The 144179-nt window shown below is 42.5% G+C and overlaps 4 protein-coding genes and 1 pseudogene across 4 annotated transcripts; all 5 read left to right on the top strand.

Moving 5' to 3' along the window:
• Positions 1-1941: 1941 nt before the first annotated feature.
• Positions 1942-3330, top strand: LOC121496271 (elongation factor 1-alpha 1-like). The gene has a single exon (XM_041764687.1). It carries the CDS (start codon positions 1942-1944, stop codon positions 3328-3330), a length of 1389 nt encoding a protein of 462 aa, XP_041620621.1.
• Positions 3331-10434: 7104 nt separating this feature from the next.
• TIPRL (TOR signaling pathway regulator) lies at positions 10435-41980 on the top strand. The gene is made up of 7 exons (XM_041767829.1): positions 10435-10726; positions 16723-16902; positions 17559-17658; positions 27194-27325; positions 36576-36671; positions 38886-38948; positions 40424-41980. Exons 1-7 carry the CDS (start codon positions 10623-10625, stop codon positions 40565-40567), a joined length of 819 nt encoding a protein of 272 aa, XP_041623763.1. The 5' UTR covers positions 10435-10622; the 3' UTR covers positions 40568-41980.
• Positions 41981-59877: 17897 nt separating this feature from the next.
• SFT2D2 (SFT2 domain containing 2) lies at positions 59878-80659 on the top strand. The gene is made up of 8 exons (XM_041760328.1): positions 59878-60044; positions 64970-65056; positions 65295-65380; positions 69269-69350; positions 70745-70780; positions 70867-70925; positions 72838-72867; positions 75325-80659. The coding sequence occupies exons 1-8, from the start codon at positions 59982-59984 to the stop codon at positions 75362-75364; spliced, it is 483 nt and encodes a 160-aa protein (XP_041616262.1). The 5' UTR covers positions 59878-59981; the 3' UTR covers positions 75365-80659.
• A 25752-nt stretch (positions 80660-106411) lies between these two features.
• On the top strand, positions 106412-131290 carry TBX19 (T-box transcription factor 19). Its single transcript, XM_041766458.1, has 8 exons — positions 106412-106614; positions 116869-117133; positions 118442-118576; positions 121959-122020; positions 123222-123283; positions 125218-125406; positions 127796-127931; positions 131005-131290. Exons 1-8 carry the CDS (start codon positions 106412-106414, stop codon positions 131288-131290), a joined length of 1338 nt encoding a protein of 445 aa, XP_041622392.1.
• On the top strand, positions 122474-122625 carry LOC121475455 (annotated as a pseudogene).
• Positions 131291-144179: the final 12889 nt, after the last annotated feature.

Here is a 144179-nt window from a genome sequence, read left to right on the forward strand (position 1 = left end):
GGAACATGTGAGTGAGCCAGATGGAGCAGAATGAGGGGGCATTCTCAGCCCAGGAGGGGTTTGTGCAAAGGGAAATAGAGAGAAAGGGAATGAAAGGGAGAGAAGGGGAGAGAAAGGAAGAGGATGGCAGTACTGTTCACCAATACCCATAAGAAACAAATTCTTACATACATTTTAAAACTGTTTATAGACCGTGCCTTTCAAATTCCTTAACTGAAATCTTGTCTTTCTGAGAGGACCCTGCTTCCTTCATAGCCCTCGTGAGCTGCGCAGCTCATTTTTCATTAATCCCATGTACCTCCATGATCGTGGTGGGCTTCAGTCTCCTCACTCCACCCTGATGCATCAGAAACATTGCTTTTCTAACTCTGCTTAAAACCCCCACCCTATGAGGCCAAATCACCCCACTTTCCCATTCTCTCACCCTCCTCTTCTCTGTCACCCTCAGGACTGTCAGAGGGATTTGGCAACTGGCCTTCTGTGGCCTTTCTCTGCTAAGCCCTGCCATTATCTGGGTGACTTCAATGCTCAGCAGATAGTCTATCCACCCACAATAGTAGCAGGAAATTCCCAGAAGCTGTTTTAATTATTTGTAGCCCTTTTGCTGAAATTAGGATACCCTGCTCATAGGTTGGCAGGACATGGGTCATGTCTATGGTAGTAACATCAGGTGTCTCACAAACACGGATGGCTGCATCTGAGATCATAACATGTTTTTGTATAAAAAAAGAGCGTATGTTAAATTTTATTCATGTTAAGAATTAAATGAACTCAATTTGTAAATAACTTATCACAGTGCCTGGCACAGAATAGTGTCCAATAAATCATTGTGGCCATCATCACTATTTGTATCAGCAGCCTCCAGTCATCTCTCTTCAAAGTATACATGTGTACGTGCACACAAACATACTCCTCCTCATGGAAGAAAACCACTGTGTTTAGCAATTTGTAGGAACATCACATTTTATCCCAATGGCTTCTACTCTCTCTGGTGAATGTTCTAGCTTTTTAGCAGCCTCTGGGGTTATCATGGTCTGAGGATTCTGAGTTTAGTGTACATAAGATTAATGTGAGGATCTTGTTAAAAATGAATCCTCCTTTCAAATCAGATCCCACTCTTATAGATTCTGAATTAGCAGGTCTGGGAGGAGCAGTAGGAATGTAATTTTTAATCAAGCATTTCAGGCAATTCTGATGCATGTGGCCTCAGGACCACACTTGGAGAATGAGGATCACTCGGAATGACCAGCATGCATGACTCCATTCATACCCTGGATAGTTTATTGAATAAGTACCTCTGTGAGGCACTGTGCTAGATTAGATACTCCTATATATTCTCTTGTTTAACTTTCCTGACCATCCTATGATATATGTCATTATTGGGAATGACCATAAGAAAAAATAATGAGCAAAGTGAGGGTTGGCAGAGGCCACACAACTAGCAAGTGAGGAGAGAAGGTTGGAGCCCAGGCAGCCTGACTCTGGATCCCTGATGCTTATCCATTTATGTTCCCCTTCAAAAGCCTGTTTAGATTTTTCCCATTTCAAGGGAAATGTTGAAGATTCCACTTGCCAAAGCCTATTCATTTTTTCATCTCTTCTCAGGGTAGTCTGATTGACCACACCCAATGACAGCAATAACCCCTGAAGATGTTTTTCTTTTCATTTTAACATCACCTTCATTTTAACAACTCACACTCTAGTGATGGGGCTCTGCCTCTAGGTCTGCAGGCCATAGCCCATGCACAGCCTCCTGCTTGTGTCTACCAAGGGAGACGGCAACTGATTCCAACTCAGAATCTCACCTCATTGCACCTCTACCAGCTCGTACCCTCCTCCAGATTATGAACTTGCATTTAAACCTATACCTTCAGCTTTTTCACAACTGGTTTGCCGCCAGAACACAGGTGTCGTGAAAACCACCGCTAAACCTAAACCAAAATGGGAAAGGAGAAGACTCACATCAACATCGTCGTCATTGGACACGTAGATTCGGGCAAGTCTACCACTACCGGCCATCTGATCTACAAATGTGGTGGGATCGACAAAAGAACTATCGAGAAATTTGAGAAGGAGGCTGCTGAGATGGGAAAAGGCTCCTTCAAGTATGCCTGGGTCTTGGATAAACTGAAAGCTGAACGTGAACGTGGTATCACCATTGATATCTCCCTGTGGAAATTCAAGACCAGCAAGTATTATGTGACCATCATTGATGCCCCAGGACACAGACACTTTATCAAAAACATGATTACAGGCACATCTCAGGCTGACTGTGCTGTCCTGATTGTTGCTGCTGGTGTTGGTGAATTTGAAGCAGGTATCTCCAAGAATGGGCAGACCCGTGAGCATGCCCTTCTGGCTTACACACTGGGTGTAAAACAACTAATTGTTGGTGTTAACAAAATGGATTCCACTGAACCACCCTACAGCCAGAAGAGATACGAGGAAATCGTTAAGGAAGTCAGCACCTACATTAAGAAAATTGGCTACAACCCCGACACAGTAGCATTTGTGCCAATTTCTGGTTGGAATGGTGACAACATGCTGGAGCCAAGTGCTAACATGCCTTGGTTCAAGGGATGGAAAGTCACCCGTAAAGATGGGAATGCCAGCGGAACCACACTGCGTGAAGCCCTGGATTGCATTCTGCCACCAACTCGTCCAACTGATAAGCCCTTGCGTCTGCCTCTCCAAGACGTCTACAAAATTGGTGGTATTGGTACTGTCCCAGTGGGTCGAGTGGAGACTGGTGTTCTTAAGCCTGGTATGGTGGTCACCTTTGCTCCAGTCAATGTTACAACTGAAGTAAAGTCTGTTGAAATGCACCATGAAGCTTTGAGTGAGGCTCTTCCTGGGGACAATGTGGGCTTCATTGTCAAGAACGTATCTGTCAAAGATGTTCGTCGTGGCAACGTGGCTGGTGACAGCAAAAATGACCCACCAATGGAAGCAGCTGGCTTCACAGCTCAGGTGATTATCCTGAACCATCCAGGCCAAATCAGTGCTGGATATGCACCTGTGCTGGATTGTCACACAGCTCACATTGCTTGCAAGTTTGCTGAGCTGAAGGAAAAGATAGATCGTCGTTCTGGAAAGAAGCTGGAAGATGGTCCCAAGTTCTTGAAATCTGGGGATGCTGCCATTGTTGATATGGTTCCTGGAAAACCTATGTGTGTTGAGAGCTTCTCTGACTATCCTCCTCTGGGCCGTTTTGCTGTTCGTGACATGAGACAGACGGTTGCTGTGGGTGTCATCAAAGCAGTGGACAAGAAGGCAGCTGGAGCTGGCAAAGTCACCAAGTCTGCCCAGAAAGCTCAGAAGGCTAAATGAATATTATCCCCAATACCTGCCACCCCAGTCTTAATCAGTGGTGGAAGAACGGTCTCAGAACTGTTTGTGTCAATTGGCCATTTAAGTTTAATAGTAAAAGACTGGTTAATGATAACAATGCATCATAAAACCTTCAGAAGGAAAGGAGAATGTTTTGTGGACCATTTTTTTTGTGCGTGTGTGGCAGTTTTAAGTTATTAGTTTTTAAAATCAGTACTTTTTAATGGAAACAACTTGACCAAAAATCTGTCACAGAATTTTGAGACCCATTAAAACAAAAGTTTAATGAGAAAAAAAAAAATAAACCTATACCTTCAGAAAGAAACCCTATTTGTCCATCCAAATTCCCTGCATGTGACTTGAGTAGGTTTCTTTTATCCTTGTTTGGGCCCCAAAATAAGCAGGAAAAAGAAAGAAAAATATTTTGGCCATACAGTGTCCCTGGACAAAAAGAGCATGGATTCCTGTAATTGTTCCATTTGTTTTGTTTTAAATCCCTGTTTCTCGGGTAGCTGTCTTAAAATCCATGGTTCACTTGCTCATTTCTGTCCCTGAGTAAATCTGTGCATCCTCTGGAATATTATGGCTTAGCATTTCTGCTACCTGAATTAAAGCACACACATATAAAAATCTACCTTTACTCAACTCTACTGCTACAAAAACACTTTTGAGAGTATAGTGTGTCATATTTAGGAATTATCCAGTAATTTTTCTTTTAACATAACATTTGAATCAAGGTCTCTTGTGTGTTTACATTTTCCTGAGTCCCCCAATGAATGCCCATTTATACTAAAACAACACCAATTCTCTATGAAATTGGACAAGTGACTCCAACAGTTAACATGAACAATTATCACAAAGATATAGTGCAATAGATTCTCTTTGTAAATGATTCTAAAATAATGTGTTTACTGTTATTCCATCAGCTTTTTTGCCATTGTCATGTGCTATACACTTAAATCTACACTCACAATGGGTCCCTGTATCTAATATATTACACAATAAAGCACTACCATATTTGTATAATAAAAACTTTAATGCCAAAAATTAACACCAAGGACCAAAAAATTAATGAAAACGCTACTGATTCCTGCATCATCCCCACTATCAGCCATTAGAGAGCTCTGAGAGCCAGCCTCAACCAGGTGGGGACCTCTACCTGGCTCGCCACATGGTGGCTCCTGCTTGGGACGCTCAGCTGTTCTCCCAGCAGGTGAAAAGTCACAGGGTCCTTCTTGTAAATTCAAAGAAATGCCTCAGCAGCCTAAGTAAGAATGTGAATTCTCATAAATTGGATTTCTCATAAGCCAAATGGGTGTATATTGGGTTATATCACTGTAGCTATTAAATACCTAGAACACTGATCTCTAAGTAGATACTCCCCTGTTTTGCATATTTTGTGAGCCTACATAGTTTTAATTTTGGCTTTTGATATAACCTATTGCTCGCCTTTAATTCATCCTTTTGTGGGTCCCCAAACCTTGCCAAGGTGTTGCTTAAATGTTAGGTCTGTGTTTGGTCACAGAAAACTGTAAAGTAGGTAGAGGTTAAATTCTATAACTTCTCTTTCAACTTCTCTTTTCATGTTCCATTCTGCTAATATTTTCTGTCCCCACTGGGGCTTCCCTAAATTAACAGTACCACATACTTAAAAACTCTTCTGTTCCTGCCCTAAACAGCCCAAAGCCCACTGTTACAGATCTTGGGGGCAGGGTGTGTAGACTCTATCTCTCTCTGAGAACCATTGTCTCCAAAGTTGGCAGGGGGTGCTTGTACCAGCATGGCCCCATTTAGTCACCCTAACTGGGTTATAGGGTCACCTGACTCAAGCTGAGCCAGTCAGATCTTCTCTTCTGGAAATTTAAAATGTGAACCCAGAGACAGCTATCAAGATGTCTACCGAGATGCTCTGGGAGGGGAGAGGGTTGTTCACATTCGCAGCACATTCCAGGAGGTAACCCCTGGATTCTTAAATATATAGGATAGAGTACTTAGCTAAAGCTAGTTTGAAGAGATTTTCTATTACTTTCAATCAAGAGGAACTTGATTAAGATGCTCCCTTAGGGATTATACTTTAGTGTTTAGCCTTCTCTTTCTCAATAAGTTGAGGCGTACAGAGGCCTCCTGCAGGCATTTTATTCAGGAGATACTTCTAGGCCCTAGCTTAACCCCCTGAAAACTGCTCTCTCTGCTGCTGGGGCTCCACCAGCCATCTCACTTGTCTGCTGCTTCTCTACCTTTTGTAAGAACTTTTCTTCTTGCCTACCTCAGGATGGAACAAAGGAGGATGCCACCTCCTTTCTTTTGTTTTGATATAAGCACAATTCCTTTTGAGGGTTTTTGAAAAAAAATTAATTTAGATAGCTAGTAAAAACAGGGAGCCAGAGAATGGATTTTTTTTTTCTTTTTCAAAGCACAGGAGGCAAATAACATATGAAGTGAGTTGGGTGGTCGGGATGAAAGCATTCCAAGACCCTATGGTGTTTGAGAGGAGGGTGGTAATATAAACAAATAGGCTTTGTTAAGTATGCATGTTGAAACTGTCAGGGTAAACCGTTAAACAGAAACAGAATATATAACTTAAGTCCTTGGCTTAGCTCATTGTGAGACTAGCAAGTTTCTCAGGTGGCCTGTTATAAGTATCTCTGGCCTCTTCTAGCTAATGAACTAAAAAGAGAGCAAAATGAGCCACAGTGATGGTCTTGCAGGTGGCTGACTTTCATCATAGGTTTAATTTTCAGGCTTGCAAACCTCTCATGTGACTTTAGAACATTTAGACCAAGAGTGGGGACATTGAGTTGAGGCAGTAAGATTTGGGGAAACTAAGTACCCTGATCCTGCAATCCCCAGCCCCTTTCCTCTCTCTAAGATGGTCCTAATTTGCTTCAAGGCTCCAGGATGACCTCAGCTGAGGTAGACACCTTGCAAGAGGGTGCCATTTCTCTCTGTGCCCAACACTTACCACTTTTCATTGCTTAACCACATCCACTGTCAGTGCATCCAGAGGACAAGATGCAAAAATCACATCCAGAACTTGAAAATAGCAAACAAATTGCAGTATTTTGCTAATTTATATTGGCAAAATTCCAGAAAGCAAGCGTGGGATTTTTTTAAAAAGACTTTATTTATTTGAGAGAGAGAGAGAGAGAGAGAAGCACACCCCCCACTGGATGCACAGGGCTCAATCCCAGGACCCTGAGCCAAAAGGCAGACACTTAACCAACTGAGTACCCAGGCGCCCAATGTGTGGGAATTTTTATTTCCACACTGAGGATGCTGGTCCAGCAAAGGAAGAATATAATTTTAGAGAGAGCCGAATGTGTTGATAAATGGATTCAATGTGCTGGTGTGAACAGCTGGGACTTGTTTGTTCAGTAGGCTCACTGAAACCTGATCTCAACCATGACCCTAGATGCCAGAAGTAGAAATATAGATTTTCTTTGGCTTAATGTAGAAGTAATGCAAAAACATAGGGAGATAAGAATGCTGGAATGGATTTCTCTCATATAACCTGCTTATCCACCTCCTAATTATGTCCCCTGAGAGGACTGGAGTACATGTCCATTACCAAGGAATACACTGATGAAAGGGACACCACCATCCTTCAAAAGAGCTTCATTGGCTTATTTTTACAATGGAGGGATGGAGATGAGAGACCTTCCATTAGAATAGACTCCATGATTTCCATAGGACTGACTATAGTGATGTCCAAGATGGCAAAAGGCAAATAGGAGTATTTAATTGATCAGAAGCAATGTGAGTATGGTAACTACAATAGGCAGCAAGGGTGGAGTGATCACCAAAATGGATTGACCCACAGAGATCTTGGGCAAGGGTAACTGATGGTGAGTCTCTAAGCTAGAAATAGATGAACAGTACATTAAGGTTCTACTTGATCTGTACTACCAGCACAACTCTTAGTAAACAAAACAAAACAAAACAAAAATGAAAGCAAAACTTGGATTGCATCACCATGAAAGCCATAACCCCTCTCTAGTTCCCAGATCTGAGTCAGTTCACAGATCCTGAGCCCCTTAAATGAAGGGAAAGCTGGGTAGCTTTGTAGATGGGTAATTTGGCCAATTGTTTGCATTTTTTTTAAAAGTAGGCTCCATGCCCAGAGGGGAGTCCAACACAGGGCTTGAACTCAGAACCCCAAGATCAAGACCTGAGATGGAGGGTTGGATGCTTAACCAAGCCACTCAGACTCCCCTCTTTGCAGTTTTAAGATCAATCTTTCGGCAAGCTATCCTGTAGTGCAGAAAGGAATCACTCTGACACAGAAGAGACAGTTAAATTACAACTGATGCGGTATACAAATTTAAACAATATTGATTTTCTTTAATGACTGTGATCATTCTTTCAGATGCCCCTACATTGCACAGATTTTAGCATTCAGATATTATCATTGTATAGAATTTCACATATGAGGGAACAAAGGGAGTCAGACTTCATTGCCACAGCTCTTCTCTCTTTTTATATGACCATGTCTTTTCTCTTGATGGTCCTTGTCTTTCTTTGTCATCACAGAACAGAACACACAGGTCTGTGACAGGTACTCTGATTATGATGTTGTGATCTCCAGGCCACTTATTGGATGTGTCTCCCCTTGTACTCAGTCAGTCACCTAGTTCTCTCCCATTCCTATCCTCTTCTCTCTCACCTCCCTACTACTGCCTTCAGCTAGGCCAATAATCCACAAAGTTATTTAATCATTTCCCATTAATATCTGTAAAAAATGTATCCCAATATTTGTTTGCAAATAAAATGCATATGAATATTATAAAACTTGTGCACAATGGAACTAAAAAAACGAAAAAAATATAAATAGAAGTATTAATGTTTTCTTCCTTCCCTCCAATGCATCTTGCTGTATGATAACATGTATGTGTATCTCACTTTGAAGAAACAAGTTTAGGCCAATCATACTCCCTCACTGAGGCAGTGACCTCTAATCACTCATTGGGAAAAGTCCCAAGTTCTTTAGCATGGCATCATCAAGTTCCTTCTCAATGTGCCCCATGCCTACATTTCTCCATTCATCTACACGCTCCCAGTAATAGGCTCTTCTGGTCACTCCATCTATACCAGTCTACTTTCTATACCCAAACACACACATACTCAATCACACACACACACACACACACACACACACACACACACAACCCTTTCCACCTAAGCTGCTTAATGTTCTGCACAGAATTTATCCCTGTCTGAAATCACAAATTCTCTTTACTTGCTTATTACTTGTTTTCTCCATTGTAGTATGAGCCCTGAAATGAAAGGGATCTTGCCTGTTTTATTTCCTGCTGTGTCCTTATACCTAAAACAGATTCTGGCACCATAGTGGGCGCCCCCAAAAACCTGTGTAATGAGCAAATTTCTTTAATAACCAGTTGGTTGTTCTCAGAACTAAATCTTAGCAAACTAGCACAGTAGATGGTTTGATTGGGTGGCTCTTGAAAAATCAAGTCCCAGGTATTACTCCTTCCCCAAACCCAGCTTTATACGCAGATAGTTGTTGCATGATAGTACTTGAATGGCACAGACAATACCCAGTTTACGCCTAACTATTTCTCTTTCTAATGTGTGAGTGCATTAAATTATACCTTTAAAGATTTGTTTCTTTGTACCCTCAAAGAATTTTAGTCTTAAAGTCTCTAATAAGATGCTGAATTGGAGGCCATAGAAACAAGGGGCTTAATTGTTAGATTTTAAGTTTGGATACAAATATCCTTCTAATAGGAAGTCTTCATTGTAGCCTGCCTAGGAAAATTTGGGAAGGGGACAAATGTTTTGAAAGGGTAGGTGGGAAAGCACTGGCTGGGGTCTGGATAGTGTGGCCTGGTACTTTCCTATCAAGGTTAGTGCATAGAAAATGATATAATAAAATCATTTAGACTAAATTGTAAATAACTGATTAAGCAAATCATGGCCCATTTCCCTACTTGAAGCCATTGAAATTTTAGATGAAACTGGATAGGTAACATGCATTTTGAGAGGAAAGAGGTCCTGCCTCGTATCACTGAAACCAGGTCTCAGAATTCCATTGTCAAAATCCATTACAAGAGAGGGTGAGAATGCTATTTTGTTATAAAACAAATGCTTGGCAAATCGCAGGTGCTCACATTTTGATATTCATTTGGATGAATGAGTGGACGCTGAAGTTTTCTTAAGTTAACATGTTGGCTCAGAGGAAGAAGTAAGTAAACCCAGCTCCAGGGCTTAGGAAAAGCCTTCTGAAAATGTATCCGTTCAAGGCAAATCATTCCTTGGCTAGGGTGAGGCACAGGGGCTGGAGAATCAACATTTTCCAAAGATGCCAGGTTGAGTTTGAAAAGGGATACGTCTGAATAGGCTTAATAGGTTTAAGAGAGAGAACAGCAAGAATAAGGGCTTAGAAGTAGGGGTGAGTGCACGTGGGTAGAGCTGAGAGGGAGGTTCTGGAAATGAGGCCAGAAAGACAAGATTCGGGAGATGTCCTAGCATGAAGCCATCTTGTCTTGAGGCAACTGAAGCCAAAGTCATAGGTTAAGACGTTTGCCCAAGGATGCCCAAAACAGCACCGCAAAAGTGGATTTAATACCAGTTTCTCCAGTGTTGCTTCCACTCTACCAGGGACCTAGAATAGGAAAGTCTTGAACTGTCCGAAGTCTGAAATTTTTGATAAAGGAGTCTCAGTCAACATCTTAGTTGCTAGATGTCCACTTCTGAATCATGTAACATTTGGTGCTGGACCTCTAAATCCTAAGGGATTTCTGGGTTTTTGGCCTCAACAGAAAAATATACGGCATTTTCTCTGCACGCTGATTCGCCAACGTGGACGTAATCACAGCACTTTGCGAGTTCTCTAAAGATCTTGTTGAATTCGCCTTCCCCATCACGGGCGTTCTGTGAAAATACTCCCAGGTGACGTCATGCAAGCAGTCTGGCGGGAGGGGCGGTGCGTCATTGACCACACCCCCTGCCGCCGAAGCCCCGCCCCTCAGTAGTTTCGCCCCTTTTTTTGTTTTCCGGTGCATCGTGACGTAAGACGTATAGGTCACGCAACATTAGCAACTGGCCCCGGAAGTAAAGCTCGAAGAGGCGGAGGAGGCGGAAAGGAGGGCCCGCGTCCTGGTAGGGCGGCAGGGGGCGGGGCGGCAGGGGCCGGGCATGGTAACGGCTCGGAAGCCGAGGGGGCTGGGCCTGGCGGAGGCGGAGAAACCGGTGTCGGCCTGCGCCGCCGCTGCCGCCGCTGCCGCCGCTCGTCCAGCGTGTTCCGTGAGGTCAGCGCCGGCGCCGCCTCGGCCATGATGATCCACGGCTTCCAGAGCAGCCACCAGGACTTCTCCTTCGGGCCCTGGAAGCTGACGGCGGCGAAGACCCACATCATGAAGTCAGCGGATGTGGAGAAGTGAGGCTCCGGGACTCGGGGCGCGGGCCGGGAGCTGGGCCTGGGCGGGAGGCAGGGCGAGCCGCGCGCAGCCCCAACCCCCGGGCGCGGGGGCGGGGGCGCCGTCCCTGAGGATGGGACCCTTGCGTGACTCGGAGAGAATCCTGGCGCCACCCCCTGTCCTTCGGCGGGGGTCGCCTGGCGTGCGTTCGGGCAACTGTCAGTCCGCCCGGGTTTGAGCGGAGCGTGACTGTGCTGGTGGACTTCGCCCTCGCCGGACGTCCCTGCCTGTCCCAGCCTGCGGCTCCTTTCCCCCGTTTCTTTCCGGGCGGGGGTGGTGGTGGTGGCGGTGACCTGTTTTCTTGGGGGTTGATGGCGGGGACGATACTTGTGCTTGGTTTTTAGAATGTCAGGTGCTGTGCCAGGCACTTGAGATACGAAAGGTGGAAGAGCCTCTGCTTCCAGGAATGCAGCCTTATGGGAGAGCCAGGCCTTTATAACACCGTGTGAATAACTGAATAACATCTTTATCAAGATGTACAGGCGGGATTATTTGAGACGGTTGAGAGGCACACGGGCTCCGGGAAATTCGGATGCCTGAGTGAATCTGGATAAAGTCGGCGGGATGGGGTGGGGATGGGCGCACGTGTGAAGCCCCGAGGCCAGGCATGGTGCGAGCGGTGCGGCGTTTGTGACGCCTGAACTGAATTTGGACAGAGCTTGGGGGCGTCGGGGACACGTGTAAAGCCAGGAGCGCGAGCCTGGGTTTTTTTTGAAGAACCGTTTCTGTGTGGTTGCAGCGTGGGGTTCCAGAGGGGGAGTAATGGGAAGTGGGAGGTAGGGCCCAGGGGAGTGGAGCTGGAGGGAATTTGTAGGCCAGGCTGAGGAGTTAGTATTGTGTGTGACTACCACCGGGTGATTTTATACAAAGCAGTGACATTGTCAGATGTATACTCTGAAAGATTTCTCTGCGGGTGATGTAGAGGATGGATTGGAGGGCCGCGGGACTGGGAAAGGAGACCCGTTAGAAGAGGAGGCAAAGGGAGGTTTTAGAAGATTAGGTACCTGGATTTGATGGTTGACAGCAAGAGGGAAGAAGGAGGAGGAGTCTATAGTGATGACAAGATTTCTTGCTTGGGCTGTTGGCATGGGAAGCTTTGTCATTGAACAAGGTGAGAAATAGGAGGAAGAACAGATTGGGGCAATGATTGAATAGAGGATGAGTTGAGATCGCCGAACTGTGTGAGTTGTGTGGGGGTCATAAAGTGACGGAGCGGCAAGCATTTATCTTGGAACTCAACATGACTGTCCATGGGTTTGGGTTTGGGAATCATCAGCTTGTATGGCACCTGGAGCCTTGGGAGTGGACTAAATCTTGTAGAAGTCATCCAGAAGAAAAGGAAAAAGTTACGGGATGGTAGCGTAGGGCACACTTGAGGTTTAGGCAGAGGTAAGTGACCAGGGAGTCATGAAAGGATGTTTAGCAGTGTAAATTAGAGACTAATTATTTTACATATATAACTGGAATATTTTGTAGGATCACCAGATTTTTCCGGATATACTGGGGAAAATTCAGAGAATCACATCTCATATTATTTCATATACATTGTTCAGTAGTTACAATTTACTTAATTGGATGTTTTTTATGGAATATTTATTCCAGTATACTCAATCTTCATCTTATTAAATTTTTAAAGTGTTTAATACTTTCTTTTTTTTAAAGATTTTATTTATTCATGAGACACACACACACACACACACACACAGACACACACACACAGAGGCAGAGAGACACAGGCAGAGGGAAAAGCAGGCTCCATGCAGGGAGCCTGACGTGGGACCGGATCCCAGGACTCCAGGATCACACCCTGAGCCAAAGGCAGGCGTTAAACTGCTGAGCCACCCAGGGATCCCCTAATATTTTCTTTTAAAAAATTTTGTTTTATTGTAGTAGGAACACTTAACATGAGATCCTCGTTCTTAAATTTATTTTCCTTTGGAAGTTTGTGCTTTTTCCTTGGAAATATGTGTGTATTTATATTTACATCTATATCTTTAAACATTCATCTTTCGATGGATACCCAGGTTGCTTTCATATCTCAGCTATTGTAGATATTGCTGCAGTGGACATAGGGTGCATGTATTTTTTTTCAAATCAGTGTTTTTATTTAGTTCAAATAAATACCCAGAAGTGGAATTGCTGGATTATATGGTAGTTTTGTTTTTAATTTTTCGAGGAACCTCTAGGGTTCTTCAAATCGCTGTACCATTTTGCATTCCCACCAACAGGGTGGGAGGGTTCCCTTTTCTCCACATCCTCACCAACACTTGTTATTTCTCGTCTTTTTAATAATAGCCATTCTCACAGGTGTGAGGTGATATCTCATTGTGGTTTTGATTTGCATTTCCTTGATAATTAGTAATGTTCAATGTCTTTTCATGTGTCTCTGTGTCTTTGGAGAAATGTCTTTTCAGCTGCTCTGCCCATTTCTAGATTGTGTGTGTGTGTATGTATGTGTGTGTGTATATTGAGTTGTGTGAGTTCTTTATATATTTTGGATATTAATCCCTTATTGAGTATATCACTTGCAAATATCTGCTGTTCAGTAGATTGTCTTTTCATTTTATTGATGATTTCCTTTGCTCTGCAAAAGCTTTTTATTTTTTTTATTTTTTTATTTTTTGCAAAAGCTTTTTAGTTTTACGTACTCCCATTTATTTATTCTTGTTTTTGTTGCTCTTGCTTGAAGAGACATATCCACAAAATATTGCTAAGACTGATATGAAGGAGCTTATTGCCGAATGTTTTCTTCTAGAAATTTTATAGTTTCTGGTCTTACATTTATTTTTTTTAAAAGATTTAAAAATTTTTTTATTCATGAGGGACACAGAGAGAGAGAGGCAGAGACATAAGCAGAGGGAGAAGCAGGTGCCCCACGCCCCACAGGGAGCCCGAAGTGGAACTTGATCCTGGACCCTGGGATCATGCCCGGGGCGGAAGGCAGACGCTCAACCGCTGAGCCACCCAGGCGTCCCTGGTCTTACATTTAGGTCTTTAATCTATTTTGAATTTATTTTTGTGTTTAGTGTAAGGAAGTAGTTCAGTTTCCTTCTTTTGCATGTGATTTTCCAGTTTTCCCAGCATCATTTATTGAAGAGACTGTTTTTTCCTCATTGTATGTTCTTGCCTCCTTTGTCAAAGATTAATTGACCATATAAGTGTGGGTTTAAAGATTTATTTATCTGAGAGAGAGAGAGAGATCATGTGAGTGGACACGCAAGCAGGGAGGAGGAGGAGCAGACGGAGCAGACGGAGTGGGAAAGAGAATCTCAAGCAGACTCCCCCCTATTGCCGAATCTTATGTGGGGGTCAGTCTCACAACTCTGAGATCATGACCTGAGCTGAAATCAAGAGTCAGAAGCTTAACCACCTGGGCCACCCGGGAATTCCATAAGTGGGTTTATTTCTGGACTCTCTAGTCTGTTTCATTGATCAATGTGTATGTTTTTGTGCCAGCACCACACTGTTTTGGCTATTATAGCTTTGTAGTATAGATTGAAATTAGGAAGCATTTCTCTAGCTACTTTCTCAAGATTGCCTTGCTATTCAGGGTCTTTTGTAGTTCTCCTCTTAACAAATTTTTAAGTGTACAATACATCATTATTAATTATGGTATAGTGTTGTACAGCAGATCTCTAGAGCTTATTCATCTTACTTGACTGAAGGTTTAAGTCTATTGATTAGTAACTTATCCTCCCCCCGCCAGCCTCTAGCAGTCACCATTCCACTGTTTGATTCTACAAATTTGACTATTTTATTATTACTTTTAAAAAGGCTTTACTTATTTATTTATATATTTATTTATTTTATATATAGAGAGAGCATGTGTGAGCAGGGGAAGGGGCAGAGGCAGAGAAGGAGAGAGAATCTCAAGCAGACTATGCTCTGAAGCACAGAGCCCAGCTTGGGGCTCAGTCTCTCAACTCTGAGATTATGACCTTAGCCAAAATCAAGAATTTGGCATTTAACCAATTTAGCCACCCAGACACCTCAAAATTTGACTATTTTAGGTACCTCATATACATAGAATCATGTAGTATTTGTCTTTCTGTGACTGGCTTATTTTACTTAGCATAATGTCCTCAAAGTTCATCCATGTTGCATATTGCAGGATTTCTTTCCTTTTTAAAGATTGCCTTGTATTCCATTGTATGTATAAACCATGTTTTCTTTATCTCTATATCTGTGGATGGACACTTAGGTTGTTTCCAGATCTTGGCTATTGTGAGTAGTGTTGTAGTGGACATAGGAAGGTTAATTTCTCTAGCACTTAGTATTTTCTAGCTCCTAATAAATAACTAAGAATAAATTTTACTCACATTTATGATGCAAAATTAACATTATTAGATATCATACTAAAGATGTAACTTAAAATGTTAGATCACTGATATATATACATACAGACAGACAGATGTAATAAATATACATCCAGTTTTTTCTTACTATTGTATCATAATCATTTTTTCTATTTTATTATATTTTCTCTTTAAACATTTGTGATGATCCTATAATATTGCATCATATGGATATACTGTAGTTTATATACCCATTTATTTATTTATAAATGGACATCCAAGTACTTCTTTTTACTATTATAAATAAGATGGTTATGAGTATTAAAGTGTATAGCTTTTTTCTACACTGGGGATTCTCTCTTTTTTTTTAAGATTTCATTTATTCATGAGGGACAGCGAGAGAGGCAGAGAAATAGGAAGAGGGAGAAACAGGCTCGCTGCAGAGCCTGATGTGGACTTGATCCCAGAACTCTGGGGTCATGCCCTGAGCCAGAGGCCAACGCTCAACCGCTGAACCATCCAGGTGTCCCGGGGATTATTTCCTTATTACAGATTTTTATTTCCTTAGTACAGATTTCCCAAAACGGATATTTTGAGTCAATATAAATTTAAGTTCTTGGTACTTATTGCTCAATTGGTGCCCCAGTGGACAGAATGTACATTGACACAGTCCTTCCAGAAATCCATGTAAGCAAGTGCTGGTTTCCCTCATTAGTACTGGCGCTTTTGCCGTCATCACCACCTTTTAAAACTTGTGACAAGTTGAAAATTATATTAGAAAAGTTGTTTTCCTACAGGAAACAGGCTAATATAATTGTTATGTAAGAACAGAGTCTACCAGAAACATGAAGCTTATGGAACCATAATACTGTGGTACCTTAGGTCATCACCTAGGCAGTCGTAGTAGAATTAGAACCTATATTTATTCTTGATAGTGGTGGGCCTTCTGTGATCCAGGGGTGAAATAGATGTTTCTAATAAGAATCAGTATTTTTTCTGTTGTTTAATTTGTTCTTGCAGGATTTTTTGCTTATTTGTTTTTAATATATATGCAAGATTTAATTTGTAAATATGATTAGAAGTAGATCTAAAATAATTGGAAAAAGGGTAATTATGGTCTTAGGATATATATAGATCCTTTGTTGGCTTTATGTAAGAATATATCTTTTAATATGATGTTATTTTACCTTACCTAACAATAATAGCTGTGTAGCTATTCAAAAATCCAGAAGTCTTAAAAAAGAAAATGGAAAAGAAAGGCTCCTGATCTGCTAGAGTATCTGTCATAGAGCACTTGCACTGAAGTCTTGTGCTTTCTTTTGGTCCCTTAGAGCTTCACTCAGAGCACATTTATTTGTATTTATTTATTTATTTTTAAAATATTTTTTGAGAGAGGGTAGTTTTTTTTTAAGATTTATTTATTTATTTATGATAGACAGAGAGACAGAGAGAGAGAGAGAGAGGCAGAGACACAGGAGGAGGGAGAAGCAGGCTCCATGATGGGAGCCTAACGTGGGACTCGATCCTGGGACTCCAGGATTGTACCCTGGGCCAAAGGCAGGCGCTAAACCGCACTCAGAGCACATTTAAACTTTTGCCTCTGTTGCACACTTTGTGATTATAACATATGGAACTATCACCTGACTTTTGGTTATGCGTAGGTTAGCCGATGAATTACATATGCCATCTCTCCCTGAAATGATGTTTGGAGACAACGTTTTAAGAATCCAGCATGGCTCTGGCTTTGGGATTGAGTTCAATGCTACAGATGCATTAAGATGTGTAAACAACTATCAAGGAATGCTTAAAGTAGCCTGTGCTGAAGAGTGGCAGGAAAGCAGGTGAGAATCCGGGCAGTTACGGGTTAAATGAAAAAGAAAAGTGGAAAGATATCTTCAGTCATGTTATGTGTATTTTATTAGAGTGAAAGGCAAGTGTTACTATTAAACTTGGTAGTTCAATCATTCTAGGATTCATTTTTCTCTTCCATAAAATGGAGATTAGTTACTCCACCTATTGAATACTTGTTGAGTTAATTGAATTACAGTTGAGCTGAGCTATGTAAGGTTTACATTTTTGAGCTTTCAGTGTTCTTTAGTGAAGAGGCGGTACACTGTGTACTTTAATGTTCCTGTTTTTGAGAAAAATGTTTACTTGTGATTTGCATTGTAAATGTGAGGAGCTTTGAAATAGAGAAAAATGTATTTTCTTTGATAATCAAATTAGCAATTATTACCTATTATGTACTAGGTACCTTGGAGGAATCAACTTTTAAACCATGTCCTTAGGCAGTATACAGACAATGGGAGAGACTTTATCAGCTATGACAAGTTTAACAACAAATATGCAGGAAAAACAAGAAAGATCTTGTATTAGTGAATTTTGGCAAATTAGGATATTTATATTATTCGTAGAATGTAATTTGGTGTGTTATATGAATACAGATGGTCTATATTCTGCATCACTGATTATAATCCTTCTCATTTTGATATTTGAGGACGGAGGGTGAACACTCCAAGGAAGTTATTAAACCATACGATTGGACCTATACAACAGATTATAAGGGGACATTACTTGGAGAATCACTTAAGTTAAAGGTAAATCTTATTTTTTGCTTTTATGATAAAGTCAGTAATTGTCTTGGACAGTCTCAGCATTAGAACTTTTTAATGGTTATTTTTGCTGCTACTTTCATCCCACTTTCTATTGAAGAAAGCTTTAGAACCTAATGTGAAGGGATTTTGCTTTTTGATTATAAGCAAAAGATAAGAAGGCCATAGTGGAATAGTTTTTATTCTCAAAGTATGTTTAGTAGCAATAGCAAACTGCCTTGATGTTACCATTATTTTTCAAAAAGCATTAAAATGTGTATCTGCCCTTGGTATAATGAATTAGGGTACTTAGAACCTGCTGGTTAGTAGCTTACAATTGTACAGATGAACAGGCAGGTGGGCAGGTAGGACTTCTGGTCAGACAGCTTGGGTCTTTGTCCTGCTTGCACTGTCTGGGGCCTGGTATGACTCTAGGAAGCTACTTACTCTGAGTCTCAACTTTCTTAGTAAATTGGGTAAACAGAAACAATGACCTCCCAATAGAGTTTTGATATGAGCTAATCTGTGGGAAAGCTCTCGATAAATTCTAAAGCTCTACATTAATCATGCATATGTGTAAACTGTGCTTAAGAAGAGATTGACTTTATGGTGAATGACGCTGGGAAAGTGGAATTGGTATGTCTCATATTAGGAACTTAGCTGCATTTTGAAATCCTAAAGTTTGACTGAAATGAAGAAAATTTGGCTTAGGTTGCATTCTCTAATGATCACATTCAATTACAGAGAACAAAATCATTTTAGTGTAAATAAAGTAATTATTAGAGACCCTATATCATATGTTGGCTTTTAGACAGAAATGTTAAGGAGATAGAGCTATGTATGGGCTCCTTGTCTCTGCAGAGATCTTTAGAGTCTTGGAAAGTCAGAAGTTCATGGAAGGAACTCTATTCTCTTTAGTTTCCGCCTCTCATGTAATCCAAGGTTTAACTGGTTTTCTCTGCTGCTTCCAAGACAATATACATTTTTAGAGAGAACATGTATGCATTTATTCATTCATTCACTCATTCTTGAGCTCTTCCTCTGAGCTATGCACTAATTCTAGGAGCTGTGGATACAGCAAAGAACAGAAATCCCTCCTTTATGGTCTAGTGGGGAGCAAGGTTATTTCAGTCCCTAATACTTCCAGAGTAATGTTCTTTCTTCTGATTGAGAAACTTTGTAAAGAACGTAGTCCATTTGATCTTTCATTGCCAGGAATAAGGGAATGGGACCTTGTTTTATTCCTTTGTAGGAGTGATGACTTACAAAAGGCCTCCTGTGGGTTATGAAGTAGCATTAGCTGTGATGGAGGAGCAAGAAGCACAGCAGTAGAAACAGGGAGGATGAGAGTTGGAGGTGAAAAGCACGTGTGTTCAGTACTCTTACTGACACATTCACCTGAGATGTAATTTGTTTTGAGGTATTGTTGACAAATGTTAGTGTAAACACCCCCTCACTGGTAGTAATGAGCTCAGGCTTTGGCAGGCCTGGGTTCAAATCCCAGCACCATTACTTAACTTGGAAAAGCAGTTTATTTATTTTTTATTTTATTATTTTTTAAAGACTTTATTTATTTATTCATGAGAGACAGAGATTGAGAGAGAGGCAGAGACACAGGCAGAGGGAGAAGCAGGCTCCACGCAGGGAGCCTGACACGGGACTCGATCCCAGGTCTCCAGGATCAGGCCCTGGGCTTAAGGTGGCCCTAAACTGCCGAGCCATCGGGGCTGCCCAGAAAAGCAGTTTAATCTTGCTAAACATTATTTATCACTTTGGTAAACTGGATAATAACAGTTGTAAGGAAATGATTATGTAAAGTGTTTAGCACAGTGTCTGTTACATAGCAAGAGTCCATAAATGGTAGCTGCTATTATTATTATGATAATATTATATCTCAGATGTCAAGGGAACTAAGTTAATATTGAAATACCAAGACCAAAATATTAGACTAGATATATGCCAAGATACTATCAAAAGATATGTATTAGGTATTATTGAAATACCAAGACTAGATATATTGTTTATTTTTTTAAAGATTATTTATCTATTTATTCATGAGAGACACACAGAGAGAGAGGCAGAGACATAGGCAGAGGGAGAAGCAGGCTCCATGGAAGGAGCCCGATGTGGGACCCGATCCTGGGTCCCCAGGATCATGCCCTGGGCTGAAGGTGGAACTAACCGCTGAGCCACCCGGGCTGCCCCTAGATATATTGTTTAAATATTTATATTTGCTTTATGATCTAAACAAGTTGATGGTTATATTCGTTTATTGCCCTAAAAAATCAAGTAACTGTTTTCAAGGCAAAACTGTTAGAACTTTGTTGCTTAATCCTCAAAATAACCTTATATCATAGGCATTCTTATCCTCATTTTGCAGATGAAGAAATGGGTTCAAGATCTTAAAGTATGTATCTCTTAACAGCATAATACCAATGTGGTAGCTTATTGTTAAGCATGTTTGTTGTATGGGGAAGATCATCCCATAGGAACATTTTCTGCTTTTGACTTTCTCGATATGTAAGGATTTTTTAACCTATATCATTACCTGGGATTTTAAATTATTTAATTCTTCACCTTTTCTGAAAACAAAAGTCCTGCTATGTATAGAAAATATATGCCCATGGAAGAGAATATATTTTATATGAATAAAAAGAATGTCACAGAATGAGACATTAGAATGAAGCCTTTCCTTTTGGCCTTAAATTCTTGCCTTTTAATTGCTGGAGGCTGCTGGTGTGTGTGTGTGTGTGTGTAGCGTTTCTCACCCTTCTTGGGTTGTTTTGCCTATTACTCTGTGAGTTGTAGCATAGTGTAAGAGAAGAAAGTCAGTCATAGACTTGTACTGCCTAGATTCAAATCCAGCCTTGCTATTTATTAGCTGGGCCACCCTCGGAACATCTCTGAGATTATGGTGTAAGAATGTTATGAGGTCACATGCTTGATATGTACCTGACAATATGTGGTCGTTTTCTTCATTCCAGTTAAAAAATAAATTTACTTTCCAGGAGACTAGAAGTGGAAGACTGCCTCTTCTAGTTGTATTGCCTTTTAGGAATAGAATGTGTATGATGTCCATGCATTTAAAAAAGCATTTTTAGGGATCCCTGGGTGGCTCAGCGGTTTAGCGCCTGCCTTCAGCCCAGGGCATGATCCTGGAGTCCCGGGATCGAGTCCCATGTCAGGCTTCTGCATGGAACCTGCTTCTCCCTCGGCCTGTGTCTCTGCCTCTCGCTCTCTCTTTCTCTATGTCTCTCATGAATAAATAAATAAAAATTAAAAAAAATAAAAAAGCATTTTAAAAAAAGATTTATTTGAAAGAGAGTGAGAAAAAGAGATAGCTGGGCAGCCCCGGTGGCGCAGCGGTTTGGCGCCTCCTGCAGCCTGGGGTGTGATCCTGGAGACCCGGGATTGAGTCCCACATCGGGCTTTCTGCATGGAGCCTGCTTCTCCCTCTGCCTGTGTCTGCCTTTCTCTCTCTCTCTGAATAAATAAATAAATCTTTAAAAAAAAAATAAAAAAAAAAAAAAAGAGAAAAAGAGATAGCTGGAGCCGGAGGAGGGGCAGAGGGAAAGGGGAAGAGAGAATCTTTCAAGTTGACTCCCCACTGAGCCTGGAACTAGACAGGCTCGATTCCAGGACCCTGAGATCATAACCTGAGCTGAAACCAAGAGTCAGATGCTTAGCTAACTGAGCCACCCAGGTGCCCCTAAAAAAAGGCATTTTTTTAAAAGCATTTTGGAACATTTGCAAATTCATTCAGTGTAAATTAATATTTTGAACTATTTTCCTCTTTCCTTTTTTTTACTGTAATAAAAAACATATTACAAAATTTGCCATCTTAACAATTTCTATGTATATTAACTTAGTGTTAAGTTATTGTTGTGCAACAATTTCCAGAACTTTTTCATGGTGAAAAACTGAAACTCAGTATCTATTAAACAATAACTCCCTACTTCCTCCTCTCCCAGCCCCTGGCAACCACCATTCTATTTTCTGTTTCTATGAATTTGACTACTCTAGATACTTCAGATAAGTGGAATCATACAATATTTGTCTTTTGTGACTGGCTTATTTCACTTAGCATAGTGTCCTTAAGGTTCATCAGTATTACACGTGTCAGACTTTCCATCCTTTTTAAGGGTGAATAATATTTCTGTATACTTGTATACCATATTTTATTTATCCACTTATTCATCAATGAGTATTTGGGTTGCTTGTCCTTGGCTATAATAGTGCTATGAACATAGGTGTGCAAAAATCTCTTTGAGATCTGGCTTTTAGTTTTTTGGTTATATACCCAGAAGTGGAATTGCTGGATCACATGACAGTTCTATTTTTAATCTTTTGAAGGGTGTGCAAAAATCTCTTTGAGATCTGGCTTTTAGTTTTTTGGTTATATACCCAGAAGTGGAATTGCTGGATCACATGACAATTCTATTTTTAATCTTTTGAAGAACCTTCATACTGTTTTCTACAGTGACTGCACCATTTTATATTTCCATCAACAATGCATGAGGAATTTTGATTTGTACTTCTCTAATGATTAGTGATGTTGAGCATCTTTTATATGCTTATTGGCCACTTATATATGATCTTTAATATCTTCAGCTTTTCAAAGTACATTTTTAAGGGGGACTGTATAGACTTAAACATTGGAAATGAATGGACTTTGTTAAGTCTAAGACAAAAGGAACGATAGAAGTATCGTATCCTAGTTGATAAAATTGTTTTTCACAGGGGTATGGGTTAACAATTCTTTTTTTTTTTTTAAGATTTTATTTATTATTCATGAGAGACACACAAAGAGAGGCAGAGACATAGGCCGAGGGAGAAGCAGGCTCCCTGCGGTGAGCCTGATGTGGGACTCGATCCCAGGACCCCAGAATCACAACCTGAGCCAAAGGCAGACTCTCAGCCACTGAGCCACCCAGGTGTCCCTGGGTTAACAATTCTGATATTATTTCATTTTGCAAGATGAAAAAGTTCTAGAGATCTGTTTGACATCAATGTGAGTATAGTCAACATTACTGAATTATAAACTTAAAAATGGTTAAGATGGTAGATCTCGTGTTACATAGTTTGGCTGCAATTAAAAAAAAAGTTAAACATAGAGATACCATATAACATGCAATTCTGCTCCCTTGGTTTACACTCAAGAGAATTGAAAACATATCCATGCAAGAACTTGTACCCCACTGTTCATGGCAGCGTTATTCATAATAGCTAAAATGTGGAAAACACCCAAATAATCATCAGTGAATAAGTAGAACTGGTGTATCTAGACAGTGGAATATTATTTAGTCTTGAAAAATGAGTGAAATGCAATATGTGCTGCAACATGGATGGACCTTGAAACATGCTAAGTGAAAGAAGTCAGACACAAAACGCACATGTGTGATTCCAGAATGATTTACAGAGAAGGCAAATTTGTAGAAACAGAAATTAGAGTAGTGGTTTCCAGGAGCTAGGGAAAGGAGGGAATGAAGAGTTACTGCTAATAGGTATGGGAGTTTCTCTTTGGGATAATGCAGTGTTCTGGAGTTAGATAGTGGTGAGGAATGTACAATCTTGTGAAAATACTAAAAACCACCGAATTGTATACTTTCAAAATGTGAATCTTGTATAATATTGAAGTTATATCTTAATTTTTTTAAAAAAAGAAAAAAATCACTGTGTAACAGCAACTTCACTATATGTTCCTAATGGTATGTACTATAGAAACAAAAAAATATTTTTCTTATATGTATTACATATATATAAAGATAAATATATATCTTTACACACACAAACCACTTAATTTTTTTTTAAAGATTTTATTCATTTATTCATGAGAGAGAGAGAGAAGCATCAACACAGACAGAGGGAGAGGCAGGCTTCTTGCAGGGAGCTGACGTGGGACTTGATCCCGGGACTCCAGGATCAGGCCCTGGGCTAAAGGCGGCACTAGACCGCTGAGCCACCCGGGCTTCCCAAACCACTTAATTTTTAAAGAGGAAATTTTTAAGAAGGAAATTTAACATAGGGTTCTTAGCATTTACCATTGATTAACTTTATACGATAAACTAAAAATATTTTTATAAGTCGAGTAATTTCCTTATCATAAGCCTTCATCTGATGTGAGGGAGGTCCTATTTGAAAGATGAGTAGGACTCACTTTTCTTGTAAGATATCAAGAATGTTTGTAGTATCCCATAACTTTTTTAAGCCAATAACTCAGAAAACACGAAGGTACAGTTTAATGAATTGTGAAATGTAGCCACCCAGGAAAAGAAATAAAATGCTGCAAGCACCCTCCAGCAGGATCCTTCCTGATCACAATTCTTTTTAAAAAATATGTTCTAGTATGATTTGAATTTTTTTACTTTAGCCTTTATTTCCTTGGAACTAGTGTGCATTGTTGTTTTACAGCTTTGGCCTCATTTTCAGTATCTGGAGTCCCTAAGGTCTTTTATTGTCTTGTTATTTCTGTTAGTTCTGGTTTATGATGTCTAGGCTCCTAATACATCTCCTTATTTTTGTTTAAATCCCAAGATGATGATTTTCTTTTCCTCAGAAGAGATTTTTGTCATTTCTAACAGTCACCTGAGGATATTTATATTTTAAATATTTTATTTATTTATTCATGAGAGACACAGAGAGAGAGGCAGAGGCACAGGCAGAGGGAGAAGCAGGCTTCCTGTGAGGAGCCCGATGCAGGACTCGATCCCAGGACCCTGGGATCACAACCTGAGCTGAAGTCAGACATTCAGCCACTGACCCACCCAGGCATCCCCATCTGAGGGTATTCATGTCAAGGACATAGTTCTACAAACATTCTGTAAAGATAGTAAATGTTGTAGGTTTTGAGGTTTATAGAGTTTATGATACAGCTGCTCAGCTGTGCTACTGTAGTTGAAAGCAGCCATAGACAATAAGTAAATTAATAGACAGGGCTTTGTTTTGTAAACTTTTACTTAGGAACATGGAAATTTGAGTTTCAGATAGTGAAATATATATGAATTCATATATATATTCATAAAATGAATTTGAATTTCATGTGTCATGAAATATACTTTTTAAAAAATTTAGCTGCTTTTTCCAGTTATTTAAGAACAGTAAAAATGATTCTTAGCTCACAATTCATGCGAACATAGGTGATGGACCACATTTGGCCACATTTGGCCCAAGGTTTGGGACCAGTATTTGAGTTTACTGGGCTGGTAATATAGGAAGTTGTGAAACCAGTGTTGCATTAGAAGGTATCATCTCAAGATTGGGAGGGGCGCAGGGAATTCTCCCTGGTCCTTCCATTGAGCAGCAATGGAGCCAAAAACCTAGCAGAGCTGAGCTTCTCCCCTAGATCAGCCATTCCAGATACCTCCAGGCCCAAACCAACCAACTCCAGGCTCACTTGCACTTTTTCTGGGCTCCAGTCCTCTTTCAGAGCTCAGTCTAGTAATTCTTCGGCATCTTGACCATTTGATGTTTTTAAAAAGTTACTGTTTTTCATCCAGGTTTTAAGTTGTCTTCAGCAAGAGGATTTGTCTGGGTTTTTTATTCTGACATTGTTAGAAGCCAGAAGTGTTTGATCTGTTTTAAATGTAGCTGTTAGTTTTGGGGTTTTCCCTCTTTTCAGATTCCTGAGTTTAGGGAGGACATAAATAGGATTGAAGAAGAGAAAAGTGAAAAAGAAAATATGTTTTAAATGTATTTGTTCTTACAAATGAAGAAGATAGTGTGAATTAAATAAAATGAATATCCCTAACCCATGTTTTATCTAATTGTTTTCTTTCTCTTTCAAATATTTTATAAGAATGTTTTCTATTTTATTTTTACACTTTATATTTTATAAGAATATTTCATAAGTAAATGGCAAAAGCTATAGATTCATTTTCACTGGTCACTTATGAAGGTATATATGAAATACTAGTGAAATATTAGCCTTTTACTAATGAGAAAATTGATAGAATGGTTGATTTTTTGGAAGTCAGGTGTTTTTATAAGGAGGATCTTACAAATGTGTTCCTTTGTAAAGCTAAATAAAAAGTAAGGAATTAAGGGGATCCCTGGGTGGCTTAGCAGTTTAGCGCCTGCCTTCAGCCCAGGGCGTGATGCTGGAGACCCAGGATCGAGTCCCACATCGGGCTCCCTGCGTGGAGCCTGCTTCTTCCTCTGCCTGTGTCTCTGCCTCTCTCTCTGTGTCTCTCATGAATAAATAAATAAAATCTTAAAAAAAAAAAGTAAGGAATTAAGAAGTTGTGTTTATTTAATATTGACTAAAGTTTTATGCTCTTGGGCAGTCCTAGAAGCACCAGCTTTTGTCTTAAATAGAATACAAACATACAGGTGACCAAGACGTTGGTTGTATGCTGCCCTATTGCCGCTCCTCATCTCCCTTCTCACTCCCAGTTTTCTCCTTTGTATGTAGTCTCAGGTCTGCTCCAGATACATTTTGGAATAAAATTACAGAGAGCTTTAGCTCTCTGTGAGTGAGTGAACATGGAAGAATTATGGACATTTTTTCACCTCTTGGAACTCCTGTACACACTGTTACTTTCTTTTTATCATAATCTTTCCCCTCTACATCATATAATACTCCTTTAGACTATTCCCCAGTCCATATAGTCTCTTGAACATCCTTTATCATGTTCTTCTAATTCTCATTCAGTTTTCTCAAACTACTCTCCATTTGGTAATGCTATCCATGAGTCAAACAATTTCCTCATGGCGACTATGTAAAGTAAAATAATAGCTACTGTTTATTGAACACTTGTGGCTTGACAAGCATTGTTGTGTTTATTTATGATACAACTATGCCAAAGAATAGAAAAGCTGAACATTTTTTAGTGAAATTGGGTGGAGTAAGGAATGATCTCAGATCATACTCTACAGCTGTTAGGAGACACCTGGACTTAGCTGCGTATATGACCTGTCTTATTAACATTGTTGATCCTCTTGTTAAGTTCTGAATATGTGTGCCTGTGAGCCCCAAAATAATATAGTGGAAAAAATGGCCAGCATCGTCTAAAGCCCTTTGGAATGCTAGGAGTTTTTCCCTCAGAATTTCTCTGAAAGTTCTTATTTACCTCATTATTTAAAGTACTATTTGTTTGTAAGTTCAGGGGAGCGAGGCTGGGAATCTAAAATATGTAACAAGATTCAAATGGGAATTTTTAAAGTTCCAGACCAGTGTCTTAAAAGTGGACTTTCACAGCACAAAACTGCTTTGGATGTCTATGACAGTAGTAGTTCATCACACTAATTTTCAGATGATTAATTTTCTCATAATCACAACAGAACGCTTGATTTTAATTTGACTTGTATGAAAGATGATGAATTTTGACTCTATGTTTTGTGAAGCTATAGTTCCAGCCATCTCTAGTATCTTTTTTTTTTTTTTTTCAGAAACAAGGAATATAGCTCCTCTTTTGTGTCTACTGATGATAGCCAAATGTAGAACTGTGTGTCTGTCTATGCAGAAAAGGCTGGTAGGAAAGCTTTTCTTCTGTGTCTAGCTTTATGAATGTTTATGTGTTCCTTCTTAAATTTTTTCTTTCAGGTCGTACCTACAACAGATCATATAGATACAGAGAAATTGAAAGCCAGAGAACAGATTAAATTTTTTGAAGAAGTTCTCCTGTTTGAGGATGAACTTCATGATCATGGAGTTTCAAGTCTGAGTGTTAAAATTGTGAGTACTATGATTTTTGCTCCAAATTAACTACTTTCTTCCATTCTTACCATTGGTCAGAAATATAAGCCTCACTTAGAATCACACTGTCTTAATATGGTATCATGTGAAGTATCACTTGTGTCTAGAGTACATCTTCATATCCACTATAAAGTTCACAAAATCTTGGTATACTCCTAAGACTTTAGTTTAGCAAAATACTTTCTTTTAAGAGGTGTCTGGCTACTTTGTAGTTTGCTTACTATTTAACTTGAATGAAAATTATGACTTAATTTTCACTGTTGAATGAAATATTATATTGAAAGGATCTGCAGACAGCACCATGGATGTTAGAATTTCAGTGCACCAGAAATAGCACTTCCATCTTCAGCACAAAGGCGGAAACCAGAAACGACATTTGTAAATTCCCTTCTCCCTTTGTATTCTTTTCTATCTGGAGGACACACCACTTCCATTTACAATGTTATTGGTAGAACATGTTTAAAAAGAATAACGGGGCACCTGGGTGGCTCACTGAGTTAAGCATCTGCCTTTGGTTCAGGTTATGATCCTGGGGTCCTGGGATTGAGCCCCATGTCGACCTGCTGGCTCAGTGGGGAGTCTGCTTCTTCCTCTCCCCCCTGCTCTCTCTCTTTCTCTCTCACTATCTTTCTCTCTTTCAAGTAAAATAAAATTTTTTTAAATCTTTTAAATAATTAATTAAAATAATTAATTAAAAAAAAGTAATACATAGATCATTAGAAGTTACTTCTATGTGTTTACAAGTAGGTCATAATTGGGGTTCTAACACTACAGAAAAACTTCAACTGAGACTTTGTATTACATGCCTTATCCCTCAAGACCAAGCTAAAATGTCATGTCCTCTGTAAGGCACACAGCAGCTCTCCTAGGCAGAATTAAGTCTTCCTCTGCCAGACCCCTATAAATGCTTTTTTAAAACCCCTCGATTATAGCACTTACCATAAGGTCTGTCAAAGACAGGGCTCCAGCATCAGCAATTGTTCTTAGAGCATGATTGTAGACGTTGTGATTGAAATGATAAGGAATGAAAACAATAAATCAAAATAGCAATATGTTTTAAAGTCAAGTTTTTCTATACAATCACAATTTTAGAATTATAATGAACGTGTAAAGAATCAGTTAGTTTAGTTTCTTTGTTTTGTAGACAAGGCCCAAAAGTTTAGTTTATCTAAGGTCATGAAACTAATTAGTGACAGTTTTCTTTGTACCATCTGATATATATCATTATTCTACCATTAGATGATTGTTTTATTAGTACCTTACTCCCTTGTTCACCTATAACCCTCCCCTAATTTAGCTTTTGTCATTTAGATTTGTTCACTTTTCCAGCTTACCCAGTCATGCACCTTTCCACTTGCCTACCCACTTACTATGACTAATTGACTATGTGGACTGTTCCTTATGAGTTCCTATATTTGGGTGCATTTGTATCCAAGTAGGTGGCTATTCCTTGATGTATACAAGTGGGTAGTTATATGGGGAGCACATGTGTTTTTGTGGATGAAGGAGTTGGAGAGGATGGGCCTAAATTATGTTTGTACCGGAGTAATAGTGACTAAGTCTCAAACTGAAGGGTAACATCATCTTAACATGTTCTTTTTTTACCTTGTATAACTCTTTATTTATTTTTTTACAAGATATATTTATTTATTTGAGAGAGAGAGCGAGCGTGCACAGGTGCAGGGAGGGGCAGAGGGAGAGAGAGAATCTCAAGCCAACTCTGCACTGAGCTCATAGCCCCACGTAGGGCTCAATCTCATGAACCTTAGATCACGACCTGAGCCAAAACCAAGAATCCAACGCTCAACAGATTTCACCACCCAGACACCTTTGACCTCCCCTTGTCTTGTGTAATTTTAAAAGTTATGCGTGATAGGGTTTTATTTTAAGAATGCCTGGAACGATTTCATTAGAATAGTGTCCGTTTTGGGTTGGTTTCTTTCTAACAACCTAACCCATAGTGCTATAAATAAATGCCATAGCTCTTGGTTTAGTGGTAGGGTATGAACAGATGAAGTTCCCTTTATTTTTAAAAGATTTTATTTATTTATTTTAAAAGAGAATGCTTGCAGGAGAGCAGAGGAGGGACAGAGGGAGAGGGAGGGAGATAAGCAGACAGAGGAGCCAGAGGTGGGGCTTAACACAGGGCTCCATCGATTGCAAGACCCAGAGATCATGACCTAAGCCAAAATCAAGACCTGGATGCTCAACTGACTGAGCCACCCAGGTCCCCCCCCCCCCCCACAAATGAAGTTCCTTCTATAGAAGCAAAGACTAGCCCGGTAAATATAAACATAGTTTATGGTGGTGCCTGGGAAGCTAAGGAAGCAGAGCTTTTCAAGAAGGTCATGAAGGTCAGTATCATGCAGTAAAGAGATCTTAGAATGGGATGGTATCCACTAGACTAAAAACCTTGTTTATTGGTTTTAGCAAGTAAGATATTGTTATTCATGCTGGCAAGTGCAGTTTAGGTTACATGGTGGGGGGGAGGGTGGTAAGTGAAAGATGTGGAGGTGGAGACAAACTTCCAAAAACCTTCCCTGGATGAAAAGAAACAGAAAATGTCTAAGAGAGGACAGGAGGTTGATGGAGGTGTGCATGCTTTTTGTTTTTTTAAATATGGGGAAGACTATCATGTTCAGGTACTCACAGGAAGGAGTCATTGTGGAGAGAGGGGAGAAAATGAATGGAGTGAGGTTTCAGAGGAGGGGAGTAAGAGGAGGGCTTGGAGCTGTGTGTGAGACACCGGATTAGAAGAACTACGGTCTTCTCTTCCTACGTGTCTTCTTTACTCTTACACTCAAAATGCTTCTGACATCAGATGTATAGGTTTTTTCCTCACACCAAGAATTCTATGACATTAGTGCGGTGTCCTGCAATGTAACTTGCTGTCTACTTGGAAATAGTGTCAGATCCCACAGGTTAAGGGCTTAAACCCACAAGACTACCATCCCCAACCCTACCTCTTCAGTGCCAGCCATAAGTAAGTAGTAGGTTTTCAGATTACCCACAACTTTTGTCCATTTGGCTACATATTAGAGGTTTCCATGACCTCTTCCCTTTTTTTTTTTTTTTAAGATTTTATTTATTTATTCATGATAGACACAGAGAGAGGTAGAGGGAAAAGCAGGCTCCCCATGGGGAGCCCAATGCAGGACTCGATCCCAGGACCCCAGGATTCATGCCCTGAGCTGAAGGCAGATGCTTAACCACTGAGCCACCCAGGTGTCCCATCTCTTCCCTCGGATTTGATTATTTGCTAGTACAGCTCACGGAACTGAGGGAAGCTGACTTATGTTTACCAGTTTATTAAAGGATATGGTTACAGAGATATAGACGAACAGCCAGATGGGAGATACATGGGAAGTATGGGATGGTCCCACGTGCAAGATCTCTGCCCATTTGGAATTGGCATACATTACTCTCCTGGTATATATATGTGTTCACCAACCTGGAACTCTCTGAACCCCATACCATCAGGATTTTATGGAGGCTTCCTCACATAGGCATAGTCAATTATTAACTACATTTCCAGCTCCTCTCTTGTCTCTGGAAAGTGAGCATGGGAACTGAAAATCCAAGCTTCTGATCATGGCCTGGTCTTCCTGGGGACAATTCCCCGACCCAGGTGCCCACTTAGATTTGCTTCATTAGGACAAAAGATGTTCCTAAGTGCTCTTATCACTTAAGAATTTAAAAGCGTTTTAGAAGCCCTCTGTCAGGCACCAGAAGCAGAGACCAATATATATTTTTTCTATTATTTCACAGACACCGTGTTAGATACTTACCTATATTATATCATTTATCCTTAAGGAAATTCTACACAGTAAGCAGAAATGGAGGGTCAGAGATATTTAGTAACTTGCCTAAGATGAATCACAGTGGATCAGTTTGACTCTGCATTTGCTCATAATATTCTAGGATCTAGATCATGGGAGGAAAGAGTAGCCTTAGATAGAAGAGATGTTTCTTCCATGGTGATAGGAGGAAAGGGGAAACAGGATGTAGGTAAGCCTGCCTCTAGTCTGTGATGCCCAAACCTGGAATTTTATCAGAATTACCTAGGCAGATTCAAGATTTAGTTATCCCTTAACTCTATGGGACAAAGAATATTTCTTCTCTGACTATCCATAGTACAATTGCTGTATGCATGTTGACTAGAAAGCTGGGTAGACACGTGGAAATGGAGAGAATAGGCCAGGAAGGGTTTTATAGAGAAGCTGATCCCGATCTGAGTCTTAGGTGTATAAATTACCCAGTCAGACCAGGGAGGGACCTGGTAGTAGAACACACTGATACTGAAGTATTTTCTGAACTGGTTGTCTGTGAGAATTGCTAATAGCTTCAGGCTGTCACATTATCAGAATGAAGTAGGGCAGTCATTTCCAGAGCCCTTGTTAGGTGCTTTCCACTGAAGCTTGCTTGAGGCCACTTAATTGGTCTTTTACAAAGAGTGTTTTCTGACTTAAAATCTACATTTTTCCCAATTGCTTTCAGATAAAATGTGAACCATCTCAGATTATTTTTAGTTTAACAGAGCTCTCCAAGGAACTTCTAAAAATAAGTATAAAATTTTAAGGATTACTTTTTATCTTACCCTGTGCCTAGGAGTTTGGGGATATGGTATAAACAGCTGATCCTTGAACAGTGTGGGAATTGGGGATACCAATAATCCTCCCTCAGAAGTTGAAAAATCTTTGTATAACTTTTGATTCCCCCCAAATATAACTACTAATAGCCTACTGTTGACCGGAAGTCTTGCTGATAACATAAACAGTTGATTGCACATATTTTGCATATTATCTGTGTTATATACTGTATCTTTACAATAAAGTAAGCTAGAGAAAAGAAAATGTTATTAAGAACATCATACGGAAGAGAAAATACATTTACAGTACTATACTGGTATTTATTAAAAAAACGGCATATAGGTGGACTCGCACAGTTCACATCTTTGTTGTTCAAGGGATAACTGTATAGATATCTTTCACTTTCAAAACCTTCTTGGAATCATCTGGAATAATGGTAATAATATTCATTGCCTTTATTTGGTATTTTAACCTTGGCCAGAAAACTGCTAAAAAGCTCTTGTTTTAGAATTGTAAAGCTTGTTGCTTATGAATGTTTGGTTTTTCAATTTCCATAGTAATTATAAAACACTCTGAAAAGAAACGATCCTGAAATGTGGTAGCTACTTACATTAAGCAAAGTAACTTACTTTAGATTCCTGATATTGTTAGATGGAGCCTGATATTGTTAGATGGAGCCTGTTAGATGGTTGCTTTTAATTTATTTAATTGTTTCAGGGTTTGAAGTGTTTTTACCATCTTAATTTTTAATTCAAAACCTAGATAATTTTAATTAAAAAGAAAAATTCTTGCGGCACAGCTCCCCAGGGAGAAAGAGTAGATTTAGAGTTCTGTGCACCGTGAGGTCTGGGATGTTTTTGGATTTGCTTTAGTGAGTTTCTGAGGAGTTTTGATAATTTTGTGTGAGTGGTATTACCTATATCTAATTGTAAGATACTTCAGAAATTAATTTTTGTTTTGTTTTCTAAATTAGCTTCTTTTGTAATGTTTGTTTTTAGGTTAGGATTTTGTGTTCTAATACACTGTCCTTGATAGGGTTTACTGTTGATAGGACTCCTCTGACAAAGATCTAAAGAAAATCTATTTTCATGCTAATAAGTAAATTTTTAAGTTTCAGAGGAAATAAATTTCCCATCTCCCAAATACTGACAGTGCTATTATGTTCCATAATGGTGTTTACAGCTAATGGTTAGTTCTGTTCTGAGTATAGAGTGAGGAGGGAATGTTGTCTGTCTTCTGCTTCTATGTTTTACTTAAGAATCCAAGAGTCCGAGTATGCCAGGTAGGAACATATCTTTCATCGCTGGGGGACAAAATATTCCACAGTGCCTCTGCAGATGTAGCTTTTGTTGGAATGTAGTCCTATTGAAATGTCATATTTTACAGAGACAGAGCCTAAGAAATTGTTTCTTCACATCCCCTGTTTTTATAGATGAAGGAGACCTTGGGTGGTTTAGCTAATAATTTGCTCTAAGTTAGTGGTTCTCAACCTGATTACACTCATTGCTCCACTGTTGTTTTACCAAATACTTTAAGCACCCCCTCCCTTTTACTACCTTGAAATGAAATTCATAGATAATATAACCTACTTTCTTTCCAATAAATTAACATGATGTCCTAATTATAAAAGAGAAATAAAGGGAAATTGATTCAGAATAAAATATGTAATTTGGTATGTAAATGCATAATATGACTGCACTAAAGACATAAAGTCATCAGGGGCTTACATTTGCATAATGAATCACTATGAATATGACAGCAAGAAGTGTAGGCTGGCAGAGGTGTGAGGTGTCAGTGACTCTCATAACACAATCACTGCCATTGGTGATGGCGATTTTTTAAAAAAATGGTGAACAACCCTAAAATACAGTTCCAAGTAAAGCCAAGTATAATCTGTCCTTGATTTACAAGGCAGTTGCGTTCCTGGAAATTGAGTGAATTTTGCATTTATATGTAAAATGGAATTAAATTCCAAGGTCAGATCAATATAAATTGTTGTTTTGTTTTGTTTAACCCATATGAATGCCAGGTTAAGATATTTGGAAGTTTTGTGGGATGCAGGATTGAATTTTGTTTATAGGATTGTCTTGTGCATTTTAGAACATCTAACATCTCTGGTCTTAATCTGCAAAATATTGCAATTGCTCATCATTTTGATAAAAAACACCCTCAAAAATTTCCAAATATTCCCCTACAAGAGAACTATTGCCTTAAAATATACAGTTGAATTGTGGAAATGGAACTAGAACCTGGTCTTCTAATTCCTAGTCTCCCCTCTATGTGCTGAAATGATACTTCAGCTTATGTCCTGTGTTGTGCCCAGTGCGACTGTTAATAACTAATTTGGAAATCTGAAAAAATGTTACCAGTCTTTCCAATCTTTCCAGTAATTACAAATAGCACTCTGTCAAGTAATGATCTGCTTCCTGGTCAGTTTGTTGTGACACAGCAAGTGGTCACAGCTCAGGTTCTTCCTCCAAGATCTTCTTTATTCTAAGTCTTGCTTTTTCAGTCTGTTGTTGATAATCCTATCAGAGGGCAGTATGACTGAACCTTTTCCAGAAAAGATAGCTCTAGCCTATCTCATTAGCAGTTGCTAATAAGCACTAGCTACTACTACTAGCTACTTGTCTAGGCAGTAGGGACACAATGATGGCACAAAACAGATATTCTCACTGATATGTTGCCTACAGTCAAGTGGAGGGACATGGGCTGTAAGCAAGTAAACCCACAAACAGATATAGCTATAAATCTGTTAATTTATAAGCAAGAGAAGATAACAAGAAATCGACTGTGATTATGGAATGGTGGGAAAGGCTTCTCTATAGAAGTGACATTTATACTGAGTTCTGAAGACAAGTGTTAGGTCTGGCAAAAGCGTGCCTTACGGTCCTAAGGCAGGGCGGCTTGGTCAGTTAAGCTTCGGCTTTCGACTCAGGTCATGATCTCAGGGTCCTGGGATAGAGCCCCGCATCAGACTCTGCACTCAGTGGGGAGTTTGCTTGAGATTCTCTCTCTCCCTCTACCCCCCACCTCCCACCCTCCCCACCCCTGCTCTCTCTCTCAAATAAATAAATCTTAACAAAAAAAGGTCCTAAGGAAGGAGAGCTTAGCCTGTGGCTGGTGACTGTCTAGGCAGTAAAGCCACTATTATTAGTGGGTTATCTTGTTATTTCTTTATTCTTCATTAATACTGCCCTGTGCTTGTATGGAGTTGTAGGTAGTTCCCTGAATATATCTTCCTATTTGATGCCTCAAAACTTTGTATACCTACTTTTTCCTCTTTGTGGAATTCTCCTTCCCACCCCAGCTCTTCCTTCCATGGTCACTTTGCACTGCCTTCTCTTTCTCCAGCCGACTTAGGTACTTCTTTCTTTGAGCGCTTATTGAACCCGTGCATACCCCTGTTACTATAACTACCACATCATTTTTCTCTGTTTCCCTCTTTGATAAATTTCCTGATGATTGGGATTGTATCTTTTTATTTATATAAATTCAAGACCTACTATATTAAGAACTGGACAGTTAATAGACAAATATTTATTTAGTAAATGGTCAAGCATTTTTTTTTTTTTTAAAGAAATGGCCTTTATTTTTTTTTTTAAGTAATCTCTACCCCCAACATGGGACTTGAACTCATGACCCTGAGATCAAGGGCTGTATGCTCTACTGACTAAGCCAGCCAGGTTCAGCCAGGTTCCCCCAAACATTTTTCTCTTCTGTTCTCTTCTTTTTCCTTTCCTTTCCTTTCTTCTTTCTTTTTCTTTATTAAAAAGAGGGAGAGAGATGGTGGGGAGGGACAGAGGGAAAGAGAATCTTAAGCAGGCTCCGTGCCCAGTGTGAAGCCCAATATGGGTCTCAGTCTCATAATCCTGAGATCATCACCTAAGCTGAAATCAGGGGTTGGACACCTAACCAACTGAGCCACCCAGCTGCCCCAAAATACTCTTTTTGAAGATCTAAAACACTATCCAGCCCCTCTTTCCCTGCCTCCAGGACCAACCTCATGCTCTCTGCTATCCCTGGCTTTCTCACTTTCTTCAATTGTGTACACTTGGAAAACAAATGTGTAGATATGACACAGATGAAAGATGTTAAGAACATATAATGATCTGATAAACCAGTCTTTGGCAGTATAAAATAGTACTTAATTGGTTGCACTGAAGTAGACCATTCCATTTAAGGTCTTTTCTCTTTATTTTTTTATTTTTAATTTTTTTTAATTTTCTCTTTATTTAATGTAAAGTGAGTAAGAGACAAGCAACGACAAAGAAATAGGTTATTTCATTTTGGTATTACCGGTGTTGACATTTACTGTAAGTACTGTCAGTTTTTAAAGTGAACATTGTAATTTGCACTTTGCTTAGGTATTTTTAGTCTTTTTTAACTTCAATATCTTTTGACCTAAAAAATATTTTTCTATTGTAGGAAATTGAAGCCCGGATGTTTATATTATAATACAATATATTGAGCCTTATTTGAAGCTATGACAAAGAACCTCTAGTTTAGAGATTTCTATATACTGCTTATTCAGCCTTCCTCTGATGCCTTTGAAAAAAATTTATTTAAAAAAATTATTTTCTTTTAGCAGAGTAATAACATTTAATTTTCATTAAAATACTACCTTACTGTTTTTTCAGAGAGTAATGCCTTCTAGCTTTTTCCTGCTGTTGCGATTTTTCTTGAGAATCGATGGGGTGCTTATCAGAATGAATGACACAAGACTTTACCACGAGGTACTTATTCTTATATAATGAATATACTGGTTGATGTTGGGCTTGTTCATGTTGTTTCATTGAGAATTTGAAATGAAATAATGCTTTATATTTTATGGCAGTCCTTCTAACCTTTAAGATTAGGTGTTCTACATTTACTGTTGACTGCCCAGGTAATGAAATATCACATCTTTTCTGAAAATTCTGTTAGCTAAAAATGTTTTCTAAAAGACACTCCCCAGTAGGGGATGTCTGATGCTTCTAAAAAAATCTCATGTATACTTGATCTGTTTTTAAGAAAACTGTCCCCTAACTCTTACCTTTATCTTATGTATTGTTTATATAATATCTTGATATTAAAAATACCAATCACATGGCCTCCTGATATTTGTATCACATAATCATTTTGGTAGTTATTCTAAAGTTTCAAAGCTCTGTACTTCATCTGTAGAAACTATTGACATACAAGGTTTTCAAAAAAGTGTTAAAAAAAAAAAGGGAGGCTTAAACTGAGTCATGGAAATTCTTCTAGTAGCTTATAGCAGCCTGTCCTTTTGGAATGGATTTGTAACCTCTGATTTGGATCATTTAGAATGGTGAATTGGAGAAGAGATACCAGTGTCAGTAGGGCAGTGATAGTAACAGTGAACTCTCATAACCACCCTGTGAAATAAAAACTGTCATTATTTCTGTTTATAGCTGAGGCATCTGTAGCAAAGAGATTAAGTCACTTGCCCAAGTTCTACAGTTAATAGGTGGCAGAAGTGAGATTTGAACCCAATAGGATGGGGTTGAATTGGTGTTTTCCCAAATCCTGCTCTTGGGGATAGGTGGATTTTTTCCCTTGAAATAACATGGTAACTGTGATTTTTTTCTTTTTAAAAGTGGTACCAAGGTACTAAAGATAGACTGCATTTTTCTGCCTCAGAAAAAGATGAAATCTAAATTTTATGCTTTAAATCAACAGTATTTCTTAGGAATGTATCCTAAAAACATTCTCATATATAGTAATCCACAAATACTAATCAGGCAATTGTATATATTTTACACGCACACACACACGGATGTTCATGGCAATGCTATTGTTTAAAACAGCAAAAAGGAGAGAAGGAAGGAGCTTCATAAGGTCCACTGAATGGACACCAATATGAATTATTTAATTTACATCCATATAATAGGAAAGTATACATCTTTTTTTTTAATAAATTAATTTTTTATTGGTGTTCAATTTACCAACATACAGAATAACACCCAGTACTCATCCCGTCAAGTGCCCCCCTCAGTGCCTGTCACCCATTCACCCCCACCCCCCGCCCTCCTCCCCTTCCACCACCCCTAGTTCGTTTCCCAGAGTTAGGAGTCTTTATGTTCTGTACATCTGTTAAAATTAGTGGCAGAGAGTAATACTTAACTGATGTATAAAGATATGCCTCTCAGTGTTGAATTTTAAAAAGTGAGTATGAATCTATATAAAATTTTGTATAGAAATTTCTAAATGTTAAGGATAGTGTTATCTATAGAAGCTGTGGTTGCTCTATACTTTTCTATTACCTGATTTTTTTAGTGAACATTAATCTTTTTATTTCCTTTCCTTAACATAAAAGATTAAAATATGTATTTATTGATTAAAATTTTAAGAGACTTTAATCTTGTGTGATTTTTCTTATATTGAATAATGTTCCACCAAAAAACAAATTGTAATAAATTACTTTCTAAAACCTAACTTTGAAAAGTTGGAAATGAGAAAAATTGAAGTACCAAATATGTGACTTATTAAATAAGGAATTTGATAAGAATTTTGTAGAAATGGGAGAGAATAAAATTTGTTTAACCTTTTTTTTTTTTAAACATGAGAATAGCCATGATTATGAAGGTAGATGATAATACAGCTGAAGGAAAAGATGCCATTCCAAACATTAAGTAGTATTAAAATCTCTTGCATTTCTCATTTGCAAATATACATATTTTTTCAAAGTAAAACTTGCTTGTGTTTCTCTTACATGGTAATTATTAAATCTGTTTACATATGATAATCACTGATTTACAGAGATTGGCATTAGTAATTCAGAATTCTTGGTGAGAATTTGTTATCTCACTGCAGAATTAGATATTCTTGTCAGACTCCATACTGCTTTTGCAACCTGTCCTTTTGTCATAGGCAGTTTTGTGTAACAGAAAGGATTTTGTAACCATAGAAATAGATTTATTCCAACCCTCTTTTATTTTTCAACATAGGCCGACAAGACCTACATGTTACGAGAATATACGTCACGAGAGAGCAAAATTGCTAATTTAATGGTACAGTATTTAATATCAGCTTTTAGAAGTCGACTTTTAATGTTTCATTTTGTATGTTTCCATCCAAATCTGTGTCCCTAAATTTTATCAATTCACCTAATAAGCCTCTATGGGATAAATCCTCCTGGAGCATAACTTTTCTGAACTCACTTTCAATGCAAAACCAGTTCCAGTTCCAGTTGGTATAGGTACCAGAACCATTATCTGATCTAATTTCCACATTTTATTCTGGAAAATGTGACTCACTCTATGTCATGCAACTGTTTGGTGGTGGGTCTGCACCTGGGACCAGCTGGATGCTCTTTCCATTTAACACTTTGTCACCCAATAATTTCTACCCAGTCTATGTTTTTATTCTTAAAATGTGGTAATTCTATATCATACCTTGTTTTGGCCTAATTTCCTTTTTTTTTTTTTTTCTCTCCTCTGGGACTTGTGAAGGGCTTCTACAAGTCTGTAGGATTCTATAATAGGTTGCTTCAAAAGTGATACCTTTTTACAAATTCGTTATTAATCTTTTTTCACTTGTAGTGCTTATTTCTGTATGGGTTAGGAAAGTTGCTTAGAGTCCACGGTAGACCACATTCTGGGCTCTATGTGAAGGCTACTGCTTTCTTTCTTTTTTTTTAATTTAAGATTTTATTTATTCATTAGACACACAGAGAGAGGCAGAGACATAGGCAGAGGGAGAAGCAGTCTCCTTACATGGAGCCCGATGCAGCACTCATTCCCCTGACCGGATCACACCCTTAGCTGAAGGCAGATGCTCAACTGCTGAGCCACCCAGGTGTCCCTGAAGGCTAGTGCTTTCAAGGTACAAAAGCAGGAGAGAAAGGGGATTAGATGAAGGTTTCGTAAAAGAAAATTTTTTTTAAAGTAGGTACCACACTCACATGGGAGCCCTGTGTGGGGCTTGAACTCATGACCCTGAGTTTAAGACCTGAGCTGAGACCAAGAGTCAGAGGCTTAACCGACTGAACCTCCCAGGTACCCTAAGATGGATTAAATTCTTAATACATCTATGAGAGCATTATAAATAACATCTCCCTATGAGCTTTGAGGGGCTCATTCAGTAAGAGGTCTGCATGATTCAGTAACAAAAGATACCTATTATCATTAGAAATACCTTATGATGCTCTGTTTTCTAATGTATATTACAGCTCATTTTAACATTGGTGTGCTGGGGTGCCTGGGTGGTACAATGGTTAAACAGCCGACTCTTGATCTCAGCTCAGGTCTTGATCTCAGAGTCATGAGTTTAAGCCCTGTATCAGGCTTTATCAGCCTCTGCGCTCAGCATGGAGTCTGCTTGAGATTCCCTCTGCCCCTCCCACTAGTTCTCTCTCTGAAATATATAAATCTTTAAAAAATAAAATAAAATCGGTGTGCTTTTGAATGCTTGAACCAAAGCATTTCCAAAAAGTACCAGTGTAATAACTGAATATGTGCTAACCTAGTTTGTATGTGTTTCCTAGCATGTTTCACCTTCCCTCTTCACGGAACCTAATGAAATATCACAGTATTTACCGATAAAGGAGGCAGTTTGTGAGAAGCTACTATTTCCAGAAAGAATTGATCCCAACCCTGCAGACTCACAAGAAAGTAGACCTGTGGAATAGAATGTGCTACAGTATATATTCACCATGGAATTTGACTGGAGACCTTAGCTATTTGGAGGGGAGGGGGTATTTTTATTATGAGAATTAATGGCCTCATTTGTGTGCAGATTTTCTGTAGCCTTAAAGGAAAAAAAAAGAAAGTATTGTTCCAGGGAGGTTCACTCAACTGTTGTTTGTACTGTCTGTCTTCCAGTTCATATTCCAGATTTGTATTTTCTGGAGTTAAATTCGGATTTCTAAATTATTACAAAGTGGGATCTCACTGGTAGTGACGTGTGTATGTCTCTTGAGCAGTGGGCGCAGTCTGCACCCATCATGAAACACTGTTTCCGCCCCAAGGAGGTTACTGTAAATCACAGAAACACAGCACCTGCTGACTCTCACAGGATTCCTGCTCGTGCATGTTGATGTACCAGCTCTTTACTTTGGGCTTTTTGGTGTTTATTCGTACTTCTGGAGAGTCATGAGTTGCCTTTTAGGAAATTGATGTCATACTTTAATGATCTTTACCCAAAACAAATTTTAAAAAAAATTTCCCCTCTAAATTTAAGTTGGCTTTTGAAGTCTTTGAGAAAATTTCAGACACAGAACTGAATCATCCAGGGTTCTGGCAAACCGAAAGTGGTGTGTCCACGGAAACACCTGAACGTGCTTTGCCACCCACAGGTAGGATGTCAGAGCTGTCCTTCCTCCACCTTTAGGTGCTTTTTCTTATGTGTGGTTCTACTTGTATGGACATTTTTTTACTTCATTTTCCATGCAACCTTGGAATGAATAAATCCATTGAATATTGAATTTATATTGTTGTCTATCTAATTTATTAGCTAAATTTTGTCACAAGTGATTTTGGTATTTGTTTGCCTTCTGCTACATCACCTGCAAAGTATAGGAAATCAGGATTTTGTTGGCTTTAAGAAAATACATGGCATGTTCACTGTATATTAAATACACCTGTATGTAATGTTTTCTCTTAGGGCAGAAAAGTGTATATATTGTACTCAGCTTTCTGTTGTATTTTATTTGCCATGCAGATTTGAACAGAATAGACTCTTTATTCATACAAGATAAAAGAAATGAAAAACTTGTAAGAATATTCATTAGTTGAAGTTTCTGGGCAACATCATTATATATATACTTAACTTGAATCAGTTGTCTTAGTCTCTGAGTCAGGTTTAGATTACTTATTTTGAGACTCCATTGTTTAAAATTGTGGGAAATTAAAAGAATTGACCTTTTTTATAGAGGATGGGAAGTTGATAGGATGAGTGTATTTCTGGAAGCTCCTCCAGTTTATTCCTGTGGAGAATACCCAGGAATAAATATTTGCCCATTGCTAAATAAGACATATGCTGTTTTATATTTATTTGTTCCAAGTGTCTTTTGTAAGAAAAGAATAAACAATAAGGAATTACTGACCTATGTTTTGCTATTTCATTTATTTCAGTTTTTCCTGAAGCTCAATTTTAAAAAATGGTTTGGTATACTTTTTTCATTTGTGCTTTGTTTTGAACTTGGTCAGCATTATAGTCAGATTCTGCAGTCAGATTATCATAGAAATCTAAAGATAGTTCAGAATATAATCTCCCAGTGTAGCTTTTGGGCTCGTTCCTCTTCCTCTGCCTTCCCTACAGCCAATACTTCTATGGATGTTTTAATCAGCCGGTGTTTGCTGTATGGTGGGTTGTTGTTTTTGAAAATAGAGATACCTGTCATTAGTATCATTCTGTTTAGTTTTAAGTGAAGTGCCGTGTATCCAATACTGCACTAGGTACAAGGGATTACAATAATGAAGAGCTATAGTATATATATATATGTCTTCACAGAGGTAAAGTTTAATGAAGGAAACAAGGTAAAAATAATTACAAATTTTAACAACTCTGATGGAAATAATACTGATTTCATGGGCAGCCCCTGTGGCTTAGCAGTTTAGCGCCGCTTGCAGCCCAGGGCGTGACCCGGGAGACCCTGGATCGAGTCCCACGTCAGGCTTTCTGCATGGAGCCTGCTTCTCCCTCTGCCTGTGTCTCTGCCTCTCATTCTCTCTCTCTGTGTCCCTATGAATAAATAAATAAAATCTTTTTTTAAAAAAAGGAAATAATACTGATTTCAGAAAATAACAAAATCACCTTTAGGAGAGGTAGTCAGAATTCTGCTTCTGAACAAGGAGTAGAAAGCTTCAAGAGACTGTCACTCCTAACTTCACAAGGAAAAAAAGCTGGATAATCTGCAGAGTTACAGCTTTTCTTGAGCATGTCAGAGAGCTGAAGTTGGGGGACAAGGCAGACCGAATCCCAGAGGGTGATAAGCCCTCCAACAACAGGTGGGACACACACACTTTTCATTTTAGAAAGAAGGGTTAAAGAACAAAGTGGCCACTATACAAGCAGCTAAACATAATCTAGAACATTAAACTCCTAAAGGAATTTAAGAACTTGGAATCCCTGAGAGTTTCAAATAAGGGGACTTAACACACACAAATTCTTTCCCAATGGCCTACACCAAGTGCTCACAAGAAACACTGGGCCAGGGCAGGGGACCAGAAAGTCCCTGTTAGTGGTTCAGGCATGCAGGAGGTAATTGGCTACTGCTGAGAAACCCTGCCCACTTCTCCAGACCCTTTTTGTGAAGGATGCAAAAGCTTTAGGCTGCTGAGGGAGGTGCTCCAAATCATATCACCCTTACTAGAGGAGAGGCAGAAATCTAGTATTTCTAGAGGAGGAATAAAGACAAAACCCACTTGTTTCTGGGCATGGGAATATTCTGCCTTTGGACACAGGCAAGGAGCCATTATGGCTGGAGAAGGAGTACAAATATCCTCCAACCTTGGTGGAGGGACAGAAAAACCTGGGCCCAGGATCCTACATAGATCATTTCATGCCCGTGGGTTGGGCATGAAGTTTACACAACAGTACAATGCACACTGTCTTCAAGTGTATACAGAACATTTACCAAGGTAGAGAATATTCTAGGCCATAAAACAAAGTCATATGAAGTTTGTTCTCTGACCATAACAATTAAACCAGTAAAATCCAGTAACAGGAAGATATCTGGGAAATCCCAAATAACTTCCCATGAGAGAAATTAAGGAAGTCCTGAGTAAAGGGAAACAAATACCATATTTGTAGGATGAAAGATTCAAGATGTTAATACACCAATTCTTCCCTGATTGATCTATAGTCAATGTAATCCCATTCAAAATCCTAGCAGGCTTTTTTGTTAGAAATTTATAAGATGATTCTTATTTTTTTTTATTTTATTTATTTATGATAGTCACAGAGAGAGAGAGAGAGAGAGGCAGAGACACAGGCAGAGGGAGAAGCAGGCTCCATGCACCGGGAGCCTGATGTGGGATTCGATCCTGGGTCTCCAGGATCGCGCCCTGGGCCAAAGGCAGGCGCCAAACCGCTGCGCCACCCAGGGATCCCCAAAACAATTTTGTAAAAGCAAAGTTGGAGAATTCAAATTACCTGATTTCAAGACAGTCTAGAGTTATAGTAATCAAGATTGTGTGGCAACTGTGTTAGGATTGACGTAAGGATCACTTAAACAGCATAGTGAATCAAATTGACCTACACTGGGGCACCTGGCTGGCTCAGTTTGAGGAGCATGCAACTCTTGATCTCAGGGTTGTGAATTTGAGCCCCCTGTTGGGTATAGAGATTGCTAAAAATAAACTAAAAAAAAAAAAAAAAGACACATACATATCTGATTGATTTTGAATAGTATACAAAGGTGATTCAGTGGAGAAAGGATAGTCTTTTCAACAAATAGTGCTAGAACATTCAGACATCCACATCCAAAGAAGAGAATCTTAAACTTTACCTCACAGCATGTACAAAAATTACCTCAAAATGAATCAAGACCTCAATGTAAAACATAAAATTAAAAAGGTTGTGGAAGTAGGGATCCTGGGTGGCGCAGCGGTTTGGCGCCTGCCTTTGGCCCAGGGCGCGATCCTGGAGACCCGGGATCGAATCCCACGTCGGGCTCCCGGTGCATGGAGCCTGCTTCTCCCTCTGCCTGTGTCTCTGCCTCTCTCTCTCTCTCCCTCTCTGTGACTATTGTAAATAAAAAAAATTAAAAAAAAAAAAAAAGGTTGTGGAAGTAAACCAGAAAATCTTAGGGACTCTGGGTAGGTGAAGATTTCTTCAATAAAATCCAAAAAGCCCTAATTACAAGAAAACATTGATGAAATGGGTTTCATTTAAAAAAAAAAAAAAAAAACTTGTTTTTGAAAAACATTCTTAAAGAATATCAACAGATAAGCCACGGACTGGGAGGAAATATTTCCAAGACACATGTGTGACCTAGGACTTGTTATCTAGAATACATAACTCTTGTAACAATAGTAAAACATAACCCAATTTAAAAATGAGTAGGGGCACCTGGGTGGCTCAGTGGTTGAACATCTGCCTTTGGCTCAGGTCGTCCTAGGGCCCTGGGATGGAGCCCCACATCAGGCTCCCTGCGGAGAGCCTGCTTCTCCCTCTGCCTATGTGTCTGTGTCTCTCATGAAAAAATAAATTCTTTAAAAATAAATAAAAATGGGTAAAAGTTGTGGATGTTAATTAAGCTTATGAAAATAGGTTCAAAATCATCAACTATTAGGCAAATGCAAATGAAAATTTCAGTGAGATACTACTGCACTTATAATGGCTAAAATTAAAAAAATGGATGAGACAAATGTCAGGGTGTGAAACAGCTGGAATCTCCAACATTGCTAGTAAGAATGGTCAACCACTTTTGGGAAACTGGCAGTTTCTCGTAAAGGTAAACAAACGTTCACTCACCTTTCAAGTCAGCAATCTTACTCCTAGATGAAACATGACCACCCAAAGGCCCATATACAAATGTTTATAACAACTTTATTCGTAATTGCTAAAAGCTGGAAGCAATGTAAATGTCCAGAAAAATAAACTGTGGTGCATTTTTATCACTCAGCCATAAAATGGAACTAATAGCTAATAGTGGATGAATCTCAAAACCATTATGCTAAGTGAAAGAAGTGAGACATGCAAGAATACATACTGTATGATCTCACTTGTATTAGGGTTCTTTGGAGAAACAGAACCAATGTATGTATCTCCATAGAAGTATGTATGTATATGTATATATGTGCGTACATGTGTGTATATATGCCAACACACACACACACACACACACACACACACACACTCATATGGACTGAGAAGTCCCAAGATCTGCAGTTAGCAAGCTGGAGACCCAGGAGAACCAATGGTGTGATTTCCGGTCTGAAACCTAGCAGGCTCTGGACCCAAGGAGAGCCATGTTTCAGTTTAGGTTCAAGGGTAGGGAAAGACCTTTGTTCCAGCCTAACAGGCGGGAGGAGTTCACTCCCACTCAGATTTTAATTCCATTCAGGTCTTTAATTGGCTGGGTGAGACCCACCCACTCGAGGGAGGGCCATCTGCTCTACTGGGCGTACCAATTCAAATGTTAATCTTTTTCAGAAACACCCCCACAGACACACCCAGAGTGATGTCTGACCAAATGCCTTGGCACCCTGTGTCCCGGCCAAACTGATAAAAAATTAACCATCACAATAGCGTTCTAGAAAAGGCAACACTTTATAGGGCAGAAATCAGATCAGTGGTGGCAGGAGAAAGTGAGGCTGCTGAACACAAAGGGGTAGGAGGGAAATGTGGTAAAGGTGATGGAATACACTATTTTTATGTGGTGGTGGTTACACAACCACAAATATTTGTCAGAAGTCGTTGAATTTGTGAATTCCCTTATATGTAATTGTACCTCAACAAACAAAGAAACCCACAAAATTTGAGGAGCCATTTAAAGAAGGAGAAGAAGAGGTAGTCTGGGAACTATTCTGAGGACATGTCACTGAGGTTGCAACCTGAATGATGAATATAATCTACCTATGGGATTTGTTCAGGGCAGAAAGGGCTTTCGAAGAGAGGAGCGGTGTGAGAAAAGACCTTGAGGCAGGACAGATTGGCATATTCATGGAAGTGGAAGGAGCACAAGATGAGGCCAAAGGGATGAGCTGAGGCCAGTTGAGACCAACTTAGGGATTTCTAGTCCTCTTTTAAGGAAGACAGAGTTTAAAAAAAAAAAAAAAAAAGGAAGACAGAGTTTAATGCAATGAGAAACAGGGGAAGTTAAGCATAAATTGATTTGACTTACATCTTATATTCACTTTAGCTGCAGCATGAGGATGGATGGCAGGTGTTAGGAGGAGAAGCAGAGCATCAATCGAGGAGGCGAACAGCCAGCCAGGTGATGCCTTTTTGAACCAGGGTTGCAGCAGTGCCTACAAAGAGAACTGGACTCAGAATATGTTTTGAAGGCTGGATTTAATGGATTTCCTGATAAATTCAACATGAGGAATGAAAAAAATAGAGGGATTAGGGGGATGTTTAGATTTTTGTCTCCCCAAGTGGGGAGATATCAGTGGAAACAGGCAGGAAAGACAAGTTGGGGGGATGAAGGTTCTGTGTGAACATGTTGGGTCTGGAGTGGCTATGGGCCATCCACATGGCAATGTGTATGTGGCTCATATGTGCTTTCATGGGTAGTGAAGTGTGCAGTTCAGAAGATGTCTGAGCTGAAGAAAGAAGCTGGGAGTTATTCACCAACACGGGTCACGTTGAAAGTCACAGCAGTAGGGCAGCCCGGGTGGCTCAGCGGTTTAGCGCCGCCTTGGGCCCAGGGCGTGATCCTGGGGACCCGGAATCAAGTCCCACATCAGGCTCCCTGTATGGAGCCTGCTTCTCCCTCTGGCTGTGTCTCTGACTCGTGTCTCTGACTCTCTCTCTGTCTCTCATGAATAAATAAATAAAATCTTAAAAAAAAAAAAAAGTCATAGCAGTGAGTTGGAACACTGAGAATTTTTTTTTTTTTTTTGAGGAAATGAAGATGGCATTGGCAGGACCCCTGAGCAGAGAGGAAAGAAAGATCTGCCAGTGGGAAGGTAGAAACCAGAGGAGTGTGGTGTCATGGAAGCCAAGCAAAAAGCACAATGTTTTTAAAAAGGAGTTGGTAGAGTGTCTGACTCTTGGTTTCAGCTCAGGTCATGATCTCAGGGTTGTGGGTTTGAGCCCTGTGATAGGCTCCACAGGGAGTCTGCTTGAGACTTTCTCTCCCTCTCCCTCCCCATCGCTTGCTCACTCTCTCTCTCTCAAATAAGTAAATAAATCTTAAAAAAATTTAAAAAGGAGTTGTCACCTGTGTTGAATGCTCTAAGGTAATATGACAGAGTTTCTATCAGCAGCATGGAGGTATCACCGACTTTGACACAGTTTTGAGGGAGTGTGGGGAGCAGAAGCCAGACTGGGCCATGAAAACCAAACATGGAGATAACTATTTCAACAAATCTGCTCTCACAGAATTGGGCTGATGGCTGGGGAACTGTGGGGACAGTCATGTCTGTGGTGGTAACAGTCTAGGGATTAGTTGGGTGGTTCAAAAAGGGATAACCAGCAGAGCAAACAGTGCCACTGCAACGAGGGTGATTTAAAGCCTCATGATTGTTTCTTAGCCATTTCTCACAGTAACTTTGTGAAGAATTGTTAATAAGTCTATCAAAACAAGGTTCCAGAAACCAGAAACAATCTAGTTTCTTTCCTTCCAGGCTTAACTACCTCGCTTCCCTCAGTGATTCACAAAATAATAAATTCTTTATTATTATTTTTTCAGATTTTATTTAATCATGAGAGACACACAAAGAGAAAGGCAGAAACATAGGCAGAGGGAGAAGCTGACTCCCTGCAAGGAGCCTGATGTAGGACTGGATCCCAGGATCCCAGGATCCTAGGATCACACCCTGAGCCAAAGGCAGATGTTCAACCGCTAAGTCACCCAGGCATCCCAAAATACCAAATTCTTTCTTCAATCTTTCCCTTGAGTGCACACTTAGCTGTCACTGGGATGTGATACTCATGTAAATGTGAGGCCTGTTCTTGTTTTAGAGCTTTAGTGAGTTGCATTATAACTGCAGTGTCAGGCGGTGCTTGTGGAAAATCTGCCTGTCCTGGTATCATCTCCAGTAAACATCTTTAGGTGTGTGGGTTTCCCTATTTATGATGTATTTAGGGCACTAGCAGAGGAAACACCTAATTGGATTTGAAGGCTGGACCCAGTGTTGCGGTGACAGGCCTTGCAAGGTATGGGTGTGAGACCTGAATCTGTCACAAGTAGAAATAAAAGCCCATTATGGCAAATATTACCCTGTCTCGATGTGGATGTCCTCCAAAGCATAGCTTGTCCTGAGACAAGCACCAGGGGCAGGTAGTTTGGAAGGTAATCTCAGGAGGAACAAGTTAGAAAGTAGGGAAAGAGGTAAAGGAGAAAAGGCAAAAAGGTAGAGTGCCAGATGCAGAGGTCCTGCTGTGATCACCTGGGCTTAATATTGCTGGAGACTTCTGAGATACTGTGTGGACCATGTCTCAGATTTGCCCACAAGAGGAGGGGTGGCTGGGCCATTTATATCTCCATCCTGTTAACTCCCCCATCCCAGCTCCAGGGTGGTAACACCCCACCCCCAAAATACACACGTGCACACATGCACACATGAGAAGGCACTTGAGGATGTCTACCCCAGGTATAGGTGGATTTAGGTAGGTAAGGGAATATGAGGTGGGGCGTTATGACACAGCCCATGTTACAACCTCCAAATTTATGTATTGCAAAAGATGTCCCCTGCAGTAGTGACCAGAAGAGTCTTGTTGGTATTAACCCCAATTCTGGGTACTCCTGAACACTTCATGGATTCCTTGGTTTCTGTCCACATAACTCTTCGTTTATCAGTAAGCTGGATTGCAATTGATAAAGGGCCTACAGGGTGGGGAGAAGCCCTGAAGACTAATAATGAGACATCAAGCCATTGCTCTTCAGTAGCCTTTCCCACCTTTCAGTGATCATGCCTCTCCCCGGAGGGCTTTTGGAAAAATTATTATCCAACCTCTCACCACCACCAAAATCAAGTGAACACAAGGCAATCTAGTGCTTAGAGAAAAAGACAGCTGGTAGGTGTCTGTTTTCTCTTATGCCTGGAGTTCTCAATCAGGGATCCACAGCCAATGGCTGAGCTTCTGGTTTTCGTAACCGCCCTAGAACTTTTGGTAACTTTTCTGCATATGGGCATATGAAGAGAGGCTCTGTGGCAATCATATTCTTGAGAAGGTCTGTGACACCAAAGTATAATAAGAACCACTATCCTGATTGGTTAAGTAAGGGTCTTTTTTCTATTGTACTTATTAACTTCATGTGGAAGGTTCGAGAAAAGGCAAGAATGCTCACTGGAAATAGAGGGGAAGCCTGGCTGCCAAAACAAATCCCCACAGGGTAGGCCCCCCCCCCCCCCCCCCGCCCCCAGAGTCCTCCATACTTGCCACAGGTCCAAGGTCTAACTTGAGATCATGTAGAGGACATCTTCCTAGATGTAGGCTATAATGAGGAGGCTTCCAGGGAAGCAAGAGATCAGAACAAAGGAATAAAGCTCTGGATTTGCACCGTCCACAACGCCAGGCTCTCACAGTTGTGATGGGGATGTTCCTGCCTCAGGTGGAACCCGGGCCTCAGAACCATGTCTTACCTGCTCTGTGTGTAACTGGGGTTTGCCAACCGTGCCTTTGAGTCTCCTGTTTCTCACCTCTAGGATTAGCCAGTCTGAGGATTTGCCTTTCTTTCCCTCTTTCCCTCTTAGGACATTCAATCTTGATATCTTTAGGTCTTTTTCTTGAAAAATCACCAAGAATGCATGTCTCAGCTCCAGTTATTTCTATGTTAATTTCATACATTAATGCTCACAGTGCCGCCCTTTTTCCTGCTCCCTGAGTACAGACTCCTTAGAGACTCTGAGAACACTTTTTTGTTCTTGTTGAGGGGAGGATGCAATTTGACAAGGCACGGGTAAAATTTCATCAACAGCCACCTGCTTGTCCACCCTGGCAAGGCAGATGTACAGAAGAGCTGTGCAGGGGCGCGCCCTCGGCCAGGAGGACTTGTTGGCTTCTGTGCCGCTCACAGCACAGTGAGGAGCCGGGACGATGGCTAACCCACGCCATCTGGGCAGGGACCGCGGTAGGTTATTTAGCACCTGCTATGTGTCCCAGGCTTGGTGCTGGCAACGCAAAGACAAATAAGACAGGGTCTGTGACCTGCTGGGACCTCTGTGTGAATGAGAGAAACGGCAGATGAACAAACCAGAGCATACTGTCCTGTTAGGATAGAGGTAAGAGTAAGGTGACTGGGGAGCACTGTGTGTGTGGGGGAAGTGCGGGGGCCCAGGATGGGAAGAGAATAGGTATTTTCCAGGACAAGGGGGGGAATGGCGTCAGGAACACAGGCAAAGGGAGAAGCAGGCCCCATGCAGGGAGCCCGATGTGGGCCTTGATCCCGGGACTCCAGGACCACGCACCCAGCTGAAGGCAGGCGCTAAACTGCTGAGCCACCCAGGGATCCCCATCTTTTTCTTTTTTAAGAAGAAAAAAAATTTATTTATTTATTCATGAGAGACACACAGAGAGAGGCAGAGACACAGGTAGGGGGAGAAGTAGGCTCCATGCAGGGAGCCCGATGTGGGACTTGATCTCAGGACCCTGGGATCAGGCCCTGAGCCCAAGGCAGACACTCAACCACTGAGCCACCCAGGCATCCCAGGAATTCTGTTTTCTTATGCTTGGAGGCTAGGGTGCGTGAGCAAAAGGAGAGAGGAGTCCCAAAAAGAAGGTACGAGTCATCGAGAAGTCGCTCACAATTCAACTGTAGGTGGTGTGGACCCACATGCATTAGCTTCCTGGGGCCGTTGTAAGAAATTGTGACAAACTTGGTGTCTTGAAACCCCAGAAACTCATTCTCTCATGATTCTGGAGAAAGCCTGAAATTGAGGAGGTATTGGCGGGGCTGCGCTCCTGAAGGGGCTTGAGGGGATTCTTTCTCTGCTTCTTCCGGCATCTAGCAGCTGCCAGACTCAAATTCCTTTGCTTGTGGCCCTTTGGTGTCTTCCCCAGGGTCATCACCTCACCTTCCCTCCCGCTGTGTGAGTATCCCTCCACCTCCTGCTTACAGGATACACATGGATTGTGTGGGGGCCGCCTGGATACACCAGGATGATCTACCCAACTCTTGATTTTTTTAAAAAAAATTATTTATTTATTCATGAGAGAGAGAGAGAGACAGAGACATTGGCAGAGGGATAAGCAGGCTCCCCGAGGGGAGCCCGATGCGGGACTAGATCCCAGGACCTCAGGATCATGACCTGAGTCAAAGGCAGATGCTCAACCACTGAGCCACCACAGCAGCCGGCCAACTTGAGATTCTTAATCACATGGGCTGAAGCCCTTTTCTTTCCCTGCCATATAAGATAACATTTTTGGATTCCAGACGTTAGACACAGATATCTTGTGGGGTCAGTTTTCAGTTTTCTGCATTGTGGGAGATTTTAGCAAGGCAACAGCTCAACTGACTTCAGTTCACAAAGATCCCTCAGGCGATGGTGTGGCGCATCCGAAAGGACATCATTTACTAAGAGCTGCGGAACAGCGTGGCGAGTGGAGGGGAGCCACGGCAAGGTCAGTGTGTCTAGCCAGGGTGGCAGCCTGGGGGTTGCTCAGGGAGGGGCTCAGGAATCCCAGTGCACGATGCCAAGCCTCAGCGTCCTCATCTGTGAAAGCTGGATTATCACAACTGTACCCACCTCTAGGGCCTGCCGAGGGAGAGAGCTAAATGTGACACATGCCAGGTGACGGGCACATGAGCAGGACTCCCCAAAGCACACTGATTCTGACTTGCATTCTGGAATCAGGCTCCTGAGCACAGATGGCTCGAAAGCGGTGAGATGGGGCACATTCCATCCCCTGGCCTCTGACCGACTGGTCGGCAGAATTCTGGTACTTGGTGGGATGCTTTTGCTGCATTCACAGGCAGAAATCACCTACAAGTCATGCTTTCTTAGACCTCCAGAGCCTGCCAATTACTTTGAACTCTAAATTTCATACACATTTAGCAGGAATAATGCATTTTTCATTTTAAAGTGTATTGTTGGGCAGCCCTGGTGGCTCAGTGGTTTAGCACCACCTTCAGCCTAGGGGTGTGATCCTGGAGACCCGGGATTGAGTCCCACATGGGGCTCCCTGCATGGAGTCTGCTTCTCCCTCTGCCTGTGTCTCGGCCTCTCTCTCCCTGTCTCTCTCTCATTAATAAATAAATAAAATCTTTTAAAAAACAAAACTAAAGTGTAGTGTTTACAGGAGCACCTGGGTGGCTCACTCGGTGAAGTGTCTGCCTTTGGCTCAGGTTGTGATTCCGGGGTCCTGGGATTGAGACCCAGTCCAGCCCCATGCTCAGTGGGGAGTCTGCTTCTCTGTCTGCCCCTCCCCTCTGCTCCTGCACTCTCTCTGTCTCAAATAAATAAAATCTTTTTTTAAAAAAGTGTAGTGTTTACAGTCAATCAGTATGTATTAGTTAAGGAGTATGTGCAGTTGACTATGCTTGAGTGATTGTGTCAGGAGGCCAGGATGGAAAGTCCTTTGGCCCCATTTAAAGGGTCCTTGAGTGTCAGTTGAGGCCTTCAGACTTGACGATGAGGCAGTGAGAGGCCAGTGGGCACCCCTGAGTAGAGGGTGTGACCCAATGGACAGGGCGCGGGAAGGTGATCACAGCTGTGGTAGTGGCTGGTTGGGTTTGAGGGAGAAGTAAGGCTGAGGCAGGGAGGTCCTTCTGGAAGCTGGTGCAACTCTTGTATGTGAGGTGACTGGGATGGAAGCACAGGGAATGGAGGGGAGAGAAAGACTTGCCGGGAATCGGCTTTCAGAGGACTAGTGTGTGACAGGGCAGGTTCACATGGCAGGCAACAGAATTGTAACAACACAACTTGGGAGGGATTGGCAGGCAGAGTTGCTGCAGGTTTTTCTTGCCCTGGTGGTAGGAGTGTCTTAGGAGGAGTGAGTTACCAGATGTTTGTGGGGACTGGAAGTTCTGGGGGTCCCTGAAGAAGACCAGGCTCTACCCCTACTGTCCTGGGAGAATAATCAGCCTTCTGTGCTGACTGTTAAAAGAAGAGGCTGCCTGGCCATGAGGGGGCTACAGAGGGAGTGGCAACTGGATGGGAGTGGCTGCAGATGCAGGAGGGGCTGGGGGCAGGTGAGTGTTCAAGTCCTTGAAGGGGGGCTCTGAGGAGGGGTGGGTGGGGGAAGGATCCTTCCATGGCCATGGCATGGGGATGGCGGTGGTGGGTGAAGGAGCCCCTAGTTGAAATACAGGCCCTGGACATCAGAGGGGAGCACCCACCTATCTGCTCTGGTGCCCATCCCAGTGCCTGGTCTTCTCACTCCTAATCTCCATCACTATGACAACTGTCTCTTCTTTACTCAGTTCCTTACTCAGCACGGGCCTCTGCATAGAACCTGTTTGTTCAACCCCCCCCAGGCTAGCTGCTGCTCTGGGATAGAACTTCTACACCCTCTCGGCCACTCCCTCCCTCCCTTTCCTGTCTTTTTCTCCCTCTTTTCCTTTTCCTCACCCTCTTTTAAAAATAATCTTTTGAGGCAAAATGTACATAACACAAAATTAACCTTTTCAAAGTGAACAATTCAGTTGCATTTAGTGCGTTCACAATACTGTGCAATAACCACCTCTATCTTGTTCCAAAATATTTTCATCTCCTTGACCAGTGTCTCCCCAGTCCTCCTCTCCCTATAGCCCCTAGCAACCACCAATCTGCTTTCTGTTTCCATAGATTTATCTGTTCTGGATATTTTATATAAATAGCATCACGTAATATGTAACTTTTTGTGTCTATATTTATTTTGAATAGCAGGTAGATTCACAAGGTACATAATTGAAAAGTCAGTAGATATGCAGTGAAAAGTTCTCTGCTCCATGGTCACCTAATCTTTCTCCTGGAGGCAAAGAGTGACCTCAGTAGTTTTTGTTTGTTTATTCTTTTTGTTTTTCTATCCTTCCAGATACAGTTTATGCAAATATAAGTAAATGTAGATATGTCTACACACATTCTCTTTGTCGTCTACTTATCTCTTTAGGTCTGATTTTTTTTCTCCTAACAATATATCTTGGACATAACTCCACATCAACATATAAAGAGCTTCCTCCTTCTTCTTTAATGAAGTTTTATATTCTTGTGAATGGATATACCATAATTTATGTAGCCATTTCTCCCTGATGGACTTTTAGGTTGTTTCCAATCTTTGGGTTTTATAAACAATGTCACAATGAGTCACTTGCACATGGGCCAATATATAGATAAATCAGGAGTCTGATATTCTGGTTTCAAACTTTGATACATTTAGGGCAAAATAAGAGTGGAGTGCTGTTATATTATATAATAAAGTACATTCATGGATTGGGAAATATGCATTAGACACTGTGCAAAGCATTTTTAAGCAGCTTTTATTGTGTGATACAATTTATATACCATAAAATTCACTCATTTAAAGCGTACAATTTAATGTTTTTTAGTATTTTTCAGAGTTGTGCAACCCTCATCATAATCAATTTTAGAACATTTTACCACCCCAAAATAAACCCTTTACCCACTAGCTATCACTTCCCATGCTCCTCTGCCCCCAAACGGTGGAAACCACATTTACTTCTTGTCTCTGGATTTGCCCATTATGGGCATCTCATACAGATGAAATCATACGATATGTGGTCCTTTATGTGTGGCTTCTTTTCTTTAGCACAATGTTTTCAAGGTTCATCCATGTTGTAACAATTGTCATTATTCCATTCCTTTTTATTGAAGAATAATATTTTATTGCATGGAATTACCACACTTTGTTTATCCATTCATCATGTATATTTGCTTATGGTGTAGGAAAGCGGTTCAGTGTCATTCTGTCTTACATGAATCTCCAGCTGTCCCAGCATCATTTGTTGAAAAGATATGCTATGCATTTTATACTCATTATCTCATTCACTTCCGATAAGACTCTATGAGCAGGTATTACTAATTTTCTCCTTTTACAAATGAAAAAACAAGTGTTAGAAAGATTAAATAACTTTTCCATGGTCACTAATAAATGGAGAAGTCTAGAATTTAAACCCATGTCCTCTGATGCCTGAGGATAAAGGTCTAAAGGATTTTGTAAGTTGTAAAGGCCTGGAGAAATGTGTTGTTGTTGAAACCCTGGAAGGAATAAGCTTTCCAAAGGTGAGTGTGTAAAGAGAGAAAATAGAGGGTAGACAACTCAGCCTTGAGAAATACCCATTCTAGGTTTGGGAAAAAGAAAGGAAGCTAAAGAACTGGTTGTTGAGACGGGCTCAGGGGACCACTGCTTCTCAGACTTATGGACTTCACAGATGTAGTTTTCACAACGTAACAACTAATATTTTGACATTTTACCATACTATGTATGCAGCTCACAGAAGGGCAAGGCACATGAACAGAGTTATGGAAGACCAAAATATTTATTATGCTAAGAATATGAAAAGAAAACCCTACATTTTCCTATCATTATAATTCCAGAAAATCAACAGATTTTACAGAAAAAAGAACAATTCTTCCCACATGTGCATATTATATCAACACGCATGCATTACAGCTTGCCATATACCTCATATTAAATATCTCCTAAGCATTCATCTATCTGTGCCATGTAGGTACTGTGGCATTATTTTAGTCTTTTTTCATTTCCCTAATAAAATGGTAAACCTCACCACAGACTGGCATTTGTGACTTTATCCACCTTGACAGCAGAAACTGAATATTTCTTCATTGGCACATAACATTCAATAAATGTTTTCCAAGCGAATTACAGACAGACTAAAAGAATGAATTTGCAACCTTGAGAACAAGAGAAAGAGAAAGTTTTAAGATGGTCACGTGTAATGTTCCTCAGACAGACATTATATAACTACTAGCATAGCTGCAGAACTAGTAAAATTGGCTCCAGTGCAAATCCTAATATTTTGTCTCCTTTCCTCTTCTAGTCCCGAGAACAACTCAAAGTGCTTCCCTCCTCTTTCTAGTAGGAAAGGAGGTTGGTCTCTAATGTTCCTTGAAGGCAGGGATAATGTCCGTTTAGTTCTACATCTGCATGTCAAACATCTGGTATTGTGCCAGGTATTCAGTAGGTGCTCAATCAATGTGGAAGGAATGAATGACTATGTGAGGCTAAGTCAGTGGGGAGACAGGGAGGCTGCCCTGGAGAGGGGACCTGGAGAGATCTCCCAGGGAAAAGGGACCAGAACCAGGCTTTCCCTGCAGTAAGGTCCACACACGCTCACATCCTGCCTCATGCAGAGCTGCCTCTCCCTTCCACATCAGGCTGAGAGAGCCTGCATTAAGAGCTCCGCTATAGACACAGCTGCCTGGGCTACAGGGTCTGTAAATCTCCTGCTCTGGTAATTTCATCACTACTAAACAGAATATCTGTTCACTGATGCTTTGGTGGCAGGCTTGATTTTCTCCTATTTGGAAACAGAAAATCTCTGTCTTTTTACATCTAGAACTAAGCTAACATTTTCACCTAGGGAACCCAAGTTCTTTGACCAGGCCTGGGAAACAGAAAAAATGGGAGCCCCTATGTCAGATGCCTAAATCCTTAAAAGCTGTAACTCAAGCTAAACAGCTGTTCAATAAATTATGTTTGACCCTCCTACATTGACAAATAGGTGTAAAGTTATGGCTTTTATATGACTAAAAATTGGAAAAATATCAAAGATGACAAATATCAATTGTTATTACCAAAATAGACTTTATATAGTAATATAAATTCAATTTCAAAATAAAAGCTATGATTTATTTTTATTTTTTAAAAATATTTTATATTTATTTTTAAAAAGATTTATTTATTTATTTATTCATTCAGAGAGACAGGCAGAGAGAGAAGCAGGCTCCATGCAGGGAGCCCGATGTGGGACTCTATCCCGGGACTCCAGGATCACACCCCAGGCTGCAGGCGGCGCTAAACCGCTGCGCCACCAGGGCTCCCCTATTTATTTTTTAATGAGAGACACACAGAGAGAGGCAGAGATATAGGCAGAGGGAGAAGCAGGGTTCCTGCAGAGAGCCTGTTGCTGGTCCTGATGCTGGACCTCTGGATCATGCCCTGAGCAGAAGGCAGACGCTCAACTACTGAGCCACCCGGGTGCCCCAAAAGCTATTTTTTAAAAAAGATTTTATTTATTTGAGAGAGAGAGAATGAGCAGGGGAGAGAGAGAAGCAGGCTGCCCATTGAGCAGGGAGTCTGACTCAGGGCTGCATCCCAGGACCCAGGATCATGACCTGAGCTGAAGGCAGAGGCTTAACCGACTGAGCCACTCAGGTGCCCCCAAAGCTATTTTTTAAGTTTTCAAGAGCTATTTTTCTAAAATATTAAAAATCATCCACAAAAGTTAAAGGAAAGAAATATAATTTATAATTAACATGTTAAAAATCAAATTTCAAGTATTTACAGTTAAAATTTTTGACTTTGAAAATGTAATGAAAAATCTTTTTAAATGTTATTATGAAAAAGCTATTTGTTTCCATGTCTTTGAATTAGTACCATATTCCATGTATGTTATACCTAGACGTACATATATACACATTAGAGAGTAATATGAAGTGTTTAATAATGAAAAATATTTCTTAGCCTCTGTGAACCGTTGCAATTTCTGCACTAAATTTTGGGAGTACCTCTGGAATTTTATATTAGAGAAACAGAAAAATGGAGACTTGGTGCTGCCAGGAAACGGCATGTTGTTATATAAGCATCTACTGCATTCAAGGTGCCTCAGTGGAAGGATATGACAGGTGGATTTGTTTTCTAAGTGTTGCCCTTCCTGCCAATCTGTTACAATTCACACAACTGCAAAAGCATTCAGGAAGTTTCTCCTTCCCTCCTTCCTTCTTTCACTTAATGGTATTTACTGAGCACTATTTTCTAGGTGCTTTTCTGGGTTGTCAGGATAAAGAATGCATGGAACTGTGAGGACCTCACAAGGAGACACTTGAACATGAATAATGGTAATAGTGTGAGATTTAAAATGTGGTGGGAGCACAGAGGATGGAGCAACTGCCGTGTCAGTGTGGGCTGAGCTGGAGAAGGCTTCAGAGGAGATAGTAGAGGAGTACTGGCTTCCATCAGATGCCACAGAATGCCTACCGTGTTCCAGGCTCTCCTTGCATGCCGCCACGTGTACTTCGCACAAAAACTTTCAGAGGTACTCATTCATGTCCATTTTACAGACGAGAATATTGAGGACCAGAAAGGTTAAGTAACTTGTTCAATGCCACATTGCTGGTAAGTGATGGTTATATCGTTCCAGCTCCCAGATCTTCCTAACTTCACGATGGATGAACTTCCCACTCTGCCTGGGTATTTGAGGAGTCTCGAAGGATGTGTCGGAATTTACCTGAGTGGAACAAGGGGGTTAAGGATCAACAGGGAAAACACAACAGCATTTGTTATTGGAGATCTGAGATGTAAACTAGAATTATGCCTAAGCAGGTTTGAGTCTCCATACAGATGAAATCAGTAAGGGGTGTAACTACAGCCATCTGAGTGACTTGAATAGGGTCCCGAGCAAATCCCTTTGCCTGATTTATAATTCCTAACAGGACCAAGTGCTTGGTAACATCTCAATTCTCTCCACCCAGACACACATTCCTACTCTTTCACAAAGTGTGTGTGTGTGTGTGTGTGTGTGTGTGTGTGTGTGTTGGGGGGGGTTGTTGGGGACCAGCAGCGGGGGAGATTCTCCAGCGTGTGCTCCAGGCGACCTCACCGTGGATCTGCTTTTCTGAGCCGAGCTAATCTTGAAGTTAGCTTCCCAGGCATTCCGGGGCAGCGGCCCGAGATGCGAGCCTGCGTGCTGCCTCCGGCCTGTCCTGGGGGCTACGCGGGCCACCCGGATTCTCCAGCGGGGGACCATCGGCGCAGGAGCCGGTTCCAGCGCAGCTCCGCAGGCTACTAGGCCTTTCCCCACGCCCTCACCCAAGTTCTTCAAGTTTTTGCCCAGATCACACCTCTAGCAGCATTTTCAGTTGGGATCACAGTAGCTCGGTCTAGACTAAGGTCACAAGTGATTTAAAAAAAAAATCGTTTCACTGGAAGCCACCTGGAGTAAGTTCAATCTAGAACAGGCTGTGCGGCAACGTTAGGAGAAAAACACCCCGACGCCTGGAAGGGACGCAGCGTGGGTTGACCGAGCCCCGAAGGGCCGGGAAGGGGGCGTGTCCGGCTTGGACCTCCGCGCGGGAGCAGCTCCAGGCGGGCCCCCCCCCCCCACGCAGTCCGCCCGGGAGCCGCGGGGCGCCTGCGCGGGCGGCCGCCAGGTGGGCAGGTACCTGGGCGGGGCGCGCCGTGGTTGGCGGCGGCGGCGGCGGGGGCGGCCCCGGCACCCGGAAGAGCCGCCGACTCCGCGGGCGCAACAGGCGCAACAGGCGCAACAGGCGGCCGAGCGGGGCTGCGCCGTGCGGACCCGGCCCGGGATGGACAAGCTGAAGAAGGTGCTGAGCGGCCAGGACACCGAGGACCGGGGCGGCCTGGCCGAGGTGAGCGCGCTGGCTGCGGGCCCGCGGGGACCGGGCGGGGCTTCCAGGCTTTTCCTGGAAAGCGGCGCGGTCCCCGTGCGCCACCCCCCTCGTGCGCCCCCCCCGCGGGTCCTCCCCGTGCGCCCCCCCCCGTGCGCCCCCCCCGTACGCCCCGTGCGCCCCCCCCCGTGCGCCCCCCCCGTACGCCCCCCCGTGCGCCCCCCCGCCGGTCCTCCCCGTGCGCCCTCCCCGTGCCCCCCCCCGCGGGTCCTCCCCGTGCCCCCCCCCCGCGGGTCCTCCCCGTGCCCCCCCCTCCGCAGGTCCTCCCGGCTCCTCTCGCAGGTGCCGCGCTCCCGGCCCTGCGCCCCGGGCGGTGTGGCCCCGCGCCCCTCTGCCGTCCCCGCCCGAGCGGCCCACTCGGGAGGGCGGTGCCGCCCCCGGGGTTGTGCTCCGGCGCCGCCCCGGGAACGGGAGCCTGGCGGAGGGGGCCCGCGGTAGGTAGGTAGCCTGGGCCGGGCGGGGGGCCGCAGCTTCCCCTGCCCGCTGCCCGCTCCGGCGGCGCTTAGCTGTGGCTGTGACACTCCCGCCCGACCTTGGGCACCTGTTGTCGTTGTGACGCGTCTCCGCCGCCGAACCGGGAACTCCTGGAGGGCAGGGCCCGCTCTGGCTCTGGCTCTGGCTCCCCTGAGCCCGCCGTCTGCCCGGGACCTGGAGAGACTGCGCGCGCGTTCGTGGGCCTGCTGCGTGGGAGGGCCGGGGCCCACCTGGAACCTGGGCACTCGGGCCCTGTGTTCTAGAGCCACGCAGAGTGTTCACTTCCTATTTCCAGTGCTTTTTTTCGCCTTTGTGTTTGTCTTCCTTTCTGGATGACAAAATGACATTTTACTTTGGGGTGTGCGTTCCATGGGCTCAGGTTCCCCAGATATAAACTGGAGGTGTTGAACGTTTGAATCGTTAAGGCTTCTTTCAGCTCGAAGCCCATGTTTTCCTTCCAGCCTGAATCGGTGTCTCTCGTGGTTTGTTCTCAGCAAGCTGCTTTCACCCGCTTTTGCGGTTGCTGATTTCTTCTGCATTTTGTGTGACGCTGATGCCTTCACCTCCTCCGCGAAATCTCAGAACTCTGAAGCTTACTCTCTGAATCTTCACCTTGAAGAAGTAACGCTATAGGAACTGAATTGAGTATTACAGGAATTGGAGTTTATCTTTTTTTTTTTTTTTTAACATTTCAAAACAGCTCTGTGGGTTCTTTGTGATTGGTTGCCTTTATTAATTGGTCAAGGCTCAGGAGTAATTTCATGAATTGTTTTGGTTTTGGTTTCTGGCTTCTGTTATGAACTGTGAAGTCAAACCCCAGGCCCAGCCTAAGAGAACTCCGGTAGTTGACAGTCATTTGTATCTGAAAGCATTATGCCCTGTAGACTGTCATTCATCACGCTTTTATGAGCAGCTAGGGTTCAAGGAGGGGACACTTTATCATCCTGAAGACGCTTGGGGGAGGAGTGTTGACAGATGATGCAGATATTATATATTTAGAAAATAATCATGAAGCAGACCCTTAAGAATGAGTGATTAGTACAGACTGAAAATATAAATGCTGAGTTTTTTTTTTTTTTTTTAACCTAAAATGGTGCATGCCTGTGTTGGACATAGTGAAGGGCTTTAAAGTGTTGTAAGCTCAGCCACCTCTTAAATCTATTTAAAAAAAGACTGGGTGCTGCTCTCTTGTTCTGAAGTAGTGTTGTCTATTTCCTCTTTCTGGGTGTGATTTCCAGTTTACATACATCATTGTAGCCATTTCCTGAGTCCCAGACTCCTGGGAAACATTTTGTAGCTGGCTGAATTCATTTTCAGGATTGTTTTTGGCTTGATTTTTACTAATTTGGGCTTCCTTTAAATTGTTGGTATTGATTCGATTGTCTCACATTTCCCATGGCTTGAAGTTGGCAAAGCTGGAGAACTGTGTGCTGAAATTTCTGTTCTGTTAGCTGGGCTACGTGGCCATACAGGCTCTTCAAATAAAATTATTGAAGTTGTCAGAAGGCACCATAAATGAGTGCTTTTCAAATTTTTATTCTGTTAATGTGAACAATAAAAGCATGACTAGTTCCGTTTCTCCTACACTGGAAACTAGGTATAAAAACTGCTTGGCAGTGCTTCATCACGAAGAGCCTTATGACGAGGTTTTTAATTGATACCTCACCATCATAAATGCGCCTTCAACCTTTAGTTTTAGTGGGCTTATTTTTAAAAGTATAGGTTTTATTTTTGCCATAAAGAATTCCAGGGATGAGGAAGGAATGAGTGGGACCTGGTTTGAAAGCCCGGGAATGAAGCAGATTCCTTTCTCACCTTCTTCTGGTTATCAGCCCTCTTTCCTCAAACAGTTCTTAGCTTTCCTTCATTTTGGCAAGAACCTTTCTTCTCTCTACATCCCAGAGTCAAAGGGACCTTTGTTCCTAACCTCCAATCAGACAGCTTGTGTGCAGATTGCCTGTAAATTCTATCCAGGTACTATTTTAGCCTCTCTAATTTCCAGAAAGTTCCCCAGAACAGTTTCCAGCAGCCATGAATTTAGAGAGGCATTTTCTATCAACTGAGTTCATTTTTGTAAATCGGCGAAAAGGAGTGCTTAGCTCTCACTGAGACCAGTTGGAAGAAGTGGAACAGCACTTTCCTCTTGCTGTGACCAAGCGTGTAAAAGACTTGCAGTGACGCTGGGTGGGAAAGCACACCGATGAATAGTTATCTGTCCCTCTCCCCCCATTTTGCCAAGTAGGATGACGTGTGGATGGAAATTCAGCTTGAGGGACTTGTAGAATCAACATGTCACTTTCCTTTCTGAAGGAAGAAACCAGAACTGCTTTTTCCTTGTGTCAGCTTGATCTTTACGAGGACTGGAATCTCACTGTCCTGTTGAGACCTTTTAGTACTCTAAATGCCAAGGCCACCTCAAACTTGACACTTAACCTTATGGTTTATCCTCTTAAAATATCCCTCCTGATGCCAAATAGTGCTCGAGCCATGAATCTAATCCAGTTCTGTTGCCACACTTGTCTCCCTGTGCGCAGGTCAGTTCTTACTTTCTACCTTGGCAAAGTAAGCTCTTTGTTTCTTGCATGAGTAGGAAGAGTGGTGTCTTCTGATTTTATTTTCTTCTTGGTGGCAGCTTGAATATGTTAGAAGTCTGACCTGATTGTCCAGGTGCCTGTCCAGCCTGGTGACAGGGCATCATGTACCTCATTTTGGAGGAGAGGTTTTCCTCAGCGTGGAAGCAGGTGGCCCATCTGTGAGGTCCCGATATCCTGTTCCTACTGGGTGTTACCATCCCCAGTGGTGCCTTTCTGTGCAGTGTCCATTGGTGCCACATGCTTCTGCAAGTGCTGTGTGTGTGATGGGGAATTGCAGTGTCATGAACCCCCTTTAAATATGTGTGAATAGAGGCGCGCCTGGGTAGCTTAGTCGGTGAGACATCCGACTTGTGATTTTGGCTCATATTATGATCTCAGGGTGGTGAGAGCGAGCCCTGTGTCAGGCTCTTTGCTAGGCGTGGAGCCTGCTGAAGGTCCTCTATTGCTCCTTCTGTCTGTCCCCCTCTCCCTTTCTTAAAACGAAACAAAAATATATGACTATATATAGTTGGAGGAAAAGCTGTTTTGATAACCTGCCCTGAATACTACCTTTATCCCGAAGAAATGAAGCCATTCTGTAGCAATGCTGGCCACCCCTGGGAGAGCCACTGGTCCTTCTCTTCAAGCTTCTAGTCTGGTAGGAAGTTTGGAGACACGATTGAGAACAGTCCCTGAGCTGGGAACAGTCAAGGCTGAAGGAGTTGCCGGTCCAGCGGCCCTTGCAGCTTCTGCTACCACTTTCCTTCTTGAGCCGGTGGGAGTGTTTCTGGCAGCTTTCTCTCATTGTGGGATGGAGACTGGGGGGCCAGACAAGGTGAGCCTTGTGTGAATACACTGGCTGGCTAGGCAGGACCTGCAGTCTCAGTGGCAGCTGCCTGTCCCCAGCTTGAAGCAGCCATGGCCCCTTTCATGAGGTGGACAGACTAGGAAGGTCTCTTGCCTAAGTTCTCTACACATGGGGGAAAAACTCGTGGGGGCTACCTGCAGGCTGCCCTGTTTTTTTTTTTTTTATTATTTATTTATGATAGTTACAGAGAGAGAGAGAGAGAGAGAGGCAGAGACACAGGCAGAGGGAGAAGCAGGCTCCATGCACCGGGAGCCCGACGTGGGATTCGATCCCGGGTCTCCAGGATCGCGCCCTGGGCCAAAGGCAGGCGCCGAACCGCTGCACCACCCAGGGATCCCAGGCTGCCCTGTTTTAGCGGAGCTGTTTTGGGAAATCTTGGCATCCTCTGAACTTTGCTCTGGGGAGGGATTAATTACAGTCAGATGAGTGGGGCAGTAGTGAATTAACTAGGATTTGTCTCCCACTTGGGTGACTTGGGTGGTGCCAGAAGTGAATAGATTCAGCTGAAAGCCCTGGCACAGATGACAGCTGTTAATCCTTTGAGCTCTCAGAGATGCTGCTGTCTGCTGTCTTGCCCCCGCTTGCTGGGCCCCTGCCTGGTGGGGGTCGTGCCTGTGCAGTTGTCCTTGTCCTGCCTCGGCTGTGGCAAGGGTTCTGGCTTCTCTAGGGCCTACTGTCTTGCCTTACTGTGTGTGAAGTGGTTGTGCTTCAGGTGGAGAGTTTCCACCTCTGGGGATGTTCATCTAGAGGCTCAGTAACCTCTTAGCCGCTGCTGGAGAAGATTCATGGATGGATAAGGAGCTGGATTCCATGACTCAAGGGCTCCTGTAGCTCTGAGTGAGTGAGTCGGATTCTTTGCTCCTGCCTCCCTCAGCACAGACTCACACACTACATCTCATTACTAAATCTCATTGTTTTTGGTGCTCAAATATGCATTTACATGTATGTAATCAGTTTTTTAAAAATTTCAGGTTGTTGAGGCATCTTCATTAAGCTGGAGTACCAGAATAAAAGGCTTCATTGCGTGTTTTGCCACAGGAATTGTCTGCTCACTACTGGTAAGATGTACCTCCTCCGCCACCCCCCCCCCCCCAGCTTTTCCCCACCCTGTCCCTCCTTCTCTCCATCTCTGTTGTCCACTTCCTTCTCTCTTTTGCTCTTTGTGAGAAGCATGGCTGGGAGAGAGAGATAAGGGAGGTGCTGAGGGGGGAGTGGGTGTCTCTGTCCACCCTTGATTGTATGGCTGTGGCAGGAGGGCTTTCTCCCCGTGCAAACGCCCTGTGCTTTACCTTCCAGGGAACTCTTCTGCTCTGGGTGCCCAGGAAGGGACTGTACCTCTTCGCAGTGTTTTATACCTTTGGTAACATCGCATCAATTGGGAGGTAACTGTTTATTTATTTTTAATCTAACCATAGCCAATCACTAGATGGGACAATGGGTGTGGATTGTGCTCAAGGAAGATGAAGGAGGATGCTTTATTTTTTTTAATTTTTATTTTTTAAAGATTTATTTATTTATGATAGACTTAACAGAGAGAGGCAGAGACATAGGTAGAGGGAGAAGCAGGCTCCTCACAGGGAGCCCGATACAGGACTCGATCCCAAATCCTGGGATCATGTCCTGAGCCACCCAGGTATCCCAGGAGGATGCTTTAATAGTTCGAAGGATGTGGTGAGAAAAGAAGTAGTTAAAATACATCACATCTTATATCCTATCACTTCAAAATATTTTAGCATATATATGTATTTTTTACAGATTTTATTTTGAGATGGTTAGGTGGCTCAGTTGTTTAAGCATCTGACTTTGGCTTGGGTCATGATTTTGGGGTCCTGAGATCTAACACTGCATTGGGACTTCCCACTGAGCCTGCTTCTCCTTCTGTCTCTCCCCCTGCTTGTGCTCTCTCTCTTTCAAATAAATACATAAATAAAATCTTGTTTTTGAGAGGGAGAGAGAGGGATTGTGCATGAGCGCATGAGGGGCTATAGGGGAGGAGCAGAAGAGAGGGACAAGCAGACTCTGGGGTTAGTGTGGATCCTGACACAGGGCTCGATCCCACAACCCTGAGATCATGACCAAAATCAAGTTTTCCGACATTTAACTGACTGAGCCACCCAGGTGCCCCACCCCGATATTTTTGTATCTTAGTTTATTTTTGAAATCCCCTGGGATAAATTTATTGTGATTTTTATATATGAGGGAACCGTGGCACACAGTGGTTGAATGATTTCTTCCAGCTTGACAGCATGATCCTCTCTGCACTCTGGCCTGCAGCTGCCAGAGATTGAGTGGTGGTTTTAAAAGGCTCACCGCACCAGAGGCTGCAGGTGTGATGTATTATTATTCTGTCCAGATAAGACCATCTCAGACCTGGCTCTTGGCTCATGAGGGCAGGGCAGCTAACAGAGTACCCCCTGCAGGTGGACAGCCTATTTTGCATGCTGCAGGTGCACAGATATCCCAGGTCAAGTGCAATTCACGCTTCAGCCACACTTGTATGCTGACGGCACCAGTCCTGTTCCCAGCCGGAAGTGCTGGCCTGACTTCTACCTGCTTGGCCCCCTGGAACCTGAACTCTGTGACCCTTCCTTTCCTTCCCCTTTCCTTTGTATGTCAGTGAATGGCCTCCGAGTCCTGGGCGTCAAAGCCCTGGACCCTGTTATTACTCACGATGGCTTGGTGCTGACCTCTTAATGGCTCCTTCCTCTTTGTCTCCGTGGCTGTTGTCCCTGACTGTTGGGCTCACGTGCTCAGTGAGTAAGCCTTGATCACCCTGGGCTCGGCTCTGAGCACTCACAGACAAGTGTGGTTTGGTTCCTGCCGCAGTGGAGATCACTGGGGAGCCAGGCAGGCGTACAGATAGATGAACTGATAACCTAATAGGGCGTGGAGAAAGACTGCTCAGGGAGGGGTGGCTGTCATGCTCTGACCTGGGGAGTGGGAGGCACCTGAGCTGCCTAGAGATGGTTGGCACTTGAGCTGCTCTTCACTCTGACTTGTATTGCTTCCCACCTGAACTACTACAGGGTTCCTCTGCCGGCTTCTCTGCCTCCTTCATTCTTGCCCAGGAATTTCCTACAGAGCTGTAGAGAGCCGTTTGGTTATAGCCCTGTCTCCCTTTCTTTAGTGGTACCCATTCCCCCTGCAGGTGCATGCATGCAGGAGAGGCCCTTTGAGATGTGACTTTACCCAGTCCCACTCCCCAGCCAGGCTGACCTTCTTGCATCCCCCCAAACGTCCTTGTGTCAGTTGTGGGGCTAATTTCTCTGCCTCACGTGCTGCCCCATTACCTCTCCCTCTTTGTATCCTGCCCCCCCTCCGTTAAGCGAATCCTTGCTTTGTCAAGATTTGGCTCAGAAGTCACCATTTCTATTCAATGTCTCCTCTTACCTCTCCCCACCCCCACCCAGAATCAATGACCTCTTTTTTCCTATGGGACTCTGCATATCCCAATATATTTATGTGACAGCACAGATAGCATTTTATTACACTGATTTTGTTACAAGTCTCTGAGCCACTTGACAAGGGCTGTACCTCTGCTTTACCTATTTGTAATTGTTCCCAAACCTAGCTCTGTTTTGGGCTACAAATATTAACCACATGTTTGAGTACACAACTCTAGTTACCTTCTAGAAGCTTACTTTATGAATGCTTGTGATAGTAAATTGCTGGCTGTCAGAGATGTCTAATTTTGCCTCTAAAGCCATCTCAAATACTAACTTTTGGAGGGCTTTGCTTTGGGCAGACAGTGTTGGTTGAATGTAGAGTCTGTAAATAGAGCATAAATACAGGAGTGTGTTGGTTAGTGCAGAGAACTATTTAGCAAACCCTAATAGGATCGCCTCTTGGTAGCAATGCCTACAGAAGTAATAAAGGGAGCAAACAATTATTTCCAGGATGCTGTCTAGGAGTTTATGGCTTTACTTATAGTCTGTTGTATTTTTGTATGTATGCTACATTTAATTTTTATGGGCAGCCTTGGCTCTTGCTTCTTGTTCACTGTTGGGTAAAGAGTGTACTCAGCTCAAATACTGAGCTAAGTGTGGCCATGAATTCAGGTTGAAACTTAATGGCGCTTTAAAGAGAGGTGGACTTAGTTTTTAAATTTCTGTTTTTACCAAATACCTGGTAGCTCATGTTAAACGCTGGCTGTTACAGGCAACTGCCGGGGTGATGCCACATGGGGCACTTTTGCCAGGAATCTAGAGACGTGAGAGACCCAACGCTTGAGTTCAGCCTGGGGGTCTGCTTTTATTTTATTTTTATTTTATTATTCCATTCACGTGGAGATCACTAGGGATGTCTTTTGGCGCTTTGGATCGAGTAGATGTGGGTTTGAATGCTGGCTCTCCTAGCTTTGTGACTGTGGATAAGTAAATTAACCTTTCTGAGCTTCATTTTTCTCATCTCTCAAGTAAATAAGTGTAATAACACCTAATTCACAGAGTTACTGGGCTATGAAATGAGGTCAAGTGTGTCCTATCTAGCATTTAGCAAACACTGAACAAATAATAGGTGATACCATCAGTAGAATTATTCTCTGGAGACTATGAAATAAAGTGAAATGCTCTACTTTTTAGTATCAGCAACCTAAACCTGTCAGGTGTGGTTTTTCTTTTTTAAAATTACCCGAGACTTGAGGCACCTGGGTGGCTCAGTGGTTGCCATTGGCTCAGGTCATGATCCTGGGGTCCCAGGATCGAGTCCCGCATTGGGCTCCCCATGGGGAGCCTGCTTCTCCCTTTGCCTATGTCTCTGCCTCTATCTTTGTGTCTCTGATGAATGAATAAATAAAATCTTAAAATTACCCAAGTTTTTGGTTTGGTTTGTGGGTTGTGAAGGAGGCAAGGTGGCAGGCACCTCTTAGAGAGAGGGGTCCTGTAACGTGGTTCTGGGTGTGGTTCTGGAATCAGACGCCATTGTACTTCCAGCGTGAGGAGTTGGGGGTTCCTGGGTAGGTAACAGATCGTTTGGGGCTTCAATTTCTTCTTCTGCACAGTAAGTATGATGATTCGTGTCATCACCCCCACAGGTTATTAAAGGATTAGATGAGAATAAAGAGCAAAAGGCCTGTAACAGTAGCAGTTGGCATGTAGTAAGGACTTCTCAGGTGTCGACTGCTCTTGGTGCTGTGATCACCGTGGGTGCTCAGGTGTCGACTGCTCTTGGTGCTGTGATCACCGTGGGTGATCCTGGGGGGTGATGGAGAGGCAGCGGGGTGTGCCTGGTGCAGGTCTGGTCTGAACAGCTTGTGTATGTTTGCCTTTTAGCACTGTCTTCCTCATGGGGCCGATGAAGCAGCTGAAGCGAATGTTTGAGCCGACGCGTTTGATTGCAACCATCATGGTGCTGGTAAGGCCTGCCTTTCAGCTGCACTTGTGAGATAGGACTTTTTATTTTTGCTCTATGGAATCTTTTTTCATCTTCAACCTAAAAACCTCTTTTCTTTATCCTTTCATCTTAACGTACTGCCCAATGCCTGTAACCACTGTGGCAGAGGGAGAATTCTGTGTCTGATGATTATTCCCTTGGTGTTTTGGATGGTGTATCCTGGCAGCTCTGCACCGCCAGAGGGCTGGTCAGAGTAGCCGAACAGATGTGGTGGCAAGAGAGCTGGGACGTCTTCCTGGTGACAGGTGAAGCCACACCTGGGCAAAGCTTGGAGGGAGTACTTCAGAGTGGCTTCACTCTGGAATGGGCGTCTGGTCTCCTGGAGCTCATTCTTGTCTCAGCATCATCTGACTGTGCCACTGTGTGTGTTTTTGTCCATTTTTCTGATGCGGGTCTGCTATCCTCATGGCCTGTTACACCTGTTCCCTGCTCGGGCAACAGTGCCTTCAGCATGTCGTCCCATTTTTCTTTGGGCTGCTGTCTTCTTTGTGACTGTCAAAATCATTCCAGACCACATTCACTGGCCTTCTGTTACAGTTACCTTTATTGCAACATCTGGGACTTGATCAGTGCACTTTTATTTTTAGTTTCATTCCTGTCCATGTCATTTGCCCAAATAGTAAGTTCTCTAGGGCTGTGTCCATGTTTGCTGTTGATTACATGTCCTTTTGGAGCTTTGGACACAATACTGGACACAGAGGAAATCTTTAGGACATATTTATTGAGTAGCTACGTTATAGAAGAGATGAGGACAGGTGTGACCGTCAGCTCAAGTGCCGTTGTTCTCAGCCAGTCCTGGATATGGATGGTCCAGACAAGTCTCTTGTAGAAAGAACTTTCTAAGAAAGAACTCAGAGAAGGTGTTAGGTGACATGTAAACAAATAACCGACTGTCTGATGTCTCATGTTACCCTTTGTCCTTGCGTGCCTTTTCTGCTCCAGACACAAGTTTTTTGATGGGGGTTAAAATACAGAGGTGTATGTTCTACCTATTTTAGTACATTTGAAGGAAAAGATGGATCGATGAGGGTGACCGACCAGTGATGTGATTTTATTTTCTGGGCAGAGAATTTGGGAAAACTTGAAAGTCAAAAAGATTCATTTCTTTTTATTCTGCATCAGTTCTTATTTGGCTGATTTCATTTCATTGGGACTTTTAACTCTTCTGCCAAACATGGGTGCTTACCTGGGTCCAGTGCTTTGAAAGGAAGGATACCTTTGGTTGTGGGGATCATTACAGAATCTGGTTACTGCAGTGGGGTGAGGATTTTAAGTTTGCCAAGAATGGTGAAGTCTTAAGAGTATTTTCCTCCATGTTGTCACTGTATTCATTATTGTTCTTCCCCTCTCTCCAGTTGTGTTTCGCACTCACCCTGTGTTCCGCCTTTTGGGTAAGTGTGTATTTTAATTTTCCTGAGTCTTTGTGGCGCGTGCCTTCCATCACAGCCTGCGCTCTAACCACCTGTTGTTCTTTCAGTGGCATATCAAGGGGCTCGCGCTCATCTTCTGTATCTTGCAGTCCTTGGCCCTGACGTGGTAAGTGATGTTTTAAATACCCTCTGCCCACGTCGCTGTCTAACGCAGCCAAAGGAGATGAAATCCCACGTGGTGTGGGTAGGGTAGGAGGCTAGAAAAGCATAGAAACTTTTCAATTTAAGAATTCTCAATGATGCCGGTGAAGTCAGACTCCAGAGTGAAATCCTGTTGACTCAGCCTAGTGCCGATAGATGGCATTAGCGGTCTTAGGTGGGCAGGGGAGGCTGTTTGCCTGCTGCAGTAGTTTTTAGCAGAGCTCATGGTTGATTTTGAGGTATTATAACTGTTATTCAATCACTTCTGTCTGGTAGGAACAAAGATGATGAAGTATTACAGGGGCTAGTAGAACAAGGCTTGTGAGTCAGATAGGAGGAAGGCGAGTGGTAAGGAGCGATGAGTTACATTTGTGATGGAACGGATCATTTAGCAGATGCACAAAGAGGGAATTGTCAGCAGGAGATGAGGGATGGTGAATGACGAAAGGCAAAACCACATGGCTGTGGGTGGTAGGGTCGTGTGTGCGCTGGAGGCCGTTGGCAAGACCAGGGAGGGAGTTGTAGCTCAGGAGCCATGTGTAGTGAAAGGGGTGCTGGAGACCTTGTTCCTGGGGGTCAGGGGTGGGGTTGTAGGTTCCTGTTCCTTCTAAAGCGGTCCAACATCAGAGTGAGAGCAGTGCTGGCAGACCCAGAATTGATGGCTTCTGAGACATTGCTATAATCCTTCCAGAGTTTATCAGAGGATGAGACCTGAACAGTTTCCATAGAGGTGTGCTGCTTCAGAAAAAAAATGTTTTCTCTAGTGGAAAGGAGGGAGGACTGGAAGTTTTAAAGCTTCCAAAGATCAACTGTATCCCTGTTTGGTGGTACAGAAAAGACCCAGAAATGGGTCTTTGGACTACAAGCTGAGCACCCACCCTCCCTTTTAGTAATTTTGGACTTTTGGATAAAGATACTTCTCAAATGCTTTTTGGAATGTACTGTGCTCACAGTAAATGAGGTTCTGTGTGTGGGGAGTATAAGAAGAAAGACTGGCCTGCTTTTAATGACACACATGTTTTGGGAGTAGGTACCAAAAGGCCTAGTTTTATGGCTTATATTTATATTTTGTTTTTTTCAGGGGGATGCAATTGGTACCCACATGTACATGCCTTTTCATGCTTATAGACTGAATTTGAACCTAGTTTTCAGAGGTTTAGCATTTATATGGGCTTGAGCAAATGGCAGTATCCCCTCCAACACAGTTTTGTGTTTTTCTCAGGGCCAACCAACTTAGTACCTGCCTGGCACATCATGCCTGGTCCTTTAGGGTTGTGGTGTCCTCCCTCGTGGGCCTTCTTTGGGTGAGGGCGTTGAGCTACCAGGGATCACCAAGATATCTTTGGGTTTCGGTTCTTGAAGGATCATAGCTAATATTTTTATCCATAGTGTAGTTGGTAGTAGGGTTTTTCCTTTCTGTTCTCTTGTCTTTTAAAATTTATAGGAGAGAACAGAAAATTATCCCAGTCAGACAGACGTTATAGTCTGTTGAGGATTTGTGAAATATTAGAATATTAACTGATCAGGGTTTTATTTGGTAGTTTCAGAGTAGGGCTCTGTGCCTTCCAGATGTGTGGGATCTGCTGGCTCATTTGGTTAAAGCTGGTGGGGTGGCCCTGTGAAGCTGAGGTCACAGGGTTGCCTCCACATGGGCCTTTTGCTCTTATCTGGCCACCGATGACACCCCCCCCTTGCATGCATGGCAGGGCATGTGTGTTCACATGTGTGTGCGAGTGTGCATATGTGTGCATGCATCCTGCATGCTGAGGAGAGGGACAGGGTCTGGGCCAACCAGGGCAGGTGCCCTCACAGCTCAGGGGTCATTCCTCTGGTGACTCCCTCCATTTGATTTCGTCTCTTCTGTGTTTTCATTGCAGGTACAGCCTTTCCTTCATACCCTATGCAAGGTAAGACTAACTGTATTTAGGACTGTGACTTCTAAATACAGTTGGGATGACAGTATATTTGCAAAGGGCCTTTTGTTTCGAGTGTTTTCAGAGAACACATACTATTTTATCATTACTAAAATTCTTTCAGACAAATAGGTAAATGTTGTATTCCTGTTTAGAGCTTAGTAAGCTGAGGGTCCCCTCCATCCTTCCTCTGTGGTACAGGGATGATGGGCATTGGCGCAGGACCACCAGTTCTGGTTGCGTGTATGTTCTCCTGTGATAGGTAGTGCGTATGTTCACATAATCACTCTTTGAACTTGTAGCTTTGTGGAGATCGTCTCAAAGGTGAATGTCACTTTGGTATCACTGAGGAAGGAGGGATCTGAGCTCATTTTCTTGCAGTACCCCCATTGATGAGAATATTTCAGCAGAGTTCATGAAGGGAAAGTCAGAGCCAGGGTTCGGAGGACCAGAGTTTCCTAATTAGCAGTGTGACCTTGAGCAGCTGCCTGGACCCTTGTGGCCTGGGAGGACTCAGGGATAAGCAGAGTGGGCTGGGCCAGGTCATTGCCAGAGGCCCCTTCCAGGCTCCACACCTCCTTTCATTGTCACTTTCAGTGATGGGCTGGCCTCTCAGAACTGGCCGTGTGATCTTTGCCTGACTCTGCTCTCATGCAGCAGTTTAATTTCCATACATCTCTGTCATTACCTGGTAGCTAAAAAGCAGCTTTTCTTTATCTGGGTTGAAAAGGTGAGAAATTGCATGGGAGCAAGGGAGGAGAAAGAGCAGGCTTGCTTCTAATACGTTCCGACTCTGCTTCTGACAGTGATTTGAAGATGCTGGGGAGTATCGGATGAGAAGTTCACAAGCCCATCAACATAAAGGCAGCCATGTGGCTTGGGAATGGATTCTAGGGGGGTAGCAGTTAGGAACTACTCTGCTGACCCAGCCAGTTTGGGAGGATGGTGGCTTGTCTGAGAAGAGTACAGTGGTGCTGTCTTGGGGAATAAGCCAGAACCTATCATCCCTGAGCATCCAGTGATCTATTTATCTGTTTGCTAACAATTTGAATCACGGACCAGTTCCATAATTTTCAGGGCGCAGTGCAAAACGTAAATGTGGGCTCCTTATTAAAAAATGATTGAGAATTTCAAGATGGCAACCACAGAGCATTAAACCAGGTGTGGAACCTTTGAAGTACAGGACCCAGTGAAACCACACGTGGCTCTGGACCCATGAAGGATAGCCTGCTTGGCGCTATCCTTCAGGACTGCAGACTTGACCTGGGTTGGCATTTACAGAGCTTACGTACAAGTGATGGACCAAGAGATAGAAGGTTGCTGTAGCAGTGAGTTTTATGTGCTGAAGTAGTGGGGCAGGAATCCCAGAGGTAGGCCCTGCAGTTCTGTTTGTACTTTCCCCTGGAGTAGCCTTTCCACAGTGTTCCAAGGAATAGTGGTTACACAGTAGAGCAGGGTTCCATGGTCAAATAAGCTTGGGAAAGGGTTAAGCAAAATTACATGGGTTCCTTGTTACGCAAATTTCCAGGTCCTTTAATATGTGTGTTGTTAGCTGCCACGAGGGATCTTATTTGGCTGTAAAACCCTTTCTTGTGCAGAGTATCTCCTGGGACTACAGTATAGAGCATATCCTAAGAAATGGTGCTCTAGAATTATCTTACTATTAAAGCACTGTGTCTGCCCATGTAAATGCATTCACTCACCTCTCCCTCCTTCCGTGACTTCCATAAACTTCCTGTAAGCACAGCTGAGAGCAGAGGGACAGAGCAGGGGTGGGAAGCCCTAGCACGTAGCCATGTGTGGTGTGGAGATGGGCATGCTTGCCTGAATAGGACAGTAAGTCACTGAGCACACACTTTTTCCTTGCATCTTGAGGAGTATGCTCCTGGGATAGGCCTGACGCAGCAAGGTAACAAGTGCTCAGTCATTGTAGAAAGAACCTCTTGTGCTCAGGAACTCCGGAAAGCCGTCACTTAGTAAGTCTCTGCTGTTTGCTGAAAGAAAGGCCCAAGTAACTGTTGGATCTAATGTGTCCAGTGCATCTGGTGGTTCTGGTTGACCTCAGGGTGCATAGTCCTACATTCTTGGTTTCTGATAATCTTTACATTCTTCTGGTCTTTCCTTTTGGTTATCATGAGTAGCTATCAGTTATTTAATACTTACTCTATTCACTGTATTAGTTCCTGCGACTGGTCTTTAGGGTAAGTGGGATATCCCCTTATACAGATGTGGAATTTGGAACTCAGTAAGACAAATGACTTGCCCACAATACTACTACTGATGTTGAAGTTGGTGTTTGATGCCAGGTAGGTCGACCCCATAGTCTAGGTGCTTTCTGCTCTGCTAGGTGCTACTCTGGGCACTCAGGAAATCTGCAGGGGCGTCTTTATCACTTATAGGGGCCTTTGGGGTGATGGTCTCCCATTGATCTTTATATTTTTTTTCTTCTAGGGATGCTGTGAAGAAGTGTTTTGCTGTATGTCTTGCATAACACACGGGCAGTTGTGCAAAACTTTGGAAGGCGCTGTGGAAGGAAGCTGGTGGACAGTTTTGTAAATAACTTCTAAACCTCTGTCTTACAGACACGTGCCTTTTCTCTTGCAGCAATGTGTTGCTTGTGATCTGAACATTTGAGGATTGCTTTCAGAGGCAGTGTTGTGTTCCCAAACCCAGATGTCTGTAGCACGGTATGAGAGGGGTTCTGTATCTTATGGAGTAGAATATTTGTTACGCACCTTGTTTCCTCTTTAGATGGTATTCCACTGAAATCTCCTAAATAAAACCCTCAGTAAGCAGCCACAGATCAGCCTTGGGAGCCAGTGCTTCCCAGGTGATGACAGGCAGCCCCGTCAGAGGTGGCAGGGGTACAGCAACAAGGGACAGAGTTTTGGGATCATCAGGGGCTTTGTGGACTTGCCCTCAGCATGGAGAGCGCTACCCCGCCTCACCCAGCATGGACGGACGTGCTTCTACTCTGGAGTCTGGGAGTGCGTGATTCTGCTCCCCTCACAGCTGCACGCAAGCCCGTGGACAGCCTGGTCATGGAGTGACATAGCACAGGATAATGTGTTGTTTTAAAATCTGAACTGGTGTTGGCTTCATTCTTTGGATTCATACCTGATGGTGGAATGTGTCCTCTTCAGGACACGTGTTCTGTGCACACTCTTTTTCTCTTGAGGTTTTCTTTCTGTCGCCCCCTTCACATATCTTTTCTCATGACCTCCTGGAACTGGACTGGGGACAATGCATGGACAGAACAGACACTGTTTGCTCTTGCACAAGAGCTCATGGGAGCTGAAAATCTTGCTGCTTTCCACTGTATCTTGTTTTCATTATTTATAAATGTTGCATTTAAACTGATTCTATTTTCCGATCTCCGGAATGGGGCCAGGGAAGAGTGGGTGGGAAGACAGGGCCCACAGGTAGGAGACATGCCTGTCCAGTGGCCTGGAAACAGTGCCCGAGCCACAAACACTGGGGCAGGGGGCAATGGACAGTAGCGTGGTTCCCTTGCAGCCCCTGTCTAACCACACCTGCTGCTTGGTGCCCAGGACCCCATCTAGTCCTTACAAGAACCTTGGGATGAAGCGCTGATGGTCATCTCACTGGGCAGTCATGGAAATCAGGCCCAGAGGGGTTAGAAGGCTCCCCCAAAGCGACAGTGGTGGCAGAGCTGGGCTGAGAGCCTGGGCTCCCTGGCTTCAGTCTCCTCTCTGGCCCCGTGTTTCCAGGGGCAGCTCTGGAGGCCTGTCCTCTATTTCACCTGTTCTCATTAGCCCAGCCTGTGCCTTCCTTGGTCCCAGCCTCTTTATGTCATTGTGCTGTCTTCTGCCCATTTGCCCTTTGGGGAGGCTTCCTGCTGCATCTGTGGGATCTCCATTGTTCATTTGTGTGCCCTTTTAGCTCTTCCTTGCTGCCTGTCGTAAATGCCCCATCTAGATTGCTAAAGTTCTTGGTATTGCAGAGCCTCTAAAGCAAGCCCGCCAATGAAGTCTCTTTGGGGTTGCTTTTCTGTTCTTTACCCAGGTCTAGCTCATCTACTTGGGTGCTTGCTTTGGAACTTCCAAACCAAAGGCTGTGTGGCCCACTTGTCTCCTTGCTTGTGGCCAGTTGCTAAATTCTTTATCCTGTTGCAGGTGAGACCTCAGATGGGCTAGCCTTTTCCTCTGAGCTGAGGAGGTGTGAGCAGGTCCGATAGGGTAGAGTGAGCAGCCAGGCTTACCAGGTCCTCTCTAGGCTCTGGAGGGCATCTGGTCTTATCCCGAGGTTCCTAACCTGCCTTCAGCCAGGAAGGGAAATTATGTGCTACTGTCTGGTTTTGTGGAGTTTTTTCACATCTGACGCGTCTCTAGGAGATAACTCAGATCTTGGAAGCACTCTAGGAAGGGACCCAAAGGAGTTCAGGAGTGTCCATTGTTCTCTTTCTTTTAAGAACTGATGTGAGGCTGGCCTGTCTCTATGAACTCCAGCCAGCCTGAGTAACTAGAAGGCTGATGGCTCTTTTCAGTGTCTGGACTTGACTTTGTGGGCCATGAGGTCAAAATGCCTTTTGAGATGTCACCAGGGTTGTGGTAGTTAGTGGATGTGGGCTTCGACCGCACACAGGTCTCGGTGTGAGCTGTGGCTCAGTCACATAAGCTCTGGCTTCTTTGTTTAGAGAAGAGATAACAGTTCCTGCTGGATCATTGTCCGTCAGTGGGTGTATGTCAGGTGCTTAGCCTGGAGCCCAGTGTACCTGGATGATATCTCAGTGAAAGGAGGGTATTAATACTTAGTCCCAGAGTAATCGATGACCTTTGAAGGTAACAGGTGAATGTATCTGATCATTAATTTATCTAAGAAATACGTATCTAGCATTATGTGTCCAGCACGGTAGAGTTGCCAGGCATGGTTTCATTTACTATCCACAGTGACTTTGCAGGCTGGTGGTCTTGTTTCCCTTACAGAAGGCAGGGAAGAGGCAGAGGGTAGGGGTCTCTCCAGATCTCACCAGTAGAGGGCGGTGGTTCTCATGTTAAAGTGCCTGCTTTGCCCTAATGTGAGGCCTGTGGCCAGTTTGCACAGGCGGCTCCAGTCAGAACACTGGGCAGCTTTGGATGGTCCTGCCATTCATTCAGGGTCTTCTGGACTCCTGCATCTCCCTCCTGCCACCTCACCCTTTGGTTTTCCCTACACTTGTTTTTGTCTGGTGCAAAGTGGGAGGGAAAAATCCATGTGAAATCTGTAGAAAGCTGTTCCCAGGCAACAGAGCTGTTGCAAGAACCCTCCTGGTTGAGAGTGGGGAATTAGGGTTCAGATCCTCTGGCTTGCAGGCCGCCAGTGGTTTCTGTTTCCTGCCTCCCTCCCTCCTTCCCCCTGCCTGCCATCCTACCCGTTTACTGCTGAGGGGAGGAGAGGTCATTGCATTTTTGGCATGAAAGGAATCATTGAGATGACGCTTGCATGGCAAAGTGTGCTCCCTAGAGGTGAGGTGGTCCCTCCAACTGTATGTGAGCAGTGCCCTGAGCACTCTTCCCTCTGTGGGCACTGTTTTGGGGCCGTGCTAATCCCCACACCCAGACAGCCTTCTCTGGGCCCTCGGAGCCTGCTGTGTGGCTCTCTCCCACCCATTTCATTACCTAGCAGTTTCCTCTTCTGCCAGTCATGCTTGTGGGTAACTCTGGCTTCCAGATCCTGTGTGTGGCTGTGCCCCTGGCTGCCTCTGCCCAGGGCAGAGGTTCCCTGGGAAGGTGGGATACCATTCCGCATGGAGCATTTCCATTGGGTTGGTGATCTCAGTGCTCAGAACTTCTCTCCATCATTCTTGTTAGGGACTTTGGGGATTATCCCCTGACTGCATCTCCCTCCCACCCTAATCAAAGTTTGCTCGTTCATGAACAAATACATTCATGAAATGAATCTAAATAAATGACTTTTGGATACTTGCATTAAAAAAGATGATTAAGAAGTGGGGCATACCTTGAAAAAAAGGGTGTGGGAGATACTGGTTTGGCTGCTTCTGCTTTTGACAGTTCTTGAGAGTGACAGGTATGGCGGTGTGACACATGGGTGAGTGAATTGGGAAACTGAACTCAGCCCATGGCTGTGCATTCCCTTCTCTGTGGGGTGGCCTGCCCGCACCAGCCAGCCCTGCCTTCTCTTCCCTCAGACATCTGACTCAAGTCAGCTGCAGGATTGCAGACTGGTTAAAAATTTGACCCTCATTTTCAGGAAATAAATGAAAAAATTCTGTGTTTACTCAGTTTTTGGCGTAGTTTATTTTAAAACTTAAGATTTTGGGGGGATGTTTTAAGAGGTACTGTAGTTTTTTTGCAGATAGCAGTTTTTAAGAAGCTCATAGACCTATGACTGAAGTTAACTACAGATTTCTATTGAAAGTCTTGATAGGATATTAAAAGAATTTAGAATTTTTTGATTTTTTGGAAATTCCTTATTTATAAAGTCAGATGGGAGGTTAAATCATGTGACTTTATAGTACCTCATAGTTTACAAATTATATGAAATTCTGAGATCTTGGGCATTTGTAGTGTAAGTGTGGTGCAGTTCATTTGATCCCAGTTCCCTCAAGATAGGCCATTTAGTTCTACTTTGGTCTGTTTCCAACTCTTCCCTCTTGAGTGTCTGGGACACTTAAGCTGTGTTGTGGGTTGCTCGGGTTTCTGTGGCACAGAAAGGCCTCACGAAACCTGGGCAGAGATCTCATACTAGAGCTTGTGAGTGGAGCTCAGTGAGGCACACGGGAGCCCCAGAGCCTTTGTTAATGCACCAAATTCCATTGACCCCAAATTCCATTCTTCCTAGCAGGAGCTGATGGGCTGATAATGGGCTTAGAAATGCACAAAACCTTTTTTGTGGGATGGGATGAGCTGAAAGCAGAGAAGAGTGAGTTCACCAGACAGGTGCAATATCGTCCTCCTGTGGACCAGACATGGCTATTTGAAATGAAAAGTCAATCCACAGCTTTGTAATAAATGTAATGCTGGTGTGTGTGTTTACAACAAGGTAATGTTACTATAGTTAGTATGAAAAAACTCAATAATACATCACGGACAAACATTCCCTGATAAAAATGGGCTGCCTGGGCTTAACAACCTTGTGAGGTATCCTTCAAGACCAAATTAAGACTGGTATGTGGGCAGAATGCTCTCTGTGTGTTGAACTTTCCATACTGCAGGTAATGAGCCTTATTCTAAGTACAAGCTATTCATGTGTTTGTAAAATATCCTAAAGAAGAAACTTAGTTTACATTCAATCTTGTGGTCTTTCTGCTATGAGAAGTGTTTATTTTGCCTTTTTCACTATATTTGCTTGACTTAGCCACCTTGAACAAGGAAAGGAAAAATTAAAAATCCTCTCAACCCTCTCCTTTTGCTGCTTTTGTAAATTCTGATTGTGAAGTTGGGGATAAAGATGTTCAAAAGCCCATGGAGAATTTACATGCCTTCGGAACATTGTGCCTGTTCTCCTAAGATGAGCTTATAAAACACTGTTAAAACATGAATCAATTTTTGTAATTGTATAAAGATACTCAACTAATTTTGAATGCTGGTGATTGCATAACTGAGTTTTTTATATCTAAAAATATATTCTTATGTGCTACTTTTGCTACCTGGAGATTCTCTTTCATACAACAAATGTTTTCTTTTTACTGATGCATTTTGAAAAGAAAGAATTTTGCTGGTAATTAAGCTGTTTTTTTCCACCAGACATCATAAAACTGTTCTTAATTTTACTTGTTTTGCTTTTTGTTCCCTTCTCCAATAAATGATGGCATTTTGATCTTTAATAAATCTAGTATTGTCTCTTTTTCGTGTTTGTTTCCCCAGGAGTCACTAAACCAAATGAAGATTGTATGACTACAAGAAGAGGCGATGTTCTTATTTTGCATTTATAGTGTGTAGCATGTGTTATAAGCACTTACAGTTATTTTTGAGCTAAATTGATATGTAGTCCTCTCTTCCCATTGATGTGGGGATAACGGTCTAAGTTTTGAAGATTTTTGAAAGTAAGAAATGTCAGATGTTTTTATTTTTTTTAAGATTTTATTTATGAGAGACACAGAGAGAAAGAGACAGAGAGAGACAGAGACACAGGCAGAGGGAGAAGCAGGCTCCATGCAGGGAGCCCGATGTGGGACTTGATCCCAGGTCTCCAGGATCACACCCTGGGCTGAAGGCAGTGCTAAACTGCTGAGCCACCCGGGCTGACCAGATGTTTTTATTTTGGAGTATTCTTGCACACCTCCCTGATCTAGTCACTGCTAAGACTAGGTTGTCAAATTAGGTTGTTCTGTGACTAGATTGTTCATAATATTTCTGTATTCTTTCACTGTTCCAAAATTTATAGTTATGATCATTCTTTCTGTGCTGATACTGGTAATTTGTGTCTCTTTGCTTTATCTTGGTCAGTTTGGCTTGGAGTTAATGATTTTATTGATCATTTCAAAGACAAACTAGTTAAAAAGATTTGAGCAGAGAAAAGTATATGAACAGCCAACAAATACATCTATATATACTGTATTATCATATAAGTCAAAAAAATAGGTAAAACCCAATTCTAGACTAAAGATGCATTTTTAGGTGATAAAATTATACTGAAAAGTAGGACGTTTGCACAAAGGTAGTGAAGACTTTGGGGTATGGAGAGGTTAGTAATTGGGAAGGGACACTGTGAAAGGGGACTCTGTGTGCTGGTTGTCTTATTTCTTGTTTCTTTCTTTCTTTCTTTCATCTTTTCTTTTCTTTCTTTTCTTTTCTTTTCTTTTCTTTCTTTTTCTTTTCTTTTCTTTTCTTTTCTTTTCTTTTCTTTTCTTTTCTTTTCTTTTCTTTTCTTTCTTTTCTTTTCTTTTCTTTTCTTTCTTTTTCTTTCTTTTTTGAGAGAGAGTGAGCACTCAAGTGGGTGGGGAGGGTCAGAGGGAGGGAGTGAGCAAGAATCCAGTAGGTTTCACACTCAGGGCAGAGCCTGACACCGGGCTTGATCTCATGGCTCTGAGATCATGACCTGAGCCAAAATCAAGTTGGACACTGGACTGACTGAGCCACCCAGGTGCCCTGGTCCTATTTTCTTTTCTTTTTTCTTTCTTTCTTTTTCTTTTCTCTTTTCTTTCCTTTCTTTTTTAAGATTTATTTATTTATTCATGAGAGACACACAGAGAGAGGCAGAGACACAGGCAGAGGGAGAAGCAGGCTCCCTATGGGGATCCCGATGCAGGACTTGATCCCAGGACCCCGGGATCACAACCTGAACCGAAGGCAGGCACTCAACCACTGAGCCACTCAGGTGTCCCCTATTTCTTGATCAAGTGGTACTTACTAGGTATTCATTCTGGTAAATCATTATGCTGTGCTTTTGTGTATGTGCACTAATATGATGTGTTATATTTTATAATAAACCTTTGATTTCATTGGTTTTCACTATTGATTGTCTTTTTTTTAAAATTTAATTGATTTCTTACCTTTATTATGTTTTTCCTTATACTAACTTTGGGTTTAACTTAAATCCTCTAGCTTTTTAAGGTGGGAGCTTAAATAACTGATTTTAGATCTTTTCTGATATAATTCTATAAATTTCCTTCCAAGTATAGCTTTAATTGCATCTCACAAATTTTGATATGTTGTGTTTTTGTTCTAATAAAGTTCAAAATACCATCCACCTCTGGACTGCCTCCTTAATCCCAGCCCACCACCCCATCTTCCCTAGTCTCCCCCTTTCCCCCACCCACCTGCACTGCCACTGCCTTCACCACCTTCTCCCTTACCACCTCCTCACCTCTCCTGCCTCTCCTCCCTGCTTTTCCCCACTTCCTACTTCTACCTCCCACCCCATCTCCACCCCCTCCTGCCCCTCCCAAACATGGCCTGGCCCAGTTCAAAATACTTTATTTTCTTGCGATTTCTTCTTTGACCCATTGATTACTTAGATGTATGTTTAATTTTCAAATGTTTGAGGATTTTCCAGGTATGTTACTGGTTTATAATTTAATTTGGTTGTAGTTAGAGAACATATTCTTTTTTTATTTTAAAGAATTTATTTGGGACTTGTCTTAGACCCAGTATATAGTCTGTTTTAGTGGATGCTCCGTGTGTATTTTTTTTAAAGATAGATTTATTTATTTATTTATTTATTTATTTATTTATTTATTCATTCATTCATTCATTCATTCATTCATTCATTCATTCATGAGAGACACACAGAGAGAGGCAGAGACACAGGTAGAGGGAGAAGCAGGCTCCCTGCAGGGAACCCAACGTGGGACTCATGGGACTCAGACTCATGGGACTCAATCCGGGGTCTCCAGGATCATTTCCTGGGCTGAAGGCGGTGCTAAACCGCTGGCCCACTGGGGCTGTCCCCTCCGTGTGTATTTGAAAAGAATGTGTATTCAGCAGTGAGTGGAGTGTTCTAGAAATACCAAATTGGTTGACAGTGATGTTCAGGTTCTAACCATACTGATTTTGTCTACTTCTATCCCTTATTGAGAGAGACATGTAAATTATAATGTGGATTTAACTGGCTTTTCCATTCGATTAGTCTAAAAAATTTTAAACATAAAAAAATAAGATGAAGCAAAATAAAATACAAAACACAAAAATGTACAGCTCAGTGAATGCTCTCAAAGTGATGGTGTAACTGGCACCCAAGTCAAGGAATAGAGCATGGCCAGCATCCCAGCGTTCCCTTAGACTTCCTGTGTCCCTCCTTCATAAGGATTCCACTGTCCTGCCTTTATAGTGCCACTGCCTTGGTTTTCTTTGGAGTTGTTATTTCCTTTCAGTTTTATTGAGAGTTAATTGACATACAGAACTGTAAGTTTAAGGTGTACAGCATCATGATTTCACTTACATGTATTATAAATGATTACCCCATCAGCTATAGATACACCAAAAAAGGTACATATGTTTTTTTTCTTGTGATGAGAACTTTTAGAATCTACTCTTAGTGTGTTAACTATAGTCATCATGTTGGATGTTACATCTCCCGTTTGTATTTAGAACTAAAAGGTGGTGCCTTCTGACTGCCTTCCTACTCCCTCCTCTCATGCCCACTTCTGGCAACCACAAATCTGATCTTTTTCTATGAATTTGTTTTTTTGTAAATATTTTTTATTTGTCTATTTATGAGAGAGAGAGAGAGGTAGAGACACAGCGGGGAGAAGCCCGCTCCCTACAGGGATCCTGATGTGGGACTTGATCCTGGACCTGGGATCACACCTTGAGCAAAGGCAGATGCTCAACCACTGAGCCACCTGGGTGTCCCTAAATTTGTTTTTAGATTCCACGTATATGTGTGACATACAGGCTTTCTCTGACTGATTTTACTAGCACAATGTCCTCAAGGCTCACTCATGTCACAAATGGCAGGGTTTTCTTTCTTATGGGTGAATAGTATTCTGTTGTGTCTTTCTGCCATGCTTTTTTTTTTTAAATCTGTTCATCCATTGATGGGTGCTTGGGTTATTTCCATATCTTGGCTATTGTAAATAATGCTCTAATGAATTTGGGGGTGCAGATATTTCTTTGACAAAGCTTTTGTTTCCTGGGATTTTAATTCTCAGAAGTGGAATTACTGGATCATATGATAATTCCATGTTTAGTTTTTTTGTTCCATGTTTAGTTTTTTAAGGAAACTCCATACTGTTTTCCACAGTGGCTGCACCAACTTATATTCCCATCAACAGTGCATAACATTCCCTATTTTCCACAACCATGCTGACACCTGTTTTTATCTTTGTGATCAGAGCCATTTTAATAGATGTGAAGTGTGGTATCTCATTGTGGTTTTGATTTGCATTTCCCTAATGATTAGTGATGTTAACCATCTTTTCATGTACCTGCTGGCTGCTTGAATAATTTTGGAAATTGGCCTTTTGTTGGATTTTTTGACTTTTAATTGGATTTTTAATTAGAGTACTTTTTAATTGGAGTTTTAATTGGATTTCTTGTGGTCTTGTTATTGAATTCTTTGAGTTCTTTATAGATTTTGGATATTAACCATGTGTCAGATATATGATTTGCAATTATTTTTTACAATGAAAACCACAAAACATTGCTGAAATTAAAGACATAAATGAATGGAAATATATCCCATGTACACTGGTTAGAAGTCTTGATAAGTTGAAGACAGACACATAGAAAGTAAAACTCTTTAGAATTTCATCACCCACATATGTAATTTTTGCTATTCAGAAAAATTGTAAAATATGGATAACAAAATTTACCATCTTAATCATTTTTTTACATGTATAGTTCAGTGGTATTAAATATGTTCATATCATTATCTAATGTGAAATTTTGCCTCATATTTTCTTCTAGGAATTTTATAGTTTTAGGTCTTGTAATTAGGTCTTTGATCTATTTTTGGTTAATTATTATATTGTGTTAAGTAAAGATTCAGCTTCATTCTTTTGCATATGATTATCTGGTTTTCTTAGCACCATTTGTTGAAAAGACTGTCCTTTCACTATTGAATGATCTTGGCATCCTTGTTAAAGATCATTTGACCACATATGTGAGGTTTTATCTCTAGGCTCTTTATGCCATTCCATTGGGCTATGTGTCTGTCTTCATCTTATCAAGACTTCTAATCAGTGTACATAAGATATATTTCCATTCATTTATATCTTTAATTTCTTTCAGCAATGTTTTGTGGTTTTCTTTTTTTTTTTTTTTAATTTTATTTATTTATGATAGGCACACAGTGAGAGAGAGAGAAGCAGAGACATAGGCAGAGGGAGAAGCAGGCTTCATGCACCGGGAGCCCGACGTGGGACTCGATCCCGGGTCTCCAGGATCGCGCCCCGGGCCAAAGGCAGGCGCCAAACCGCTGCGCCACCCAGGGATCCCTGTTTTGTGGTTTTCATTGTACAAGTCTCTCACCTCCTTGGTTAGGTTAATTTCTAAATATTTTGTTCTTTTTGATACTATTATAAATGGAGTTGGTTTTATAATTTCCTGTTCAGAATGTTCATTGTTACTGTATAGAAATGCAACTGATTTTTGCGTGTTGACTTTGTACCCTGTTACTTGGATTCATTTATTAGCTGTAACAGGTCTTGTGTGTGTCACATCTTTAGGTTCTACATGTAAGATCATATCTGCAAACAAGGACAATTTTACTTCCTCCTTTTCAGTTTGGATGCTATTTATTTCTCTTTCTTGTCCAATTGTTCTGGATAGAAGTGGACATGCTTCCTTTTTGTTCATGATCTTAGAGGAAATGCTTTCAGTTTTGTTCCATTGAGTATGTTAGCTGTGAATTTTTCATATGCAACTTTTATACTGAGATTGTTTCCTTCTATTTCTAGTTACTGAGCGTTTTTATTATGAAAAGGTGTTGAATTTTGTCAGATGCCTTTTCTGCATCAATTGTGATGATCATGTGTTTTGTTTTTTTTTTTTTTTTTTTGCCTTCATTCTGTTAATGTGGTGTATTACATTGATTGATTTTCCTGTGATGAGCCATCTTGAATCAAGGAATAATCCCATTTGGTTATGGTGTGTCATCCTTTTAATATGCTGCTAAATTCATCCTTTTAATATGCTGCTAAATTCAGTTTATTAGTATTTTGTGGAGGTTTTTTTGCAATGATGTTCATAAGGGATAATGGTCTGTAGTTTCCTCTTTTAGTGTCTTTGGCTTTACAGAATGAATTAGGAAGTCTTCCTTCTCTTCAAGTTTTTTTTTTTTTAAGATTTTATTTATTCATGAGACACACACACACACACACACACACACAGAGAGAGAGAGAGAGAGAGAGAGAGAGAGAGAGGCAGAGACACAGGCAGAGGGAGAAGCAGGCTCCATGCAGGGAGCCTGACATGGGACTCAATCCCGGGACTCCAGAATCACACCCTAGGCCGAAGGCAGGAGCTAAACCACTGAGCCACCCAGGGATCCCCCTCTTCAAGTTTTTGGAAAAATTTTTGAGGGATTAATTCTTTAAATGATTCATAGAACTCACCAGTGAAGTCATTAGGTCCAGGACTTCTTTGGAAGGAGATATTTTCTTTTAAAGATTTATTTATTTTAGAGAGCAAGTGAGTGAGAGAAGGGGCAGAGGGAGAAGTTGAGGAAGAGAATCAGACTCCTCGCTGAGTGGGGAGCCTGATGCAGGGCTCAATATGACCCCAAGATCATGACCTGAGCCTAATTCAGGAGTCAGATGCTCAACTGACTGAGCCACCCAGACACCCATGGCAGATTTTTGAATACTGATTCTATCTTCTTATTAGTTAATAGTCTATTCAGATTTTTTTATTTCTTCATGGTTTAGTTTTGGTAGGTTTTGTGTTTTTAGGAATTTGTCCAATTAGATTGTCCTATTTTTTGCATATAATTGTGCATAGCATAGTATGTTCATAATTCTTTTTATTTCTGTGGGATTGGTAGTAATGTCCTCATTTTGATTTCTGCTCTTAGTAATTTAAGTCTTTTTTCTTATTTCATCTGGTAGTTTGTGAGTTTTGTTGATCTTTTCAAAGAACCAACTTTTTTCATTGATTTTCTCCTTTCTTTTTCTTTTCTCTATTTCATTTATTTCTGTTCCAATCTTTATTTCCTTCCTTTTCCTAGCTTTGGGTTTAGGTTGATATTTTTTCTAGTTCCTTAAGCTGTAAAGTTGTTGATTTGAGATCTTTCATGGTTTTTTAATATAAACATTTATAGCTATACATTTCCCCCTAGCACTTTTGCTGCATACCATGAATTTTGGTATATTGTGTTTTTGTTTTCATTCATCTCTAAGTATTTTCTAATTTCCTTTGTGATTTATTCTTTGATCCATTAGTTGTTTAAAAGTGTGTTTAATTTTGACAGTTTTGTGAGTTTTCTCATTTTCTTTATGTTACTGATTTCTAATTTCGTTCCACTGTGGTGAGAAGATACTTCGTATTTTATCTTAATAAATTTTAAAAAATATATTTTTATTTTTATTATTTTATTTTTTTTTAAGATTTTATTTATTCATGAGACACACACACACACACAGAGAGAGAGAGAGAGAGAAAGGCAGAGACACAGGCGAAGGGAGAAGCAGGCTCCACGCAGGGAGCCCAACCTGGGACTCGATCCCGGGTCTCCTGGATCAGGCCCTGGGCTGAAGGCAGCGCTAAACTGCTAAGCCACCCGGGCTGCCCCAGATTTTTATTTTTAAAATTTATTTTAAAATCTATTGAGAATTCATGGCCTAACATATGTTCTATTGTAGAAGACGTCCCATGTGTACTTGGGAAGAATGCTGTTGTTTTTGGGTATTCTATATTTGTCTATTAGATTGAGTTATGTTCTTTATGTCCTTGTTATCCTAACTTCTGTCTGGTTTTTCTGTCCATTATTCCAAGTAGGGTATTGATATCTCCAACGATTTTTATAGGATTGTCTATTTCTCTCATCAATTCTGTCAGGTTTTTTTTCGTGTATTTTGATGGTCTGTCTTTGGGTGTGTAAGAGTTTATAATTATTATATATTCTTGCCATATTGAACTTTTGATTAATATATAGTGTTCTTCACCTCTTGTAAACTTTTAAAAATATTTTATTTATTTATTTGAGAATGAATGAGTGAGTGAGAGAGAGAGCGCACAAGCAAGGGCAGAGGCAGAGGGAGAGAGAGAAAGAGGGTTCCCTACTCCCTGCTGAGTAGGGAGCCCGACATGGAGCATGATCCCAGGCCTTGGGATCATGACCTGAGCCAAAGGCAGATGCTTAACTGAATGAGTCACCCAGGTGCCCCTCTTGTAAACTTTTTTGATTTAAAGTCTATTTTTCTATTATGAGAATAGTTACATCTAGTTATTTTTGGTTACTACTTGCATGGAGTATCTTTTTCCATCCTTCATTTTCAACTTGTTTTTGTGTTTGGATCTCAAATGAGTGTCTTACAGACAGCATATACTTGGAATATGCATTTTTTATTCATTCTGACGATCTCTGTCTTTTGATTAGAGAGTTTAATATCCTTACATTAAGAGTAATTACTGGCTACCTGGGTGGCTCAGTTGGTTAGTTCTGTTCTTTTCTGTGCTATTGTTTTTTATAGGCCCCATAGCTTTTTTTTTTCCCCCTGATTTCTTGCATTCCTGTCTTTTTTTGTGCTTGGTTGATTTTTTTTTAATTTTAGTATATGTGCTGCCGAAGCGAGCACAGTTGATTTTTTTGTAGTGAAATATTTAAATGCCTTTTTGATTTCCTTTTGTGTATATTCTATAGTGATTTCTTTGTGGTTTCTGTGGGGGATTACATTTACATCCGAAAGTTGTAACATTCTAAGTTGAATGCATAGCCCCTTAATTTCAACAGCACACTAAAATTACTTCTTTATAGCTGTGTACCCAGCTATTCTGGTTGTTGATGTTGCAAAATTATACCTCTGTATACATTGTGTGCTCCCAAACATAATAATAATTCTTTTAAATGCATTAATATCCTGAATTATCTAGAAAACCGGATTTGGAATTACAAGCCAAAGTTACAATAATACTAGCTTTTCCAGTAATCTTCTTCTTCTTCTTCTTTTTTTTTTTTACTTTAAATGTATTTAAGTATCTTAGTCTCTAAAATCATGTAGAAAACAAAAATATAATTACAAACCATTCTTTTTTTTTTAAGATTTTATTTATTTATTCATGAGAGACACACAGAGAGAGGCAGAGACATAGGCAGAGGGAGAAGCAGGCTCCCTGCAGGGAGCCCGATGTGGGACTTGATCCCAGGACCTGGGATCCTGAACTGAGCCAAAGGCAGATGCTCAACTGCTGACCCCACAAACCATTCTTATAATAAAATTAGCTTTCATAATTGCTTGTGCATTTTCATTTATTGAGATCTTATTTCATTTATTGAGATCTTATTTCTCCATATGGTTTTGAGGTATTGTCTAGTGTGTTTTCATTTGTGGGCATTCTTGCAGGCAGGTCTAGTAGTCATGAACTCCCTCAGCTTTTGTTTCTCTGTGAATGTCCTGATTTCTCTCCACTTTTGAAGGGCAATTTTGTTGGTTATAGAATTCTTAGTTGACAGGTTTTTGTTTTTGTTTTTTTTTCTTAGCACTTTGAATAAATTGGCTGTCCTCTAACTTCCAAAGTTTCTGATGAGAAATTTGCAGATAATTTTACTGAGGTTCCTGTGTATGTGATGATTCATTTTTCTCTTGCTGTAGTCAAGATTCACTTCATGTCTTTGTTTTTTGAAAGTTTGATTATAATGTATCTTGGTGTGGGTCTCAGAGTTAATTTTACTTGGAGTTTGTTGAGCTTCTTGGATGTTTATATTCATATCTTCTCATCAAATTTGGGAAGTTTTCAGTTATTATTTCTTCAGATACTTTCTCTGTTCCTTTCTCTCTTTGGGGACACTCATAGTGCATATGTTGGTCCAGTTGATGGTATCCCAGTGGTTCCTTAGGCTCTGTTCACTTCATTTTTTTCTGTTTTTCAGTCTTGATAATTTTTATTCTATCTTCAAGTTTACTAATTCTTCCTTCTACCTGCTCAAATCTGCCTTTGAATCTCTCTAGTGAATTTTTCATTTCAATTATTGTACTTTTCAGTGCCAGAATTTCTTCCTTTTTAAAGGCTTTCTATCTCTTTATTGATATTTCATTTTGTTTGTTCATCATCTTTTTGACTGTCTTCACATCTTCTTTGGTTCTTTAAGTCTGTTTAGGACAGTTGTTTTAAAGTCTTTGTCTAATCTATTTGTCATTAAGTGTTTTTCAGTGATAGATGCTGTTGAATTATTTCTTGCCTTTGAATGGGCCATACTTTCCTGTCCTTGTATGCCTTGTGATTTTTTGTTGTTGTTGTTGTTGTTGTTGAACACTGGACATTCGAGTGTAGTAATGTGGTCATCCAGAATCAGATTTTCTCTCTCCTCCAGGGTTTGCTGTTTTGTTTTGTTTTTAAGTAGGCTCCAGAATAGATCCCAAAGGGGCTCAAACCCACAGCCCTGAGATTAAGACCTGAGCTGAGATTAACAGTTGGGATGCTCAACTGACAACCAGGCGCCCCTTGTTTTTATTTATTTTCTGATTTTTATAGAGGGTCTCTGTGCCAAGGATATGCCTGAGCTGTAGTCATTTCTGAGACTTTCCTTGGATGTGCACTTTCTGCTTTCCCAGTATATGTCTTGTTTTTGAATGTCTTAGTCCTGAATGTATGGCTCCTAGAGGGGAAAAGAAAAGAATGAAGGTGGGTGGGGAGAGGGTGCTGGCCCTTTAAATCTTCTGGAAGTGACTTCAGCTGGAGAGGGTGGGGCTTGCAGTAAGTAGGGGGAGATGCAGGATAATGGCTGCTTGCCTCTTTGTGTGCACCTCTGTGATAAAGAGCAGCAATCAGCCATCAGAGCACACAGCTCCAATATTTAGAGGTCAGGGTCCTTCTTATCTGCCGTAGCTTTCATGATCTGTGTGTTGCTGCCCCAGGAACCTGTGCACGGGGGCCTGCCAGGTGCCCAGGGGTCGGGGACAGGAGGCTATTCCTGTGCTAAGAGCTGAAATTCACTGACATAAACTGCCTTTACTGTCCAAGCCTTCCCCTGGAAGTTGTAAGCCTTCAGCAGATTCCAGGGGTTCAAAATAGTTCTATCAGATTCTGCCAGTAGAGTTGTTGTCTAGGTGGGAAGTCAGAGTTCTGGTTCTTCCTAGTGTGCCATCTTCTCAGAATCCTCCTCAGCAGACTGTTGCCCTTTTACTTTCATTGTTTCTGTGAAAAAGTCTGTTTTATGATAACTGGTACGTCTTTGAAGGCAGTCTCTTTTTCAACATCTTTGTACTTTTCAGTATGTTACTGTGATGTATTTGGATATCAGTGTCTTTTTAGGATCTTTGTAGGAGTTCTTAGGGCTTTGTGAACCTTTAGCTCATTGTCTTTCATTAGTTTTGGAAAGGTCTTCGCCTTTATCTCTTCACCTATTGCTTCATTATTTTTCTCCGCCTTCTGGGGATCTTACTGTGATATCTCTCCCCCTCTTCTCTGTGTGCTATAGTTCTTTTGTTTCTTTATACTTCATTCTAGATATCCTGACCTCTTCCAGTGTACGTGGTTTTTCAGCCGTGTCAATGTGTGATCACTGAACCTATCCACACTGAGTTCTTATTTTCAGTTATATTTTTAGTTCTAGAATTTCCATTTAGTCCTTTTAAGAATAGTTTTCAGTTTCCTTTGGAAGAATCCCTACACTGTCTTTTATCTCCCTGATAATGGTCGGCATGTGTCTGTCAAATCCATTGTCAAAGCCCATAGAGTTCTGTTTGTAGTGTCCTTTGGTTTTTCTGCTGTTCTTCATATTGTCTTTTTTCCTTGTTTGCCTATTTTTATTATAGGCATTGGTGTCGCATTTGCAGAATGTTCAGTTGAAATAATTTGAAGCCTGGGATCTTCCAGAGACAATTTATATTTGCTCTGGCACTGGCTGAGGGTACCAGCACTCATGGTAAATTTAGGTGATTAGTAGCTAAGTCACTCCTTTTTTTTTTTTTTAAGATTTTTATTTATTTATTCATGAGACGTACACATACACACCCAGAGAGAGAGAGAGAGAGAGGCAGAGGCAGAGACACAGGCAGAGGGAGAAGCAGGCTCCATGCAGGGAGCCCAACACGGACTAGGACTCGATCTCTGGTCTCCAGGATCACACCCCAGGCCAAAGGTGGCGCTAAACCTCTGAGCCACTGGGGCTGACCTAAGTCACTCCTTTTTTACTCATCTGGGACACAGCTTTTCAAGGCCAAATCCAGAGATAAGGAGGATATATCAGTTGTTTGACCTCTTTCCACCCTCGTCTCCCTGCCCCCCAGACTCAGTAGGCCTTCAAAGTGCTTGTCAGATTGTTAGCCTTCTCTTTGGAAATCAGCAAAATCTTCCCAGGAAAAGCACTGCAAACCACTCGATCACTTCTCTACCTTCTGTCTTCCTTTGTATCCTGACCTTGTAATTCTTTGCCACCTTGTTGGCTCTCTAATGACTTTAAGTAGATGATTTTATTTTTATATTTTGTACAGATTACCTATTTGTCCTCAGCATGAGGACTTGTTCTGGATTATTTAGTTTGCCATTAATGGAAACAAAAATACCCTCCTATTAACTTCTGAGAGTCTATCATAGCCTTAAATGGCCTTTTTATGTTTTTTATAATTCTTAAGCTTTTGACTAATTGACTAATAAGGGTAATGACCATTTTAGTTCCCTTCCTGGCTTTTTTTTTTTTTCCTCAGCTCTCCCATTTTCTTCCTTTATTTGCCATTTTCTTTCAAGTCTATCGAAGCTAATGCAAAACAAAATAAAACAGTTAAATATTGTGAATATGTCTGTGTAGGCAGTGTGAAATTTGATTTCATTCTACTTTCCTCGTAACCAGAGTAGTTTGCTGGGCCGCCTTTTTCTGCTTCAGAGTTTAGTTTTAGAAGATAACATTACATTTAATTTAGGTAAAATGCTTCAGTTGTATGTTAAAAAAAAAAAACCTTTTCATTTGGTTCCTCATACATATGTATATATGTTTTTTATTATAAAAGACAATTCTCATTAGACTTACACATTTATATACATAGTGGGTATTTAATAGTCTTTTGGGGGGCACCTGGGTGGTGCAGTCAGTTAAACATTGGACGCTTGGTTTTGGCTCAGGTCATATCTCGGTTGTGAAATCAAGCTCCACGTTGGGCTCGACACTCAGTTTGAAGTTTGCGTAGTTTCTCTCTCTCTCTCCCTTTATACTTTCCCCTCCTTTATTTATTACATAAATATTCATTTATTTGGGAGAGCACGAGCAGGAGGAGGAGCAAAGGGGGAGATAGAGAGAGAGAGAGAAAAGCAAACTTCTCACTCATTGTGATCTCATGACCCTGAGATCACCACCTGAGCCAGGATCAAGAGTCAGAAGCTTAAGTAAGCCAACAGGTGCCCCCTCCAAAGGCTCTTTTATAAATTTATTTTTATTTATTCATTCATTTTGATTGAAGTATAGCTGATACAATATTAGTTTCAGGTATACAACAGAGTGATTTGACAATTATATACATTAGGAAATGCTCACATGGTAAATATAGTTCCCATCTGCCACCATTCAAAGTTATTATTTATTGACTATACTTCCTATGCTGTACTTTTCATCCCTGTGGCTGGTTTTATAACTAGAAGTTTGCACTTCTTGATCTTCTTCATCTATTTGCCCATCTTATTTTCTTCTGAACAGTTGGATAGAACTCATAATTCTGTTTTCTGGAGTCAAGTTTATCTTTAACTCATGAAGAAGGAAGAAATGTTCACTTCTAGTTACAATGTCAAAAAGCTTGATTAAAGGTAGATAAGACAATCAACCAATGGACAGTATCTAAAAAAAAATTAACAAGTTTCTATATAGAAATGTTTTCTAAACAAATAAGTAAAACTATTAAGTTACAATGGGATTGAGGGGATTAAATAAAGAAGGGAATGTGTCAAATAGTGAGGTCCACTGAGAAGGATCAAAATTGAAATTACTTCTATTTTAATGTTTTCATAAGCATTCCTCAAGAGGAAGTATAAGGTGAAATTGAGAAATTTATAGATAATGCAAAGTTCACCTGAACATGAAAATTCTGCAGCTGATGCAAAAGTGCAGAAAAATCCACAAGCAATTCTTATGAGTGGGCAGGAAAGTGATTGACAAAACACAGTGAAAAGCAGTGCAAACTCTGTGTGTATGGGCTCTAATTTGCCATGAATGCCTTTGGATGTTCTTGTGGACACTGGAGGGCAAGTATTGTCGACAGAGCAGAAAATCCTTGCATGGTGTCTTTGTACCAAAACCCTGGGAACAAATGATGGCTCACCTTGAGAAATCTGTGATAGAGCTGGAAATTGTTCACAAATTTCCAGGGTTTGTGAATAGGGTCAGAAGAGAAAGGTTCTGGTCTTTATAAAGAAAGACCTGTTCTGGCTAACAGGCTATGTGTGGATGCTATGGGTATGGAGAGGATGGGAGTCCTAGAAGAAAGCACACACAGGCCAGCGCCCTAGATTCTTGAGACCAAGAGCTGGAGCTATTCCTTGAGAACCAAAGGAGGTGATTTTAGATTTGAGTTATGGCCGTACAGCTGGGGAGTGACATGACCTTGTGATCCTGAGAAGTAGTGCAGCAGGGCCAGTCACCAACGTCACTTGTTGGAGGTAAGGAAACGCCCCTAATTTAGTCACCCCTCCAATACATTCCCTTCATGGTAAACAGCATGGTCTTTTCAAAATGCATTACTTTTAGGATGATGCACTGTTTTATACTCTGACCCACCAGACTATGGTGTTGTGTGGTAGTACCCCTACCTCCCTGCCCACCTTCCTTTGGCCGTCATTAGTCTCTTACCGTGTGGGCCTTGCGTAGGTGGTTCCATCTGCCTCTGTTTTTCCTCTTTGCCCAGTGACTTCCTACTTGCCCTTCAGATTTCAGAGGTAGCCTTGATTCCTCTGGGAGCCCTAGCATCACCTCCCTGCCTTGTGCTCCTGTCCTTAGCAGACTCACTTCCATGAGGTATGGGCTGCATCTGTTTTTGCCAACTGCTGTATCCCAGTCCTAAGCACAACACGCAAGGGAGAATGGGCCCTGGAGACATATTTGCTGAATGAGTGAGAGTATAAATAGGTAAAGGAGGCCACAGATGGGCAGGCAGACTGAGTCTGTAGACACATTTCGTTTATCCACCACACAACATTTACAATTTCTTTTGACACCTTTGGATAGGCATGTGTCTCTCCACTTCCCTGGCCCCTACATGCTCAGCCTTCACTTGCATTGTCAGTGTGTTTGTATCCTCAGTTTAGCTGTAGTGGTGGTGGTGGTGGTGGTAGATATATGGTGGGTAGGGAAGGCATAGATCTTTAAACTTCCCTTCTATAGGGAAGGCATAGATTTTTAAACTTTGTCCACATGGAGGACAGTCATGTTCCTATCCCCGTGCTGTTCCTTCTTAACATTGTCAGAGACTTAATTGGGGATTTAGAATGACATTCTCATAGACACCTAGAAACTCAGAGCAGAATTCATTTTGGGGTGATCTTTCTGATGAAAAATTGCAGCTATTTGGAAAGTCTGACTATAGATAGTAGGTTGCCAATGGCTTTGTAAAATCTAACCTTTCAGACCTGAAAAGGGATGGGCTGTTGGTGTAGGAGGGTATCTTAAGAGTCTCTGATGACATTGTATTGGAACTGACCCCAGACACTAATGAAAGAGTAATCCTCTCTAAATCACCCAAAAGCTAGTAATCCCCAGGGCTGCATGTTGGTGATTAAAAATGAAAGGTAGGAGCAGCTGTCTTTTTGTTCAGTTTAATTATGACCAATACCTAGGTGAGTGTTAATTTCCTGGTACCACTGGAGGTGGGTGGAGAAAGGTGTTAGGTTTCCGCAGGCTGCAGGGACTGAATGTGCAGACACGGGTTCTGCGGGTGTGCTTGGGAGCCGGCCTGGTTCAGGGGAGCTCAAGCCCATGAGCTCAGGTTGCGTGGCTTTCAATTTCTGCTCTTTAAGTCTAAGACATGGGCCGCTGTGTGCCAGAGGACACGGCAGTGCTATCAGGTGTCAGCTAGACTGCACACCTTAATTAATAACCCCCAGCCCCTTGCCTGGCAGCGGGGCAGCTGCCGGGCCTGTGAGATGGAACTTCATTGAGTCCTCAGGCAGAAGAGGAACATTTCGTCCTCTTAACCCCTCACCAGCGTTGAGGCCGGAGGTCACAGAACCGGGCATCTACTTTGCCCAGCTCCCAGTTCCAAATATTCAGTGTCCCAAGGGTGTGTTCGCAGCCAGCCTGTGCTGAGTCTTTGTGGAAGTGAATGCCCCTGCCTGTGGGGAACATGCAAGCCATTCCTCTGGCTCTCGTCTGTGTTCTGTCCTGGAGAAGGGCCTGGCCACCTGCCTGGCCGTCCAGCCAGATGCTTGAGCGTGACCGCAGGTGCCTCCTCCTTTGACTGCCGGACCAGGGGCAGCAGCTTCTGTGGCTCCCAGCTTCTCAGGAGTGCTCACCCCTGCAGAGTCCTCCCTCCTCGTTACCCCTCCTTGTTCTCCTGCACCCTCTCCAGGGCTGCAGCTGCTCTCCCTAGCTCTCTCAGCTAGCTCCTACCTTGCCTAAAGTGCTTGCCCTAAAATGTTGTTCTCATCAGCTTGTGTGCTTGCTTGAAATCAGCCCGAAACTCCTCATCGTGCATGGCAGCCTTGGCTAAATGCTGGTCATCTCACTGCCTTTGTGAGGTTCAATTTTTACCTTCACTATTGCTTTATTATTTTTTAATTTATTAAGATTTTAAGATTTTCTTTATTCATGAGAGACACACAGAGAGAGAGGGGCAGAGACACAGGCAGAGACACAGGCAGAGGGAGAAGCAGGCTCCCTGCAGGGAGCCTGATGTGGGACTCGATCCCAGGACCCCAGGATCATGACCTGAGCCGAAGGCAGAAGCTCAACCACTGAGCCACCCAGGTGCCCCACTTCATTAATATTTTAATTTAAACTACATCTCTTTCCTAATTTTACTTTTTACTTGTCCTAAGAAATACTATCCTAAAAGGCATGGGTTTCACATCCAGTGCATATTTCCCTATGAGAAAAACCAGTGTTCTAGAATAATGTGCCACCTAAGATTGTTTTCTCATGGGAAGTGCTGACCCATCCAAAGCCCGCTGTCTTTTCCCACGTGGTCTAATGTTCCGTGGTTGGACTTGATGTTATTTAAATACTCAGTGTTTTTATTCCTCTGACCTTTTTATCAGATATTCTCTCTTCCTGGAATATAGTTCCTTATGCGCCTGAGGCAAACTGCTGGTCTTTCAAGACTCAGCTTGAGTGTCCCCTGCTCTGTGAAGTGTCCCCTGGCTCTCCCTTTCCCATCCCTGCCTGCACTGCAAAACTTGTACTGCACACTTGCACTGCAGGTGGCTTGTCAGTCTCCACCCACCATGAGCTCCTTGAGGTCACACGTGGTGCCTCACAGAGAGTGAGCAGTAAGCCGTCTTCAAAGCAGGCCTAGAAGTGAAAATCCAGATCTACACGAGATTCTTGGTGGGGCGGGGGGTAGATTTTTACAGAAGGAGGTCTTTGCTTTTTTATAGAGTTCACAATAGAATTGCTTACACAACAAGTTTCCTCGTTGCACTTCAGATGCCCTGTAAAGAGGATTTGGGCACATGGGTTGTGTAGTCATGTATCTGTTTCTTCGTGAGGAACGTGGGGCAGCCCCTGTACACCACTCGTGCCTGTTGGGAAGCGTTGGTGAAAAGCCGGAGCAGCAATCACACTGGTGGATTGTGGACGTGACATGATGTGTGGCTGAGCACACTGGAGTGTTGGTTGTCTCTGCACAGCTAGCGAGGGGCCAGGATTTTAGGTGCTTAGGGTTGTATGTGACATCTCCATTCTAATGTCAAATCACCAGGACCTAGCTTCTTCACAGATTAGGAATAGTATATATATTTTGAATTGTGTTGAGTTTTTTTGGTTGTGTGTTTTTGTTTAGTTATTTTTGACACTTTGTTGAAAGTGCAGCATTTCCCAGTCTAGGAAGAACCATGTAATATTTGACTTAAAACCTACTAGTTTCTTTTCTTTTTAAGATTTTATTTATTTATCCATGAGAGACATAGATAGGCAGAGACACAGGCAGAGGGAGAAGCAGGCTCCCTGCAGAAAGCCTGATGCAGGACTCCATCCCAGGACCCCAGGATCACTATCTGAGCCGAAGGCAGATGCTCAACCACTCAGCTTCTCAGGTGCTCTAAAACCTATAGTTTTATTATTCATTATTTTCCTTTAAAATATTTTTAGCCTTATTTTTTAAAGAATTTTTTTTTTAATTTTTATTTATTTATGATAGTCACACAGAGAGAGAGAGAGAGAGAGAGAGGCAGAGACACAGGCAGAGGGAGAAGCAGGCTCCATGCACCGGGAGCCTGACGTGGGATTCGATCCCTGGTCTCCAGGATCGTGCCCTGGGCCAAATGCAGGCGCCAAACCGCTGCGCCACCCAGGGATCCCTATTTTTAGCCTTATTAATCAAATATTATCTCTCAGCGTTTTTCATCAAAATACCTTTAGGTTATCTCAAAGATAGCAATATGTTTTAAAAACAAAAATATTCTTGAAAAAAATGCTTATGAAGTAATAGTTTTCTCTTAAAAGTATCTCAATAAATAAAATGCCTTTGAAAGCATATAATTTAACAAAAGGAACGATTTTTTTCTTAAATTTCAGTTTCTACCTCATTGCATCTTGATATATTAAACAATAATTATAGAGGGCCTTCTGGTTGGCTGCTAGGTTTAGGTGAAAATATGGCATATGATCCTGGAGGCAAAACAGTTTAGTGATTTAGCCCTAGGATGCAGGTATGAGGTTCTGTTTTTAAATGTTGAAGATATGACATTAAATCATGTATTATCTAAGATTGAACTCTGCATTTCAGGAAAGTGTTGTGCTGAAAAGACATCTGAAGAGAGTATGGATGAGTGATTTGTTTTCTAAAAAACTTGACCAGAACCCCTACTTATAAAATGTGCCAGGGATGCAAAAGAGAGGCTCTTAGAGAATGATTCAGAAAGTGGCAACCCACTGTAATGGAAAGCCAGAGGAGCAAATTATCCCTGAGCAAGACAAGCATTCCATAAGAGGTTCTGAGCCTTTTTTTTTTCAGAATATATGGTGATTGATCCCTTGCTAGTAGATAAAATAACAGTAGCCTTTGGAATGAGAATAATGGAATGAAATGACTGATATGTGACATGAGCAGGGTATGTAATTCCTTAGAGCCTGAGTGCCCTGTTTTGTTTTGTTTTTTTAAAGGATGGTGTGATAGCAATGATTCTTCACAAGGTTATGAATATTATATGAGATCATGTAGATAAATATATAATACAGGGCCAAGTAGTTAGAGAATATAACATAATGCTTAAGAGAATAAACTACTGCTTGGGCTCAAATACTGGCCTCCTAGTCACTGGCTAGATACCTGTGGACAAATTACTTAAAACCACTCTGAACTTCAATTTTCTCACCTAAAAGTGGATATAAGCATAGCATTGACCTTATAAGAGTGTTATAAGGATTAAATGAGGTAATGCATATGAAGTGCTTAGCATATTTTGTTCTCAACAACTAGCATTATTTCTGAAAATACAGTGTAAGAAAATAATCATGGATGTTCCCAAATATTGTCTAGAATTTTTGTCAAATTGTTTAAAATTATTAAAACAACCCAGAGAACTAGTAAATATTTAAGAATAGAAGATAGGTTAAATAAAGCATGACTCACTCTTAAGATGAAATTATTTATAAACATTAAAATAATGTAGAATATTATTTGATAATGTTGGAAAATATTGCTTACAAACTGTTAAATTAAAAAATTGGATTATAAAATAAATTTTATTAGTGTTTTATTTACTCATATGGTTAAAAACTTATAAGAAAAAAAACAGCATTCATCTGTTTCTCTCTTTCCAGAGGTGATCACTTTCCTCTCTTTTTGTTGTTACTTCTGTCAGTTTTTTCCAGATTTCTAAACATTACATTTATACTGCTGTTTCCTGATTTTTCAGTTTCAGGTATTATTTACTATCTTCCTACTATAGGAGATGAGAATTTAGTACCCTTTTTTGTTTAAATATATATTTAATATTTATGTTTTTACAATTGTGTTTCCAGTTAAGCCACAGTATTGTGATTACATTTTTTTCTTGGACAGCTTGTTTTTTCCCTTGTAGTTTGTACTTGCTTCAGGTTTTCCACTTGTTTTCTTGCTTGTTATTTTTAGTGTACTCTGGTAGGCAGAATTTGAAGAGGGCTGCCAAGATTTCTGTGTTTGGTGGAAATGCCCCATATAATCCCCTCCTTTTGAGTGTTGGTAGGACCTCTGAATATGATGAGATATCTCTCCCGTGATTATGTTACCTTATATGGCAAAAAGAACTTTGCAGATGTAATCAAGATTCCTAATCAGTTGACTTTGGCTTAATATAATGGAGATCATCTTGGGTGGGTCTGACCTAATCATGTCAATTCTTAAAAGCAAAAAGAAGCAGCAGCAGATGTTCTTTTGCTGGCCTGGAGGAAAAAAAGCAAACAGCCAAGTTCTGAAATACTAATGGAGAGGAGTGGCTTCTAGGAGCTCAGCCTTCAATCAGAAGGAACAGAATTCTGCCAACAATCAGAATGAGGTTGGAAAAGGACACCAAATCTCAAGGCAGGATTACAGAATGGTCTTTGTTTCCTTAGAATTCTTTTTTTAATTTATTTTTTTCCTTTGGTCTGACTGGCATGTCTGAATCTGATGATATGTATGGTTATATTTAAGGGTGAGACATATAAATGCTGATGGAATGCCTATGTGCACGGCTAGGGCTTTACAAATGTTGACTTTCCCCATTTGATTGGCATCAGTGGTAATTGGGGCTGGGTCATTTCACTGAGGACTCATCAAATGTGTTAACTAAGGAGTGTGTTTTAATCTTCTGTTTTCCATCTGGTCTTCGCCCCTGCCCCCATCAGTGACTGCTGTCTCTGAGTACAAATTCTCTCAAACCCTCTCTCTTTTGAAAGTCAGTCTCTTGTTTTCTGCTGCAATAGGGGAGGGACAATTGCCACCTGATGGGGTGGGGATTTCAAAAAGTTAACTCTTTCTTATATAAAATTTCAAGGCCTCTTCCTGTTTGGTCCTAGCCAGAAGCACCTACCCCTCCATTTCAGAGGTGTGTGATGTACCCATTTGCCTGAGATATTTCAGAGTTCTGTGGCACACATTAGCTTGCTTCTTATTGGCTTCTGCCTGCAAAGCTTAGATTTCAACTTTCTCAGATCTTCTCCATCAGTCACCACTCAGCCATTTGTTTTGTCAGTTTCCAGCATTTGTTGACATCTCTTATCTGCCCCCATTTCTTCTTTCATACTTTTCAACTTTGTGGGTTTACATTTTATATTTCCTTGGTGCCATTTTAGAGGGGCTTGGTGGGAAGCAGCTGTAAAAGCATGTGTTCAATCTACCATGCTGTTTATAAATCCCATTTTTAAAAAATATTTTATTTATTTATTTGAGAGAGAGATAGAACATGAGCAGGGGAGTGAGGGAGAAGCAGGCTCCTCACTGAGCAGGGAGCCTGATGTGGGGCTTGATCTCAGGACCCTGGGATCACTGGCCAGAGCCACCTGCAGCGACGGTAGATGCTTAACTGACTAAGCCACCAGACACCCCTAAATCACACTTTTTAAAAGCAGAAAGTATGTGTATATTTGTAAGGAAAAAGTATCTATGCCAGGCTTGTTAACAGAAGTCATCTCTGGGAGTCGAGATTATGGTAGTTTTTATTTTCTTGCTTATGTTTCTCAAAGTCATCTATAATAAGATACCTAGTACCTAGGAAACAATTATTCAAGTAAAAAGGTATTGTTATATATATATCAGTCAAGGTATTTTATATTAATTTCAAATGCAAGAATTAGGTTGAGCCATATGAAATTGCTGTGTTTTTTTTTTTTCAGGTAAAACAAAGGTTGAGTATTAGCAGTTTCATGTTGTTCCATTTAAAATATCTACTATAATACAGATCTTAGAAAAGAAATAGCCTAGGAAGTGGATTAACTGTTTAGAGAGGCTAGACTTAAAGCCAAGAGAGTGTAAACCATTTTTTATTGCTAGGGAAACCTCTCTTGGGGCTTGCCCCAGGGCCCTTGCCTGTACTGTACCCTAAGAACCATTCCTTCCTGGGTCCCCAGGTTGAAGAGACTCATGAGCTAACCTGCTAATGTAGTTTTTAGGAGCTGACGATTTGGGATATAACTGTCAAGAACACTATTATTTCCTACTTTTCTTCCTTATTGGTACTTCCAAAACACTCTGCATACTTTGTATTAGAGTTTCCTGGGCTTATGCCTTTTTTTTCCCTCTTAGATTGTTAAATTCTTTGATGGTACAGAGCCTCATCTTACTGATATTATGGACTATTTGGGGAAACATTGTTCGCTGTATCACTCAGTGCCTTCTTTATTATAAAGATTTGTGGGAAAAAATTTTCCCAGGCAAATGGCTTGGTTTTATTTTAGGGACACAGAGTAATTATGCCAGATTTTATCACCCCTCTTTGCATTGGTTCAGAGGAAGCTCAGAGCCACACTTATGCTGTGGTTCTAAGCAGTGCCTTCTTGAAATCTCCACTTGGATGCATGTGTTCTGGTCTTTGTATTGGTTTCTTATTGTTGCTGTAACAAAGTGCCACAAACTTAGTGTTTTAATACAACACAAATTTATATTCTATTCTAGTTCTGGAGGTTCAAAGTCTTAAATCAGTGTCACTGGGCTAAGATCCGGGTGTTGGCAGATGCTCCTTCTAGAAGCTCTAGGGGAGAATTCATTTCCTTGTCTTCATCTTTTTGTTGTTGTTGTTGTTAAAGATTTTATTTATTTATTCATGAGAGACAGAGAGAGAGAGAGAGAGAGAGAGAGAGAGAGAGAGAGGCAGAGACACAGGCAGAGGGAGAAGCAGGCTCCATGCAGGGAACCTGACGTGGGACTTGATCCTGGGACTCCAGGATCATGCCCTGGGCTGAAGACAGGTGTTAAACCACCGAGCCACCCAGGGATTCCCCTTTGTCTTCATCTTTTGGAGGCTTATTACATTTGGCTTGTGACTCCTCCCTCTCTTTTCTTTCTTTTTTTTTCTTTCTTTTTCAAGATTTTATTTATTTATTCATGAGAGATGCAGAGACATAGGCAGAGGGAGAAGCGGGCTCCCTGCAGGGAGCCTGATGTGGGATTTGATCCCAGGACCCCGGGATCACGACCTGAGCTAGAGGCAGATGCTCAACAACTGAGCCATCCAGGCATCCCTCCTTTCTCCATTTTCAAAGCCAGCAGTGTAGCATCTTCTCTCTTCCTGACCTCTGCTTTCAATTCTTACACCTTCTGTGTTTGACTCTGATCCTTTTGCTCTTCCATATAAAGACCTCTGTGATTACTTTGGGTTCTCCCTGATAATTCTGGATAACCTCCCCATCTCCAGATCCTGAACTTAGTCACATATGCATGGTGTTCTCCCACTCCCTGCCCTTAATAGAGTTTAGTTTGTAGAGCAGTTTTAACTTTACAGCAAAATTGAGCTGAGAGTACATAGGGAAGTTTTCCCATATGCCTTCTCCCCACCCCTACCCCCACCCCCGCATCCCCATGCATAGCCTCCTCTGCTTTCAACATCCTGCACCAGAAATGGTAAATTTGTTATAATTGATGAACTACCCTGACACATCATAGTTACCCCAAGTCCAGGGTTTTCAGTGCAATTCCTTCTTGGTGTTGTCCATTCTGTGGATTTGGACAAATGTATAATGAATGGCATGTGTCCATCATTGTAGCAGCTTGCGGAGTATTTGCTCTACCCTAAAAATTCTCTGTGCTCTACCTATTCATCCTTCTTTCTCCCCAGCCCCTGACAACCACCAATCTTTTCACTGTCTCCATAGTTTTGCCTTTTCTAAAATGTCATATACTGGAATTACACAGTATGTGGTCTTTTCAAATGGACTTCTTTCACTTTGTAGTGTGCATTTAAGATTCCTCACTTCTTTTTAGTGTTGAGTAGTATTCCGTTGTCTGGATATACCATAGTTTATTTATCCATTCACCTATTAAAAAACATCTTGGTTACTTCCAACTTTTGGCAATTATAAATAAAGCTGTTAAAACCTCTGTGTGCAATGTACATAAATTTTCAGTGACTTTGGATAAATACCAAGGAAAGGGATTGCTGGATCATATAGTAAGAGTATATTTAGTTGTTTTTTTTTTTTTTTAAAACGATAGGTAGATAGAGGGACACCTGGGTGGCTCAGCGGTTGAGCATCTGCCTTTGGCTCAGGTTGTGATCCTGGGGTCCTGGGATCGAGTCCCACATCGGGCTCCCTGCATGGAGCCTGTTTCTCCCTCTGCCTGTGTCTCTTGCCTCTCTCTCTCTGTCTCTGTCTCTCTCTCTCTGTCTCTTATGAATAAATAAATAAAATCTTAAAAAAAAAAAAAAGCTAGCTAGCTAGCTAGATTGATTGATTCAGAGCACCAGTGAGGTGCGGGGTGGAGAAAGAGGGAGAACCTCAAGCAGACTCCCTGTTGAGCACAGAGCCCAACACGGGACTTGATTCCAGGAAGCTAAGATCATGACCTGAGCCAAAATCACAAACCAGACGCCCAACCAACTGAGCCACCCAGGAGCCCTTGTGCTGAGCGGATTTTAAATATTATCTTTACTCTGACTTCATTTTTTTGCTTTTATTTTCCTTTCATTTTGATCCTCTTTTGGTTGTTCTGAGAGAGAAACACATAACCTCCAGGATCTACTCAGGGTTGGGAAAGTAGAGCTGGCTAGCTCTGTCTTTTTCTTTCACCTCCCCAGTTTGTAGTGTGTGTCATGGGTAAAAGAAGCATTTTATACTAGTAGTATGTTGCCAGGGAATGTGGGGATTCATCCTAGAATGCCAGATAGGTCATGGACTGTGTAAAAGGAAAGCCAGAGAGCCCCTCTGGAGCCCTTCTGGATCCTTCTAGATCAAAGTTGCTCTGCACAGTGATGTGAACAGCTTATTTTCATTCACAGAGATCCTATACACACACAGGCAGAGTGCCTCCTTAGAGAGAGTAATATGATGCTAAATGAGTTTTTTTTCTCCCTCTGGTGAGGGCCGGACAGAAACAAATTGGGGCTTTGAATTCTAGGGAAAGACAAGGTTCAGAGCTCTTCTGTTTGCAGGAGGCACTGAGGGCCCTTGGGATGAGCAGGGCCTGTGTGTGTATAGGATCCTCAGGAAGGAGACGAGCAGTAGGGGGTGTCTGGGGAGACAGCAGACCTTGGCTCTTTCCTTTTCTCTGGATCTCTGACCCTTGAGTGAGTGGCACACGGAGCCTCTCCCTTCACTCTGGTACGGTTGTCATATTCCCTGGCACAGTGCCTTTGGCCTTCCATCTGGGGTTAGAAGATAGCGGAAGGATTTGGGTTCTTGACTGTGTCTGGAAAGCCTGTTCTGGCAAGTTTGCCGATTCTCCCTAGGACCTCTTTTCCTATAGGTGCCACATGCCATGATTTATACACAAACATGATTTGCCTGATTGTTGCAGTCTGGGCCTGGAACAATTTTAATTAATGGGAAAATGGTCCTCAAAACAGTGATTAGACCTCTTCAGGTACAACAAGATAAAAGCCTGATAATTTGGATGGAGTACTCTTCTTAAACATCTATTCTATGCACAGCAGCCAATGGGAAAGCCAGGCTCTCTCCCACCTGATCCAATGAGTAATTAAGAGAAGGCTTTTTCTTTCTACCTCTCCCCTCCCTCCCCCTCCCCTCTAAAGCTTAACAGGTTGGTGGTATAATTTGGAGACTTTAAGGGGTGTCATGCTAGGAGCTTAGGCAAGAGCCAGGGCATCTTCTCTCCAGCTCCCCAGGCACTGCCCAGCTGGGTCTAAAAAGCAGGCAAGTGAGAGGAGGAAGGAGGTGGTAGCAGGCGAGCCAGGGAACGCTTCTCCACCAAGTTTGAGCGGGGCCTATGGCCATGAGCGAGCTGGGCATCCAGAAGACCAGTGATGGTACTGTTTCCCGCCTGCTCAATGTGGTAGAAAGTGAGCTTCAGGCAGGGAGGGAAAAAGGCGACCCTACTGAGAAGCAACTTCAGATCATCCTGGAGGATGCACCTCTCTGGCAGAGATTCAAGGAAGTCACTAATGAAATGATCGTGACCAAGAACGGCAGGTGAGTTTCTCTGCGGCCCTGCTTGGGCTGGCAGGGCTCGGCAAGGGAGGCGAGCCCCTGAATATTGAAGAGGCTGCCCTTCTTCACTCAGAGGCAGGGGGGCTGATTAAAATGCTCATGAGAAGGACAGTCTCACTTGGCTTTCCCCCAGCCAACTTAATTAATTTCCCGAGATCAGCAGAGAAGTAGAGGATGAAGCCCCCTTGCCTGCATTTTCAATGGGGAAATTCTGGGAAGTTACCATAAATGGGGGGCATGCCCTATGAGTTAGGAAAATGAGTCCAAAGATGATAATATTTTTTGACTGCCTGCATATCTTGGAGCAGACCTGAGCTCCAACTCAGTTCAGATAAGGCGAAAGTCAACTTTATTTGGAAGCTGGATGTTTTCTCTTAAGTATAGCAAACTTGCCAGAAATCCTGGGCTAGCTGAAGATGGGAGCCAAAGGGCAAATTTAATCTCATTGCCAATTACTACATCTGCTTAACTGGTGTGTGTTTGTGGTGAGTGTTCATTGGAGATTGTGTATGTTTGTGACGATGTGAGAACCTGTGCAGTAATAATACCATAATGAAGCCATAATACACAGCTCGAGAAAAGATACCTTCTTTTTTCTCATTGCAACAAATTAGAGATGAACGGAAACTAATCTCTGTTGGCATTTCTTGGATTCTATTAAATCCAGCCCTGCTAAGTGGCTCTCAAGGTAATAGTGGGAGCTTTCACTGGAGGAAATGCAAATATTTTGAAAGAAAATCTCTGCTCCCAGCTTGGCCAGACTGGTTCCCAATATTCGGCTGATGCCCACAGATCCTTTGGCTCACGAGGTTAAAACGCATATAAGTCAGAAGGCATTTTCAGTATGGTTAGTGTCAGCAGGACTCCAGTGGTGGCCTCTAGGAGAAATTCTGCTAACAGAAAAGTTGAGGACTTCTGGCGGGCTTTTGTCCTTGTGCAGAATGCTCCTGGTCTTGGTATCTGTCTTGTTTTCCTATTTTTGAATAAAATGCACAGTGTAGAAAATGAACCATGCCTTGCCTCTCTGGGAGAATGATGAACTCCAGCTCTGTTGCATGGTGTTAAAGTGCTTTATAAGGGGAAAGTGTACCAGAAATAAGGGCATCTCAATAAATTGTGATTATTCACAGTAGAAGGAATACCAAACTTATTTTGAATACCAACAAAACAAGCTTGATATTTATATTTTCTGCCTCTAAATGGGTCCCCTACTTATTTCATGTATAGGATTTGTTACTTTTAATATTTGCAATTGTAATTACGCCAGTTCCTGCTCTTGAGCTGTAATTTATACATTATTTTTGTTAGAAAGAAATATAAAAATCCGTTTTTAATTTCAAAGAATCACCCCAAATTTCTAATTGGATTTCTTTTCTTTCCTTTCAAAGCTGAATGGTGATGCAAGTGTAAGAATTTTATGACATCCAGTAATAGATGGAACTTACTGTTTATTATTCTTTGTACTTAGTGGATGGTAGTTGTGCTATTTAGCCTTACACTATCTATTTGACTGTCCAAGTGGCCATCTATGAAAGTAAAATGAGCACAGTCACCAAATAAAAATGCGGTTCATCTGTCACAATGAGGAATACATAAAATTTCTGAAACCATTTAAAATTCAATTTAATAATATGACATATTGGCATGTACTTTTACAATTTAAGAAGAGCGTTCTCTTGCCTGTGTTCACCTATATAATTCTTTTCTGTGTATTTAAAATGTAAAATTCTTCCCATGATTAACGTCTTTTAATATTAAATATGTAAACAATATTCTTTGTAGAAAAGTCTCATTACGATCAATTTGGTTATTCTTCTCTGTGGAGGTCCTGCAGCCATTTCCCTTCTCCAGTGAACTGAATCTTTTCTCAGGTTCTCGTAAGGTCTCTGAACCTCTTGGGGTCACGATTTTGAGAGGAAGAGAGAGGGTTCCCTTCACACTTCAGATAAAGAAGCGAAGACACATGACTAAGAAATTGATGTGGCTGATAATGAATGAGTTTGGCCTGGAATTTCTTTCAATCTCTTATTTTCGCAGATTAGATTGTTAGCGACACCTTATTGTTCTTGATACAGAAAGTTCTTTCTTGTATCCTGCCCGTCTTCTTCTCTTATGCATCTATTTCAGCATTCTCTTTTGTACCCCCTGTCCTCTGCCTACAGACCTAATAGGCCACTTCCAAGGGCTTCATCTCTGCCTCTCAGGTCAACTCCTGAGCCGGGGGCACTTGCCCCTCAGCCCCCTGTGGCCCTTCTTTGTGAAGATGAGTTCTCTGGTATTTAACACCCAACTCCAGCCCTTTTCATTCACACAACCCACCAGCCCCTGAGGGCAGACTTTTAGGTTTCTAGATTACCCCATCAGTGGCTTTCTGTCCACTCTAAGAGACTCTGAACTCTAGGAAACACACTGATGGTCGCTGGAGGGGAGGGCATGGAGGGGCCAGGGTAACCGAGTGATGGGCATTAAGGAGGGCACGTGATGTAATGAGCACTGAATGTGATATGCAACTGATGAATCACTGAACTCTACCTCTGAGACCATTATACACTCTAAATTATTTAATTAATTTTAAATAAAATAAAAAAAGAGAAAGTCTTAAAATAACATAGGATGGGCTGATGAAAGAATTCAGTCCCATTTTCAAATGGAGACTTGTTTGTATATATGGATAGGAGGCTTGCCTCTGACAGGAGTCAGAACTAGTAAAGAGAGGATATTCCCCTGGATTGTCCCTAGAAACTCAGATCCTGACGACCTTCATTTCTCCCTCCGCCCCTCCTGCCTCCCTCTCTCTCCCTTCTTTTTTCCTTCCCTCTTTTTAGATATAACTTTTAGTCTTATACATTCATTTGTCTGTCAGATATACCAACAGCAATGATAATACCTCCCTAGAGCTCATTTGAATCCTCTATAGTGTGTCCAGCTTGTGAGTCTTCTCTTTCCTCTCTGTCCTTTGAGTGAGGAACTTCTATTTCAGGTTGAAGGAAAAAACAAAACTTATATCAGGTTTCTGAGGTAAATATGTGCAATCTCTTGCCCCTTTTGTTTTCCTTTCTAGAACACCTTCACTTTAGCGGAAAATGCTTTATTTCAGATGTATGTCCATTCAGTTAAATAATTTCAACTCAATTATGATTAGATTTGCCTTGAACAGGTTCTCAGAAATTGCACGCATTTCCAAATGTAACTGGTGCATCCATTTGTTATAAAAAAATAAATGTTGGGAGTCAGTAGGTTGAATTTTCCAGTGATTAAAGGGCAGCAAGCTGAGATCCTCACAGATCTTGCACGAGGGGAGAAAATGGAGGTTGTGCATCAGGAAAATAGATTTTGATGCCTTTATAGTCCACATTTTTCTCCCAAGTTTACGATTAGGATTCATGAGGATTTGTGTTTGTGTTTTCTGCCTCTAACCAGGCTGTTGCGGTTTCCCTGCTGCTATTCTGGAGGCTGCTCACCTTCACCTAAGCTTCAGTACACACAGGTGCATGTGCCACACACACACACACACACACACACACACACACACTCACTCAAATGCTCTGATGAGTATTTCATGAATATTATAATTCTGTGAGGAGATAGAGGAAGTGCTTACACATGCAAGTGAATTTTACTTTTGACCATCTCTGCTGTTCCTCCACCTACAAAAGCTGCCTCCTTTCTTACTGCAAACTCCACACCTCATAGCCTCCTTTGACTGGCTCTTGAGATCATCTATTAGAAAAATAGAAACTGAGAAAATGGCTTCTTGGCAAAGTCACCCAGAACTCACCAGCAAACCCAGGCATGTATGGCTCCTCAAGGATGGTTTTGAGGAGTGCTTACTCATCCTGCCATGTTTGCTTCCCTATTCCTCTCTCCCTCCTTCCTTCTTCCCCACCCCCCCCTCCTCTCTCTGTCCTCTTTCCCCCTACTCCTGAGTTAGGTACTGATTTATATGTTTCTCAGCTCCTCAAAGACACTGGGGCTTCTCTATGCTTAGCTATACCTTGAAAAGAAAAGGAGGCAAAGTTAACTTGATTGGAAGTGCAGTTCATTCTGGAAGACAAAGCCTGGGGGTAAGTGCTGGCCACAGATAAATAGATAAATTATGCCCAGATAATGCATCCTGGTCATTGTGAAGTGAAAAAGAGGCAGAGGTGAGTCACAGGAGCTGAACTTGGCGCAGAGGCACGATGAGTTCTAGTCTCAGTTATGAGACTGGCAAGGTGACTGACTTTTAGTTATTCCTCACTGGGATAACAGAGGTTAAAAAAATACATAGCAATGTATTCATTCATTCAATGAATGAACTAAGAGATTGATTAAAGAACAAAAGAATAAAAGTGTTTTTAAGATAATTTTAAAATTTGAGTCTATTGACACAATGTTGCATTAGTGTCAGGTATACAACATAGTGATTTGACAAGTTTATATATTATGCTATGCCCACCACAAGTGTAGCTGTGTAAGAAAATAAAAATAACTATAAAATTCTTGGCAAATGAAGTACTAAAGAGAATAAAGCATTCTTTAACTTTTCACAAAGTTTTTTTAAAGTAGATCCCACACCCAGTGTGGAGCCCAGTGTGGGGCTTGAAGTCACAATCCAGAGATCATGACCTGAGTGGAGACCAAGGGTCTGACACTTAACCAACTTTTCAGATGTGTCCTTCTAAAAGCCAGGGCACTATGGCCTCTTTACTTTTTAAAAGAGCTTTATTATACTATACAATTTAGGCATTGAAAGTATATAATTCAGGGGCACTTGGGTGGCTCAGTGGTTGAGCATCTGCCTTCGGCTCAGGGCTCAGGTCGTGATCCCAGGGTCAAGTCCCATATCAGGCTCCCTTTGGGGAGCCTGCTTCTCCCTCTGCCTATGTTTCTGCCTCTCTCTCTCTCTGTGTCTCTCATGAATAAATAGATAAAAATCTTAAAAAAAGAAAGTGTACAATTCAATGGTGTTTGGTATATTCACAAAGTTTTACATGTATTCCCACAAATAATTTTTTTTTAACATTTTCATTATCCTCCAAAGAAATCCTGCATCCCTAGCCATCACCCTCCTATTCCCCCATCCTACTCAGCCCTAACAGCTATTAATCTTCTTTCAATCTCTATGGATTTGCCTACTTTGGACATTTCATATGAATGGAATCATACAATATGTGGTCCTTTGTAACTGGTTTCTTTCACTTAGCATAATGTCTTCAAGGTTCATTCATGCTGTAGCATTTTTTATTGCCAAATAATATTCCATTGTGTTCTATTTTGTTTATTCATCAATTGATGGGCATATGGGTCATTCTCACTTTTTTTTGCTATTATGAATAATGCTGCTGTGAACATTTATGTCCAAGTTTTTGTGTAAGTGGATGGTCTCATTTCTCTTGCATTTTTTTCTAGGAATGGAATTACTGAGTCCTCTGGCAGCTCTGTCTTTAAGTGGTTGAGGAACAACCAGACTGTTTTCCAAAGTGGTTCCACCATTTTGCATTCCCACCAGCAATGTATGACACTGGTTACTGTTATCCACTTTTTTTTTTTTTATCACAGCCGTCCTAGTGAATGTGAAATGATTCCTCACTGCACTTTTGATTTGCATTTCTCTGATAGCTGATGATGTTGAGAATCCTTCCATGTGATCCTAGGTTCTTTAGAACATCAGGTGTAGTTCCTGAATATAGCATGAAAAGAGAAAAGCCATTACACATCCCCTTATTCTGGAATTAAAGGTCATGCTACGTTGTTTATAAGACCTGGCATGGTACAATTAGGAAAAGAAGAAATGAAAATGAGATTTTACTCCTCCTCATTTTACCTTAGTCACACTGGTCTTCTCTTTCTTCAGTAGTTGTCAATAGTCCAGGCTTATTTGTACCCTAGGGCCATTGTACTTGCTATTCCTTTTGTGTGTAGTTGCTTTTCTAGTAGTCATTTCTGGCATTTGTAGGACTCATTTCCTCTCCTTATTTGGGTTCTAATTTAATGTCCCCCTAGACCTACTAAGATCCATCTAGAGTAGTTTCTTACTTTTAATTTCCCTAGGTGACATCACCCACTTTTGTTCCTTCATAGCACTCTTGCAGTTTAAAATTATCTTCTACATTTAAAAAGGAAACCTGTTTATATTTTTGTCGCCTGACTCCTGTGTTAGAATGTAAGCTTCATGAACAAGACACTGGGTCTGTATTTTTTTTTCACCTGTGAACCCCTACCTAGGACAGTTCCTGTCATAGAGCAGGCACTCAAAAATCATTCTTTTAAGGAGCAAATAAATCTAATTAGGTATTAAGATTTAGGAAAGCATTGAGGGGATTTTTCCTTTCCTTGTGACCCATATTTACTTTCTAGAAAGATCAAAAAGAGAAACTATGTTGTACACCTGAAACTAATGTAATGTTGTGTGTCAACTATACTTTAATTTAAAAGAGAGAGAGAAAAGATGTGGTGAATGTAATAAAAGAGAAGGCAGTGGGGCAGCCAGAGGAGAATGGACTCATACTTCGTAAACCCCAGGTACCTCATCTGGTAAAATGGGCATAGGAACATTTACTTCCTTGGGACAAAGATTCAAGTGAGTGTATATATGTTCAGTCCTGGGAGCAGACTGAATTCAATATTTAGCTATTGCCATTTGAAAAACTACCTTTCATTAAATCATCTTTTCAGTCTTAAGGTTATGTGAAACTTCCAAACATTTCACACCATGAAGATAACAGCCATGCCACATGCATGAGGAGCTGTGTTCTTACTCTGGCAGTTTAATGTATGGGGGAGATATGTTATATGAACTTTCTTTTCATATTCTTTTTTTACTTTTGCATATACTACATATCCTTATTGAGAAAAATTTCAGTACTTTTTAATTTTATATGTGAAATGACAATTACACATTTCATTCCTGTGTTTTCTTAAAAAACAAACAAACAAACAAACCCCAAAACCAAACAACTTTAGCATTTCAGAAAAAGCAATGGACCAGAAATCAGACCATCTCTCGTATACGTCATAGAAACAAGCTGGCCCTCTGGCTGTCACAATGACCCAGTGTGACCTCCTAGGATCATTTCTGATGTCCACTTTTGTGATTCTTTGCAAATGGCATTTGTGCTTTCAGGGGCCTTCTGCTTTCTATACTTGGCCAATATTATTAAAATAATTGAAAAAGTTAAAATATGTTGTGGAAGGGAATAGTTTCATCTGATATGAAAAGACTGGATGAAATCCTTCTTTTGAAGAAAAAGTGAAAGTATATGCAAGTGGAAGAATTTTGATGCCACAGGTAGCTCCCCAGGGGAGGCCCATCATTTTCCTTCACATGAAAGAACCATCATGTCTTTAAGGGAGAGGAGTGATGAGGTGAGTAACGCAGTACTCAGGTAGGACCTGGATGAGATGCATCATCTGACACAGGTTTTCCCCTATGAGTTTCATTTAATGCAGATACTTGTCATAACCTCCTATTTAGATTTTCTCTCTTTGAGTCCTCCAAGACAGAGGGAGGGGAGAGACAGCTCTGAGGGGAGCTGAGGGAGGGGAGGGAGCCTTCAGCATTTCCCGTGCATAGTCCCAATGGCAGGGTCTCCTTGGAAATGACTGTGATCCAGCTGGAGAATAAGAGCTGAGGAGGTGTAAGTTATCAATTTGCTCTGTTTTTGAAAAATAATTCATATGCCACCAAATTCACCCTTCATTAGTATATAATTCAGTAGCTTTGAGAATAGTCACAAAGTTGTACAACCATCACTATCTAATTCCAGAACATTTTCATCATCCCTAAGAAAAAACCCAAAGCCATTAGCAGTCACTCCCCTTTCTGCTTAGACTTTTCTTCAGAGAGGGAAGTGGGGGCGGTGGTATCTGTCGGCCAGGTGGGAGGGAGGCGAAGTCCTGATGTCCTTTGTGTTTAAACTTCGGAGTCACTGCCCCAAAGTGGGATTCTGGAGCAGAAGCCGAGCTGGGCCAGCTGAGACGCTGGGTGTAATGACAATAGTGAACATTTGCAGAGCACTTACTAGGTGGCAGGGTTAGAACACGCACTTGGATGAATTTCCTCCTGAAGTTCTTGCAACTCCTGAGTTCAACAGCTCAGTGAGGCTGGGTGAGCCAGACCATGAAATTGAAGTTTGGAGAGCAGCCTCAGGAAGGGCAGGAGTCGGAGCCAGAAGCTTCCCTCAAAGGCACTCTTCTGTTTGGCCTCTTGGAGGCCAGGGGTGTGGACCAGAGACGTGGACCAGGCTCTGTATCCTGTGCACGCAGTTGGGAAGTGGTCTCTAAGGCAGCGCGCAAAAACAGAGCCTCACCAGCATCCTCAGCCAGAGGACTAGGTTGGAAGAGGAGCCAGGAAAGGGAATATCAGTGAGGTGGGGTGAGCCCCGGGAAAACAATTCCCAACTATTCCAGATTGCTCAGGAAGCCTACGTGGTTTCAGCTCAGGAGACTAGGAGCCCACCGTGGCTGGAACCCCCAGCTCTAGGTCCATCCCTTGTCATCTGCCTGTCAATTCCTTCATTTTCCATTCGTATCAATTCCGTATCAATTCCTCTCAACACTGGGAACCTCTGGCCACAGTTGGATGTCCCTGGTGACCCTCCAGATCCTTATGTATGCCCCTCCCTGCCCTCAACACCCCACTCCTGGCATCCTCTGACCCCTCCTCTCAGCAGGCAGCCTATCCATCCCAGCCTCCCCTTCAGCTCCCTTCACCTCCACCCCCCCCCCCCATTCTCCCAGCCTCATCAGGAGCACAGTCCTCTGACCCTCACTCCCTTGCAAATCTTAGTTATTTTCTGAAAAGTGCAAGATGCTCTATACCAGTACATCTTAAGCTTTAATGTTCCTGTGATTCACCTGGAGATTTGGGAAAAGCACAGCTGCTGAATATGTAGGTGGAGAGTGAGGTCTGAGGTTCTGCATTTCTAATGGACTTCCAGCTGATCCCAATGCTGCCAGTTGGGGGACCACTTTGAGTAGAAAGTGTCTAGACTCTAGGTTGTTAGCTTCTTAGTTTGGGGATTCTGATTTTAAAAGAGGCATTGACAAATAAAACAGTATCTGGGGTGATCAAGCTGTGGTGATCAGACTGTGGGGCAAGTCTGGAAACGAGGTCTTTTAAGGGTGGTTTGGAGCAATTTAGTACATTTGGTAAAGGAAAAACAAACCAAAGGGAATGAGAAGCCAGGTGAGGAGCCTCTCCAAATAGGTGAGAGCAAACTTGCTGGTCCTGTCCTAGAGGATAGAAGAAGGACCAAGGAATCCAGATCGATGTGTCTTGAGCACAAATTCCCACAAAATGCTCAGTGAAATACTTCCACAGTCCTGTAAATTCAGTGTGCACAGTGTCTATCTTCTCAGAGGTTTTTTAAAAATATTATTTATTTATTCATGAAAGACACACAGAGAGAGACAGAGACATAGGCAGAGGGAGAAGGAGGTTCCTCTCAGGGAGCCCGATGTGAGACTCAATCCCAGGACCCTGGGATCATGACCTAAGCCAAAGGCAGATGCTCAACCACTGAGCCACCCAGGTGCCCCTTTTCAGAGGTTTATAGAGTACATGAGTATATTAAAGGCTCTGAGAAGTCATGCAGGGAAGGAACTGGTCTAACACTGTAGAGCCATGAAACCACATTTTCACTGCTAATACCCTTACTGTCATCCAGAAGTGGTATTCTCTGTGAGAGGGGGAAGGACTGGTTTGTGGCAGCAGCGTAAAAACCCATGTATGCCAGGAGGAAGTCTCTGAAGAAAGCTCTCCCTGAATGTGGCATCTGACGATATACTTTGGGTTCTGGGTTCCTCTGTCAAATGACTAGATCAGTGGTTTTCAGACTTTAAACTTGGGCACGTGATTTAAAGTAAAAGTGTGGTGCAAAATGCATTTGTAAAGAGAGGCTCTATGGGAATCAGGGCTGGGGCCCCAGGCCCTCCACAGAAGCTGTCCCCAGAGCAGAGAGATGGCTGCACTAGGCCCCGGGTGCCCCCAACAGGCCAGCGTCCCTCCTGTGACTCTGTGTCTGCCTTTGCTTTCATTCATTTATTATTTATTATTAAAGATTTTATTCGTTTATTCATGAGAGACACAGAGAGAGAGACAGAGAGAGGCAGAGACACAGGCAGAGGGAGAAGCAGGCTCCATGCAGGGAGCCTGACGTGGGACTCGATCCCGGGACTCCAGGATCAGGCCCTGGGCCGAAGGCAGGCGCTAAACTGCTGAGCCACCCAGGGATCCCCTGCCTTTGCTTTTAGACGGATGTTCCCCGTCCTGAAGATTAGTGTCTCGGGGCTGGACCCCAACGCCATGTACTCCCTCCTGCTGGACTTTGTGCCGACGGACAGTCACCGCTGGAAGTACGTCAACGGGGAGTGGGTTCCCGCAGGCAAGCCAGAGGTCTCCAGCCACAGCTGCGTCTACATCCACCCGGACTCCCCCAACTTCGGGGCCCACTGGATGAAAGCCCCCATCTCCTTCAGCAAAGTGAAGCTGACCAACAAGCTCAACGGAGGTGGGCAGGTAGGATCTGGCCGCCCGGCCGCAGCACTGCACCAATCAAGAAATATCAAGGGTGCATTTAGGCAATTAGAGGGGTCCTCACCGGCCTCTTCTCCCACGGAAGCCAATTATTCCCCGGAGTCCAAATGTGAACGGGAATAAACAGCTCTTAATTGGTACTTTCAGTTTTTAATGGACTTCCTGATGTGAAGAGAGAGTGAGAGAGTGCAGGAGTTGACTTAATCATCCAGGGCCCTTTCATAGTTCCGTCTTGTGTGTGGTGCTTTTTACCCAGTGCGGGGAGGAGATGTTTGTGGGTACTGGGGTTTTGTTGTGCTCTCTCCTCTTTTTTGGTGTAAGTGGCATGTTGGCAATAGACAAAGACCTTGATAAAAAGCTGCTCCTAAATGAAATAATTGCTGCCTCCACTTGGGCATTATGATAATTGTCAATAGAATACTGAAGCGGCTTTGGGTTTTCAGAAAAACAAACAAGCCTTAAATAAGGAAGGTTTTACTTAAGGTCTCCGATTAGAGTAAACAAGAATTCGGGGCTTTCTCCTCTTTTATTTTCTCCGGGAGGCTTGTGAATACTAGCATCCTGTGTAAGGTCATGATTTATAGGATGTAGCCGCTTTTGGGACAGAGCCGAGGCTCCCTGCCCTCTGGGTCGTCAGCCCCTGTGGCCCTGGGCCTCGGACCTCGCCTCCTGTGAGCCCCCCCATCCTGGAGGATGAGGAGGAAGAGGTGAGCTGCCCGGATCTGGGCAATGTTCCGAAGGTCCAAGTTCGCTATTAAAATAGGAAACTGAAAAGTAAACTGTTCTTGCCTCCCCCGTTTCACAAAGCTCTGTATGAGTCACAAGGAGCCGCTCTGGGTGACGGGCAGGTGTCAGGTGTTGGATATTATCACTCTTGACGCAGGGGCTTGCGAGGTGCAGCCATGCCAGCATGTGGAGATACTAGGATTCCTCCTGTGAGGAAAAGGACTACGTGTTAATGGATTGAAATCCACATTGTTGTTCTGGAAATAGGGAGAGGGAAAAAGAAAGGATGGCAAGATTGGGGCAGAGAACTGACACACTTTAGAACAACTTTCTGGCAACCCTGGCATAAGCTCTGATGTTATGCTCTCTGGGAGCTTCTGAAAAACTACCCCCCGCCCCCAATTCAGATCTCAGATGAGGGAATCAGGGAATCGAGGGACCCGCGTGGTGGCCCTGACCTGGCCGGGGGCTGGGCCTGGGCTAACAGAGACGCCCGCTGGTTATCACCCCTGCTACCACAGGCTCTGCATGGCTTCTCCTTCTCTCCTTCTCCCACTTCAACAGATAATGTTGAATTCCCTGCATAAATATGAACCCCAGGTTCACATAGTGCGTGTTGGAGGCGCCCACCGAATGGTGATGAACTGCTCCTTCCCCGAAACCCAGTTCATAGCTGTGACTGCCTATCAGAATGAGGAGGTAAGTGTCTGTGGCTGCGTGTGTGTAAACATCCCCCAGAAGAGTGTGGGAGGATGGGGAGGGTGTGGATGGAAGGTGGGTTTTCCAGGATCTCAGATATCTCAGCAGAGATGAAACTCAATACTGGGTAGCCCTTTCCTTCCATTCCCTCTCACCTGTTTGCAGAAGGCCTGTGGGTGCTTCCCCTCCAGGAGCCTAGAAGGCACGCATGTGCTTGGCTGAAGCCAACAGAAGCCCCGGGGTCTTTGGTTTTGGGCCCAGTGTGCCCTTGGCCTGCTCAGAGCTGGGTGAACTCCTGTGCTGGGAGCAGGTCTGTGAGGCTTGATCCACATGTGCCCTCCTCTGGGTTGGTTATGCTGTCTGTCTGGTTTGCACACTCTAGGGTTCCCTAGGCTTGCTGGTCATCAGAAGCCCTGGGGAAGGTTGGATTCTTTCTGACTAAACTTAAATTTTTTTTTTAAAGTAATATGTGTTGGGGCACCTGAGTGGCTCAGTGGTTGAGTGTCTGCCTTTAGCTCAGGTCGTGATCCTGGGGTCCTGGGATCGAGTCCCACATCAGGTTCCCCATGGAGAGCCTGCTTCTCCCTATGACTATGTCTCTGCTTCTCTGTCTCTTTTGAATAAATAAGTAAAATCTTTAAAAAAAAAGGTAAAATAATATGTTTGTTAAAGAAACCCCCACATAATAAATAAATAGTACAGAAGTATGTTCAGTGAAAATAAAAAGGAAAAAGATAAAAGTGATCTCTTTTCCTCCTACCTTTTGAATCCCATTCCCCAAGGACCTCACAAATAATAGCTTAAAATATTCCCCCCCATATTCTATGTATATATAAATGTGTATGAGAATATAGACTTCCTCACATAAATTGGCTTGTTATATATATTAGTCTGCAAGTTTCTTTTTTTTTCTATTTAACTGTATATTATGGATATCTTCTCTGTAGTTAGATTTAAGCCTATCTCTTTTTCTGAAGTGCCTGCAGAAGATATACCATATTTTAGCCAATCAGCTCCCCACTGATGGACATTTGGTGATTTACAGTTAGTTGTTTTATATGCTATTATAAGTAATGCTGCAAAGAATATCCCGGGACATCCACAACCACTGTTGTTTGCTTGCATGGATGGACACCTAGAAATGGCATTGCTTGTCAACGAGAGTGTGGGTTTAGAATCCCGAGATATCACCAAATGGCCTCCTTCAAAGAGCATTACTCATCTGCAGTCCCTGTACCATTTCCGACACTGGCGATTATCAGCCTTTTTTCAGCTTTGATAATCTGATAGGTAAAACAGAACAAAACCAGAAACCCAAAAGGTACCTTTTTGCTGCTTTCATCTACATTTCTTTATTTGGAAACTTTAAAAGATTTTGGGCTCCCACCCAGCCAACTGAGTCAGAATCTCCAAGGATGGCACCCAGGATCTGTAGTTTCTAGAGTCTTCCTAAAGGATTCTGATGAGCATTCAGGTTTGCGAACTACTCCCTTAGTGCCTATAGGTACGATTGAGCTGTAGACTGAACTCGCATCACAGATGTGCAGAGAAAATGTCATTTCTTTTCTACAAGAAAAGTATCTCAGAGACCTCAGCAGAGATGAAGCTAAACAGTGGGGTAGCCCTTTCCACTGCCTCTTGCTTATTTGAGGAAGGTCTATGGGTACTTCCCCTCTGGGAGCCTAGAAGGCACACTTTTGCATTGAAGCCAACAGAAGCCCTGGGGTCTGGGCTCTTGGCTGAGCCCCTCCAGCAGGCTGGTGGGAACAGAAGTTAAATATTTGATCATTTCAACAGGCCCTCAGGTGGTACTGTGTTCCAGATGGCCCTCCCTCTCCTGCTTCTGTCCCTAGGATGGAGTTTGGGTCTTTGAGGGGAGGGTGTGATTTTTGCAACTCTAGAGGGTGTGTGTGGGTGTTGGGGACTGTGTCTGAGCCACCTCTGGTCTCCAGGGCAATGACCCTGCCCAGTTCTTGCTGCCTGCTCCCTTAGTCCACAGCCAGCAGAACTTGTCATCTGGTTGTCTGCTGGGTGAGTGCCCCGAGCTCTTCCTGGACACATCCTAGCCAGTCCCCTCTGAACCACTAGCCTGGCTAAGGCTGCTCCTCAGGCAGGCTACCCAGCCTGAGGTCATATTCTAGCTGTGATTATGCCCCATGGGAATCAAGCCCAGGAGAATCCAACCTCGGAGCCTCCCTCTGCTGCCAACACTTTTCTGCCAAGTTGATGTTGAAGCACCGTGAGAGGGAGCGGGCCGTTGGTGGATGCTGGTCTCTCTATGCACCTGACTCCTCCAGGTTTAGACAGGGAGAAAGACCAGGGCATGCGCATCAGACTCTGGCTCTCCTCCTTCCCCTGATTTCTTCCCCATTCCCGGGTCAGAAAGAGTGGTGCTTTTATTTAACTTTTCTTCCTTGTACTAGGCCCTTGCTGAAATAAATGTTTTTTTCTTTTTTAAAAGATTTTATTTATTTATTTGGCAGAAAAAGAGAGAGTGAGTGAGCACAAGCAGGGGGAGCCACAGACAGAGGGAGAGGGGGAAGCAGGCTCCTCGTTGAGCAGAGAAGCTAGCTGATATGGGGCTCAATCCCAGGACCCCAGGATCATGACCTGAGCAGAAGCAGATGCTTAACCGACTGAGCCACCCAGGTGCCCCATAAACATCCTTTTCAATGCTTATTTATTCAGCAAATATTTGTTGACTATTACTGCCTGCTAGGAATAGTGCGATGGGCATCACAGATATGTGTGCTGCCCTCAAGCCCGTACATCCCTGGAGGAGAGGCCATAAGCAGATAGACCTCATATATGTGAATATGCTGTCTGGTGGCTCTGAAGAAGAATGAAGCCACTGAAGGCCGGCGGGATGGAGTGACAGCGGGTGGGAGTGATAATCAGTGTTTGTATTAATGTGGCCTGAGTAAGTGATCACTTAAGACTTAGGGAGTGATGCTGGACTGTGCTCTCTGGGAGATGTGGATTCACACCAGCATCACTTTGACTGTTTCCAGTGACTAGAAAAGTAAGTGACATGGTGGGAGAGGTGGGGGGTGGTGTTCAATAATTAAAAAAAAGTTGATGAATAAATAAAAGAAGGAATGCCAGATTTAGCACATTGGGCTCTGCATATTTCTAACGCTTCAGCCTTTCTTTGCTCATTTCACACTGCGTTTCCCATTTTCACCACAGGCCACAACACAAGGCTCTTTGTCAGAGCGTGCTAGTAATTTTGTGCAGAAGTAAGCAAAGAAACATGGAGAGGGAGAAAAAGAGAGAGGGGAATTATACTGATTTTACAGAAATTCACAGGCAAAGACAAAGGTTTCTATCTGTTCATCCATGTTCTACCTTCACTAATGCTTCTTGTCTTTGTAAACATAAGATAACAGCTCTCAAAATCAAGTACAACCCTTTTGCCAAAGCCTTCTTGGATGCCAAGGAAAGGTGAGTAGAGAAATGTCAGTAAAATCTTCTGAGCTGACTTCTGCAAATGTGAAATTTATGCTCATCTTGAAAGGAACTTGCACTACCTTTGATAGAATTAGGTATGTTAACATTCAATTCCATATTCAACAAAATCAATGAAATTCAACAAACTCTAATGATCTGTCCCTTGTAACAGAGCTCTAGGAGAACCTCTAACTGGCAAATGTTTGGTCAACTCTGTTTTACTACCAATTATTGAAAGTAACACAAGCGCATATTAAAAAATAAGTAATTTAAATTTTTAATAATTCACTCTGCCCTTCCTCCAATTATCTCAGAGTTGCATGGTTTCAATAATTTTTTTAACCGCATGTAATCCAGGAGAGGTGAGTGATTCATATGAGTAGTTCATAAAGGTCAGATCTTCATATCTGTCAGGTCTGAGAGAAGACCACACAGAGACTTCTGGGGATCACTTCTCCACCTTTTGGCTAAGATCAAGTGTCATATCTGTTCTTATCATTTCAGAGACTTCTGGGATGGTGGATGGTAATGCTATCACTTTAGTGACTCCATATCTTTGTGTTTTTCCTTTCCATTCTAGAAAAAAAAGAATAATGGTCCTTATTGACTTCTATTAAAGGGCTTTGTCCTGTTAATATTTGATTTAATTTAATTTTGGATAACTAAAGGGCTAAAGATGTGTGAGATGAATAGGACTTTGAGTAGGTCGTCCTGACTTGAACTCCTGTCTTGGCCATTTCCTGGCTATTTGATCTTATATAAGTCACTTTACCTCTCTGAAATCCACTTTTCAAATCTGCAAAGTGGGGATAACAATATTTTCCTTGTGGGATTATTGATGGATCTAGCATATCACAGGTGTGCTTGTGCCCTAGGTCCTATGCAAATCCTAGCTGTTGTTATTGCTTGAATTTCGTCAGGCAGGAGCAATAAGTGCAAGCCACTGAGATCAAACTAAGTAGGAATAGCTATAAATACAGCAAATTAGAGTCACATCAAATTGCAATTCAAAGAGGGATTGCACATTAGATAAAGTACCCTGGATGAAGAAGAGGGGAGAGATTTGAGATAAGAGGTGTTTGATTTTTCTTATTCTAAGAAATGTGTTGCTTTCCAAAGAGAATTTGAGGTAGACTTTTGGCTGGACTTGGGTAATATGCTGGACAGCGATGGTGCCCTTTTCCCTCTCTTTCAGGAATCACCTAAAAGACATTCCGGAAGCTGTCTCTGAGAGCCAGCATGTGGCCTATTCTCACTGTGAGTTGGGTGAACACTGGGTGGGCCACACCTGGGGGACACTGGGAGCCATCTTCCACCCTGCTTAGACTCCACCTGTTGTGAATGCTCATGGCCCTTTCCAAAGCTTCTCTCAAGACTCAACAAGTTATTTCTTCCACTCGAGACAAGTGTGTGCCCTTTCCAGAATTCCCAGAAAAAAACGGTGTTTCTGAGGGGCTGGACCGGATCTCAGGTGGGAGATAGGAACGGGAGTGATGGATCTCTCATACTCGAGTTTTCATGTCCCAGAGGCTGTCTCAGGTGCATTCTGGGAGTATCTCCACTCTCCACTCTTGTTGGTCTGGCCTGGATTGCCCTGTTCTTAGTGTTCACTTATTTTTGAGTTGGTTGGCGGCACGATGCTTCAGGCAGGCTGTGGCCTTGCATGTGGCCAGGAGTCTGGGAGGCTGCCTGGACAGCCACAGGTATGCTGCTGGGGACTCTGCGGGTGCTGGGTGTCCCTAACAGGGTGCTGGCCTCCCCATGTCTGGATGGCAGGGGAGACCCCATGAGGGAGGAAGTCCCCTGAAGCTGCAGCAGAAACCCAGGCCAGTGATGTCAGAGCAGAATGTTAACCGGGCTTCTCTTCTCACGCCTCTTCCCCTAAACATTTGCATGTGTTCCAGTGCAGAGCTGCAGCAGCCCAGAAAGGGAGCAGCTCTCAGAAAAACACCTTTTAAAGTGACCTGGATTATAATAGTAACAGCCCAAAGATTTTATTTATTTATGAGAGAGAGAGAGAAAGAGAGAGAGAGAGAAAGAGAGAGAGAGAGAAAGAGGGGCAGAGACACAGGCAGAGGGAGAAGCAGGCTCCATGCAGGGAGCCCGATGTGGGACTCCATCCAGGGACTCCAGGATCATGCCCTGGGGCGAAGGGAGGCGCTAAACCGCTGAGCCACCCAGGGATCCCAGAACTGCATTTTTTTTTAAAGCTCACGTGTTACAGTCTTCTCAGCGAGCTTCTTGGGGTGGGGGGGGATGTCCATTATTTGTGGCAAACCAAGTGGGCAGGAGCCTGGTTCGGGGCGACTCCCTGCCTGGCTTTGCCCAGTGGACATCTGCATTGAGAACATTTTCTTTCTTTCCAATTTGGATTCCTTTTCTTCTTTCTTTCCTTTTTCATTCAAAAACAAATTTCTTTTTTAAAAAATATTTATTTATTTATTCATGAGAGACACAGACTGAGAGAGAGAGAGGCAGAGACCTAAGCAGAGGGAGAAGTAGGCTCCTCGCAGGGATCCCGATGTGGGACTCCATCCCAGATCCCAGATCATGACCTAAGCCGAAGGCAGGCACCCAACTGCTGAGCCACCCAGGCGTCCCCCAAAACAAATTTCTATGAAATGTTTTATAGCCTTCCAAAATGTTCTGCAAGATTCCTGCTTGGGTGTGCCAGCCAGCTCCCCTACTTGTTGCTTTCAGAATCCTCTGTGGGGTGACAAGGGGAGACATCGTGCCTCCTCTTGCTTGGAGTGGGAGCTAGAGACACCTTCCCACCGGGCAGAAAGCGACCTTCCCTCCTGTGTAACCACACTAAACGTTCCCTAGTAGCTGGCGATCACCCATACATCTAACGTCCCCTTCTCAGACCGACTTTTAATTTGACTCAAGTTAAGTCAGAAGCAACTTAACTTTTGCATTTCTGTCACTTATTCATTCAAATGGTCTTTTGTATAGCTCTGTTCCAGGGTTCCTCAAGAGGCTTTCCAAACTTTGATAGGAACTGCCATCCTTCTCCAAAGAGGCCAGCCTATCTGCTAACGTGGAGGGGGAGTGACAGTGGGGGTGGTCTCCGTCTCTACCCCGGCCGACATTCCGTGTCGTTCACACAGGGTCACCTTGTGTGAAGTGGCTGGAAACCTGACTTCTGGTGTGGAAGTTCAGGCTCTGTGTCTTCCTCTTGTCTATTCCAGTGGGAGGCTGGATCTTTTCCAATCCGGATGGAGTGTGCGCAGCAGGAAATGCCAATTACCAGTATGCTACCCCCTTGCCTCTGTCTGCTCCCCACACCCACCACGGCTGTGAGCCCTATCCTGGCCTCCGAGGGCACCGGCAGGCTCCCTACCCTTCAGCCTACATGCATAGAAACCATTCTCCCTCAGGTGTGTGATTTTGCTAATTAAACCCTTGGGTGTAGGGGTGAGGGGCGGGGGTGGTGGTGCAGAGAAATGATCAACAGCAGGTAGTAAAAAGAAGTATCTGAAGCTGGTATCCCTTTCATCTCATATATGTAATAGTATTGTATATTATTATTTAATGTTTTATATACTACTAGTTGATTATGTAATTATGACATTATTGGTGTTTTATAATTATTTCATAAGACAGTATCCTGGTTTCTAATGGGTGTGAAGGGCCCCCTCCCACGGCACCAGTGTACTCTGCATTTCAGGCTGTGTGTCCCAAAGCCAAGTTGTGGGGGCTCCGGGATACCCAGCTCACTGCTTTCACCTGGCCTTTTTCTACACTTGTATTACATGGCTCCATCCAGGGGACACTGGGCCCAGTATTGGAGAGGTTTTAGGAAGATCTCTGGGAAGCTGGGTGACTCTACAACCAGACTTTTGTTTGGTTCAGTTGGAGACAGGCAAACTGGCTTTGATAATAACTTTTACAGTCTGCTTATCTAAGCTGATGCTGGTGGTTGTGTGCTTCTTCCTCATTGACTGCTGTGTAGCCTCCCTTGGGCTTGGGAAAGCCCAGACCTTGCCTGCTTGTTAGATTTGTAGGGAGGAAGGGAGAAGGCAAGCCAAGGGCTGATTTCTCATTCAATTATTCATGTGACAGGTATTTACTGAGGGCTATCTGTGTGCTGGGTTCTGTCCATGAACAAATTAGAAAAATACCTTACCCTGCAGAGATTCTATTCTCATGTGGGGAGATTATCAGTAAATGAAAGAAAGAAATAAGATTCATGGCATGGGAGATGGAAGAGAGTGTTAAGATTCCACCCTTAGGGCCACCCTGAGCTCTATCTACAGAGGGCTTTCCTGGTCACCAGCTGCCTGGCTGTGTGTCCCTTTACATCTAACTCCTAGCAACCTTGAAATCTGCTTTCAGGAAGGAAGGAATAAAATGCAGCTTGATGATATCACAAAGTGGGCAGCATTCTCATTCTGTGTCCTGGTTCTTTCCTGGTCACAGCTTCTGAGCACCTGCTATGCACCGGGCCCTCTTCTAGATGGTGGGGATAGGAGGAGGACAAAGGTACAGTTTCTTCCCTGAAGAAGCTCAGGGCTACACGAATATAAAAATAACGAATTATAACACGGTGTAGTGAGAGCTCTCATGTGGTCCTCAGACCTGTTGTAGCATCACCTGGGAACTTGTTAGAAATGTAGACTCTTGGGTTCTCCTTCTGAAAGAGTCTACATTTTAACAAGATCCCTAGGTGATTCTCATGCACACTAAAGTTTGAGAAACATTCTGTGAAACACACAAGCCAAGGTGCTGTGGGAATGAAGGAAAAAGAGCAACTAGAGTGGCCCAGAGGGATCAATGTTGAAGTTGAGATTTGCAGGATGAGTGGAAGCAGACAGAGGTGGGAGTGGGTAGGAGGGAAGGAGGATGGCAAGGGACCCAGGAGAGGCAAAGGACATTCCAGGGAAGAGTAGTGTGAGCACAGGCATGAGGGGGGGAGGACCTAGAGAGTGTGGGGGGTGGATTTGGAACCGAGGGTAGCGGGAAAGGTAGAAGAGGCAGAGCTGAGGCTGAAGAGGCTGCAAATGCCACATCCTGAGGAGGAATGACTTGGCCAGCCAGGTGTATACACCAGAATCTTCTTCCTTGCTCTCCTCTTTCTCCCCACTTCCTTTACTCTTATGTATGTACTAATGATGCAAATGGAGATTCAAAGACATAGAAGACACTGTTCTTTTTTTTTTTTTTAATTTTTATTTATTTATGATAGTCACAGAGAGAGAGAGAGAGAGGCAGAGACATAGGCAGAGGGAGAAGCAGGCTCCATGCACCGGGAGCCTGATGTGGGATTCGATCCCGGGTCTCCAGGATCGCGCCCTGGGCCAAAGGCAAGCGCCAAACCACTGCGCCACCCAGGGATCCCGAAGACACTGTTCTTGAGATGTTTAAATGTACTTGGGGTTGCTGAAAAGAGTCAGGTGCTGGTCCTCAGAAATTTCCTCTGGGGCACTGGTGGGTCCTTCGGCTTGTGCTGAGAGGATGTTAACATGGGTCCTTTCTTAAAGGGGAGTGAATGTGATAGAGTGTATCACACAGATCTGCATCACAAAAGGCATCCTCTGTCTCTGAGCTTTATCTATAAAGCAGAGAGGATGGCTCATTGTTGTGAAGATTAAAATATGAACAGTGTGTGGCATATGGTTGACATGGTATATCTGAGCCTGCCTCTTTTCTGCTAACTGGCCTCTGTAGCACCAACCATGGCTATATTTTGTCCTAAGATAATATCATTGGTCATCTTTATATGTTCTCTGAGCTTCATCAACTGAACTGTTGTTATTTTCCCCAAAGTGAATTTGATAGAAAGCTCCAGCAATAACCTGCAAGTTTTCTCCGGACCTGACAGCTGGACTTCCTTGTCCTCCACACCCCACACCAGCATCCTGTCTGTACCCCACACCAGTGGGCCAATCAATCCAGGGCCTAGGTAAGACCAACTCCAGCAACTTCCTCATTGGTGGTCTTCGGGGTTTACATGAGCACTGGAGACTCAATTCGTTCTTTTTTCTTAGAGTGGCTTGGTCTAAACCATTGTCCTGACTCCAAAGCCACTAGGAAGTGAAGCTAACAACAGGAAGGACTTTTCTATCTCGGGGAGAAGGGAGCGGAAAGCACCTGCTCACTTGTATGCTCTTTGTTTTGTGGTTTTGGTATTCTGTTTTTCAAAGGGAAAAGACATCATGGCCTGGAATCATTTGTCTTGAACTAGTCAGAAATATTGTAAACTGTGGTGGTAGCAGATAGACCCTGACAGTAGGAGAATTGAAGGTAAAATGTGTAAATAGACACTGACGATGGTCCGTGTTCTCATAAGCCACCTGTTCTGGGCCTACTATAGAGGTAATAGAGCAGAGTGTAGCAGGTAGGGCCTGTGGTGTAACTTGGACACTAGAGACCAGCATTTCATTCTGGGCCTACAATAGAGGTAATAGAGCAGAGCGTTTCATTCTGGGCCTACAATAGAGGTAATAGAGCAGAGTGTAGCAGGTAGGGCCTGTGGTGTAACTTGGACACTAGAGACCAGCGTTTCATTCTGGCTTCTAGAGATGGGTGTGGAAGGGAGGACAGGAAGGGACCTTGGAGCTTGATGGGCGTGGGCTTTAGTCCGGGTTTTGCCTCTTATTGACTTCGTACCTTCAGGTGGTTTTCTTGGCCTCACTGAGCTCTGCCTTTCTTATCGCTAAAATGAATATACTAGGAGCGACTCTGTAGGTTATGGTGAACCCGAAAGGAGAAAATGCATTAAAATGCTTGGTGAGCAGTAATGTCTACATAAATATCAGATGTTACATTCAACACAGGTAGGCAGAATTTTGAGAAGGTCCCGAATGGGATTCAAAGTGAAAAGGTGGGTCTTGTGATTTGCTGGTCAAGAGAATGTTAGGAGAACATAGTGTTTTGGACTATGGCAAGGCTGTTCACGCTTCAGTGTGTGTTAGAATCACCTGGAAGGTTAAAATGCACAATCTGATGAACAGGGCTGGATTGGAGCTTGAGATTCTGCATTTGAACGAGCTCGTGGGTGTTGCTGGTGTTGCTGTTGGCTGTGACCTTGGTGGTTTTGACACTGATGCTGCCGTTGCGGTCAGCGTCTAGCTCTGTGCTGCCCCGTGCAGCTGCCACTGGCCGCCTGTGGCCACTGAAGCCCTTGCAACGCAGCGGGTCCCAGTGGAGGTGTGCTGTGAGTGTGGCACACATGCAAGCTTGAAGACTTAGTAGGATCAAAGAATAAGAATCTCAACCTTTTTTTTTTTTCAACTTCAAATGCATGTTTGAAATGACAATATTTGAATATTTTTTTTGGATAAAATATGATTAACAATAAGTTTATTTTTTTCTTTTTCTTTCTTTTCTTTTTTTTTAAATATATGGCTACTAGAAAATTTAGCCTTGTGGTTGTGGCTCATGTTTTCTATCAGTTGGACAGTGCTCGAGTGGATTATCTAAGGGAAAAGCACAGATTTGGGTTGTGGCAGGAAGTGAGAAAGTGAGTCCTTGAACCTATTAAAGGATCGTGTGGCAGATTCTGTCCTAGATACTCTATGGAAGTCATTTATAGTATTCAAAGACATCCGCAGGCTGGCATTACAATTCCTATTTTACTGTTGGACAGATGAAAGCTCAGAAGCATTAGACATGTCCTGAAGGTCACACAGTGAAGTAACTGCATGGTTTTCCCACTGGTCCATGAGGCATCAGGAAGGGGGCCTGCCCTGAGCAATGTTATAAAAGCATCTCTTCTGGAGATCAGGCCCCAAATCTCAGCAAGCTGAGCTGGCTAAAACCCAAACAAGCAACCAGCAAACACCCAAAGCCTGGGCTTCTGCAGGTTTCCTATGGCCCAGTGAGGTCCGTAGTCTCCAGACTGCAGCACAGAGGCCAGCGTGGCATTGCTACCTCTGGTTCCCTCCAGTAGTGTGTTTAACCCACTACTGACTCCATAAAGATTTTGCTAGAGAATAGCGAAATGTGCCCGGTACCATCATTACATAATGAGCCTAATCTCACGCAGTGTAGTATCCCGTGATACAGAGAATCTAAAATGTCAGAACATGGGGATGGCTGAAGGCTTAGAGCATTGGCGTTTATTGTGCCTGTTCCAACGGCAGGCATTTTTGTCTCTGTTTAGGTGCAAAAATTGCTACCCCTTACAATCCACTGGAAAGCTTGTAAAAATCCTGATACCTGGGCTGCATGCCTGATTGGTTGAATCAGGATCTCAGGTGGTAGCACCCAGGCCTCAGTATTTTGGAACCTGCTAGGTGATTCCAATGTGCAGCCAGGTTTGGGAACCAGTGCTTTAGAATAAAAGAAGTCCAAGGAGGTGGTCTAGCTCCCCCAGCCTTTCTGCCAGGGACCAGAGCTATTGGGTGGAGACCAGGAATGGAAGAGTTGCTTATAACAACCACCCTTTGGTGAGTGCTGTGTGCTCTGCTCTGCTCACATCTTCTTATTCGATTGTCATAATAGTATCTGTAATGTGCACATAATCATCGCTCTGTCTTGAAGATGGAAGCTGGGACTCAGAGGTGTGATTGGACAAAGGTCATGGAGGCAGTAGGCAGGGGAGCTGGGATGTGAACCCAACTTTTCTGACACCTGTGTGTCCTGGTTGCTATGCTATGTCAGCTCTCTTGCCAGTGAGGGGTCTCCCTTGCAGGCTTGCTGTCCAGATTCCCTCCTTTTGCTCTCCTGCTCTTCCACGCAGGCTGCAGGGCAGGCTTCCAGAAATGAGATGCTGTGTTCCAAATCAAACTTGCTAGGGGCAGGGCCAAGCATGGTAATTCAGGTCAGGACAGCTATTGTACGCTTATCCCACTACATTTCACCACTTCCCTTGGCTTCTCCACAAAAACAGGGCCCTTCTGTGTCAGAGCTAGAAACAAAGCTGTGGCTAGGCGCCCTCTTCCTAGGCCTGGGCCCCTCACACTGCGTATGTGCAGAGCAGCATGCAGGTCTTTCTGGCAGCGTCATCAAGCATTCTGTGTCTCTCTCTGCAGCCCCTACCCGTGCCTGTGGACCATCAGCAACGGTGGCGGGGGCCCTGCCGGGCCAGGCCCAGATGTGCACGCCAGCTCCCCGGGAGCATTTCTTCTGGGTGGCCCAGCTGTGACTTCGCCCCTCTCTGCCCAGGCACCCACTTCAGCGGGTGTGGAGGTTCTGGGGGAGCCCTCGCTGACCAGCATCGCTGTGTCTACCTGGACAGCGGTGGCCTCACATCCATTCTCGGGCTGGGGTGGCCCGGGTGGGGGAGGACACCATTCTCCCTCCTCACTGGATAGTTAGGCAGGATCCTAGGGCAGGGGTCAGTGGAGAACCTTCTCTGTGTAGAGCATTTAGAAACCCCATGTACTGATTCTAGTGAGTTAGACTGCAGGGCTCCCCACCCAGTGAGCTGGAGGGTGGGGTGGATTATGGCAGATGGTTTAGTTTGGTGATGTACCCTGGTTTCTTTTTGCACTCCCATTTTCTCTGCAGCTCATCTGTGACATGCTTAGGTAACCAAAGTTCATGGACATCCTTCCCTGGCCCTGCCCCTTACTTTCAAATGATTCTAGAAGGCCCCACTTCCTGTTCTGTGGAGGTGGTGCAAAGCTGTTAAGTGAGCTCTGAGTTTACCTAGATGAAGGCTTCCTAAGCTTGTGCAGCCCTGGAAAGTATCTGTGGCCACAGGGCTGCTGCTCTGAGACCAAGAGAGGGTGTTAAGTCCCCAGAGTGAAGTTAACAAAATCAGAGCTAATCATGTATTACAGCAATGAGCCTGTAATTGAGGAAATTAGATCATGTCCTTCCCTTACTCGGACACCTTCCATGGCACACCATTGCCCACAGAACGAAGTCATACCTCCTGACTATAAGGACACCCCCCTGCCATCTAGCTGCAGACCACATTCCCAACTCCAGCTCCCTTCATCATCCCATTGGCAACCTGTGTTTCAGTGAAGGCAGACATTCTGCCCCCATTGGCGGAACATTCGGTGTACTTTCCCACCTCTATGCCCCCCCATGCCTGAAATATACTCTGTTCAGTCCCACCTGTGGGAATCCTGCCCATCCCCCGGGGACTGGCCAATGTGCCACTGCCCATATCAGATGCCGGATGTGCCTAGCCTCGTTTACCTTGTCCGGCTCCCAGCCCTCCCATGGGTTTTGCCTGTAATTGAGCTCACCCCACTCTGCCTTGTGTTTTTGTTACCTGTGAGTGTGTCTCTCTCCCCCTAGACTGTGAGCCCCTTGGGGGGCGAGGACTAGCCTTCTTGTCTTCGTACCCCGCAGCACCTGGTACTGTGCCTTGTCTATAGTAGGTGCCCAATAAACTGAGTGCAATCGGTGTGCAGTGTATGTCTGCTGAAAGGACAGCTGTGGAGCTCACTGGGAGGCAGAGCTTGGAGACTCACATCCGAGGCAGGGTAGTACGTCAGGGTTGGGAACCCAGAACATGTTGGGTGTTATCCCGGGCTCCTTGTCTGAGGCACAGCAGGTTTGCAATGATTGATGACATGGAGACAGTGTGGGCTAGAGCGGTTACTTCCAAATATTGGTCCTTGGATCCCCTGTGCCAGGATCCCCAAGAGCAGCCATTAGAAACACAGATTCTTGGGCACACTCCATGCCTACTGGATCAGAGTCTGTAGGGCTGGAGTCCAGGGATCTGCATGTCAAACACGTGCTCCAGGTAACAGTTACAGGGCCAAGTTTGGAACCTCCCTGCCTAGAATAGAGAAGGAGAGTGATAAATATTGCAGGAACCTCATTTCAGATAAGAGTTTCAACCTCTTTCCCAGACAAGGTTGTTGCTACAGCAGTCATGTAGCCAGTGAGCAAAGTCACTGTTTCTTGGGCTTGCCTTTTACCTTCTCTACCACTGCTGGGCATGCTGAAAACTATGGGAATGAAGCTTCCAGACCTGCATGATGCACAACTGTTATCACCCTGCACTGACTGAACGGTCACTTGGGGTATGGAAGAAGGTTCTGCTCAGACCCTGGCAGTGGCTCAGCTGCTTCCACTACTGTTCCATCTGCTGAGCCCACACAAGCATACCCCATGTGCAGACGGACACTAATGAGTCCTTGGCTCTTTCTACAGGGAAGGGTCCTTAACATGCTATGCCTACCACTGCCTGATATTCCTGTGCCATTACATTTTTGGACTCAGATCTCTGGAAAGAGCGCCCCTCCAGCCATGTGGTGTCCCAGGAAGACACTTTATGCTCTCAGGGTTGCCTGCCCAGTGCTCCAGGTCCCTAACTGGCTTGTGAGTGACCGAGGCACAATGTACCAACACGGCTGCACTTTGAGGAGCCGCCTGTTCAGCACGTCCCTGATGCAGGAGGGCTTTGGGTTCCCTAGTTCCCCTGTGACAGCAAAGAGGCCATTAAGATATTAATATATCAGCATATCTGCAGGATGCTCTTTTGGTGAGTCTTAAAAAGTGGCCATTTCTCATTCTGATAGAAGGCCTAGCAGAGGTCACCAAAGCCATCAGTTAGGCACCCGAGGCTCGGTAAATACCATTAGGTCCATGAACCTGTCTCTAGTCTTGCCCTTTCTACACCCCTCCCCCCAGTCTGGAGCAGATGAGAAATGGGCCCAGGTCAGAGAGCAAAAAAGAAGCTGGTAACCTTCTTTTTTCATTCATCTTGCTCAAGTGACTGGGTCCTCTGCAGAATGATAACATAAGCATTAGCTGAGTTTGGAGTGATTATATCGCCTCCATCTTCTAGGATGCTCAGTGATGATTTTTATACACATGACATGATAGCTGGTTCTGTGTAGAAGGTCTCTTTGCAAGATGTTAGCCCTGCAGCCAAAGCCACATGCTTTCTGGTGTTTTCTCCAGGTGGTCTGGGGCTAATTTCTGATTGGGAGAACAAAACTTAGTGGCTCAAGTCATTTTAATGAACGACAGAGTCTCAGATGTACTAGACCAACTTTGGAGCCTTTGATACCACTTCTTTGCTCAGGCATCCTCCATACCCAGCTCATTATAAAACAACAGTGATGCCACTTCAGAGGTTTAGTCCTGTTACGTTGAATTTAAGAGAAACTTAAATCCCACCAGTATAGGAGCACTGGGTGGCTCAGAGGGTTAAGCATCCAACTCTTGGTTTCAGCTCAGGTCATGATCTCAGAGTTGTGAGATTGAGGCCTTTGTTGAGCTCTGCTTTGGGTTCCGCACTCAGTGGGGAGTCTGCTGGAGATCCTCCTTTTCCCTCTACTCCTTCCCTGCATTCTCTCTCTCTCAAATAAATAGATAAATAAATAAATAAATAAATAAATCTTAAAAATATAACACTGGAATAAAGAGTTAAACAATTCTTTTAGCCAGGTAATAACTCACCGCAACGCCCACTCTGTGAAGGTGTCCCCCTTGTGGGGCCTTTGTTTGGTATGTGTGGCTTCACCAGCCCTCCCTCTCTGGTGAGCCAGCCTTGTCACCAAACCCCTAAGCCCACCATACCTAGGCCAGGTGCTTCCAAGTGCTTCCTGCCACTCAGGGTGCACCTCCTAGGACTGGGAAGAAGGAGGGAATAGGACGAGAGTGAAAAACGATGTTGTTAAGGTTAATTAATTGAATTTAAATTAAAAAAGGGAAAATGGATAAACATGGTATAATTTAAATAAGGGAATATTATATAGTAATAATGATTGATCAATTGCTACACAAAATAGCATGGAGGAAATTTATTTTTTTAAATTTTTAAAAAAGGATTTTATTTATTTATTCATGAGACATAGAGAGAAAGGCAGAGACATAGGCAGAGGGAGAAGCAGACTCCCTGTGGACAGCCTGATGTGGGACTCAAACCCAGGATCCCAGGATCATGACCTGAGCCAAAGGTGGGTGCTCAACCACCGAGCAACCCAGGCATCTAGCATGGAGGAAATTTAAAAGCATAGTATTATAAACAATATTGCAAATATAATATCACAAACATAAGAGACAAGATACAAACATTACATATTGTTTGATTTAAATTCCATAAAAATTTGAAGCTTTTGTACTATTCAACAATACTAGAAAACAGAATAATGGTTATCTTTGGAAACTGAGGAGAGACAGGAAGGCGAATAAAAAGGAATTCTCTTGAGATTACAGTTATATTTCTTTTCTTTTTTTTAACAGTTATATTTCTTAACCTACATATTGGTTTTACATGTATGTTCATTTTGTGAAAACTTACCTGAACGCTAAGATTTGTAAACTTTTTTCTATATATTGAAGGCCAATAAAAAGTTAAAATATAAGCTCCCATTAACAACTGGGAAAGTATTTGCATTTCCTACTAGGGTAGGCATTTTCCTTAATATATAAAGTGCACCTATGAATATGTAAAAAGAAAACCACCATCAACATCTTTTTATCATCACCAATGACATGGGCGGTGTTCATAAAGATGGAAACAAAAAAGTATTCACAAATACTGAAAAAAAAAAAAACCTCAATAAAAGATATTTGAAGCCTAGTAGGTATTTGCCACTTTCCCCCAAGACTGGAATAAATTTGGATGAATATCAGCAAGTTAAAATATCATATTTGTGAAGAATATGAATTCTGTTTTATGAACTGCATGTCAAAGTTGGAGAACAGCAATTGGGGTGTTCCACTGACATTTGTTTCAACCTTTTTATTTTCTTTACCCATTCCTACCTCACCAGCCCCTTGGTGGCTCCTGGCCCAGGTGGTACACAGAGCAAGCACGGGCCTCCTGGAACAGAGGTCTGGGCAGGGATACACGATGCCGACAAAAGTGTAAGGGAAGAGCCTCCGTGGTCTGGAGATAGTAGATCTTTTCTAGTCTTTATTTGAGACATCTATGGCTACCCAGCACCCCAAACTTCTGGCACAAGAATCCCACACCCCCCTCCCCACACTCATGAGGGAACCCCTCCTCCCACCCCTGTAGGTTTTTAGTGGGGGCCACCATATCCACATTCCATCCTACTGAGTTGGTTGGTTTGGGGGTTTCTGTCACTTGCTACTGGTGTCCCATTCACTACGGGGAGACACATAGCCCAACATGGTCAAACACACAGAGGCTCGTTAATTCCAAGTTTCACTATGTTATAGGCTATGTTAGGCCTGTGGAAATGCCCTAAAAATGCCTTCAGAATCGAAGAAATGGAGCTGAAACTTGACATTTATTGTGAACAAAATGGAATTGGAAACACCTATGACGGCAAATGGTTAAAAGCTGTGGCAAGTAGAAAGCTTTGTTAGCACACATGACTAGTCTAGCCTTGAAAAGAGACCTTTAGGGATCCCTGGGTGGCTCAGCAGTTTAGCACCTGCCTTCGGCCCAGGGCATGATCCTGGAGTCCCGGGATCAAGTCCCATGTCAGGCTCCCTGCATGGAGCCTGCTTCTCCCTCTGCCTGTGTCTCTGCCTCTCTCTGTCTCTCATGAATAAATAATAAAAATAAAATCTTAAAAAAAAGAAAAGAGACCTTTAGGTAAAGATTTTCCCATTGGAGAATCCAACACACTGGCTGGATTCTATGCTAAGCACAACTCACACTCTAATTGGACAAACCTCTCTCTTATTGACTTGTGGAGACTATCTCCTTGCTGTGGCTGGGTCCTGGTTGGGGTATGCTCATTGTCCTACTGCTCAGCTTGTCTGCCTGATAATACCACACACGTCTTGATTCTTAGGCTGCTGTTAGGGTCTCAGATCAAGAGTACCAGAGTACAGAAGGGGCTGCAAGGAAACCCCTGATCACATCAGCACAATCGAACCCAGATCCATGTCGGTTGGCAACGGAGGGAGAATGTTCTGTGAGGAGGGGCAGTTAGATTTTGCAACTTCTAGTTTTCTGATGAATATTTCAAATCACCACAGCCTCTGCTGCACTGGGCTCTGAAGCTGGCTCAGGTGTGGACACAAGTCCACAATGATACTCAAACCAAGCTGTAATGTCTTTTTTCTTAAAGGCTTAGTGCTTATAGAGGGAAATGAATGTTTATAACAGGTTACATACATCTAGAAAACTTTGTAGATTTGAATCACCAATTTATTGGAGTCTATTTAAAAATTTTTTATTTGTATTGAGATGTAACATTCGGTAAGTAAACAAATCTTAAGGGTACAGCTTGAGGAATGTTTACAAATGTATCTACTTATAAAACCCCCAACAAGATCAAAATATAGAACATTTCCAGCATCCCAGAAGGCTCACTCCTAAGATAAACACTCTTTTGATAGCTACCAATGCGTAGAAGTTTAACCTGTTCTTGACCATCATATAAGCGGAATCCAACGGGAGGGACTCTTGTGTATGAATACTGTGTCTGTAGTGCCCTGTCTTGCTCCCACCTAGCCCTTCATTCTGGAAGATTATCTTTTTATTCATTTGTTGAAATACCCTCAGAGGATAAGTAAATTCTTTGATATCCAAACCAAGACTGATGTCCAGAAGAAAGTAGGCCTTTTTTTCTTCTATGATTTCCACCCTCTCTCTGGAGATCACTAGCAGAGTGAGTGTACCTTCTTTTCACAGATGCTTTCTCTCTTCCTCCCCCCGAATGACAGCCACATTGCAGTGTGGCATAGTAAATTCAACCCTTGCGCACTTCTGATTGTTGTAGGATTGTTTTTTTTAACAAGGGCTTTAGAATGCATTTATTGTAGTCCATTGTCTTTTCAGATGAGAAAACATTGGTTCAGCATCACCCATGAAGGGAGTTGGTCACAGTATGTGAGAGGATTTGAAAGTCAATGAAAACGGACCCCCTAAGTATGTCCTGACCTACGCCAGTTTTTTCCCCCAATTTGTGTTTCTTTTGAGTGAAACAAAAAACCTCTTTTATTATGTAAATATAATCTGTGGTAAATATCTAAGTCAATTTTCTATTGCATACAATACTGCAGACAATAGAAATCATCATATTATTTAGCTAGTAATTAAGCGGGTTCCTGAGAGAAGGATATCAAGTTGAAGTGAAGAGATTATTGATGACTGCATGAAACTTGGCTGATGTTTGGCAGCCTGGAGACCGTAAGAGAGCACAGAATGCGGAGAGAACCAACAGGTATGGAAGGCATGTGTAGCAATCATTTTTACCGAGGGCCATTGTTTCCCCTCCCTCTGCAGTTGGTGGTGATGGCAGACAGGACCAGGGACAGAATAATAAATGAGCAGGAAACCCACATTTAACATGTCAATCACTGTGTCCACCAAGTACATGGAATTGGATTGGGGGCAATAGAATTGACCATTTTTATTACAGAAGCTCGGTAGGGCTTTGGCATTTGACAGGTAGGTGTTTGCATCTGTCCAGAATAATTGAACCTACAACCCCAAGATCTAGAGTCGCGTACTCTACCAACTAAGCCAGCCAGGTTCCCCAAGGATTTTTAAGTTTAATGCTATAAGAAGTAATGATTCTCTGTAGTGAAGATCTTGAAGACCAATAAAATTTCATCTCCGATGAATGTTGGCCTAGAAAGTACGGAGGGAAGAACCCTGGGAGCAATGGGTGCAGAGGAAGAAGCCCAGATTTACCTCTCAGCTCTGTCCCTGGCACTGAGCAACTTACCTCCCTTTACTGAACCTCACTTTCCTCACCTAGAAAACAATGTCTGACAGCAGCAGATTTTACAGAGTAAGATGGCCTCTGTATTGTCAGCTTTCCCCTGGTGAAACAGAACCAGTAGATTATGTATGTATGTATGTGTTTATCTATAAATAAAATTATAAAAGTTTGAGTTTCCTCAGCTATCATCAAAACCCATTGTGTGGGCGGCATCCCCCTGGGCCCCTTAGCATCATCCTTGTGGGTGCTGGGAGGCAAGAGGAACTGATACAGACATAGAGTACATGCAGCCTACTCTACCTTGAGTGATGAAGTCCTTTGTCTCTGACCCAGGAATCCTGTGTCTTTTGCCAGCATCCCTGATGCTGGAAGGCTAAATTATTAGTTTGTGAGGAGGGCAGAATTTTAGATCCTTCACAGTTTTTGACAATAACCATAATCTTAAAGTTGATATGTATCATTCTCATGCATGTTCTGGTAAATTTCCTAGTATATATGAATCTACAGCTAATGCAAACAATTGTTTGATGTATCTTCAATTACAGGTAAATAATATTAACCTCTACAAATCATCTGTTGTATATTTAACAACAAATGATTTAAAATTATATTCATATTTATAAACCTAGATACAGTGAATTCATTTCAATAGTTCTATCATCATTTATCACATAGTTTTCAATTTTATGAACAAATCTTACTCTATTTGTCACTCTGGTACCTAGGACAGTTAATCTCTACTTGCTTTCTGTTATAAACAGTGCTGCAGTGAACATCCTTGTGTATGTCTCTTGTACACATGTGTGAGAGTGTCTATAGGATGAACTCCCAAGTGTGGCTCCTCAATTTGTAGTATATGCAGCTCAACTTTGTTTATTATTAAATTATCCTCTAGATTGGTTGTATCAATTTACAATCCAGTAGTAATATATAAAATTCCAACTGAGCTGTTAGTATGATTCAATTTGAACGGCATACAATTTTATCTGGTTGTCTTGGTTTTCATGTTTTTGAGGTTGAATATTATTGCATAGCCTGATGGCCATTTGGGCTCTCTCAAATATGAAAAGCTGTTTTATTTCTTGTGTCTGTAATTCTTATGAGTAGTTTACCTTTCCTTACAGGTTCTAGATATATTTTTTTGTTGTTGTTGGTAGAGTTGGGTCTACTGTATAGCTAATGACACTTAGCCTTAGGACCCCTTGTTTATATAAGCCTCTTCCAATGCCCCAGGAGGGAGCATAGTGATATGTTCATACGACTGTATGTTTTTGTAAAATTTACAAAAGTAAGATATTTTTATGCCATTTGGTTAAGGCCATTTTTTCTTTTCACCCACTTCTGTAACACCTCTCTTTGTGTTGAGCAGTATTTGGTATTTCTGGAATCTGACTAAAGGGAAACTGAGCTGAAAACACATTTAATTTGGATTTAGTGAAATATGTGTATGAGGTTCTCAGTTATTCCTATGTTTTTGCTGGCCCCCTGTAACAGACATGGTATCCAGCCAGACTCTTACTGCTCGTGACATGAAAATGCAGGGCCAGAGACTGTACTGTGAACAAACATGTCCTATGGCACCTGGCTAATGGAGGAAAAACAAGATCAAAACGTAGGGACTCAGAAGCCGCTATGTGGAAATTTTATCCAATAATCCTGTGTATGGATCTATAAGTAAAAGGACTTGGTGATCATTGACACCTAATCGAAATGGAAATTGTCTCCTGCCAGGAATATACTCAATAAAGCATAAAAAATAATCATAAATGCACCATACTCTTTCATTTTTGACAAAAGTTATATAAAATGGAATGTATTAGAGTTTCTGTGTTGGTAAGGCACAGACCTGTAGCAGTAATACAAATAGCGGGTATATGTGTAAAGGCTCAGATGTAAAAGAGACTTGACACGAGTTTTCCAAAATTTGACAATTCTACAAATTTCCATGAAATTAACAATAGCTAGTTGTAAAGACGAAAGAAACTCCTCTAAAATATTAGTACCAACTCTTTGTCAAACAAAAAACAAACCCCACCACGCCATTTTGATCAGTTAGTTATGTGAGTTATTGTTCGCATTTCTCTATAGAAAAAATGATTGTATGAAGAGGTGATCAAAGTATATAGCTTAAAAAGTATAGGCAGTTAGTTAATATGAATATTATGCCATTTCTGGCAGCCTAGAATTGAGGTGGTAGCCTAGGGCTGCTGTAACAAAGCATCACACACAAGGTGGCTTCCAACAGTAGAAATTTATTCTCTCACAGTTTTGGAGGCTGGAAGTCTGAAATCAAGGTTTTGGTAGGGCTATGCTCTCCCAGAAGTTTCTGGGGAGGATCCTTCCTTGCCTGATCCTACCTTGTAGCGGTTGACAGCAATTACTGGTGTTCCTTGGGCTTGTAGGTGCCTCACTCTGATGTCTGCCCCTGTCATCACATGGTGTTCTTCCTGTGTGTGTGTCTGTCTGTCTGTATCTCTCTTTCCTCTTCTTATAAGGACACCAGCCACTGGAGTTGAGCCCACCCCAATCAATATAATCTCATCTTATCTAATTACATCTGCAAAGATCTTTTTCCAAATAAAGTCACATTCTGAGGTCCCAGGTGGACAGGAATTTTTCAGGGACACTACTGACCCAATACAGGGTCTAAGCAAACTTTCATGTGTAACTTCTGGGAAGTGTTCTTAAAGGGAGAGGGTGAGAACTTCTCAATCCTTCTCTGTTGGCTAATGCAGATGTAGTAACTGGACCTTGACAGTTATCTTGATCCATGAAGTGGAAAGCCACGATTTGAGAATGATGGAAGAGCAAGATGAAAGGATTCTGAGTTCACCAACTTCTTTGAAACCCTCATATCAGCCCCAGACCTCTTTCTTCAGGGCTTTGTCTACATAAGAAAAAAAATAACCTTCTATCTTAAGTCAGTTATTGTTGGTTCTGTGTTATTTGCAGCAGCAAAATCTATTTCTAATTTTACAATAGCTTGTTATTTTTAAGACTTTTAAATCCCTTCAATGATACTTTTGTGCTCTTCCTGATCTTGGGTTCTTGGAGACTAATTCTCCAGCTTATTGAGTCACTGCCTTGTGTTTATGATAGACTTCTTATGTATTTGTACTTTGATTGGTTTGAGTTTTGAGAGTGTTTTTTTCAAAAAGGTTTACATTTGCTTCTATTCTCTACATCTGGCTCATCCCCAGCTGTTCTGGTTACTACTTGTGTATAACTAACCACTTCAAGCCTAGTGGCATGAAACGACCACCATTCATAATGCATATGGCTTCTGCGGGATAGGAATTCAAAATGGACAGAGCAAGGATGGCTGGTCTCTGCTCCACAATATCTGGAATCTCAGCTGAAAAGAACCAAAGGCTGGGTGCTGAATCATCTGAAGGCTTGTGAATCATGGGTCTGGTAGGTGCTCTGGTTGTAGGCTGGGACCTCAGCTGGAATTGTTGGCTGGAATGCCTACATATGGCCTTTGCAAGTAACTGCTTGGGCTCAAGGCACAGTGGCTGAACATGAACGAACATCCTGAAGAGAACCAGGAAGAAGCTGGTCAAAAGAGTCATTGTTACAGTAAAAACAGCAGTGGGTGCCAGGGACTGAGGGGGAGGAGAGAGGGATGAACAAGGGGAGCATAGAGGATTTATAGGATGGTGAATAGTATCTTTATAGTATATTTAGGGCAGATAGGATCTGTATGGACACTGTAACAATGGATGTGTCATCCATTTGTCCAACCCATGGAATGTACACCACCAAGTGTGAACCCTAATGTGAACTGTGGAGTAGGGGTGCATATGATGTGTCAGTGTAGTTTCATCAATCGTAACAACTCTGGTGGGAGACAATTATAATGGGAAGGCTATGCATGTGTGAAGGCATAGGGATATGGGACATCTCTGTAGCTTCCTCTCAATGTTTCTGTGAACTAAAACTACTCTAATAAATAAGGCTATTTAGGGGTGCCTGGATGGCTCAGTTGGTTAAGCATCCAACTTAATTTCAGCTCAAATCATGATCTCAGAGTCCTGAAATTGAGCCCTGTCATGGGCTCTACACTGGTTATGGGGCCTGCTTGGGATTCTCTCTCTCCCTCTGACCCTACTCCCACTCCCTCATGCATGCATGCGCACTCTCTCAAAAAAATAGTCTGTTTTAAAAAAAATACTATCTTGCCTTTTATGGCCTGGCCTTGGAAGTCACAGCATCATTTTTGTCCTATTCCCAACCAATCCATATTTAAGGGGGAGGGAATGTGGACTCTACCTTTTGATAGTAGGCATGCCAAAGCCTTACTGGGAGAAGAGAATGTGACATAGGAAATGTTCATTGTTGAAAAACACAGCTGCCACAGTAGTCCAGTTTTGATTTTAATACTACTTTTGCAACTTGGGGTTTGCTTGTTCCCAAATGTTAAACCAATGCTAAGTCTAGAGTCTCAGGTCCAAGGTTTTAGACTAACCAACCCTAAATCCAATGTCTCAGTTCAAAGTTTTCAACTATGAAGGGAGAAATTTTCCCCCACTCAGAGCCCAAAGATGGATAGTGTTCCATGTAATTCTTCCTATACCAGTTGGGACTCTCCCAAGTTCCTCTGTTATGGACAATGTTGCCTTTTAATTTTTTTAGGCATCTCTCCCACACTGGATGAAGCTCCCCCAGAATGACAGCTGTATTTCTTTTTTTTTTTTTTAAAGATTTTATTTATTTATCCATGATAGAGACAGAGAGAAACAGAGAGAGAGAGAGAGGCAGAGACATAGGCAGAGGGAGAAGCAGGCTCCATCCTGGGAACCCGATGCAGGACCGGATCCCGGGACTCCAGGATCGCGCCCTGGGCCAAAGGCAGGCGCTAAACTGCTGAGCCACCCAGGGATCCCCAATCTTTGTATTTCTAACAATGAACATAAACATCCATTTGTGGGCTCAGAGTGTTTCTGAATGGAAATGAACTCTCTTTCTTCTATTTTGACCTCTTGTTTTTGTTCTTTAAGTATCCATTCATTCCTGCTCACTTCATTATTTTATTTTGATATATATTTTTTAAGTTATTCGTTGTTTAAAGATTCCCTGACGTGCCTGGAGATAAAGGCCTGTAGATATCCAATAAATTAATAATGTTATGAGTTTAGCATTTATATGATTCTGTATATTTGCTCAGCAGCAAGCATAAATATTTCAGTACAATGCACTTAAAACGTAGCAGGGTAGATGAGCATCTCCCTGGTTCCATGCTCCTGTGGGGTGACGCTTCCATTCCTGCTCTATGCACATTTAAAAGAAAATACAATTCCTTTTTAAAAAAAATTTATTTATTTATTTATTTATTTATTTATGATAGTCACGAGAGAGAGAGAGAGAGAGAGAGAGAGAGAGGCAGAGACATAGGCAGAGGGAGAAGCAGGCTCCATGCACCGGGAGCCCGACGTGGGATTCGATCCCGGGTCTCCAGGATCGCGCCCTGGGCCAAAGGCAGGCGCCAAACCGCTGTGCCACCCAGGGATCCCAGAAAATATAATTCCATACCTCCATCCTACAGTGTATCCCTTATGGACATTGAGAATTCTTTAAAAAGGCTGTGGCCTCCAAAAGTGCGCTAGGTTTGGAGGCTTATAGCTGTTCCCCTCAGT

Source organism: Vulpes lagopus, chromosome 1 (assembly GCF_018345385.1).
Source record: "Vulpes lagopus strain Blue_001 chromosome 1, ASM1834538v1, whole genome shotgun sequence".
NCBI classification, from domain to species: Eukaryota; Metazoa; Chordata; class Mammalia; order Carnivora; family Canidae; genus Vulpes; species Vulpes lagopus.

Coding starts and splice junctions, on each gene's coding strand:
- TIPRL (XM_041767829.1), top strand. CDS start 10,623: ATGATGATCCACGGCTTCCAGAGCAGCCACCAGGACTTCTCCTTCGGG. Junction 17,659..27,193: donor GAGAATCACTTAAGTTAAAG/GTAAATCTTATT, acceptor TTTTTCTTTCAG/GTCGTACCTACAACAGATCA. Junction 38,949..40,423: donor GCAAAATTGCTAATTTAATG/GTACAGTATTTA, acceptor TGTGTTTCCTAG/CATGTTTCACCTTCCCTCTT.
- LOC121496271 (XM_041764687.1), top strand. CDS start 1,942: ATGGGAAAGGAGAAGACTCACATCAACATCGTCGTCATTGGACACGTA.
- SFT2D2 (XM_041760328.1), top strand. CDS start 59,982: ATGGACAAGCTGAAGAAGGTGCTGAGCGGCCAGGACACCGAGGACCGG. Junction 65,381..69,268: donor AACATCGCATCAATTGGGAG/GTAACTGTTTAT, acceptor TTTGCCTTTTAG/CACTGTCTTCCTCATGGGGC. Junction 72,868..75,324: donor TCCTTCATACCCTATGCAAG/GTAAGACTAACT, acceptor TTTTTCTTCTAG/GGATGCTGTGAAGAAGTGTT.
- TBX19 (XM_041766458.1), top strand. CDS start 106,412: ATGGCCATGAGCGAGCTGGGCATCCAGAAGACCAGTGATGGTACTGTT. Junction 123,284..125,217: donor GCATGTGGCCTATTCTCACT/GTGAGTTGGGTG, acceptor TGTCTATTCCAG/TGGGAGGCTGGATCTTTTCC. Junction 127,932..131,004: donor CCAATCAATCCAGGGCCTAG/GTAAGACCAACT, acceptor CTCTCTCTGCAG/CCCCTACCCGTGCCTGTGGA.